The sequence below is a fragment of the Monodelphis domestica genome, chromosome 4 (genome assembly GCF_027887165.1).
Source record: "Monodelphis domestica isolate mMonDom1 chromosome 4, mMonDom1.pri, whole genome shotgun sequence".
NCBI lineage: Eukaryota > Metazoa > Chordata > Mammalia > Didelphimorphia > Didelphidae > Monodelphis > Monodelphis domestica.
In genome coordinates this window covers 317775414-317919592 of record NC_077230.1, presented here as the reverse complement: position 1 = coordinate 317919592, position 144179 = coordinate 317775414, and the positions used below count along the sequence as shown (strand labels likewise).

General features: G+C 37.0%; 1 protein-coding gene across 2 annotated transcripts; it reads left to right on the top strand.

Moving 5' to 3' along the window:
* The first annotated feature begins 41021 nt into the window (after positions 1-41021).
* RNASEH2B (ribonuclease H2 subunit B) lies at positions 41022-138213 on the top strand. 2 transcript variants are annotated; one of them, XM_016421929.2, is made up of 11 exons: positions 41022-41287; positions 77296-77367; positions 79253-79360; positions 84452-84528; positions 88950-89067; positions 101427-101491; positions 102244-102349; positions 110166-110247; positions 112610-112652; positions 118558-118638; positions 120556-120935. In XM_016421929.2, the coding sequence occupies exons 1-11, from the start codon at positions 41227-41229 to the stop codon at positions 120661-120663; spliced, it is 921 nt and encodes a 306-aa protein (XP_016277415.1). In that variant the 5' UTR covers positions 41022-41226; the 3' UTR covers positions 120664-120935. The 2 variants fall into 2 exon arrangements, with proteins under 2 accessions (XP_016277415.1, XP_016277416.1); XM_016421930.2 differs by lacking the exons at positions 118558-118638; positions 120556-120935 and adding an exon at positions 136388-138213.
* Positions 138214-144179: the final 5966 nt, after the last annotated feature.

The window sequence follows — 144179 nt, the reverse complement described above, 5'->3', positions numbered from 1 at the left end:
TTTAAATACTTAAACATGCCATTCATATGCCTATGGGTCTTTCCTTCTCAGCTTGCTTTAACCACTCCCAATTCCTGCAACCCTTCTTCATATAACACGGATGCTTGGCCATAAAGGCTGCCTTCCCTGGACCCTCTCCAACTTATCAATAACCTTCTTAAACTCTGTCTCTCAGAAGCAAACACAATAATACAGATGTAGTCTGACAGCAACAGTGTTTAGAAGAACAATCTCCTGCTTGTGGCTGCCATACTAAGTTTACAGACCTCTAAAACCTCTATGGGGAAGCTAGATAGCACAATGGATAAAGTACTGAGCTTGGAGTCAGGAAGATCTGATTTCAAATCTGGCTTCATACACTTATTAGGTGTGTAACTCTGGACAAATCATTCAATCCACTTTTGCCTCAGTTCTTCATCTGTAAAAATGGCTACACACTGGAGAAGGAAATGGCAACCCACTCCAGTGTTTTCGCCAAGAAAACTCCATGTTGTTGACTTGAATATGACTAAACAATTGAAAAACAAAAATCTTTCAGTCTTTTCAGGCCAGCTGCAGTTTAACTACTCTTTCCCCATTCTGTAATTGTAAAATTGACTTTGTGAACATATATAGAACAACCTCTGAAGTTACTTCTCCAACTGCCACTTGCATTGATGGACTGGTCCCAGAAAGTGGCTAATCTCAACTCACTGGCCTTTTCTAGAACTGTTACCAATCTAATAAATATTAGGTGAAGTCAGGAACTGTAGCTAAAGGACTTGAAATTGTGATTATTAAAATTAGCCAAATACTAGAACCAAGATAGGATACAAGCTGCTACTGCTAGCTTACAGTTTATGGTACACATCCTGCATTCTATGTGTATTTTTTCCTATTCTTCTTATTTGATTTGGCAATGACATTAGCTAATATGAATTTCTTGTAAGTTTTAATGAGTGACATTCTTAAAGAATTTTCATTACTTTAGATTGCATTGAAGTTAAGATCAAATAACCAAAAAGTGCAAAAATTAATCAAACACAGCTTTAGAGCTTTGGAAAATTTAAAGGTGAGTACTAGAAAAAAATGGATAATAAATTGAAATTTTCATTATTGGTTATGTTTATTTTATTTTTTAAACTTTACTTTCAGTCCTACTAACAACTCTAAGACAGAAATGCAAGGGCTAGGATTTAAATGACTTGACCAGGGTCATACAATTAGGAAATATCTGAGGCCAGACTTAAATTCAAATCTGACCTCAGATACTTCCTAGCAGTGTGATAGTGGGCAAGCCAATTAACCCAGTTACTTAGCCCTTATCACTCTTCTGCCTTAGAAGTAAAACTTAGTATTGATTCTAAGACAGAAAATAAGATTTTTTAAAAAAAGTTTGGGGGGCACGCAGGTGACTCAGTGGATTGAGAGCCAGGCCCAGAAATGGGAAGTCCTTGGTTCAAATTTGACCTTAGATACTTCCTAGCTGGATGACCCTGGGCAAGTCTCTTAACCCCAATTGCCTAGCCCTGAACACACTTCTGCTTTGGAACTAATACAAAGTATTGATTCTAAGACAGAATATAAGGGTTTCTAAAAAAATAAAAAGAAATAAAGAAAGAATTATAGCTGTTTCCAGATATGGAAACAAATGCAATCTGAAAAAAAGGATCATATTTGTTTTTCATGGCCTTTAAAAACATAATTAGGATCAATTGGTAGAAGTTATAGACAAATAGATTTGGGCTCAGGACAAGAAAAATCTTCCTTATAATTAGAAGTATCAAAATAGGGTGCCTCAAGAAATAGTTCTGTATAATTGGAAGTTTTCAAAGAGAATATTGAGAGGAAGACCCAACAGAGGTAGTGTAACATTGATCAAATTGATCTAAAAATATTTGGAGGATGTTTTGTTAGATTATAGGTAGAATGGGCAAGTAGACTGGGAGAAGGTGATAGTAGCAGTACCTTATATGTGTGGTCATAAATCTTCAAAAGGCTATATTAATAGAGCACAAGTCATGGCAAGTTCTACCATGTTGTAAAAGTTTCAAATATAGTACTAGTAATAGAGTGTGTCTCGGGTCTGAGGACATGAGAGCCTTATTTCCTATGTCACCAGGAGAATGGCCAGTAAGTCATGAGAATGAAAGAAAGAAAGAAAGAAAGAAAGAAAGAAAGAAAGAAAGAAAGAGAGAGAGAGAGAGAGAGAGAGAGAGAGAGAGAGAGAAAGAAAGAGAGAGAGAAAGAGAGAGAAAGGAAGGAAGGAAGGAAGGAAGGAAGGAAGGAAGGAAGGAAGGAAGGAAGGAAGGAAGGAAGGAAGGAAGGAAGGAAGGAAGGAAGGAAGGAAGGAAGGAAGGAAAAGAAAGGAAAGGAAAGGAAAGGAAAGGAAAGGAAAGGAAAGGAAAGGAAAGGAAAGGAAAGGAAAGGAAAGGAAAGGAAAGGAAAGGAAAGGAAAGGAAAGGAAAGGAAAGGAAAGGAAAGGAAAGGAAAGGAAAGGAAAGGAAAGGAAAGGAAAGGAAAGAAAGGAAAGGAAAGGAAAGGAAAGGAAAGGAAAGGAGAGGAGGGAAGAAGGGAAGGAAGAAGGAAGGAAGGAAAGAGGGAAGAAGGGAAAGAAGAAGGAAGGAAGGAAGGAAGGAAGGAAGGAAGGAAGGAAGGAAGGAAGGTAGAAAAAATCTTGAGAAAAATCTTGAGAAAATTAAGTATAGTTTTGTGAATTAAAGAAGGAAAACTTAAAGGACATTAGTGATTATAGACCTTTATACTTATTTTATCACCTTCTTAAAATATTTGTGCAAATAATCTTCAAATATATTGAAGAAATTATTTTCTTAAGGTTAGACATTCAACAAAATAATAAATCAAGCCCTGATTATAAAGTTTGCCAATTTCTGAAGTAAAAATACACTGAAATTTTAACAATTGGCTCTCTGAACCAGTGTGAGATCACTCCAGCCCATCCCTAAATTCCTCTCAGAGTTTGTGAGGAAATTCTGAAGGGCAGGAGTTTTCTAGAACATTCTTTGTGAGCCCCCACTGATATATTACCTATTGGTAATCAGACAGATTTAACTAGCTTTTGAAAGTTGTTGTTGTTGTTGTTTTAAACAAGTATGAGGTATTGTGGAATCATGAAATAAAATAGGTCTCACAGGCAAGAAGACCTGAGTTCTCTAGAAATGATGGATTTAAGACATAGAATGAAGCATACACTTTTGGACATGGCTACTATATGGATTTGTTTTTCTAGTCTATGCTTATTCTTTACAAAGGTTTTATCTAATTTCTCAATAGATGGAAAGGAATAAGAGTAGATGAGTAGCTGTGGTGTTAACAAAAGAAAAAAAGAGACCTGGCAGATCTTTGGAGAAGGGAAGAATTTATGACCAATCAAGACATAGAGAGTATTATAAGTTGTAAAATGAATAATTTTGACTATATTAAATTAAAAAAGCTTTTTTTGTACAAACGAACTAATCTAACCAAGATTAGAAGGGAAACACAAACTGGTAAAATTTTTTTTATAACAAATGTCTCTAATAAAGGTCTCATTTCTCAAATTTATAAAGAATGAAGTCAAATTTATAAGAATACAAGGCATTCTTCAATTGACAAATAGTCAAAGGATAAGAACAAGCAATTTTCAGATGAAGACATCAAAGCCATCAATAATCATATAAAAATATTCTAAATCACACTTGACTAGAGAAATGCAAATTAAAACAACACTGAGGTACCACCTAATACCTATCAGATTGCCCAATATAACAGTAAAGGAAAATGACAAATGTTGGAGGGAATGTGACAAAATTGGGATACCAATGCATTGTGAGTGGAGTTGTTAACTGATCCAACCATTCAGGAGGGCAACCTGGAACTATATCTAAAGGGCTATAAAACTATGCATACCTTTTGATCTGGTCATGCCACTACTGGTTATATCCCAAAGAAAGAATAAAAAAGGAGAAAGAACCTACTTGTTCAAAAATATGTCTAGCTACTCTTTTTGTGGTGACAAAGAATTGGAAATTGAAGGGATGTCCATCAATTGGGGAATGACTGATAAAATTGTGGTACATTTTGTCAATGGAATACTATTGTGCTATAAGAAATGATATGCAAGTTGATTTCAGAAAAATCTGGAAAGATACAGAGTGAAATAAACAAAACTGGGAGAACATTGCACACAAAAACATCAATATTGGATTATGATTATCTGTGAAAACTTTACTACTTTGAGCAAGGCAATGATCTGGAATAATCCAGAAGGATTTATGACCGGGAATGCTATCCATCTCCAGAGGAAGAACTGTTGGCATAGTCTTTCAGATCAGTGTATCTGGTTTTATTTTGGGTTTTTGGTTATGTATAAGTGTACTCTTACAACAACGACCAATATGGAAGTGTGCTTTGCATGACAATAAAAAATAAAAAAAAGAAAAGAAAAATAGATCATAAAATGTTTAATGCACAGAAGAGAACAGAAAATAGTTTGGAAGGAAACACAGATAAGAATATAATAAAGATTCCTCATTCTGATGGCAGCTGACAGGATAGGGGGCAGCAAGGGGTGGTAATAGGCATGGGACCCTCGCACTCTAAAATCTTGCATTTCTCAGCAGTTAACACTAATTAAACATCAACCTCAAAATCTCTAGTTTCACATCAATCAAGCATGAATTGCAGAATCTCTATTGTTGATTACTTATCCATTCTATACCATCAATCACTAGTACTGGTTCAGTAATATACTATACCGAGCCATCAGCTTTTTGCCTAATCTATTTTATTAATTATTCATATTGTTCTATAATTACTTTAGTTCTGAACTGTTAGGACCATCTTGCATCCCCCTCCCCATGTTCCCATTCCAGAAGAGCAGTGAGACATCTCCCACACTGACAAGTGATGACAAGGTGGACAACAGGAGGACATGGAACACACACACTGTGGACTCTGGCATTCTGGAATAATTTCCCCAAACCTGTGTATGCTCCTTATTCCCTATGACCCATGTGTCAAACCCGAAAACACTCCTCCACCTGAATTTGGCTATGCCCATTTTCCAGGGTATTTAGGAGACTTGAAGATTTCTATGGAATAAGAGATGACAAGCTCCCAGACCCTAATAAATATGCAAATCCTGATGCACACCTGGGTTGCTACTCCATACCTGGGGCTGCTGCTCCATTACCTATTAGGCTATTCCATCAGCTCCAGGACTGCTACTCCATCAGCCCAGGACTATGGAGCTGCTATTCCATCATCATGGAGCTAATACTCTGCACTTGGAGAGCTGCTATTCTATCCACTCCAGAGAGGCTACTATACTAACCCACAGGCTAATCCATCAGCCCCAAGGCTATCTGATTATTCATAAATCTATTCTACCAGTTATTTGGCTATTATACCACTTTAAACTTCTTCTTTTTCAAATAAAATTATTTTCTTACTTCTGGATTGAACAGAGTTTAATAAAGTCTCCCATTTTGGGGGAGAGAACCTGATACAAACTTGGGTGTGTTTCTCCCATGACATTTTCACATACAATCATCTTTTCCTATTATGTTCATGGAATGTACCTATTCTGATTTGTTAAATGCAGAATAATTTTTCTTAGTGAATTTTTAAAAATTTTTTTAACTTTATTTAATTCATCAATTTAGAAAACTATTCCTTGGTTACAAGAATCATATTCTTTCCCTCACCTCCCCCACCCCTTCCTGTAGCCGATGTGCAATCCACTGGGTTTTCCATGTGTCATTGATCAAGACCTATTTCCATATTGATATTTGCACTAGGGTGATCATTTAGAGTCTACATCCTCAATCATATCCCCCTCGACCCATGTAATCAAGCAGTTGTTTTTCTTCTGTGTTTCTGCTCCCACAGTTTTTCCTCTGAATGTGGATAGTGTTCTTTCTCATAGATTGCTCCAAGTTGTTTGGATCACTGCATTGCCACTAATGGAGAAGTCCATTACATTCGATTGTACCACAGTGTATCAGTCTCTGTGTACAATGTTCTCCAGGTTCTACTCCTCTCATTCTGCATCAATTCCTGGAGGTTGTTCCAGTTCACATGGAATTCCTCCAGTTCATTATTCCTTTGAGCACAATAGTATTCCATTACCAATACATACCACAATTTGTTCAGCCATTCCCCAATTGAAGGGCATCTCCTCATTTTCCAATTTTTTGCCACCACAAAGAGTGCAGTTATGAATATTCTTGTACAAGTCTTTTTCCTTATTATCTCTTTGGGGTACAAACCCAGCAGTGCTATGGCTGGATCAAAGGGCAGACAGTCTTTTAGCACCCTTTGGGCATAGTTCCAAATTGTGCTCCAGAATGGTTGGATCAATTCACAACTCCATCAGCAATAAATGCAGAATGATTTTTAAGCTGCTATAAACATCAGGTGGGACTAACTGAAAATAGAGATGTGTGATTTAGTCAGAGAACAAAAAAAGATACTAGACTAACTCTAATTATCATGGTTGCCTACAAAAGTGAGACTTCTGGTACTCTGTGCAATTTGCTGTTGTTTGTTCCTTTTTGTTTCTGCTTGATATAAATTTTCCTTTATATAGTAAGGATCATTCATTACTTTTATTTTTATATTCTAACAACTGGCATATTGCCTGGCATATAATAGGTACTTAAATATCATTGATTATTAACTTTAAAAATCCCTAACTTCCTTCACAACTCAATTGTAAATTCTACTTCTTACATAAGGACATTCTTTGCCTCTACCCCACCCTTAGAGTCTTCTCTAAAAATTTACTTCATATTTATTCTTTTAACTTATTTTTATTCTACACATGGTATATTTTATAATTCTTATTCTCATTATATTTACTTTGAATATAATCCTTTTTCTATACATTGTCTCCATTGATAGAATGTAAATCTGTTAGAACAATATTAGGCACAAGTTGGCACTTAAAAACTATTTCATTTATTAATTGATTGATACTGTCTTATATGGTTCACTAGGCATTTCAAATGCCTATAATTTTTTTCTCTAAGAACCTAGAGTTTACATGGACCAGTTTAAAACCTGGTATGTGATCTCTCAAAACTCTGTTTGGTTTGTGACCCCACATAGATGTTTCTCTTGGGACTATCAGAATATTTTATAACCTGTGTCTCCATCTACAAAACTGAGTAAAAAGGGTTCCAGTTTCTAGAGAAGCACTCATGTTAACTACACACACATACATATTTATGTATCTATATCTATTTAGCTATAAGATATAAAACATTCTTGATTTTGCTCCAAAGAAAATACAAACACAAAGAACATGGAGGGGTATATGAACAGTTGAGACTAAGTTTCATCCCTCCAATGAATCAAATTGTTCTATGAAAGTCCCAGTTATAGTTTATGATTGAAATACCTCTGAAATAGAGGTAGACTTCTTTTCCCATTGGTCCTATGCTATCCAAATAACTTAGTATGAGGAGGGAAAAGTCCAGATTTGCTCCTCAATATCATTGTTCTGTCCTTTGTAAATCATTTTACTTCATAGACATTTGGATTTTCCTTTCCTCTTCTCTCTAAAATAATTAATCCAAGAACTCTCTCATTGCTGAGTCAAGAAACTGGGTCAAGCAACTCTCACAAGTCCATAACAATAGAATTCACTAATTCTGACCTTCTAATCTTTAAAATCAGGTGGAAAAACTGAGGCACAAAGATATTAAATGGTTTTCCCAATGTCATTCAGGTAGTAAGGAACAAAGTGAAGTTTCAAACCCAAGTTCTCTGGCTCCAAATCTCCTGCTCTCCCCATTAAAACATGACACTCTGGAAATGTATTTTGGTTGATGGATGGAAAGTTGTATTGACAATTGTGATAAGACATACTATAGCAACAACTGTCACTTTTTACATTGGAGGTTGTATATATATCTATATCTATGTGTATATATATATATATGCACCAAATGGTATAACATTCAGATTTTTAAAGGAGAAACTAAAAGAACTTAAGGAGGAAATAAATAGTAAAATTATACAAGTTGGGGACCACAACCTTCCCCTCTCAGAACTAGATAAATTGAACCAAAAAATAAATGAGAAAAAAGAAAGGGAAGTGAATGAAATGTTAGAAAAATTAAAGTTAGTAGATATGTAGAGGAAAAAGAATAGGGATAAAAATAAATATACCTTCTTTTCAGCAGCATATAGTACATATACAAAGGTTGACCATGTAGTAAGGCATAAAAACATTGCAAACAAATGCAGAAAAGCAGAAAAGATAGAGGTTGTAGTGGGTGCCTTTTGGTGCTGGAGTGTGGACAGGACCTCATAAAGGGAGCCTAAATTCAAATTAGATCTTCCAAGTCTAAGTAAATATAAAAAGGCTGCCAAATCTTCCTGCATTAATCCCAATGATCTCATATGGTTTCATTAAGAGTATTGAAAAATGTGAGAGACATAGGGGGAGGGAGGTGTTTGGTTGGATTTTTTTTTCTTTTGCCATTTACAGATAAGGAATACATGCAAAAAGTTCAGGCTTTTTTTTTATCTTTCAGGGGCCCTAGAATTTGAAAGAGGCAAAATTAAACACCCCAAAATATAATGAATGTCATTATAGATGGGGCCGGGTAAATGTGATTCCATAAAATGTATATTTGAATCTCAACAGCTGTAAAAAATGAATGTGTTTTAAGCTTTGGGATGAAAGGGATTTGGTTTTGAATGCATCAGGCAAAGGAACAGAGAGAAAAGATGGATTTGCACATACTAAGTGCAAATGAAACCATCACTAACCATGGAAATATGGTAATGAATAAGGTAGTGTTTATCTGGGAAAAACTATGGGGGAAAAAACCTTGCCATGAGTTAAAAAATAATCTTTCTGAGCTGTTACCTCAGTTAGCTATCAATTGAGGAATTATAAAATGACAGTGTTTTTGATTAAAGGATTATATTAATCTCATTGCCTGCCACTTTTCTTATTAATTCATTTGATTAAAAAATTTTTGATGTAGGTGAAAGCTCTTTTTTATGTTTTCTATGAGGAGCATTTTAAAAAATCATTTTAAAATAGAGCACTGAATTTTTGAAATCTCATTCGAAATCCATTCTATACATAACACTAATCAAATATAACATTACAAAATAGCAATCCCCTGAAAATCATAATATAAAATCACTTTATCATGACATCACAATTAAAATCAAGATAAAGTAACTTCTAGCCTTTTAGCCAACACAAATATACATTTACATACACACTCTTTCCACTCCACTAGTGATTTAACTATTCTCAAAATATTTGCCTAAATTGTTTTGCCATCTGGCACTGTACTGTCCATCCTGACCAAGTCCACGTGAAATCAATTGGGCTTTCTGTACAGAAAGCCTCAGTGGCTTCTGTGAGGAGGACGATGATTTGTCTGGTTGATTTTGGCTTTGGTGGTTGTATGCTTAGCTGTACTTCACAGTACACTTAACATTCTCTCTGAGATGCTTCTCACTCGAAAAAGGAAATGAGAGGAAAGGAAGGAAAATGTAAGCGAGGTCAGAAAAAAGGACACCTAGTGAGCAGCATTGTCTTCTTACTCAAGGAAGCACCAAACACAGCCTGCGTACACAAAAGAGAAGTGGTCGTATCTTCTTCTCATATTTGCCCTCCCTGGATTTCTTTAGCTCTGGAAATTAGGGCCATCCTCAATAAAAGCAAATCTGTGACTTTTTCACTCAGCCAAGGTAATTTGGAGATACTGGAAACTAATCTTAAATACAATCCAAAGAGCAGGTGTCTAATTTAATTCTGACCCCTATCAAAAAACTATGGTCAGCTCATTAAGGTTGCTGAAAATATTGTTTGCAGTGGCCGTTTGACTTTCCATATTCTATGAGGCTATTAGAATTCCAATCATGCTTCAGATTTTCTCACTTTGCAGTATAAGGGATCCAAATCCCTGCAAGTGCTGTTTGTGTGAAAAAGAATTAATGTTGGGGAAGCAATGGCTTGTAAGAAAAATATGAAAGCAGTAACAACAAAGAGAGAGAGAGAGAGAGAGAGAGAGAGAGAGAGAGAGAGAGAGAGAGAGAGAGAGAGAGAGAGAGAGAGAGAGAGAGAGGGAGGAAGAATGAAAGAAAAGAAGAGAGGAGGCTAAAGATATGAAAAAATAAAAACAATTGATATAAATATAATGGCTTTAAATGTTTGCTTTTATATGACAGATGTTTTTAACCAAAATTGAATGCTGGCAATCTGAGTACACTTATGATTTTAATTTGTGTTATATTCCCTTTTAGTATTGATGTCTATTTACAACATCTGTGAAGGCTCTGTAACCTGAATTTGACAGGGGAAAGTTAACAGACTGCTATTGGAGTCTTTCCATTAAGGCCATGTAACAGACTGTTAACAAAAATCTTAAATAGCTATTCTAATCATCAACAGCAATCTTACACAAATTAAATTAGACCCAAAGGGCCCGATTAACTTTAAAATGCCTTGCAGACGTGTAACATAAATTTAACTTTTTTCCTGTGGAGTAGAAATTGGCTTGTTTGGAGCATGCCAGATTCACAGTTAAAAAAAAAAAAATCAGCATGCAAGTCAGACTCATAATGACATGTAGGCAAAGTTCCATTTTCCTTATCAGGAAACCACACTTATGTGCCTAGAAATTCAGTTAAGCCACAGACACCCACTTTTAAATGGAAGGTAAATACATGAATACATAGGTAAAAATTTCCAAAGACCTTGCATTGAAACACCTGTTCTTGTAATCAGCTCAAGAGGAACATATTTATGAGGGAAAGGAGACATATATCTATTGGCATTCATGCTGAAATGACGCTATCAGTCAGAAGTGGGGTCACAACCAAGATTTCTACCATTCAACCCCATTAATCAAGAAGGCAGTTGAGCTCATGCCTTAAAATGAATATTCCTACTTTAAATCATGGAAGAAAACTTTCTTCTCTTTACTTGCATCACAGCCTCAAGGGCACATCCAGATGGAGTACTTGAATTTCCATTCACTCCAATCAAAGCCATAGTCAAGCTGTGGACCTCCTATTTGACCCCTTGCCTCTCCTTTGAGAGATGGGTTCTCTTGGAGACTGGCTTGTGGCTGTACATACAGGAAATATGGTTTTAGTTGAAACAGTAATAGTAGCTGACATTTATAGAGTGTTTTTAGGTTTTTCAAACCCTTTCCTTAGAATGATAGCAATTAATGGGTCATTTGTTTTTACTAAATTGAAGAGACTATTTCTAAAGATAAATCTAAGTTTTTACCCACTTAAGCTACTTCTCCAAGACCCACATTCTAATGGGTAAGAGAACAATAGTTCTTTTCAATTTTCTTCTAATTCTAAGTCTCACAAGTCAAGAATTTGTAGAAAAAAACTGGTAGAGAATGAAACATACCATGATAAATCACATTTTAAATTAGACATTCTTTTCATTTTTAGTGCATCTTAGTAATCAGATAGTGACTAATCTTTCAATTTCAAAGTTTCTTTCTAGCACTTACCACATGATTTTTTTAAACCCCTGACTTCTGTCTTAGAATTGATCCTAAGTATTGATTCTAAATAAGTATTCCAAGACAGAAGAGTGGTAAGGGCTAGGCAATTGGGGTGAAATGCCTTGCCTAGGGTCACATAGCTAGGAAGTGTGAAGTCAAATTTGAACCTAGGAACCTCCTGACTCTCTATGATACCTAATATATATATGTGTGTGTGTGTGTGTGTGTGTGTGTGTGTGTGTGTGTGTATGTGTGTGTGTGTTCTTAAAAGAAATATATACAAAATACTATGTGATATGAAATGGGAAAAAGTTCATTTCTGACTCTAGGACACAAGAGGCAGCTTCTGAATCTAGTGATATTTGAGTTAAGTTTTTAATAATGTTTAGAAGATAGAAGGATGCATTGAAGGCATGTGAAACAGCATGAGCAAAAGAATGGAGATGAGAAAGTAGGAGGACATATAAAGAAGATGCTGAATAAATAAGTTTTGTTGGAACATAATAGAATAATTGAAGATTAGTCTGAGATGATAAAGTAGTGCCAGGTTATGAAGGTTCCTGAGCAACAGACAAGTTGCTTGTTTCTCAAAGAAGTTTGAACTTTATTTAGTAAATAACAGAGAACCACTGAAAAATGTTAAACAAAGAACTGAAATGATCCGATAGATTAGAAAGCAAGAAAACCTACTGGGAACATATTGCCATTGTCTAGACTCTAGATGAAATGATATTGCTCTTGTTAGAGTGATGGCAATGGGAACAGAGGACAGATGTAAGAGAAATTGCAAGAGTTGAATCACAAGGATTTGGTAACTGAGCATTTCTTGTTATCTGTTTTTACCCTTGTTTAATATAAATAAATATACCCTTCCCTATTTGGGGAAGGCAGAATGGTGTCATGGAACATGTACTAGGTTTAGAGGCAGAAGACCTGGCTTTTCCTTCTATCTAATAACTGCAACCTTGGGTAAGTTATTTTACTGCTCTGGTTCTCAGTTCCCCATTCAAAAGATAAAGGAATTGGTCAGAACTCCATTCTCACTCTAAGTCCTACAGCTAAAAAAAGTATCAAACTGTATTCGTGCAATTATTTCTTTATAAAGCTTGCTCTAAAGTTTTTTTTATTCTACTAGTTCATTTTTACAATAACTGTTCCAATATTTGAATTTTTAATAATAAGAGAATTATGAAAAACACGTGCCAATCTCTTATTTTAGTTGAACATATTTATAGTTGAACCATTTCTATCTTTAATACTTGGGTAAATTGCTTTTGAGTCAAATGAATGGTCATGGCATACTCCCTCCACCTGGTGGCAGTATATCAAAATTGCAGATTTGATCAATGGAAATCGAATGGGATGGAACTCTGGTCATGTTGATATCAGTCCTCTGGAAAACTCTCTTCATTAAATGCCCTAGAGATGGTTCATTCATACACACTCAATCCTCTAACATATATTGGCTAACAGATATAGTGTTGTGCTAGGTGTTGGAGGAGGCAATAGTTTAGACAAGACTCATTCCCTCCCATCAAGGACTGGTTGGTGCAGTGGATAGAACACTGGGCTTGGAATCAGGAAGGCTCATGTACATGAGTTCAAATCCAGTCTTGGTCTCATGTAAGCTGTGTAACCCTAGATAAGTCATTTAATCCTGTTTACCTTAGTTCTTCATCTATAAAATGAGCTGGAGGAGGAAATAGCAGGTCATTCAATCTCTTTGCAAAGAAAACCAAAAAATTATGTCACGAGGACTCAGACATGACTAAAATGACTGAATAACAGAGATTAGACACCACAGTATTTCCTAAGCACACTAGAGACATGAATGAAAAACAATGTGTGGTGAGATATTTATGAAGGAATGCCATTACCTATAGGGGAACAAAGGAAGTGTCATGGAAAAGTTAATTGTTTAGTTGGGCTTTAAAGGATGACCAAACATCCCATTAGCAAAGAAGAGAAGGAAAGGCATTCCAAGGTATAGGGAACAGCGTGAGCAGGGTCATAGAGGCAGGAAAATACAAGGCATGTTTGAGGGGACAGACAGTAGTCTAGTTTCAAAGGAATATAAAGAACATGAAGTGTATAATATGAAACAGAGCTAGACAAGTAGGCTATTGACAGTGTGTACAATATTTTGAATGGGTGGCAAAGGAGTTTGAACTTTACTGGGTATGCCATAAGAAAAAACTTCTGTATGATGATGGCTATTCTCTGGAAGTATATATGGATGCATATAAGGGAGATTGCTATTTGGAACTAACACGAATCCTGATTACTCTGTAAAGAAGTCTGACTTTGTAAACCAACAGTAAAAATCACCAGATTCTTATTTGTGATACAAAGCTGAAAGTTCTCATTGAATTCTGCCAAGCAGTATTATGTTCATACCAGAAGGCTCATATGAACACCTTTAGCTACCCAGGCTAGACAATGGCTAATGAAGGGTTTAGACTAAAGAATTTCAAGTTACTCTTGATTGTCTCTCATCCTTCAGAAAACAACCAAATCCTTTTGTAGACTAAATTGCTTTAATGTTATGTTTTTATAAAGTATCTAAAAATGAATCTATATTTCTAATATAACCCCATTTTCCACAGAGATGAGAACCTTGGGAAAGAGGTCCAATTGTTATTCTGGAAGAGTATTAGCTGTCAGAGCTGGAAAGAAACTATTTGAGAAGAAAGATAAAGGACTAGAAGAACTTCCATATTGAGGGAAACTATTCAAGGTATGGAGAGAAAGGTCAAAGAGACCTCTTTCTAGGCAAGACTGAGAGGATTAACTCATATTGAGAAGAAACATTTTAAAGAGAAATCTTGACAAGAGACTTTAACTGTTCATCTGGGACAGCTGAATGATGGAACTATGCTTTTGGAGTTGAAAAATGGTCATCAGTTAGAATTGATGGTTAGATGTGACTGTGATCTTTCTCACCATTCTATTATGTTGATACATTTAAATATACTTAGGGGGGAGAGAGAGAGAGAGAGACAGACAGAGACAGAGAGACAGAGAGACAGAGAGACAGAGAGACAGAGAGAAGAGGAGAAAAGAGAAGGGAAGAGAAGAAAAAGAAGAGAAAACTTATGAAAAAAGAAAATTCTCTGGTTTATTTAGTAAATTGGCCTGTTAGTTCAGAGCTAATTAACTAGTAAGTGATAGAGATAGTGTATTTGAATTAATTTATGAGGACATATACAAATATCTTTTGATTGCCTTAGAATCTTAAATGATAATTAAAAAATTAGCTATTAAAGAGAGGAGTGACCATCCTACTTAGACTTGCTTACTGCCTGGAAAGGGAGGGAAGAAGAGAAACTGAATCTGAAAATATCAGAAAACAATTGTCAAAAATTGTTTCTATGGGTAATGTTAAAAAAAGAATGTCTTGAGAAGGCATATCTTTTCACCTATACCAAAGGGAAGTAAGTTGGGGATGGAAGAGGAGGAAGGACTATACTTTTCTCTACCCTGCTCCTACTCCATGTTATTGAAGACAATGGACCAGTACTCTGGTTGCAATGCATCCAACTGGAATCCTACAGAGACACCCTAAAGATAAGCATGAATAGACAGATGCCATAAGAGAAACATGCAAGGAAGGAAGCAGGTCCAGAGAGTAAGCACTGGCTATGGACTCTAGACAGACACTGACCTCACAGAGAGCTAAACATAAGGAGAACTTGATGAGGACTCTACAAAGGGGGAAAAACTTCCAAAACCAAGAGTTGTACATTCCTCCATTGCCACGTGGATTCTCCACATGGGTGACTCACTATTTTTGTTACTTTAAGTTTGAGCTCACTCTACCCAGGGACCTTATTTGTGAGGGGATAAAATGTACCCCCAGTTTTTTGGGGGTGGGGTAATGTTTTTTACCCACTGTTCTTACTGTATACCTGATTAAATACCTTTTGTAAAAACTAATTAGGGCTGTCTGGCATTATTTTCAATAGTGAACATTCCAGTGGGGGCTTGTAAATCATAGTACTGGAAACCCTAGCCTCTCACAGTTTATTTCTCCCTAATAAGGTGACATTTAGCCCTCTTCTTTGAACTTAAAACCAGAGTGTAGGTTGGGGAGGCCCTGGAGATTAACGGATTAAATATACAAACAAGAAGAAATGAAATCTAGAATAAGAAAAACAAATATAAATAAAACCAAAAGTTACAGGTGAATATAACCATGCCTTTCTTTTTTTATAGTTTGAAGCCTTAACATTTTCACATTCTTCTGTGTATCCTTCCTGTTAGCTTGAAAATAAAAACCTAAGCTTTTGAAGTGGAAAAGCATGGTGAATCCAGCTCCAACTGATAGTGATTTATCCAGATCAATAATAATTTGGCTTGAAGTTATAATTATCATTTCAGACTAGTGTCTGTTTTATATCAGACTCTCCTGATTGTTTTTGAGTCAGCTCATTGACTTTCTTCTTCTAGAGTACATTCCTTATGTTGCTTTGAACCCTAGTTAAAGCCAAGGTGTGGAACTCCCTTTGGTTTTAGCAATGAGTAGCTCTATATTCCTATGAAGCTGATTCACATACAGCATTTCCACTAACATCTAAGGATCATTATTCTGAAGGGAGCTTATAGAACATGGGGAGAAAGACTCCATGATGAATACTTGCATCTCTATTATAGTATCTAAATTTTTTTTTCTCAAAGCACTATTTTCTCTGCCCAGTTTGCTCATTTACTTAAAGTTAAAAATATAAAGCAGGACAGGAAATCCCACCAATCATCAAGAACAGGTGGGGCCAAGTACATGGAAATTAAGAGAAAAGTCGTAAAAGTGCTCCAAAATGATGGGTACTGCTAAATTCTTTCCTGGAACAGTATAGCTTAGCAGATAAAATCCTGGCAAGAATGAAAGCCAGAACTTGAACCTTTTCCAAGCTTCACCACTGTAGTATGAGGGCAACTTATTTCTCTGTTCCATTTCTTCTGCTATTTAAAGGAAACAATGCTATTTGCACCTGAAAAAGTTCATTATGGTTTCTGAGATCTATGGGGAAACCGAACCATGATCCAGCATTTAACCTTTGGAAAGCCTCACAACATGAAAGGATTATATAATAAGTAGTTCTTATTCATGAAGATTTGATTATTATTCAGTAGCATTAGGGGGAAAAATCATTCTTGGCAGAGGTGGTAGCAGATTCACAGGAGTGTTTTTCCAATGTGTTTTGTTAAGCTCCACATTTGAGTGTGGATGTCACAGGGGTTTCATTAGGAAAGCTGGGTGAGTACAATTGACTGATGGATTCTCTGCTGCTCCAATGCTAGATCTGGACTCTATAACATTAGAAATAACATAGAAAAGGGATGTTTTCATAGAGAGGGTAGCTCTCAGGATTGGGGGAGAGGTGAAGGATGGAAAGGGAAAATCTAGAAGCCATTAAAATGAAGGCATCCCCCAATCTATTTTTTGATAAAAGAAGTAACACAAGAGGATTCTATCCTTCCATTAGCTTGAAAATCTAATCTTTTTTAATAGCAAGGATGTCTTTGTCATAGTTTGCCATATTTCTTTAGCACTGTGCAAGCCTGCTTATATTATTTGTGATATATTACAAATAACTTTGAGTCCAGCATAAATGAAAAAGAAAGCTTTTCATTTCTTCTGCCCAAAACAAGTGCATCCTTATCCCTAGATAGTAAATATATTTTGAATAAATCTGAACATAAATTCAACCCTGGGTTCCTACTTCAAAGTTAGTGTTCTACTACAGCCAGAACTGCTGAACCAATTCCTGCTCTTATTTTTAATCTTTCCTTGACCCTAAGCCAGATTTTAAATAAATGGAAACAGGCTTTGACTGTTCCTATCCAAAAGACAGATGATAGAGAATCTGTTTCAGACTTTAATCTGGTCACTTTTTAGTCAATTATTGCCAAAGCCATGGAATAAGTGCTGCTGTCTTTAAGCTTAATGCTACTCTTTCACATTCTAAATCAATTTAAAATCTTTTTTCTTAATCCTTTTGGTTTCTTCCCAACTCCACAATGAGGGATGTTTTAATGCCAATTCTTCATCTTTGGTATGATGCTCTTGATAAGGCTTAGAGAAAGAACTCATTCTTGATTTGCCGGGTGGTTTTAATACTGTTTTTTTTTTCCTAAAATATGCCTCTTGTTTGAACTGAAATAGAAATAGAAGGCATTTTGAAAAAGACCATTCCCTCATTACCCAAATTTAAGCATTTATAGTTCTTTGCATGGTTACTGGTTCTCTAATGAATACTAACACTCTGGAAACTTCAGTCTTGGATGATGATGATTTCAAATACAGGTTGTAACAACATAACCCTCCCACAATGCAGACCACATATTTAAGTCTTTCTTTAAAAAATTTCTCAATTGCATGTGAATACAATTATTAACATTTAAAAATAATTTTGAGTTCCTAATTCTCTCCCTCCCTTCCTCCCACCCTGAGATGCTAAGCAGTTTGATAATAGGTTATACATGTGCAATTATACAAAATATATTTCCATATTTTAATTGTCTTTTTATAGTTAGTCTCTAGTTCAGGGGTTCTTCACTTTTTCATCATGGATTTTGTTTAAAATCTGGTAATGCTCATGAACTTCTTTTCAGAGTAGTGTTTTTAAATACATAAAATAAACTACATAGGACTATAATAGGAAACCAATAGATCTCTCAAAATATTTTTTTAAGTTCATGGACTCCTAGGTTAAGAGTTTGAACATGCTGATTTTGAGTCTAATGAAGAAAACACTATGCTAGATTTACAATGTTTCAGTTATTCTCCGCTTAAAAATTGGACATCCAAAAAAATTGGGCATCTGTCAGCACAGGACAGGAAGTAAGGTACTGAAAGGAAAGAAAGTAGAAGGTTGTGCATAGTATATTTTATGTTGTATTTTGTAGCTCCCTGGGATGTTCCAATTTTGTTAGGGTCTTTGTTGAAACAGGGCTCATTGCACTAGCACTTCTGTCAGAGCATGTAGGAGAGCTTCATAATGAGAGTCAAACTACTCTGTCCAGTGATTGCAAAAGAGAGTAAAGGGAATACAGGTTGGAGAATAGTTAAAAATAGGCAGAACAGTGTGACTTTCATACACATGGTTTTTACTTTGGGTCTTTCTCTTCTTCCATCATCACTGATGGATGGTGGTCATATTCATAAATCTCTGTGTTGATTCAGGGTCAGCACTTGCACTCCCATACTCCCATAGACAGTATGCACTTTTGAGTTGGAGAGGAGAGTAATGATGAAAGCTGTGGTTTTAGCTTAGCTTCTATGAATCCAACCGACTAAATTTACTCCTAAATTCTCCCTACAAAAGAATGCCTAATAACAGTGACAAGGAAGGAGTTCGTGGAGTTTGGTAGGAGAAAAGAGGTGATAAGTATTCCTTCTCTTCTTGCTCCACCATTTAGCAGCAAATGCTTTCTAAAGTGTTTTGATTTTGTGTCAAGTCAGCAGCCATCCCAGATAAATGAACATGAGTACAAATACAACCTTGGATAGATTTGGAATCATAAAAAACAGGACCATGGATAGTGAAGCTAAGATTTTAGCTGCTGGTTCTTTCAGTATGTTTGTGGGTGACCTCTTTTGGCATGTGGGGGTCCCAAATCCATGCTGGTGTCCCAGTCCCTGTGAAGCACAATGTGTGAATCCAGTTTGTAAGATGATAGCAACAAAATGACTTCCCAGCTTTCCTCTTATTACCAAAAAATGTCCTGGCTTTGATGAAAGTTGGTAATACTTCATCACCATCCCCCATATTTCAAAGATTCTCTAGCAATGATGAGAGAGGACATAATGTTTTATCTGTTACCTCATTTCTAGGGCTATGATATATGGATTTTGAACATTATAATTGCTTGAGGAGGTGAAGAGAAAAAAGAAAGGGAAGAGAGTCTGATCTGGCCAATTTATCATTTGCCACATGGAGATATAAGACTTGTTCTCTGACCTTTGGGCTGGATCAGTGAGAAATTTTTTAATCTGGATATTACCAAAGAGAAGAATATGAAATAGTAACAACAAAAAAGATAGCATTAAGCCGGATTATGATATGAAAGTCCTAAGCCTCCCAGACCAATTTTCAGACTTGAAAGGATGGGCAGGAGTGGTAAGTGGGTTAATATTCACTTTCCTTTAGTATTTCATACATTGGGGTGATTTATATCTATAAAATGAATCAGCACTCAAGTACAGATTCTAAAAAAGGATACTTGGTCAAAGAAGCACCAGATGCATAACACTTTAGAATCTCCCTACCCTAAATCACCAGGGTAGATTTATTAGATATTTTTTTAATCTGGGGACATAATTGTTTTCTTAAAGGTAGAAGGCATCAGGGAGAAGTAGAAGTGTGTTGCTGTCATGCTTCAAAATAACCCTATGCAGAATCATAACTAGAGTAGGTTGAATGGGTCTTTGCCCCAGGGCATTGGATGTAAAGGGACTGAAACTACTCGTATTCTTTCAGCAAAAGAAATAGTAGAATTTAGCACAAAATTAGCAAGAAGAACTAAAGTGGAGATAAAGTATAGGTACATCTATTCAGTAATGGCTAAACAAATTATGACATATGGATTAATGAAGTATTATTGCAATGTAAGAAGTAAATTTTAAGGAGAAAAATATGTGGAGATTTATATAAAGTGGTGCTGAGTGAAATAAAACAAAATAGAGAGAATAGCAGAAATTACAACCATAATACAAGTATTATAAGTGAAACTAATGCTAAAGGTGTAAAAATTCAAATTAAGTGCAATGACCAGTCTTGGTCCTCAGGAACAGATATGAATCACATTAGATCTAGAGTATGCTGTTTAATTCAAGGTGCATTATTTTAGAAAGGAATAAAAATGAAAAGCTAGAGAGTATCCAGAGAAAGGTAACCAGAGAAAACCTTGAGCTCAGGCAATAATATAATCATCTGAAGGAATTAAAGATTTAGCTAGAGAAGAGATGAGTGAAGGGGAAAGAGTTTTTGAAAATGGTTCTCAGAAGATCTTTCTAACCCTAATATTTCTATAACACACTGAGGAATATTTTACCTTAACTCTAGTTACTTTAATTACTTGAAAGTTAAACTATTTAAAGTTAATTGTTCTATAACTTGGAGAGGTTAAGGGCCTTGATATCAGAATGAACTAAGCTCAAGTCTTATGTCTAACATATATAAGCTATGTGACTATGGATAAGTGACTTAATGTCTCAGAATTCCAGAAAGTTTAAGGGTGCTTTGTAGTGAAGCAAGCTATCTTCACTGATATAGGAAGATAATTTCCAGAACAGGGATGTCCTGCCACAATTAGATCATGGTCTCAAATTTAAGTGCTACTAATTAAAATGACCTTTTTTCTAGTTCATATGAATTAGCCTCTCTTTTAAATTCCTTTTTAAGACCAATATATGCCTATTTGAAATGTTGAACTAATTATGAGAAAGGCACCTCAAATTGAATGTCTACAAAACAGAACTCATTATCTCTTCTGTCAAATCTATTCATCTTCCTAATAATCCCCCTGTTTCTGTTGAGGCTACCACCATTATTCCAGTCTCTCAGGTTTGCAATATCAGAGTTATGTTCTTGACCCTCACCCTACCCCATTCCACATCCAATAAATTGTCAAGTTGTTGATTCTTCTTCCATGACATCTGTCAAATCCCTCTCATTCTCTCCACACAGAGCACCACAATCCTAATTAAAGTCTTCATCATCTCTTAACCTAGACTATTAAAATGTTGGGAGCCATCCAATGGTTTCCCTGAAGACCTAGGCTTGCTTCATCTAGATGTGAGGATCCAGTCAAGAAATAGAGATGAGAGACACTGTGTGCTCAGGCCCACATGTATAGGCATCACACCGTGTTCTGCCATAGCATGGAGGTTCATTTATTATATAGGCTGCTGATTACATACTTCTTTGACACACAATCAATTTTCTACATATATGTTTCCATGGAACTTAGCAATAAGACATGTAGCCCAAGGAGATAGTCAGCGAAACATTTTTGCTATAGATGAATGTCATAAACAGGGTGATCTAGAGATTAATTCTCTTTAACCAAGGAGAATCATTGTTACTTTTGGTCAACTTTCACAATCAATCACAATTACTTAGGAGATAGGTAACAAAACATTTTGTAGCTAGGTACAAGGTTAGAGGGCAATTTAATGACTGACAAGATTTGGGGTTTTCCTCAATTTACAAATTCTATTTTTCTTGTGTTACTTTAAAGTACCTAGCAATGTTGCCTGGTTTCTGTCCATAAATAGAATTCAGTGGAGTGTGTCTTGAAGATGATTGATGTTCTTGGCTTGCCTGGCTTGTAATGGGGGTAACTGTAGCTCTATGGAGAAGGAAACGAGGGGGGCAATGGGTAGTTATCTCTAGGTTTTAATTCTGTGAATGTAATCTTTTAGGGCAATAATCTGGGGGAATTAAGGTGGGATATATGTTTATTCTATAAGTCTTTACTCTTATATCATTTCCTTTATATTGGAGAGAGAACAATAATCATCCATTAGTGAGGGAAGTTAAAGAAAGAGAATTTACAGAGAGGGGTTAGTGGGGGCCTCATTTTCTGGGGGCTGCCTTGCAGTTCCCATTTCCTAAACTGTGACTTTGTCAGCCAGTGAGGGTATGATGGCCTCCAGCATTGAAACAGTCTCCTTACTGGTTTCCTACCTCAAAGAAAGTTCTTTCTTCAATGATCCTTCTTCAATTCATTCCTTTGAGGGGAGAAATCACTATAGAAAAGAGGCACACTAAATGCTGATTGCTGACCGAAATAGGCAACTAGACCTCAAAGTTCTGGAAGTAGTAGTCTTTCTCAGATCAACTGACCTTGCTTATAGCACAGCCTTTCCCCACCACAATCCCTAGCCAAGATCCCAAGAAGCAACTTCCATAGAGAAAGAGACAGATAATTCCATCATTTGCTGACCCAATGCCACCTTTAAATCAGCCCCACTGAAGCAGCAAAACTGAGAGAGATAGTCAAGAAACATTTGTTAAGCACCTGTCATAGGTCAGACATTGTGCTAAGTGCTAGTATGCAAAACAAAGTGTTGAGAGGTGGCCTGTGCCAGGCAAATCAAGCCAACCCTAGCACTCTGATCACCCACCCCAGACCACTAGTCCTACTTTCAGCCCAATCCTTGTAGTCATCTATCATCCAGGGAAGCAACCACTGAGGAGAAGGACTGAGCCATTGCCACCAAATGCTGACCAACTGCTCATGGTAAGGCATGCCAGCTAGCTGAAGGAGATCTAAGGTAGTGACAAGAGTGATATGTTCTAGGCAACTTAAACCAATGTCAACATCTGTACTACTACCATACTTCAGAACCTGATGAACATAGCATAGGTCTGAGCCTGAGAACTCTAGAAATTATAGTGCCCTTTCCAGACCACTGGCTTGATTCTAGCCCAGGACCTATAGCACTTGGGGGAAGCAATCCCTATGGAGAAGGGGCCCACCTTTTTCCACTTGCAAAACTGCTGACCAGCTACTACAGAAGGACATGTAATCCCAAGAGCCCCAGGAAGAGTAGCAATCCCCCTGAATCTACTGCTCTACTCCTATCTGTCCATCCATTCCTTCAGACTCTGGAGTAGAAGGATCCAGAAGACACAACCTTGCCCATTACCAGTGTGAACACAGTGTGAACCCCTCTGTGTGTTCTGTGTCTAAGAAGGAATAAAGAGAAAACACTAGGTATTTTTTCATTATTGGTTTTCCAATCATTTGACTAGTGGTATACATTTAAATTAAAACAAAAATCTCATACCTGAGGTGTTGTGTACTCTCACCTCTGCCTCTCAGGTGGCATATCCTTTAGGAGACATTTCATGATTTCTTCTCCCTCCAAAACAATTCCCTAGTATTTTGTTTGCATACATTTTGGATTTCCTCTTTTCTGTATATTATTTCCCTTTAACAGAATGTAAAATTCATGAGGGCTATGGTGTTTTCTTTCTGTCTTTGCATCCTAAGTACCTGGAACATCATAGATGTTAAATTAGTATTTGTTGAATTTAATTGAATAAATCAACAATACTAAAATATAATATTAGATGATCATTTTTCTCCCCAGAGGGTGACATTCCAAAGATGGTTCTTTCTAGTTTGGCCCTACCTTATGGCCCATCCCCAAGACGTCCCCAACAACTGCATGCATTTCTGTCTACCAAGTTCAGAAGTCCAGATTGAGACCATGTTGTTCTCTGTTTGCCCCAGATTAAAAAATCTGCTAGTTATGGCTTTATGTGTGTGCATCCTTTTATTTCTTTTTATTTTATACTAGACCTGGCATTTAATCTGTATGGAGAAACTCATAGTGTAAAAACTCCCTTTGCCAATGTAGATCTGTAACATATCCTTAACTTAGGGCCATTGAGAGTAACCTAGGACACTGAGAGGCCTGTCTGGTGTCCCACAACTAATACTTGCCAAAAGCAGGATTTAAGCCCTGGCCTTCCAGACCCCAAAGTTTCCTCTCTGTTGGGTAGTGTCTCCTATGCATACTAAAGATTCTTAAAAAGAGATATTATTGGTAGAAAGCAATCAGAAAAGAATCAACAAAAAAATCACATGTTTGAAGAAGAATAGTATCAATAGCATGAAATAAGAATAGAAATCTGTATATAAAAGAAATCCGTGCTGTTTTTCTATTTGTTAATCTGTTGGGAAATGCCATGTTTAAAATTAGTGGAAAATAAACATACTCCTAAGCACTACATGTTCACCAAAGGATACTGTCAACAAAAACACAGTGGAGGGGTGTAGGCTTTAAGTTATTAAAATCCTGAGAAGTTTATGCTTTTTATTTAGTCTGTGTCTGCTGTGTCAGCTATGAGTAAATGGGCAAAGGTTTTCACATGACAGTTTCTTTATTACTTTAGGCAAAAAGCATGTATTATGACCCCCTACCTCCTGATTCAACTCCTGGAATTTAAAAGGAACAAAATATGAATGTGAATTCAGAGAAGCAAAAAGATAAACAGCAATCCACTCTCCCCTCCCAACATCCTTGAGCTAGTGGTCAATACAAAGGGAAACAAAATATTTTGCTTATTTGACCAAGGGGAACAGCCTATCCAAATAATTTAGGTTAAAAAGAAAATTGAACCATAGCCCTTGAGAGCTAGAAGAGTTCTTAGAGATCATTGTGATGTGGTCAAAAAGAAGAAGACTTGAATTCAAATTCAGACATTTACTAGCTGTGTAATGTGAATCTTAAAAATTCTCAGACTCTACCTTAGAACATTTTTGGTTAAGGCTGCTATCCCCTTATTTTTCAATGAAGGTACTTAGTCAGGAATGTAGGTAGGAATTCTAACATTACTCCACCCATACTTAAGCATACTTTAGGGGAAGATAAAGTTGTAAAACTCCTTACTGAACAATGAAAAGTACTTAACCCATACTTAAAGTAAAGCTAAAACACTTAAGCTGGGTCTATTTTTAGATCTAATACAAAAAGGTGCTAAGTACCTATGAAGGTCAAATTAATCACTAAAAGTTCTAGCAAGCTTAGCAAGAGGTGTGAGGTTTTAGTCTATCCAGAGAAGGTGATAACAAGGTGTGAATTAAGAATGGTCAGTCCTGTGAAAATGACTACTGTGATTGGTAGATTTGAAAACTTAGGGGAGGTGACATAGGAGAAAATTCTCTTTAAAAGGAGGCTAGAAGGCCTCTGAAGGGAAATTCAGCTTTGGAGCTGAATTGAAGGCTGGTCTCTCTCTCTCAGTGACTGAAGTAAATTCAGCTTTGGTAGCTGAGTTGGAGCTCAGACTAGTTGGAGTACCTGGTTCTCTGAACACTAGAGTTTTGCTTGGAAGGATCTTGTGGTGAGTGATAAAAGACTGACTAGTCTCTTAAGGCTCAGGCCTAGGCCATTTTGGCCTAGGCCCTTCATACTATATTTCTCTTATTCTCTCTCCTTTTTCCTTAATTCCTTAATTTATATTAATTAAAATCTCCATAAAACCCAGCTAATTTGGGTATTTCATATTTGGGAATTTTTCCCATGGTGACCACTTTATTTTTAATATAAAACCAAGACACTAAAAATTATCTTTACAGTTTTGGCTATTCAAAGCCTTGAAACCATATTTTCACGGTCACAGTTTAAGGCAACCACTCTTTTGTCTGTAACAGTAACATCGTGCAAGTCATTTAACCTCAGTTTCCTCTATTATAAAATGGAGATAATAATAGCACCCAACATTATTGTGAGATCACATAAGATAATAATTGCTAAGTGCCTGGCATATAGAAGGAACTATGTAAAATGCTGGCAGTTATTTTTTAAGTACCATAACAATGTGAATAATTATGATCTAATTCTTATTCTTTCTGAAATATTTGCTATGTTCTTCATTCCAGACCATTTATTGGCCATTACCTCATTATAACCTTTCTTATTTGAATATCCCATAAAAATCCACAATAAATTTGACTTTCCATCTTTCCCAAAACTATTATTATCATTTACTGATCCTAGGTTGTTATGTCAACTTCTTCAATGAATTATGGAGCTGATAATCTCACTATGGATTGACTAGGACAGATAAGTGTCCTTTAGGAAGTACATTGCTAATCTGGAGAATATCTGTACTAGATATAGGAACCGCCTGCAGTTCCTATATAATAAAGTTGTGGGTGGTGACCTGAGAAGGAGAAAGGAGACTGGAGGAAAATAGGTGAATAGAAAATAGAGATAGAGGGAGAAATGCTGGAATAAAGACTCAAAGACAAGTTAAAACACGTGGGGAATCGCGATCTCCATGAATACTTCCCATGGGCAAGGGTGCCAGATAATTAATGGGAAATATGAGGAACAAGAAAACACATGGGGAGCAAGAACTCCTTAATACTTACCATGAGCAAGTGAGCCAAAGGATTAATGGGAAACATGGGGGCAACAGTGTCGTGAGAAATGAGAGGTCAGGAGGAACAAGATAGGAAAGAGCATTTAGAGCAATCAGAAGATCCAAAGAGGATCAAGAGCATGATCCAGAGATGTAAGAGGGAGAGTCACACTTGTTCCCCAGCTTTTATTGGAGATTCTAGGAATGTCAAGTGGGAGGTGATTAATGAATATGTTACATGGCATAGGATTTAACACTGGTTGAATTGACCATGACAAAATCAAAGAGGTGGAGATTAACCCCCCACATGTGCTTTGGAAAGGAATGTGATCTGACAAGGTGTGAGCTAGGACCCTATGGCCGCTCAGGAATTCTCTTACCCTTTGGACTGTAACTTTGTCTATACAATGATCATTAAGTAATCTGACCATGAGTGTGGTAAATGAATACATAAGATACAATATCAATACATCAATCATACTTCCAAGATGCTAACATGCTAACATGTATGCTACACTAGATGATAGCAGTGTGAAAAGAGAAGAAAGGGTGTTTAATCATGGATGGGTTAATTGGGTCTTAGTCCTCTGTTCTGCCTGGTGCCAAACCACATGGATGCTTGGGGAACCTGCCTCTAGAAATTCATTATAGTACAAGAGATGTGCCCCTGATTCAAAGTACACAAAATTATTCTGTGACTATTTTCTGTCCCTTTATCATATAGATGAGGACATTTTTAATTGGCTACTGAGCAGGAACTGGAAGGGCAGACAAGAGGCTCCAATGGAGTAACTTAATTTCCCTCTTTTTTATGGGAGTGATTGTGGCAAGAACTGTTATAAACTTGGAATATTATTGTGCTGAAAAGAATAATGCACTGGAGGGATTCCATGTGAACTAGAAAGACCTCCAGGAATTGATGCAGAGTGAAACGAACAGAACCAAGGGAACCTTATACACAGAGACAGATAGACTGTGGTACAATCGAATGGAATGGACTTCTCTGCTAGCAGCAATGCAATGACCCAGGGCAATTCTGAGGGACTTATGAGAAAGAACACTATCCACATCCAGAGAATGAACTGTGGGAGTAGAAACACAGAAGAAAAACAATTGCCTGATCACATGGGTCAATGGGGATATGATTGGGGATAGACTCTAAGCAATCACCCTAAATTAAAATATTAATAATATGGTAATAGGTCTTGATCAATAACACATGTAAAACCCAGTGGAATTGTTTATTGACTATGGGAGGGGGGTGGGAGGAGGTGAGGGAAAGAACATGAATCATGCAACCATGGAAAAATATTCTAAATTAATTAAATAAAAATTTTCAAACAACAACAACAAAAAAAAAGAAAACTGTTGTAAACTTCTGGATGAGGAGTGAGGCTCTAGTGGTTCCTATAAGCTATCATTATCTCTCTGCCTGAGTCCCACATGTGTTATTAGATAAAAGTCCATGCCATTTCTTCTGTCCTTGTTTTGTTTCTTCTTTCTTGCTCTTAGGGTTAGAGATGGGCTTCAAGATTCAGTCAATACTGGATATGGAATGGTCCAGACTTGTGAAATTCAGGAGCTCAGAGAGCCAACAGAGGTCCAATAACCAAGCCTAGAAAGGAGTCAGTCCTGTAGAGAGACTGGTTGAACCCAGGCCAGAAGAGGATCAAGTTCGTAGCCAAATCAAGCAGCAAGCAAGGAGTAACTTGTTCATCAGATATGCCACACTGGGGACATCAATTTGTGGAAGGAATATTTGTAACAGTCACTTTAAGTTTGAGCCCATTCTCCTAACAGAACAAGGTGGTAGAGGGAAGAATATGCTCCAGTTTGGAGAAGGAGGGATGTATTTGTCCTTATATTTTTGCTATGTCTTCTCAATAAATAATCTTTTGTAAAAATGAATTGATTTTAATTGTCCTTCAGGGAAATACAGCTTGGCTAAGTGATATATTGGCTTTATACTGATTAGTACTGATAAGTTATATTGGGTTGCTAATCATCGGCATTGGATTGGGAGGAATACTTTGGAATCAGGGCTCAAGGTTATCACATTAGAGAACCCCACAGCACTTTAAGGTTACCTTCTAGTCCCTAAGAAAGGAAAGAAGCCTTGCTTGGGGGGACCCAATCTGCCTGTGGAGTTGGGGCTGGAAGAGTGAGCCCCAGGGCCTTTAAATGTTCTACCCATGGAAATAAGAGAAAATGCAGTCTAGTCCGCCTTTCAAGTTCCACCTCCTTGATCTTTTTGACTTAGACTTCATTTAGTATTTCTTTGCAATTCATATATTTTAATGCATTATTTTACATTTGCTATTCTTATATGTGTAATATACCCTTACAAGACTGGAAAATCCAAGTGGGCAGAGATCTCATCTTATAAAAAGTTTATGTGGCTCCCAATGCTTAGCACAGCTTTCTGCATATCATGGACCCTTAATACAATTTGTTGTAAATGTAATTTAATTGAGTTGAATAAAAATAACAAATGTACCTTTCAGACTGCTACCTCTTTTCCTATCCTCCTACTCTCTACCATATGGTTTCTGTTACCCAAGCTGCCCCTGAATAGCTATCAGGCAAGCATATTCCTCTCCTGTTGCTTTTCTCTTCTTTCATCCATCTCTGACCTGTGGCTCCAAGTTGTATCACGCATAGTGGCTGTATCCTGGTAAAAGCATCTTGAGAGATGGTCTAAGTCAGGCTGAGGGAACTAGAAGGCTTCAAAGCTGTTGGTGAATTGGGGAAAATGTCTACACCAAGTACATGAAGGCATCCCCTGGAAGTATGATAAGCTGAGAACAGTTTGCTCTAATGTCCATGAAGGTGGCTGAAGCAGGCCCTGCTTAGAGCCTGGTCAAACATCAAAGATACCAAGGTCATCTACTGCACATCAAGCTATCACCAGTCATCCTGACTTTTGTCTTGCCACTAAAATTCAGAGACTATGAAAGAGAAAGTGAGGCTGACAATTTTGTGCAATTCTGACTCACTTAAATCTGATTCACTGGAAAGTCGAGACATTCACTGACAATGTCAACAGTCCTCTTTGAAAATAAAGGATAAACAACAACTGTAATGTAAAAGCAGGTTCTTTTTTGGGAAGAAGTACTCACATATGCTTTTAATAACTTGCAAAAGAGAAAAAAAAGTTTTCCTAATTTTATTTCAAGGTCTTTCTGTTCTGATCACCACTAAGAACAAGAAAAGGTCATTTGATTCTAGCCTGCTTTTATCTCTAGTTCCCGAGTTGTTTTTTTGTTGTTGTTTTTGTTTGTTTTTCCCAGAAAATGAACATTTGATACTTCAGCCACTTAAAAACTTCTCCCAGAAATTCTCTGACTAAAGATACTAAAATTGCTGGTACTTTCTCACTCCTCAAAGACAAATCAGAAATTCTTCTTCTATATTCTTCTTCTTCTTATATGATTAGCTTACCTTTATTCAACTTCTAGCTAATTGAAAAAAATAATAATACTGTACTCTGTGTTTTATGCACAAGTCTGTCATAAATAATTTTTAAAAATTAATATGCAGTACTACTATTCTAAATCTGCACATACTGAAGTTTCAGTGTGTACACAGATCATCAGTGATGGAGATACCCATGTGAAAGATGTTCTTGAAAGGTACCCATTATTCCCAGACCTGCTAGTCAATCGGTATTGAGGGAGAATTCACCCAGTTTATAGCTTTGTATTACCTGTTATTTATCATATACCAAATCACTTCTTCTCTGCTTGTACTTAATACCTTGGGGAGGAACTAAGATGCAATGATTCATCCCTTTTTTGCTGATGTGGACCTATCTATTATTTTAATCTTTTTATCAAAGTTATCAATAAAAGCTAACTCCATTTTGAATCCCTTGTTGATCACCTATGACAAGCTCATCAATGTTCTTTCAATAAACTTTTAATTCTATTTGTCCTGAGTTTTGCCTAGTTAATTTTCACAGAAGCCAGAACAAAGAGTTTTCTTATTAACAGTGCCAAGGACCTGCTTTGGGGAGAAGACATTCTATATTCTCCTACCACAAAGGAGGAAGCAGCCCTTTCCACTGGCTATATAGTTGGCATAGACTGCATTACTGAAACTATCCTACTGTGCCAGTCTCACTCTCTTTTCCAGCAGTGTCTAAGAGAATGAAGGTGCTATTCACCTACAGAATGGTCACCATGAATTAATCTGGGTAGAGGAGGAAGGGCCATTTCTTGCCTCTTCTTTAGTCCCCTTGACCCCAAAGAAACAAGTTTGGGGTTTTGTGTTTTATTTGTCCTTTTCAGTTTTATGCATGAGTTCTAATAGTCTTCACATCCAGAAGCTTGAGCCATAAGAACTTGGAGTTGTTGCCAGCCCAGAAGAGAAGCCCTAAGAAACCAAGGGGGCTAGGATTTGAGTCCATCAAGGCTTTGGAAATGGAACTTGGTGGGATTATACTATAAAGGAACAATGTTAAACTGTGAATTGAATCTCTCTCTTCTCCCCAGAGAGTAAGGGGTGCATATGTGTTGGAGGGGCAGATTATGTCCTCATTTTTGAGGGAAGAATAAGATGTTCATATATTTGTTCTTATAACTTTGAATATTAATTTAATATTAATTGATTAGATTTTTATTTATATAATTTAATTAAATAAATTAAAATTAATTTAAATATTTCTTTGTAAAATTCATTTGACTAAGTGGTGAAATGGAACTGGGTGCAGAGCTTTCCTAAAGTTGGAGAAACAGTCAGGGGGACCTTGAGCTAATGACAGAGTTTAGATGCCTCCAAACCCCCTTAAGAGTGCCTAAGAATCCTGGGGAGGGCTCAAATGTAACATATCCGGCCTTTAGGTAGTAGGGGACAGGGCAATCTTTGTTACACAAGCATTTCTAGCTTAGAGAGAAAAATGTCCAAATTGACAGTCCCTCACACACCACTGGGCATCTTTTCCCCACAAGACAAATTGAGGTGGCATTTATAGATATCCTAAAGAAAAATGCCATGATTTAATATATAATTTGGGGCTAATATCCTATTCCATTTAATAGAACAATAATCACTTAAGACTCTACTGAAATTATGCAGTTCTTTCCTTGACCCCTCCCCTGCATCTCCTAATCTTTTCTGACAAGGAAAGATAACACACTCTGCCCTTAGGTGGGCCATAACATTGGCCAGTCTAGGGATGAAGAAGGAAACAACTAGACAGATACTTTTTGTTCTAAGTTTGGTTAGAAACCTCACTCCATTGTCTTAGTCATTATTTTTTTTACCTTCTACATACTTTCCTAAATAGGATAGTCTAGAAAGGAAAATGCTTTTTACATAGAAGAAATAATTATTTCTTATTCTTCTTAGTTGGACTATAAAAGAGGTTCATAATATGTACTCACAAGCTGTTGCTTTTAGTTTTACCTTCTGGGGCCAAGAAGAATAAGACTTATCCTTTTCCCTCATGACAGCCCTTCAAATACACAAGGACAGCTACTTAGTCCTGTCCTGGGCTTGTGTTTTCTAAGCTAAATAGGCTCATTGCCTTCAATTAATCAATCCTCCTGTGGCATTGCCTCAAGGCCCTCCACCATCCTGTTTGCCTGAATCTATATGTTTTCCAGTTTATACAATGTCCTCCTAAAGGTAGGGAATAGAAGAATCTGCATAGATATAGAAGAATAAAATTAATGCAACCTTCTTAAGTAGTGATTATTATCATGAATTACATTTATTTGATTAAAATCAGCTCCATCTGTTTTTTTTCTTTAATTTGATGAATATTTTTAGGATGATATTGAAATAAACTGGAATGAAGATAAAAAAAAAAACAAGCAAAAAATGACAATGCCTACATTCAGAGCCTCAGCAGAGATCCCTGCTGTTATAACCACTGGCTAGGGTTACAACAAAAGGCTACCCTCCAAGACAACTAGAGCAGTGGAAATGAAGTTCTACAAAGCTTTTTATTACTGTGAGGGTGACTGCAGGCAGAGAATCCATTAAAACTAAAGCTCTCTGCTGAGCAAGCCTCTTGGGAGTATTCACAATCTTAGATTTCCCATGCTCCTTCTGGGTGTTTCCCAGGCTCTCAAAGGACTTGCCTACATCCAGAAGCTTATCTCACTACTGCTTTTAGTGACATGAAAGAAAGAGGAAAGTATAAAAACAAAAGAATGCATGAAATTTGGGTTCCTTGGGAAGCAGTAGATAGAAAAGGGTGATTGGAGGAAGATTCTGTAGTTTCAGCAAAAATACATCCTTAATTTTTGAGCATTTTCTTTGTAAACATGTATAATTGATGTACTTTGCTATTATATCACGGTGACCTTGATTCCTTCTCCAGACCAAGCCCTCTCTTGTGACAAAGGAAAATAATTAAGCCAAACATCAGCTTGAATGACCACATCTACCATCATATACAACATTCTGCTCTACTAAACCCCCACCTCTTTACCATGAAGAGAGAGGCATCATTTGTTTTTTTAGGACCTTCCTTCCTCATATAGTTACTGGGAATGTGTTGTCCTACCAGTGATTCTTTTCATTTACATTTTTGTATTCAGGTACATTTTTCTTTTGGTCTTACTTCACTGACAACACATCAGGCATTCTCTACTTCCCTTTTGGAAACCTTCAATTTGGACTGCTCAGAGACTGTGATGTTCCAAGATCTGTAATCACATACCATTGTTTAGAGAACATTCATATAGAAAACAGAGGCTTTTGTGTAGGGACTGGTTTGGGATTATTAAATATACTGTTCAACTTGCAAATGCAGTCTTAGCCACATATCTTCTTCCTATTTAATTCTGAGTCCAAATCACTTCCCACGACAGCATAGTTGCCTACTCCAAATATATATATATTGATATTCTATCTATTTCAATGGATTTTCTCCCCAACATATGCCATTGTTAAGCAATAGGTTTATTTCATTTAGTTTTTAGGGCAGGGGTCCCCAAACTATGGCCCACAGGCCACATGCAGCCCCCTGAGGCCATTTATCCGGCCCCCACCACACTTCCGGAAGTGGCACCTCTTTCATTGGTGATCCGTGAGAGGAGCACAAGATGCATGGGATGTGGTGCCCCAAAGCACAGCATCACTCACTTACAGTACTACTTCCAGTGACATAATCCTTTGCATGGCGCCTTGTTCTGAGAGTAACTGAACAAGAATGCGGCCCCACACAAAGGATTATGTGGCTGCACAATGGAAGATGTCAGCATGGTGAGTGGTGATCTGGGGGAGGAGATTCCACACTGTGTATACTGCTGCCCAGTATAGTGGTGGCAGTGATGGGTCTGTGCAAGGTGTGACAGGCCCATCACAGCCAGCGCTGCAGCCTCTGCTATCCCAGACAGAGGTATACAGTGTCACAGGCCCAGCACCACCTCCACTACTATATACAGACATCAGAAAGTGGTGATCTGGCCTGTGACATCAGTGGTGGGCCTCTACTGTGAGAAGCCCACCACTGCCACTGGGTATTTTAAAAGACACCCCCTGGTTTTTTTGGGGTCAAATTAATATAAGACAGTGTCTTATTTTCGGGGAAACATGGTAGTACAATGGCTCCCATACTCCCCTAGATGCACAACATAATGGCCCCTATTATAGGCCATATAGTTGTGTATCTAGGGAAGTTTGGGGGCCATTGTACTGTGTAGTAATGTGTGGAGAGACTTTTGGGCAAAGGGAGGCTATAGGGGCCATTATATTGTGCATCTGGGGGAGTACAGTTGCCATTGTACTGTGTGGGGGAAGTGAGGCATGTGTTTTTCATATTACAGTTTATAATTATGGATCCATAAATACAGACCACAAGAGGACACACACTAGTGTTGTGCCTTCTTTTTTCCTGCTGTGTGTGAGTTCACAGATCACAGTGCGGTTCACACAGGGTAGTGTGAACTGGAAAGGTGGTGGAGGAACTGGCTCTGTAATCATGCTAGTTCCTGCACTGCACCAGCGTGAGCCTGAGGTAAAAGTGGAGTTCCACCAATATGGCCACTGGTGAGGCTAAAATGATGTGGACTAGGAAGGCTGCATTGACAGACATAGATCAGACTGCATTGATGAGCAGTGCAGTCTGCATGCCTCTGTGTGGGCAAAATTATTGTTGGTATATATATATATATATATATATATATATATATATATATATGTATTTTACTAATAGCAATTTGGAATCCCTAGGAAATAATGACATCAAGAAAGAGAAAAATTGACTCGGAGTGTAGGATATTCAAAGAACAGTGGACTTATGATTACTTTTTCATGCAGTACAAGGAAAGAGCTGTGTGTTTGATATGCCAGAATATAGTGCCTGTGTTCAAAGAATACAATTTGCCTCGGCACTATTAAACTCAACATAAAGATAAATATGATTATTTGGTCAGAGATGTAAGAAAAGATAAAATATTAAAACTGAAAAATACATTGACAACTCAGCAAAATACTTTTGTGAAGCAGAAGAAGCTAAATATTTCATCACTGAGAGCAAGTTTTCAAGTTGCCAAGCTAATAGCATGCACTGGCAGACCATTCATGGAGGGAGAATTTGTTAAAGAGTGCCTTCTTTCTTTTACCAAAGAGATGTGTCCAGAAAAGGCAGACTTATTTAGTACAGCTAGTCTTTCAGGATCGACAATTACATGAAGGATTGAAAAAATGGAAGATAATTTGCATCAGCATTTGCAAAACTCTACAAGAAAACTTTCCTATTTTTCCTTGGCACTTGATGAGAGCAATGATGTTCGTGGTTCTGCACAACTTCTAATTTTTATTCGTGGGATGAATGACAATTTCGAAGTCACAGAAGAGCTTGCTGCACTGCAAAGCATCAAAGGAACAACTACAGGAGAGGATATCTATGAAAAGGTTTCCCAAACTCTGAAGGATTTGGTAGTGGACTGGGCTAAACTAGGCAATGTGACAACTGATGGTGCTCCTAGCATGGTGGAGTCTAAGAAAGGAGTAATTGCTTGCATTAACCAAGAGATGGACAAATGTAACCATTCTCATCCAATAGTCATACACTGCTTCATCCACCAACAAGTGCTGCTATGTAGTAAATCACTGAAGTGGGACTCTGTTATGAAAATTGTGGTATCTTGTGTTAACTTGTGGAAAGGAAACAAGACTGACAGTTGGTGGGGGAAGGGGCAACTGGGAGTGGCAGTTGGGTCTTGTGACTAGGACTTCCTTCCTCCCAGGCTTCACTTCCTTCCTGGTGTTGGAGGTGGGAGGAGTGTTGGCTTCCCAGTCTGGATACAGAGTGCCTCTTCTTGGTTCAGCCCAAAGACACAGGCCCAACCAGCTCTGAAGGTCAGACTTTCTTGTTGCTTTCTGTCTTCTGCTAAGATTCTGAAATTAACAAAACTAGTGTAGAGGACGGGAGTGGGAGAAACCCTCCACCAGCCTGTGAGGCCTGGTCTTAACTCCAAAGCTGAGGAAGACTCCAACCTTATTTAGGGACATCCCTTGCCCCTGTTTCCTGATACCTCTCCAATCCAAACTGGTTATTAAACTTTATCTTATTTGAATTTGCAGCCAGATAAGTAGACTATCTTTTCTGGGCATAGAGGGACCTGAACATCAGTTCAGTCATTCAATGACAAACAGTCCTTATCAGACCCCTGCTGCTTCCTGAGATGCAGGGGGCATCTCTCTCCTTTGCCTCACTGAGCAATATTCCCTCTCTCCCTTCAGCTCCTCCACACCCTACTACAGACCTTACTTATCCCCTGTTCCCCCAATTCCCTATCTTTTCCAAATAAATATTACGGACTTTATTAGAGATAATGCACTAAACCACAGACAATTTCAGGAATTTCTGTCTGAGCTAAATGTTGCCTATGGAGATGTTCTGTTACACACAGAAGTCTGATGGCTGAGTCGAGGGAGAGTTTTGAGGCATATCTTTGACTTACTTCCACAGATTACAGCTTTTATGCTTTCAAAAAACAAAGAAGTACCAGAGCTCAATGATGCAGACTGGAAGTGGCACCTTGCCTTTCTGACAGATGTAACAGAGCTATGCAACAGTTTCACTGTGCAACTTCAAGGAAAAGGAGCTCATCTGTTATATGCAATCACATGTGAAAGCATTTGAAGTAAAATTAGGACTCCTTATCAAACAAGTGAAGGAGGAGAATTTCTGCCTTCTCCCCTTAACTCAAAATTTGTTAGCGGAAAAACCCTTGGTTGTATTCCCAAAAGAAATATGTGTGAATTCACTGGAAAAGTTGCAAAAGGAGTTCCAGCTCAGATTTAAAGAGCTTCATTTCCATGAACAGGTTTTTCCTGTAACCCATTTTCTATTGACATTGAAAATGTGGATATAATTTACCAAATGGAACTGGCTGAACTGCAGAATTGTGACTCTCTGAAAGACTCATTCAAGTCAAACAGCTTGCCTAATTCCTATACATCTCTCCCCTCTGAGACATATCCTAATCTCAGGAACAATGCACTCAAAATGGCAACCATCTTTGGGAGCACTTAGGTCTGTGAACAGACTTTTTCCAGAATGAAACATCTGAAACCTCCAACCAGATCTAAACTAACTCATGCACACTTTCATCACTTGTTACGGCTAGCAGTGACAAATATGGAACCGGACATTGACCATCTCATTAACCAAAAGCAGGTCCATAGTTCCCATTGAAATACAGGTCAGTTTGTTGATTTAAATTTACTTGTTCTTTATTTTGAATACTGTATTTGTTTCCATTTTATTTTTTTACTTTAAAATAAGATATGTGCAGGGTGCATTGGGATTTGTTCATAGTTGTTGTTTTTTTTTAAATAGTCTGGCTCTCTAATGGTCTGAGGGACAATGAACTGGCCCCCTATGTAAAGTTTGGGGACCCCTGTTTTAGGGTATGCTTTGAATAATCATGCATTTTATTAAGTATTCTGAATATTGTTCTAGGGCTTAAAGAACACATGGAGGACCTCACCACTTAAAAGCATCTATTTTCCTTTTGAGTCCTGCACAAGAAACTATATGTCAGTCAGGTGAGTATATAACACCTTGTTTTAGAACTCCTTGATATTAGTTATTGGGGATAACTAAAAGAAAGTGTAATTGTAATCATTTTTCTTAGATAATCTTACAGGCATTCAAAATTCTATTTCTTGCTTTTTAGGCTCAGTCTTGGTCCAGGTATTCTGTTGATATACATTTTTGTATGGGGGAAAATGGGTTAATTTTTTAAAGGGTTGGACTTGATTATTCAAGAGTGGTCACCAGGAATTTAATTAATTCCAAAGAGATTTTATTTTACAATTTATTTACAAATATAGAGAAGACGGAAGAAGGAAATCAGAGAGTATAGAATAAGATCTCTAGCCTAATCACTAAGTAATTTACTCTCGCCCCCTCCCCCCTATGCCTAGGCAGGGAGAGTTAGTTTAAGCAGGCCTTGGCAAAGATCAGGACCTGGGGAAGTCTCTCAAGAGTATAGGTCTTTCCTGAGGCCAGTCTCTTCAGAAAAAACAACAACAAAAAAACAGCAGTTAAGAGTCAGCTTTTCACTCACCACATGTCAGTCCATTCAGCAGATTCATTATCAGCCTCCACTCCAAGTTAAACTTCCACTAGAGCTCCCAGTAGAACTCTCTCTCAGAAGAGGTTCCACTCCAAGTGAGAGTTCCAAGTCGAAATGCACTCAGACAGTTGTCACTCCCTTTTAAAGGCACTTTCTTTTGTGTGTCACTTCCCCTAATTTTTGCATCTACCAATCACAGGTGACACTTTTACTTTTAGGACTGCACAGGGGCAGTCAGTTAATTTTGATTGGTCACCCACTATTTCACATGTGGGTCACAGACCTCCCACTTAATGTATGAAATGGGGTGTTTACATTTTTGGTGATTAAATCTAAAAAAATGGGCAGATCTCCCCACTACTATAAGTAGGGTGTTCATACTTTTAGTGATTAAATCTAAAAAATAGGCAGGGGTTACAATTTAATCTTCATAATCCCGGGATAATTAATTAATTTCATTGTTATAATCAGGGGAAAGTTAAATTTAATCTTCACATTTTCCAAAGTATAGTTCCAGAGTTCCCACTAATGTGTCACCATATAGATAATCAGGGGCACAATTAGTTCAAAACAAAGGCATTTGCTGAAGTGGCATCCTAAGAAATATAACGTGGGACATAATATCACACAGACAAACCCAGAATTATCAAAAAAGGATATACACATAAAGACATTCACAGAAAAAGCACATTCAAGGAGGGACAACTTGTCCCTCTAAATCTTCTAGTCACAGAATCAAGCAAATAGAACAAGGAAGGAAAAGTTCATCTAAGCAAGCATTTGCCCTCAGAATCAGCCCCTAGTCTTCCAACCAATCTATTCCAGGTAAAAAGATGCTGAGCACTTAGCTTATTTTGAAAAATCAATGTTTCTTAAACTTGCAACTCTATAGGCCAGGGAATAATCGAGACAATGGTTATTTCTCCAATAATCACAAAATAGATTTGCTGTTCACGGCTTGCTTCTGAATATCTTCCACTTCTTCATATAAATGAGTGGGCTAGGAAGAAAGTACAGAGATGTTCTTTGTCCAGGAGTCAAGATTATGTCTCCAAAGATTGCTTTGAATAAGGTGAAATCTGAAAGAGGTTTCTGCCCATGGCCTTACATAGGCATGTAGATTCTGAGTAATTTTCAAAACCTCTTTTCTTTTTTTCTTTTCTTTTCTTTCTTAAATTTGAGTCATATTTTCCTTTTTTTAAAAAAAACCACTATCCTCTATGGCTACCCTCTTACCCATAATATAGAGTTATGAATTATAAATTGTACTATACTTTTTCTGTCTCTTCATCTTCTGCAGCACTTTGGCACACAAATCACAATTATTTTCAGTAGTCTTTTTGCTTATGGTCATCATGAGCACTCTACAATGGATAAACCAGGTGCTCAGAAAAATAATTCTTTTTGTCTTTGAGTGCCCAATAAAACTACCCCTACCACTTCTATTATTTTCCTCTTCTTTAATTTAGCTATTATTTCAAAACACCTGCCTCACACTAACTAACTATATTTGAGGCACTTAACCCCTTTTGCCTCAGTTGCCTCATTTGTAAAATTGGCTGGAGAAGGAAATGGCAAACCACTCTAATAACTTTGCTAAGAAAACTCGTAGTAGAGTCATAAAGATTTAGATACAACTGGGCAACAGCATGTATTTTGTATTTATTCACTAGTGCCTTCAATTGGTTCAGAAACTTTTGTTGTTGTTTGTTTTGTATCTTTTTTATTTCCAGTTGAATCTAGGAGCTTCAGAACAGAGTCAGCTTGGCAGCTCCTGGTAGAGGATATCAGTTAATTTTTACTCTTGAGAGTGGCCCAAGGTAGTGGATCCTTTGGCCTCTGGAATTTTGAGTTGTACTGGGGGTAAAGCCTATGACTAAATCCAGCACCAATAGGATGAGGCTCCTCCCACCCTGACCCCCAGCAGAGCATCACCAAACATCTCCAGGTCAGAAAAGCAGAGCAGGTGAAAGATTTGCAAAGTGAGAAATTCAGTCTCAGAAAAACAAAGCAAAAAATAATGGCGCCCTAGTGACGTCTATGGACTTCTCAGAACATTTATTAATGGTTAAAATAAAATGTATGGTATTGCAAAAGAAACTAGTCATACCAGAATGATCAATATATATAAATGAATATGTAATAAAATGTGTATAAATGTGTACACGTAGTATACATGTATACATATCCACACATACATATGCATATATGTATATACACACGAAGTTCCCAGAATCCAAGTTAAAGGTTATTATATAATAGTTCTATATAAGTATACATATATTGTAGACACACATATTAAAGTTCATGGACTTTTAAGAATTTTTGCTTAAGGGTCATTATAGTAATTTTATTTATTACATATACACACATTTTATATGTACACGTATATTTAAAGTTCAAGGAAACCAAATTAAGAACTCTTAAGTGATTGTAATAATTCTTTGTGCATATGTGTATGTGCCCGTGACATGTTAAGAACTCTTGCTTAAAGACTCCATTTATGCCCAGAAGTTCTACTCATTCTTGATAATGATCATGAACTTTCTTGGAGGAAGAGGGGAGCTCATTGACAGAGCTGGATAGGGTTCTAGTTTCTTGTCTATCGTGATTACATGCCCTTCTGCTTTCAAACAGGTATTTCGGAAAACAACAACAAATCGGAAATTTTGTAGGTTCAGCAAGAATTCATCTCAAACGTTCTCCCACTGGAGGTACCGATGGTTAAGGGCGCCGATCACCAACCAGGTCTGGCTAGCTCACTAATCGTCCTCTTATCAAGGGGTGTCAGAGATCAGTTCCCAGAGCAATAAGAGCTGTGCTTCCGGGCCTCGCAGAACGCCGCGTCTCCCGGGGTCCAGAGCTCGAGCTCGGTCACTACCACTTTATCCAAAGGGAAGGGGTGTAGCAGCAGCCTCTCCCGGCCTTTTTGTTTCCGCAGGGCAGCAGCTCTAAACCATTCAGCTTTGTTTAGCGTCCGAAAGAAGAATGACGGTTACAAAATCGCGAGAATCACGTTCTCACGGCGTGCTAGGAAAACGAAGTGTAGCCAAGCCGCCCTCCTCTTTCTGCCTCCCCCTCCGACTCCAACTGTGGTCCCGCCCCAGGTGGGTGGGGAGGGGGGTAGGAGGGACGCCGGAATAGTTCCTTTCTCCCGCCATTTTTCGATTGCACAAGAATTTTTCTGGGCTCCGCAGAGCCTGCCCTACAATCCAGGCCCAGCAGACCAAGCCGAAGGCTAATTAGTGTCTCTGGTGCCGGGAAGGGGGCGGGGCAATTAGTGTGCACGAGTCTCCTGGGGAGAAGGTGATTAACATGCTTTCTCACAAGAAGTCGGCCGAAGTTCACTGCGATCAATGGGTGCTCGTTGCACCAGGTAAAGGACCCGAAAGCACTAACCGGCCTCCGCCCACGTTGCCGGGGGGAGGGCGGGTGGAGAATCGGAAGCGCGCGCGCGCCGGGTTTGGTATATCCACCCCCCACCCCATGGACGTCTGACCCAGAACCCACCCGACTGCGCGAGCTCCCTTGGGCGCGCGCGCGGCTCCTGGGCATTCCTTTCTTGATGATTCGCTGGTCAGTTTTCCGGGAAACGGGGCGGAGCTTCAGATGCTGAAGCCTGAACCTTGTGCTCCCCCAACCCCCTCCGGGAACCAGGACACCTCTATTAACCCCTTTGTACTGAGGATCCTAAAATGGGGAATTGGGCTGAGAAGAGGAGCTACGCCTCCTTCAGAGCACCAGAGGGGTCCCTGGGCTTCCAGGAGAGATATAAAGTTATTCCCCACTCCTGACAAACATTCCTTCTGCAACTCCCTTCCAGGGACCGTTAAGTGCCAGGTTATTAATCAATCACTAAGCATTTATTTACTAAGGCTTGTATTCTGAGCGCCATACTAAGGACTCTGGTGGAGAGAAAGTCCCGATGAGCCTGCCCTCAGAGGGCTTAAAGTTTGATAGTTTGTTATAATTCAACCATTTAATGTATTAGAGACCGGGTCATCTTGGGCACATTTGCCCCAGTTTTGCAAAATGGTCGCATCAGATCCGCAATGGAAGAAACTTTCTTTTTGTGCCCCTTATGTGTGATCAAATCTTTCCCCTTCTTTGGTGCAGAAGCAAGGAGATAGATTGCAACAAAGTGTTTCTTTGGTAGTCATCCTCCCTCTTGCTTTATACATGTTATTAGGATTAAGATGGGAAATATAACCAAATGGCACAAAATCGAATTTTGATCCAATTCAATCAAAGCTTATTTAGTTTCTACTTTTTGGTCTGTGATGATGATGATGATGATGATGATGATGATGATAGCTGGCATTTTTTCAAGAGTTTCTGAGACTTTTATAGTTTGCAACTGTACTAAGACTTTTGGAACACCCTCTGTAATACTTTAGTTTATTAAGTGCTCCAAGTAGATTACTTCATTTGATCCTTGACACAAGCCCCTGCAGTAAGTACTGCTGGTATTCTTAATCTCATTTTACAGATTCTCCAACTTGAAGCCTAGATGCTTAAGTTTTAGTTGCTGATGAAGTTGGCTTTTCAGTACAAAAATGTTTCCTTAGTGTGGATTCAGCAGCTATCAGATAGTTGATAGAGCTTTTCTCAACCAAGGATTTCACAAGATAGTTGTAGAGCTAGAAGGGATCTTAGAGATAATCACTAACACATTCATTTTATTTTACAGATGGACAAACTGATGCTTAGAAAGTTGAAGTAGTTATTGATATACTTTTTTGGAAACCAAAATATTTGTTGGATACTGTTGATATATATAATAATTTTAAAAAATAAGGAAGTGAAAAAACTGTGCTTCTCTCTTGATTTCTCCTTTTTATGATGGGGAAGAGAGAAGAAGGATGTTTCCTTTTTTGAAAAGCACTTTACATTGTAGAAAGGCCTCAAAATAATCGGGTTTGTAAAGTTAGAGAACTAGGACCTGGAGAGGTTTTTTTGTTGTTGTTGTTGTTTTATTTTCTTTTTGTATTTTAACTTTGATGTTCTAGAGTCAGTCATCACTGGGTGTACCTCATTCTCTTTGAAAAAGAAGTCTGGAGTTGTTTGCTTGAAAATGTTCCTTTTTTAGCCAAGCCCTTTTATTGAAGGCTTGAATTGGCTAGCTAAGAGAACTGAATAACTTAAATTCGTTTGGAGGAAAGGAGTTGAACCACTATTTAGAGACTTAAAGATCCCTTTGACTTAACCTGTGTTTCTGGTGAGCTAGGATGCAAGTTGTTTAAAATACCTGAGGTTGATAATGACCATAGGAGTGCAATGAAGTAGGTATTCCTTTTAGTGCCTCATGGTTACAGACCATTAGCAATCTCCCAGTGCTTTAAGACAGAGTTGAAAATGGAGAGAGTTTCACTGGCTTTGGAGAGAATGAGCAAGTGGAATTGTTAAGGGAGGTTTGAAAATATTGGCTGGGAGTCAAAAGTGTTGTTGCTCTTTTATGGGATGGTAATTTTAATGGTATAACATCTAATAAGAGGGAAACAGGCTGCTCACTGTGTTGTGTTTAGAGATCCAGCTCAGTAAGTGCCATCTATTCTTACAGTAAATTTAAGTTGATGATGAAGTAGTTGGCCAAATTCCAGAAAAGTGAAACGTTTTAATGGTAGATGGTGGAGAAGTTTGCATAATAAAGAAGTAAATCTGACAACTGTTTTTTTTTTAAGATTATGTAGAACAGAGGGGATGGGGTGGGGAGGATACATTGTAGAAATTTGTGTATATTTCAAATTTCTGATGAAATATAAGAATTTGCTTTAGATTGTGTCTTCCCCAGACATCACACTAAAAGAATCCTTCCTTTTGCTTCAGTCATGTCAATTAAGATTTTAAAGATGAAACCTGATTCATGGAGTTGTAAGTACATTGATTAATTCTCAAATGAATAATATTTAGGTATAAGAGCCTGGTTTCAAATTTTAGTCAAAATACTGCTTTTCTCTGTGGTATAGTGAACAGATTGAAGTCGGGAAATTCTGGGTTCAAATATCACCTTGAACACTTCCTGGAAGTGCTGCATCATTCAACCTCTAGTAACCAGTAACAGCATTGTCAAATAGGCCACTGAATTGTACATTCAGAGCCCTGGCTGGCCAGGAATCCATAGATCTTAGAGACCACCTAGTAACATTATCTATGTTGTAGTTTTATTTTGTTAAATATTTTTCAGGCACATTTTGGTCTGGTACAGGACACGCTTCGAAAAGGGGACTACCTCTTTGACACCACTGGCCTAGGCAAGGCAACTTTTTAAGACCTTAAATTGTGGAAATAGTGCCCACCTGCGCTGCTATAGAGAGTTTTCTCACCATAATAAAGTTCTCAGTACTAAATCCATTCCCTATCCCCAATCTGAAATGATATCATGCTTTTCTTGGGTCTAGGGATCAGATAAAATAAACAGGCAGATACAGACCTAGTATTAATATGCCCATTAAAGACAAGGCTTTTTCATAACCCTTTAAAAGGAAAAGAAAAAAAAAACATTTTCTCTGAAGTCACAGTTTGATTCATGTCTTAAAGAGGGATTCAAACAGGGAAATGGGTTCGAGTCAAGAACACATGTGATAACCAGTGGAATCGTGTGTTGGCTATGGGAGAGGGAAAGGTGGTGGGAGGGGGGGCGGGGAGGAAAAGAAAATGATCTTTGTTTCCAGTGAATAATGTTTGGAAATGACCAAATAAAATAATGTTTAAAATTAAAAAAAAAAAAGAGGGATTCAGTTTGATTTGTGTTAACTCTTTGGAAAAGCTGTTAAAGGAGCAGCTGAGGAAATTTTGTTGCCAGATCAGAGAATTCTGTCAACATTTGAGTAAGGTTAATTATTCTGTTTCCCAGCCCAGCTTTTACTGCCATCTACAGGCTTCTGAGATCCAGTTCACAGTTAAGGAGCTGGTGCTGCCTTTGAGGAGCCCCTAGTCAGAATAGAAATTTGCCATTTCCAAAGGATTTAGTTTTAATTAATGATTGACTGAAATAGAGCATCATTAATAATAAGTAAATTAAAATGCTCAGTCTTCTAAGAGCAATCCCAGGAAAAGCATTAGAGTTTTCCTGTGGATGAGGATGTGTGATAAATTAATTGAAGAAAGATAAAGGCAGTTTTGGTTGAGTGTGGTTCACTGTAGTTACAATGAAGTTTATTTTTAAATTGCTGTAAAATAACAGAATTGCCTTACTGAATGAAGCTTCTAATTAATGAAAAATTACATGCAGAGCAACTATCCTCCAGTGAATTAATCAGCCAAACCCAGGTACTAGAAAATATCATTAGAGAAACAGAAATATAAATGGAATTAGAAAGAGGATTATTAGAAATGCAGATATTCATTAGGTAGTCATCCATCTCCATTTCTGAATATAATTTCAAAGCAAATTCATAACTACTATATAATACTCATTGCTAAAAGCTTTAAGGTTGACAAAGATTTTCCTCACTACAACTTCTAGAGGTAAATAGTAAGAGTGGTCCTATCCCCACTTGGCAGCTGGAAGTTGAGTCTCAGAGAGAGTTAAATGATTTGCCCACATATTGTTTCATTGTTAGAAAATGTATGTCTCAGGTCTAGACTCTCATTTAATCTTATGTTGGTTCTAGTAGATCTCTAGCGGTTCTGCTTTTTAGAAGACCATGTCCTATGCTCTCCAAGGGGATACAAGAGTCTCTTCTCTTCAGATTCTTAATATTCAAAGCACAGACAAGACACAGGCAAAGATAAATTTAAATGTAATAATCTGTTAGAAGATACTTGTTATAGTCCAGCTTTGAGAAATTCGACTTTAGAGTGGACAGGGAAAGCTAGCTGATGAGTTTCCCATTTAGTCATTATTTTGTCTTATCTTGCTTATAGGAAAAATCAGTAATATTTTTTGCTTGGCATGGCCCTAAATATCTCTTCAAATTGCCCAGAGTCCACTGGACAATTTGCAGCTATGTATGCCTACTAACAAATGGGTCAGTTTCCCTAATGGATTGCCATATCTCCACTACAAGGAATGTAGCTGAAGTTTTCCATCATTCTTTGCTGCTCTTGCTCCTCTGGAGATAACAGATGTTTGGGTCATGTTTATTATAGTTTCCCGTGGGACACATCTTCAACGGCTAACAGCTGTAGTTTGTTGGTATAGACCTGAGTGTGGAGAGTGAAGCATCGCTCCTCCCTGGGTCATAGGATCATAGATACAGATACAGATCATAGCTCACAGAGGTTGAGCTGCAAATTTCTCTCTTCTCTAGCAGAGAGGAAGCCAGTGGGCCTTTTAGAATTCATAGAATATTAGTGATGGAAAGGACTTTGAGGGCTAGTCTCATCCCATCTGCCCCCTTTTAATACTGCACTGGCATGTAAAAAACCATCTTAGCAGAGAGAGGTGTTTAGAGCAATGCTTAAACATTGGGAGGTTTTTAATGTGCAATTATTAAAAATAGCTCTTACAGATGTTGGTTGCACAGCCATAGAAGCTCACTCAGGTCAAGTGAGCTGAGTAAATCTATTAGAGTGAATGGCTCTTTGGTGCATAGTCTTAAAGAAGAATTTTGAAATGAAGTCATTTGTCTTTACTGTAATTTTTTAAAAAACACATAAGTTTGTCCTCTTGAGGAATGCTAAAACTTTGCACATTTTTTCAAAGTGAGATCATTAACTCAAGGGTGAGACAGTGAATAAACTAGTAAGAATTGCAGTGACTTGAGAATCTATATTTTGTTATTGGTTCTGCCACTAACCATAAGCAAACTTGAGCAAATGTTTTCCTTCTTTGTAAAATAGAAATCATAATAGTCACCTTTTTTTTTCTGATGGTGTTATACAGATAGATAAGAATAGTAAGTATGAAAGCAATTTGCAAGGATTTAAAAAAAAATTCTGTGTCCTTGTTGTCTCCCCGTTAGAATGTTAAATTCTTGGTTAAAAGGGATTGTTTCATTCATTATATTTGTATACCTCAAAGCCCAGTGTAATGCCAGGTGCACGGTGGACATTTAAATAATTTTTGGTTGCTTAGACTGATAAAAGATTTTGCATTTATTTCTTTTAAATATATCCTAGTTGAGTGAAGACATTGTGAGAGATGGGAAAAGCTCTGACTTTCTAATTAGAGGACCTGGGTTCAAATCCTGATTCTTCAGATCATTACTTTACGACCTTGTCACTCTGGGCCTATTTGTTCAACTCTAAAATTAAAATGATGGCATTAGAGTAAAAGACCTCAAATCTCTCTTCAGTCTCTGATCCTAGGAGCCAATCAAGCACATTTTAGAGAAACATTTCTTATTTTAAACTTTTTTTTTGTGAAACCACAATTTTTTGTTATTTACAACTATAATGTATATGATGGCTTTTGAATAAAAATATTTTATTGAAAATATAAATAAATTTAAAAATGTTTATAGTTTATAATACATGTTTTATTTTTAAACATTCTAAAATTTTAATAATAAATACTTATATATAAATTTAAAAATTAATAATATATTTACATGATTTATTTGAATAGAAGCAGTATTTTAAACCTAATTAACTTTTCACTGATCCTGAAAGGTAGAATGGTCTTCATCTTTCGCAAGCAAATATTTAGAAGCATAAAGCAGGTTTGAATGATGTTCTTGTTCTTTGTAAAAAATTTATACTTTTGTGTCAAATATACCTTAGTGATGACAGCATCCATTTGCCTTTAAAAGCAACAAGTTTATAATGATGGGTAGGGTATACTGTCTGTGGCAATCAACTAAGAGAACATTTAATTCCAGGTCTATTTTTAGATACATTTTGAATAATTATGCTAAAGTTCTTCAACAGTTTCAGTTACCATCTAGTTGGTATAGTCAGTGATGTGGAAGTCTTTGATTCTCTAAGGATTAAGCACATTCAAGTTTTCCACACGAAGCCTTATTCTGGCTGTTTTTCTGTTGCATTTATAGTGAGTTGACCTTATTTTGATGACCATTGTATCTGGCTCTCTTTGCTGTGCTCTATGGTTGATTGACTAATCATCTGCCAATTGGTATCAGACAGATTCTGGAACTTGATCTTCTGTCAGTTAGTCGTTGTTCAAAAGGGACTGGGGACATTTATGAATTAGAACTAACACTTCCCACATTGTTTTTTATTTTCCTCCAATGCATAAAAGATTATAGGAAAGAAAGATGAACAGTGATTATAAAAACCCTGATTTTGAAGGAGGAAAAGTAGGAGTTGTATGTACATTATTTGAACCCTACCCTTTCAGCCTAATAAAATTTCACTTTTCAGTTTAAAAATTAAATTAAAAACACATAAGAAAATAACATTAACTTCTTTCCAGAGCTAAGGCATAAGAAAAAAATATAATCACTAGAATTCGATTTTTTTCTTTTGGAGGGTCCAATTACATTTCTTAGAAGCATCTTTCATATTTTTCCTATAGCTATTCTCATTGCCGCTATCTAGTATAGATCCTCAGTACCTGAGTTGCTGCAATAGTCTCTTAACAAGTCTTTTTGTCTCCATTCTTTTTCCTTATCTCACATTACCCTGGAAATACAACTTCATCGTGACACTTTCTTGTTCAAAAACCTCTTGGCTCAGAATCCTTTACTTAAGGCCCTTCACAATTCACCTTACCTACTCAGCCAGCATTTTTCAGCTCCTTAACAAAGATTAGTCAGTTTAGTCATTCTGTTGTTGCCAGAATCCACTACGTATATTGACATCCTCTCTATATGTCACCTATATCTGTGTCTATATCTGTTTCCCACATCTCCAATACTCCATGGCAAGAAAATGGACTCTCTTTACTGATACTATCCATCATCACTTTATGATTTAGTACATTATCTCCATATACTGTGGAAAAAAACATTGGTCACCTGGAACCTCAGTGGATAAAACCCTGGACTTGGAGTCTGGAAGACCCGAGTTGAAATCTAGCTTGAGATACTACTGACTAGCAGTGTGAACCTAGCCACTTTATCCAGTCTGTGTCTGCTTTAGTTTCCTCACCTATGAAATGACGTTAAAAATAGCATCTACCTCCCAAGATTGTTGTAGATATGATAATATATAATGTAATAATAATAAGATAATATTTATAAACCATAAGGCAATATATGAATATTATTATAATTATGATGAAATTATTAAAGCTTAAGCTAGTTGTAATATATTCTCAGAGTCTGTTACTGGGCTATAGAAACATAGAGTGAGGGGCACCTAGGTGGCTTAGTGGATAGAGAGCTAGAACTGGAGTTGGGAGGTTCGAGGTTCAATTTTGGACTCAGATACTTCCTACTGTGATCCTGGGCAAGTTACTTAATCCCCATTACCTAGCCCTTACTGCTCTTCTGCCTTAGAACCAATACACAGTAAGGGGATAGGGAAGGAAGGAAGGAAGGAAGGAAGGAAGGAAGGAAGGAAGGAAGGAAGGAAGGAAGGAAGGAAGGAAGGAAGGAAGGAAGGAAGGAAGGAAGGAAGGAAGGAAGGAAGGAAGGAAGGAAGGAAGGAAGGAAGGAAGGAAGGAAGGAAGGAAGGAAGGAAGGAAGATAGATAATTGGAAAGCAAGGAAGGATCCAGAATGAGAAGAGCTTTAAATTAAATGTCAAATAAGTTAAGTCAACAAAATACCTACTATGTGCTATGGATACAAAGAAAAGCCAAAAAACAAAAAACATATCTCACTCTCTGGGAGCTCAGTGTAATGAGGGAGATAGCATGCAAACAACTATGTAAAACAAAATAGAGTTAGATAAATTTAGAGCTCAATAAAAGGAAGCACTAATATTAGGGAGGTTAGGAAAGGCTTCTAGAAGATGGAACTTGAAGGAAGCCAGGAGACAAAAATGAGGAGGTAGAGAATTCCAGGCACAAGGGATAACCTTGGTGTTCAAAATATGGCAAAGAGAACATGGAGGTGAGTAAGATAAGACCAGAATGGTAGAAGGGGCCAAGTTGTAAAGATGTTTTAAAGTCAAACAGAGGAGTTTATTTTTCATCTTGGAAGTAATAGGGGGCCACTGAGTTTTCTTAATAAGGGGGGTAATATGGTTAGACCTGCAAGGAGAATCACTGTGGTAGCAGGGTGGATGATGGAACTGAAATTGGGAAAGATTTGAGGGAAGTAGGTTTGTGAGGTGTTTACAGTAATCCAGGAAAGATAATAAATAGAATGGTAACTGTGTGAGTAAAGAGGAAAGGACATGGAAAAGATGTTGAAGAGCTAGACATGATACGATTTGGCAACTGAATTGAATATGCTTTATAAGCAAGAGAGAGTTTAGGACAAGGTTGTCAATCTGAGTAACCAGAAGGATAGCGGTTCTCCTGACAGTAAGAGGGGAGATGAGAAGAAGGGTAGGTTTGGAGAGAAAATAAAATGAGATATGTTAAGTTTAAGGTGCCTGTGGAATGGAAATAACCAGTGGGTAATAAGGCAGAACTGGAGCCTAGGACAAGATATGTTGATATGGGAATCATATGCATAGACAGCCATTGAACCCATAGGAACTGGTGAGATCACCAAGAGAAAATTCAGAGAGAATGGAGGAGGCTCAGTGTAGATCTTTGGAATTTACCCACAGTTAGAGGGCACGACATGGATGATAAATCAGCCAAAGAAACCAAAGAATAGTCAGATTGGAGGAGAACCAGGAGAGAGAATAGTATCACAAAATCCCAGAGAAGAGAGCATCTAAGCTGTGCAAGGATATCAGATACTACAGAGATGTCAAGGAGGATAAGAATTTAGAAGATCTTGCTAGTAGATTTGTCAATTAGAGATTGTTAGTAAATTTGGAGAGAGTGGTTTCAGTTAAGTGATGAGCCTGGAATTCAGATTGTGGGGATTAAGAAAGGAGAATAGGAACTGAAGGCATCAAATGACTTTCATGGAGATTGTCGGGGAAGGGGAGGAGTGATATTGGGGAGTAATTATTTGGGATGTTGGGATCTGGTTTCTTTTTTTTTTTTTTAAGGTTTAGAACCTTAAGGAAGTGTTTTTTTTTTTTTTTTAATGATAGAGACTTGGATATGTTTATTGTAGGTATCGAGGAAAAAAGCAGTAGATTAGAAAAGGGCTGACAATAGAAGGGGAAATCAGCTGAAAGACAGGAGGAGATGAGATTGGAGGTGAAAGGGTTGGTCTTGAAAAAAAGACTATTCATTATTAAAGACTAGAGAAAATAATAAGTTAGTAGAGAATGATGTCAAGAGATTGTGAGATGAGGAGGAAGGGTTGTCATGTGAGAAGAAGGGAGAAGTTTTTAGCAGATATTCTCTATCTGTTATTGTTAAGTACAAAATAAAGCCCTAAACTGAGTACATTCCTCTAGGAGTGCCATTTGAGATTTGAGAAGAGAAGAGGTTTGGTATGGCCATTGTGGAGGAGTGCTAAAGAGAACCAATTAAGGAATAGTAAAAAAAAGATTGCTTTGCTTAGTTGATGAAGGGAAAATCATTCAAAGAAATTAAATAATATAAATTTGTAATTCATAAAATGTTCATGGTTGTGAGAATTGAGTCCACAAAATAAAGAAAGCTGTGCAAATCCAGGTAAATACAATGCCTGAATATGACAGCACATTCAATATTCAGCACCCATAATTTTTCCTTTTTGCCTGAGAGGAGGGAGATACATTGTCACCACATTTCTGGGAGCAGTATTGAGCATGACCTTAAAAACGAAAGTTACCCCTTTATTGTTTTAAATTATATTTTTAGTCATTTTGCAAATTCTCCTGGATATGCTTACTTCTTTCTTTATAAGTTTGTACAAAGTATTTCCATATTTCTTTAAAATCTTGATATAATAGTCTTCTTATTCTATTGCATTCATATAGATGTATATGTATTTTTTGTTCAACCATTCCCCAGTTAATGAAAGCTCATGTTCTTTCTAGTTTTTTTCTACCACACCCAAAAAAGTGTTGTTTTGTATTTTATGTAAATGAGTTTTTCTCTTATTGTTCTTGAAATAAAACACTTGATTTTCTTAAAGCTAGACCTGTAAACTTTCTAATTAATCAGTCCTCATGATTGTTTAGTTTTGTGTTCCCTTACCCTCCTGGCTATTGTTCTCTTCATCCTCTGATCTATCAGTGATTTCTAAATTATGGAAATTAAGAGAAAGCAGTAGTCCAAATGTTAGCTGACCTAGGATTTAGAAGTATAAGCTATTAAAAGGGAAAGAAGTTTAAAAGTTTTATAATTCATTTTCTTAGACATTGCCACATTTAGGTATTCATTCGAGATAGGAAGATTTTACCTTATTTTTTAAGTCTCCAAAGATCTAATTTTAGGTCATTTTTCTTTTTTGCTTACTTGATTCCTTCATATTGAAGTTTAAGCCAGTTTCTTTGTAGAATGTTTGATTTTTTTTTTTCCACAAAGGAAAATGGCAGATTGTAAACAACTTCTGATGTAACCATGTTTTTGTAAGTTGCTTGGAAATTGTATTCACATACTACTCTGTTATACATGTTTTTTTGTAAAAATCAGAATTTTAAAATTCCTTAAGATTTAAAAATTTTACAATGAATAGTTGTTCTTTCATTTTTCTAAATTTATAGTGTGTGCCTAATGAGTTTTTACCTTAGGAGTCTGATTTTATGAACAAAAGGCATGTGATCTCAGCTGAGGCAAAGGGTTCTAAATTTAGAAACATGTTTTAAAATGTGCAGTTTGCACAAAACAGCCCCAAATAAATAAGCTATGACTGACAGATAAGGATTTTAAATGTTTCTTAACAGAATAGAAAATCTTTGCTAGCTGAATTGAAAATATTTAGGTTTGCACAGTTCTTTGCAAGGCACTGTAGAAATACTGACATATTTACCTTCCAGTTATTTTTGGCAGAACTGAACTTTTATCAAGAAACTTTAAAAAACAACTAAATGACTTTTGTTGCTTCAAAATTTTGTCAGGGGCAGTTTAGTCTTTTTTATGTCAAATATGTAAGGTTTTTTTTTTTTCCATTAGTATGCATGTATAAGGACGTGTTAGAGGGAATTTATTCTGAAGTTTAGAGGACTTAGGATTTCTGACTTCTAGTTTCAGATGTTCCATTAAATTTGCTTGTTTAACTTAACTTTCTTATTGGGTTTTGGTTCCTGCCCAGGGACTACTTATTGGGTAAAATAATATAGTATGCCTGGGTGAAAGGTGATATGTGTGGCAAGAATCCAATTTTCTGCCCAAACAAGATCTGGTGCCTATTTTCTATCTGGCCAGTGTGGCTGACCAGGGTACTGAGAAAATCTAACAGTATCAGGCAGGCTAGATGCTTTTCACATGGGGAAAATTTTAGACAATATCTTATAACTTATAGTGGATTTCTCTGGTCTTTTTCAAGATGTTTTTATCTCAGTCTTCTTTTTCTTAATTTTATTTAATTGACTAATTAATAAAATTTTTTCATGGGTTTGTGATTCATGTTCTTTCCCTCTCCTCCTCCCACCCACTCCCATTGCCAACATTCAATTCCACTGGGTTTTACATGTGTCATTTTATCTCAGTCTTCTTGAATCTTTTAGTCCTTCACTGTTTTTGCTTATTTGTTTTAAAACAGTTTTTAAATGTCTTGACTCTTTAATCTACCCATCTCGGTTTTCTTTAATTCTTTGCTGTTCATGTTTCTGACTTTATTTCAGTAGTTATGAATATTTTCTAATATCCAAAGAAAATGTAAGGCATCAAGAACCATGATAGGGTTCGAAAAGCTTTCAACAAGAACTAGTACATCATTTTGTTTCAAGGAAGACATAGACTATAGAGAAGGATTATTGATGAGAAGATAAAATTATTGTAGATATGAGTGGATGCTCATATAAATAATAAAAAAAAAACATAAAAATGTAAAACTTCCTGGAGGAAAAAGGGATCAGAGTCTTTTAAGACCATGTGAAACAAGTCAGGTAGCACATCCCTTGATACTCAACCAAAGTGGTAGCTTTAGAAGAAGTCAGAGATATTTTTTTTTCCAGGAATCAATAATGCCAGAGTGTAGGAATAGATGGAAAACAGAATTAGGTAAATTCACAGATGATAGCTCCATAACTCAAGTAGGTCATTTGAGATTGACACGAAGGAGAATCTCCCATCTCACAAAATATCAGTTGGTGTCACTATCAGCAAGAGGGTATGGAGATGGAATGTAGGTCTGTCTGTAGGACACTGTGACTTCATTTGAGCTCTGGAGATGGAAACATCAGCCAACTGTGACTTTGCCTGGCTAAGCCTAGAATGAAAATTTTTCTCCGACAGCTATGGTCCTATCAGCCAAATTTAATTGGGCAGAGAATTGGCTTCCAGCCTTAATATGTTTATTGATTAACTTTGTATAATAAAAGTTCTTGTAATGAGTTGCAGAGGTGTAGATTTCCCTCCAAAGAATATCTGCATCAAATCTTATATTGTATCATCATTCAATAGCATTTATTCAATGCTGACTAAGTGCCAGGTTCTGGAAAAGTCCTGCAGACTTGACTTTCCAAAGCACTTTCATGTAACTTTTTTTTTTTAAATTTTTGGTCATTTTCACAGTCTTAGATCATCTGCACAGTCTTGTGAGGGCAGGCATAATATTCTTATTTTCCAAACGGGTCTCTCTCTTTTTTTTTTAAACCCTTACCTTCCACCTTACAATCAGTACTATGTATTGGTTCCAAGGCAGAAGAATGGTAGGGGCTAGGCAATGGGGGTTAAATGATTTTGCCCAGGGTCATACAGTTAGGAAGTGTTTGAGGTCAGTTTTAACCCCAAGACCTCTTGTTTTCTGTCCTGGCTCTCCTCCACTGAGCTACCTAGCTGCCCCTCCAAATGGGTCTTTGAGGCCCAGAGGGATTAAATGACTTGCCAAAATCATACCTTAAAGTATAGCAGAAGTCATTGACTCAACAGGCTAGACCCCTAATCTTTTGCTTTTTCTTCTATAATCTTGTAGGCTTTCAAAGATGACAGCAGAACATAAACTTCTTAAAGTTAGGGATGCTTTCATTTTTGTCTTTACATCTCATACTTAGCACAGTGCTTAACAGTGCTTGATTGATTGAGTAATAAAATGATTGCTTAATTGGAGACATTCTCCAGAAGGGTTAAGGTTCCAGGAAATGGGCTTTGTGGCAAATGATTTAACTTCCAGGGCTTCAATTTCCGTATCAGTTAAATGAAATTAATATATTGGTCACCAGATAACATCTAGAATCCTCAGATCCACATTTATGCTCCTAAAATGAGTTAACATCATCTCCTAGGGGACAAGCCATATCATTTTCCTGCATTCATTAAAGTTGTTTTTGTTTTTTTAAGAATCACTTTGCAATTGACTCTTATACAAGTCTGTTGTGTGCTTTGGTAGGTCAATTTCCAAATATTTTATACATTTTATAAATTATTTGGAATAGGACTTCCCTATTATTGCTTCTCATATTTTATTATTACATAGAAATGCTGTTGATTTTTTTAGGATTTATTTTGTAGCCTGAAATTTGTTTCTGGTTATTGTCTTAATTAGTATCTTTGTTGATTTCCTAGGGTTTTCCAAGTAAACCATATTATATTATCAGCAAATAAAGTTAGTTTTATCTCCTCTTGTCTTTATTCCTTTAATTTCTTTCTCCTATTGTTCCTAGCATTTCTAGAGCTATATCAAATAACATTGAGGAGAATGGACATCAATGACTTCAATCCTTTATTTATTAGAAAAGATTTAAAAGGTATCCCTATTGCATATGATGCTTGCTTTTGGCTTTAGATAAATGCTTTTTATAATTAAAAAAAAATGTCCCCTCCATGCCTATACAATGTAGCCAATAGAACTCAATAACCTAGGAGTTGATAATGGTAGAAAACATAAGTTATTTAGGAAAAAAAATTCATTATTTGATTAAGAAAAACTGCTAGAGAAACTGGAAAGCACTTTTTCTGGATCTATTGACTTATGTGGCTTTGAATGTTCTAATTTTTGAACATAATTGAATATAGTAATTATATTAATTATTTACTAATGTTGAACCATCTTTATATACCTTCTGTAAATCCCACATGGTCATATTAAATGATTTCTTGGATAAATTGCTAGCATCTTTTTGATAGGATTTATATGAAAAATTTTTGAGGTGATCTTCATTAACGATACTGGACTAGTTTTCTTTCTGTGTCTTATCTTTCCCTGGTTTAGCTATTGGGACTATATTTGCCTCATAAAAGTATTCTGGCATAATACTTGCTTTCTCAAATTTTGAGAATAATTTATGAAGTATATGTACTAATTGTTTTTTAAAGTTTGGTAGAATTTTTCTCTAAATTCACCCACACCAAGTATTTTTTTCTTTGGTAGATCTTTTATAGCTATCTATATTTCCTTTCCTGAGATTGGTTGTTTAAGATCTCTATCCAGTCCACTGATAGTTTTTAAAGGTAATCTATTTATTTTTTATGCTCAGATTTAGCATAGAATATCAAGTATATTCTGATTACTCTTTTTTATTCTGGTTTTGTTGTGATTTCACCTTAATCATTTGCTATTTTATTGATTTTATTTTTCTACTCTAATCAGTTTAACTAAGGGCTTATCAATTTTATTAGTCTTTTCAAAAAACTAGTTTTTATTTTAAGAAATAATTTCTATGCAGTTTTTGATTATCAATGTATCATTTCCCCTCTAATTCTTAATATTTTCTCTTTTGTACTTGTTTTAGGTTTATTTGCTCCATATCTAATTTTTAAAAAATCAAGATTCAGTTCTTTAATCTTCTCTTTTCTTTTTTTGTTCATAATGTATGTTTGTAAGAATATATTTTTCCCCTGAGGACTATAGATGTTTCCCAGAAATTTTATATTCTTTTATAATTTTCTTTTATATAATTATTAATAATTTCTATGATTTATTCTTAGACTCACTCATCATTTAGGATTTAATTGTTAATTTTCTATTTGTGTCTGTATCTTTCCTTTGTGATCTCTGAACTCATTACTATTTTTATTGCATTATGGTCTAGTAAGGATATATTTATTATTCCTGCCTTTTTACATTTATTTGCAATATCACTTTCCCTACTACATGGTTGGTTTTTGTGTGCTGAGGAATATATATATTCTTTTGCTGTCCCATTTAGAAGATGACATAAATCTTTTAACTCTAGTTTCTTTAGCAATTACTTCAGTTCCATAGTTTCTCTTTTGTTTATATTTCTGTTAGATTTATCCAAAACTGAGAGGGATATTGAAATTCACTGTTACTGTTTTATTATTTCCTATGTTTTCTTGAAGTTCAGATATTTCCTACTATGGATGCAGTTTATGAATTTGGATACTAAGACATTTGGAACATGTAAGTTCCATATCATATTACTGATATTCATTTGATGTCTTTGATTCTTTTCAACATTATATGACATCCTTGTTTATTCCTTTTCATTTTTTTAATGTTTGTTTTTATCTTGTCAGAGAGCATGATTGTAACTTCTGCTTTTTTGGGTTCCTTTGATGCATAATAAACTTTTTTGTTCCTTCAGTTTTATTTTTTGTAGTTATTTGTTTTTAAAATATATTTCTTATAAGCCACGGGTTGTAGAGTTTTATTAGTGTCACTCTTTTACATTTTATTGGATTATTTAATCCATTTACATTTAAAATTAAGGGAATGAGGTTTATATTTTCCAAGTTATGATTTTCCCTCCCTTTACAACTATAAACATAGTACTGTTCCTTTAGTTATTTTACCTTAGTCTTTTTTAAGGTGGCCTTATTATCCCTGATTCTCTTCCCCTCATCTTTGAATCCCTCTTCTTATTTGTTATCCCATTTCCTTTGCAGTTTTGCTTATTAGTCCTACCCCCCACCCCCAACCCCTCAATTGTAGGGTTCTTTTCTGTTTTTTTTCCCCCTCTCTTAATCAAGTGTATTTCTTCCCTTCCCTTCAGCTAGTCTTATTCATTAGTTTAAAATTTTTCATTTTGGTACCCTTTTCCAAAAAAGATTCCCCTCACTCTCTGCCTCATGTGACTATTGAGTGGACAGAACTGACCCTACTTGGATGCTGTGTTCTTTTCTTCAGGTTTAGTGATGTGTTGCATAACATGCCCCTGCCATGCCTCCCCCTGAACACACACACACACACACACACACACACACACACACACACACACACACAGAGTTTCCTAGTGTCCTCAAGGTCCTCAAGAAGCATTGGTTCAGAGGTTTACACTGACTTTTCAGAGAACTGGTGCATTGGTGTTATCGGGTTGTCTCCCCTGCCAAAGCTTTACAGCACCTGTGCTATGAGGTCACAGCCCACAATAGGCTTTTGCTTCTGAAGGGCTGTTACAACTAGGGCAGTTCAGAGCTGGGGGTACACTGGAAAGAAGGAGAGGGATGTGGAGGTAGTTTTTGTTGTAAGCCTATGTCAGATTCTTGAGTCCACTTAGTACAGCCTCTGTTTTAGGATGGGGAAATGGGGAAGAGGAGTTAAATGAGCTCAGCGTCAGCGAGCATCGGTTTGTGGGTTTTTCTTTTTGATTCTGGGTGTCCTGGATTTGGAAGGTCATGGAAATCAGAATATGTCTAGTCCTCCCTCTTATTGCTCCTGTGACTTGAAAACCTATAGCTAATCTTTTAGGAAAATGCATGCCTGCATCTTTCCAATGTTTGAATTTCTAAAGTACTTCAAAATCTTTTTTTCCCCCCTAGAATGTTCTTTGAATGAGGAGAAGGAAAGGGAATAAACCTTTATTAAGTGTCTGCTATGTGCTAGGCACTATGCTAAATACTTTATAAATATTATCTTATTTGATCTTGGAAGCCTCAAGGGATGGATGTTCTATCCTCAAGTTTCATGATTTTAGAGATGTAATTCATTTTCTCCTCCTTCATTGTACTCTCATTTCTATGCCGGTACTGCATGACCCTGTTGTTGTGGGTGAGATTGGGACGTATTTGATGTTCTCTGTCATCATTTCCTCATCTCCTTCAGATTTTCTAGTCTAGAGTGTCTATTTTGTTTTCAGTGTAGTGGACAAGATGTTTTCTTGTCCCTCAACACATACATGTACACATGTGTATGCATGCACACACAGATTTTACCCTGTTTGATTTCAGCAAAGCACATAAGCTTTGGGGAAGAATTTTGTTTTGTTTTTAGCAGTTATACAAGGAAGAATTCTTGGGTTGGAACCCTTTTCTCTCTGAAAATGCTGTGCCTCATATAGCCTTTGAAGGAGTGAAGAACCCCCAAAGCAAGGAAAATGACCCAGATCTGTTTGATGGCAGCAGTGATACTTTGGGAAAGGGGAAAGCATAGAGTCATTACATAAATTAACATTCCTGGAAGCTACTTATGTAACTTGAGGATTATGCTGATTTCTCTTGCATGCATTATATGAGTGTGCCATTATGTTTCCAGCACAGTATCACTGTGATCAAGCTAGAAGGAAGCGCATGTCTGAATCATTTTAATGACTAAAGAAGTCTTGCATCAAAATATAAGCCTGATCCACTTCAGTGTGAGTGACTGTAATAAACACAATAATGATCATCTTAAAAATAAAGGGGAGGTGGGGTCATATATCTTATTATCATTGGAACTTTCTTCAGGAATCTAAAAATCCTCTGTGTGTTGTTTGAAAAGAAAATGAACTGTTCAAGGGGAGACTTTGCTTTTTCTTCTCTGGAGCAGTTGGCATGCTTTCTGAACTAATCTTGCATGTGCCAAAAATCAGACAGGGTCATGAGCAAATGGCCTGAGCTGCCAAGCCATAAGGATCTTTGGCAGAGGTGGCAGCCAGCACTGAAGAGTTCCAGTGACTCTAACTTTTACATGATATGGAGAAATTTTTGTGTTACCCAGGGGAGGATGAAGGGACCTGCCAAATTGAAGAATTTGGGTTTTCATTAATTGATAAATACATTCATTTCAAAATGAACTTGAAAACAACCTCAAACTATCCCTTTGAAGAAGAGTTATGTACTAGGCTCACATGCAACTTACCACTTTTGAGAAGGGACCATAGAGTTGAGTCAAACCTATGGCTTTTTTTTCTATACCTTGATATAAATTGTAATTCTCCCTTCTTAAGTTTCAAGATATTCAGATTTCCTGTTTTATTCAACTGTGGGGAGGCATAGGGGGTGGCCTGTTGGGTTAGCAGTTTGGAATAACTGGGTTAAGATCTCTCTCCTGATACTTCCATCAGTGACTTTGAACAATCATTTTACCCTCTTCTGTAAAATGGGGGTGATACTTCCTATATAAAACTTACCTGATGATAGAGGTTCTTAACTTTCTTTGGTAGTCTGGTGAGGTCTGTGGGCTCTTTCAGAAAATAATATTTTTAAATGCCTAATATAAAATAATCTATAAACATTTATTAAGTGCCTTCCTTTATGCCAGGCATTGTACTCAAACTGGCTAAGATTACAAAGGAAAAAAATTATATTGAAATATAGGGATTTCTCTCTATATGTGTATTTGCATACACAGATATATAATATATACAGATAAACACACACACACACTCACACACAGAGAACTTTCATGGACCCAGATTAAGCGTCTCTGCCTTAGCTGATTGTTGTAAGGCTTAGATGGATAATATAAGTATCTATATGTGTGTACACATATTTCTGTCTTTCTCTGTGTCTGTCTGTGTGTATCTATCCATCAGTCTATCTCTTACTTTGCAGCCTGTAAAATCTTTGAGACTTGTGACTGGGGCGGGGGGGGCAAGCAGTCACAAGTTTGGGGTCCTAGCATGAGAGGAAAGTAGCCAGTAGCCCTGTCAGGACAGGTTTTTATACTGCAGAGCTTTTGAGCTGTGGTTTTTGGAATGAGGTGAATGCAGGAAATGAGATTCAGGCTGGACGAAATGGAATTTAACATTTGTTTCTCACTTGACACAGTTGTTATCCTCATCACACACATTTTCATTGAAGTTCTTTTGTCAAGGAAAATAGTTATTGGTTTGTCTAGGGTTTCTTGGGGTTTTTTTTTCTGGTGTCTTGTAGGAAGGGAGCAGATTGCAGATTGGGTACTGCTAGTGTATGGCTGTTAGATTCATGGGCAGAGAGGAAGCAGTCTCTGCATCTTAGAAGTAGTTATTGTATAGTATAATATGGTATTATTGGTATGTTATTAGGAAGTGGTGGTTATAGCATATGATAGGGATCCAAAACTACAAATGATAGAATCTTGTTGAGAATAAAGCAATCAGGGCAATTGTTATTGCTGTTATGTCATAGTTTCTCCCTTAATAAAAGGAAAATCTTTAACTTGTCTTTCTTTTGTAAGGGAAAATGTCTAAGAGGGATTCTAAAATTTTTTTGTGTGTTGATGGACCCCGTTGGCAGCCAAGTAAAGCCTACAAGGCCTCTCCTTGGAATAATGTTTTTAAAGGCATAAAATAAAATACATAGACAACCAATTATCAAAAGATTTTATGATTAGATCAAAAGATCTAATTATATAATTACAACATAATTATAAAGCTTATAATTATAAAAAATTTTTTTAAGGTTTACAAGCCCTTGGTTAAGACCCCTTGGGACTCTAAGAAGAGTTAATGTAAAGCGTCTTTCAGAAATACACAATTACACATCATTTATACAGTATTTTGAATTTTGTTATTCCTGAAATTTTTCATTATTTTAACCATTTTGAGGGATATTTTTCTAAAGTGTGTTTTACAAAGTTCTTTGTTTTTTGACAATGGTTGTATTCCAAGAGTTCATTCTTTTTTTTTTAAACCAATGGAAATGTAGGATCATTTTCCTCATAGAAACAATAATTATTAGATTATTTTTCTTAAGAATCCACAAAAGTCTGTTTAGCTAATAAATATATTTGGAAGATGCCAATTTCAATATATTTTCTGCTATGCTATCCCTCAGCCTCCATATTTTATAGTATTACTATGGGGAAATGCATTAACCAGTCTAACTCAGGCCAGGAACTACTCTTCATTCTTCCTTCCCCCCAACTTATCCATTCCTCAGTGGGGAAAGCAGGGCCTTTGCCTCATTTTTGAGCCACTGATACTGGCTTACCCCTGTGGTGTAGATCAGGGGTTCTAGTATATGTGGACTAGAAAAAAAGAGTGCTGAGAGAAGGATAGAAATAGCAGATGAGATGGAACATATAAAAAAAGGATAAGAGCCTCAGGTCTCTGGTATCTACTGGAAGAGGAAGGGATGCTTCACTTGTTTCTTTTGGACCACAGTAGAATGTTCTACTTTTCAGATGGGAACATTCTCTTGACAAACAGGAGCTGTGACCAGGACTCTGGTTCCAGATGGTGCTGGATCTCGTGGCAGAATATTCTAAGAGTCCTTGGCAATAATGGGCTACCACCATGGCACCCAAGCTTATTCAGAGGAACTTGGGGAGCAGGATGTAAAATGTACCTAGATTGGTCTTAAAAACTTTTCCTGCTAGGAAGATAATAATAATAATAAAAATGCAGTGTATTTTTTAATAGCCCTTTAAGATTTTGGTTGGGATAGTTATGTTATAATTTAATAAGCCCTATGTTTGTTAGGGGTGTGGAGTTCCTTGGTGGTTTTTTTGGATGTAGTTTCATTAACTAATACCCTTAGGGAAGGATGGATTAATGAATGTGTCTGCCTTTTAGCAGGAAATATTGCCAGAATTCGTTTGACAGCTGGTTCATTTTCACTTTGTTCTCTTTATCTTTTATTATGACATTTGTCTAACCTCCAAGCCCTATGAAAGAGTTTTTCTCCCTTCCCCCCAGTATTTTGGGAAAGGGTGAGTGGAATCAGGACTCTTATCAAGCAGTTAAGCACATATCCCAACTTTAAAAGAGGAATTTAAGACTCAAAAATTTTATGTAGTTTAAATTGTTTGGTCTTATCTTGTTTCTGACTTGGACAAAGTTCATATGGGGGATGCTGTTGTGATAGTGGAGAAATTAAAGTTAGAATCTCCAGTCTTTTAAGTAGCACCTTTGTGTAGTCTTCTCTTAAGGCTTAAAAGTATTTCTACAAAGTAAAAGGTAATTTTCCCAGATTTAAAATTCAATTGCCAAATGGCCTTTTTATTGAATCTCTTTGGTGCATGACACTGTTAGACACCAATTTTAACTTTATTCTGGCAATGAGTACGACTTGCTTTTTTCTTAACAGTAAATATAAATCTTTGCCCACTATCTCTTTTGTGATGGTTGCTGGAGGACCTTTTAGCTACATCTCTTTTGTGTTGCCATTTTCTTTTCTTAATTAAATTCAACAAACAGTAAATGCCTTTGAGTGGCCATATAGATCCTCCCCCCTCCCCCCATAAAACTACCCCTTCCCTCAAGGAGTTTATTAACAATTAAATAAATACAGGGTAATTTGAGGAAGGACAGACCACTTTTGTGGCAATGGACTTAGCTTGTATTAGTGAGACCCCCACCCTGGATACCTGGCAAGGTGTCTCAACACCTCAATAACAGGGGAAATTCTTATAAGCATGGAAGGGACCTTTCCCCATAGTTGGTTCTTTGTCCCCATCTGCCTGGTGAAAGTTTTGGTTTTATGTCTTTTGATGTTTTACTCCTGTTTTGTTTTTGTCTGTCTTCAGTCTTTAAATGAACTTTTTCCAAACAATGCATTTTTCAGGAAGTAGAAAAAACACTGATAAAAGATTTTAAAATTGTGATTTTGCATATGGTACATTTAGGATACCAGCATTCCCCCTTCTGACTCAGGCCTATTATCAGAAGTCAGATTTGGAGGCAGAAAGGGAGGAGACCAATGAATTTTTAATATGCCATTTCTCCTACATAAATTGTCTCTACTAAAGAGGGATGAGAAGGAGATGGGAGAAAGACAGACAGAAAAACAGATAGAGACAAACAGATATACATAGTCTGAGGGAAGAGAGTCAGAGGAGAGAGGAAACAGAGATAAACAGAAACAGACAAATAGACACAGAAAAAAGAGGAAGGAGGAGGTAGGGGAGAGACAGAGATGAGCGACAGAAATGAGGAGGGAAAGAGAGATGGAGATTGGGGAGAGAAGAGAGAGAGAGAGAGAGAGAGAGAGAGAGAGAGAGAGAGAGAGAGAGAGAGAGAGAGAGAGAGAGAGAGAGAGAGAGAGAGAGAGAGAGAGAAGAGAAGAGAAGAGAAGAGAAGAGAAGAGAAGAGAAGAGAAGAGAAGAGAAGAGAAGAGAAGAGAAGAGAGACAGAGACAGACATATGGGGGATGGAGGGGAAGAGAGAAAGAGAAAGAATTTAGAGTTTTTTCATTAAGTCTAATAGTCTCTCAGATCTTTTTTTTTGCATTCCCTTTTCCCAAGTGCTTTGACATTCCTGGGACTAACTGAATTTAAAAAATCAAAGATTTCATCTTTAGTTTGTAAGAATTTTAACATTAGGGTTGTAAATGTTTATCAATTACACTATTAGGATGATGATGATTATAACTGACATTGAAATTATGTTTACCAAGTGCTTTACATGCATCATTTGAACCTAATCACAGCCTTGTAAGGTAGGATCTATTACTTCTTCCCATTTTGTAGATGAGGAAACTAAGGCTGAGAGAAATACTTTGTCCACAGTCATATAGCAATTACATATCTGAAGTAAGATTCAAGCTAGTTTGGCCTTCTCTCCAGATTCAGGACACCCTCCTCCCTCCTCATTCACCTATAATTTCCTCCACCTCCAAAAGAAATTATCTAGCTCCATGAAACAAAATAGAATGTTGCTCTAGGTTATACAGTGACATGATCCTGAAAAAGATTGAAAATTGAAACATTACAGTGCACTAAGAGATACTTGTGGGTTAAAAGAATTCTATCCTAAATCATTCAATCAAACAAAGAATCCTTTCCTAAAGGGTCATTTTTTATTTGGTGTATCTGTGCCTTTTACAAATAGCTATTCACTGTAAAGAGACTGAGGTTAATAATATATCAGATTCTATTTTATATAGTCTAATGGAATCCTTATGGGCCTGGCAGCTGAGACTCTGAAGCAGTCCAGTGCATTCAATCAGTACCTGGAATGAAGAATCATAAAGCTATTTTAGAGCTGGAAAAGGAGGAACCTTAGAGGTCAGTTTAATGGATAGGAATCTACCAACCTAAATAATTTTCAAAGATCCTGATTGTTGAACAAGATTGATGGGTCAGCCTAGTTAGAAAGATGGGGGCTGGGGGGGGAAGGGGGGAGCCAAGATGGCCACATAGAAGCAGGAAAATTCCAGACCTCTGTGAAAACCTTTCCACACCAATCAAAAATAAAGTGTTTCAAGGGGACAGAAAACCAAATCCAACAACAGGACAGAGCTGGGAGCCCTCTTGCTCAATTCAACCTAAAAGGTATACAGAGAAGGCTGAATTCTTGGGTTTAAGGAAAAGGAAGACGGAAGGTCCCAGGACCCCTTCCATACCTACTGTGCTGAGTCTCTGGTGGTTGCTGGAATCTTGGTACAAGGGCACCAGCCAGGAGGGAGTGCCTTGCTTCCATAGCTATTCCAGGCTCAGAACTCTAACCACAGCTGGCAGGGAGGCAGGTGTAGGAGAGACACAGAGGGTTGGGCAGCCTCGTAGCAGCCCATACTCAGGGCCTCAGAGCATATCCAGCTCTGAAGTTCAGCTCTGTAGTTCAACCCTGCCTGGGCTTAAACTAGGGTATCAGTAGAGCACATAAGCCTTCAGAGGGCAAGGAAGTTTAATCTCCAACACTCTTCCCCCACTGACTGCTGCTATAAGAATCCTGCTAACTCAGATCCCAGGGTGAAGACTACAACCGAGACAGAATACCTTGATAACAGGGTGGGAAGCACAGCTCCCTTCAACCTCTACAACTTTACCATCACCTTCACCTTCAGCTTCTGCTGTCAGGTGGGGAAGATCTGACCTCAAGGCTCACTAATACTCCATCAGCCTAATCTAGTTAATCAGCAGAACAGAGAAGCCCTGTCAGGACAGAATAGCCCAAACTCACAGATCCAGCAAACAATGAGAGGAACAAGATTAAATCCAATGACACAGGGGAGCAAAGGAAAAAATAGAGAAAGAAAAAAGAAATTACACTTGATAGCTTCTTTCCAGGTAATTGAAGAACGAGCAAATGGAACAGAGGAAGACCAAGGAGCACCAAACAAAAACACAGAAACTCCAGCAAATTGGGCTCAGGCTTTGGAAGAACTCAAAACATAATTCAAAAAAACAATTAAGAGATGCTGAAGACAATTGGGAAAAGAACTTAAAAAGCCAAATAAGTCACCTGGAAACAAAGGCACACGAACTAAAACAAGAAAATAGTGTCTTGAGAGCCAGAATTGACCAGCTTGAAAACGAGGCAAAGAAAATGAAAGATGACCTACAAAGAAAAACAGACCAGAAGGAGAAGGATGACCAAAAATCCAGGGATGAAAATTAGAATCCAACACCTTAGAAGCAAATGACTTCACAAGGTAGCAAGTCTATAAAACAAAATCAAAAGAATGAAAAAATTGAGGAAAATATGAAACACCTCATTGATAAAACTACAGACCTGGAAAATAGATCCATAAGAGACAATTTAAGAATTATTGCACTACCAGAAAATCATGACAAAAGAAAAAGCCTGAACATCATTCTACAGGAAATTATCCAAGAAAACTGTCCCGACATTCTTGAACAAGAAGGAAAAGTGGAAATTGAAAAAATCCACAGATCGCCTCCTGCATTTAATCCCCATTGGACAATGCCCAAGAACTTTATAACCAAATTCAAGAACTACCAGACCAGGGAAAAGATACTACAATCTGCTAAGAAGAAACCATTCAGATACCATGGAACCACAGTTGGGATAACACAGGACCTGGCTGCATCCACACTGAAGGACCAGAAGGCATGGGATATGACATTCCAGAAAGCAAGGGAAATGGGTCTACGTCCAAGAATGAACTACTCAGCAAAATCTATTATATTCTTGCAGGGGAATATATGATCATTTAGTAAAACAGAAGACTTCCAAGCATTCATAAAGAAAAGACCTGACTTAAACAGAAAATTTGATGCCCAAACACAGAACTAAAGAGAATCACCAAAAGATAATTAAGAAAAGGAAAAACAAACAAACACACTTTTTTAAGGGACCCAATAAGTTAAAATGATTTGTATTTGTATAAGAAAAGGATGATATTGATTTCTCTTAAAAATTGGTGTTATCATCAGGGTAGCTAGAAGAAGTATACTTAGAGGGAACAGTGACAAACTATATGGGATGAAATCTCTCTCTCTCTCTCTCTCTCTCTCTCTCTCTCTCTCTCTCTCTCTATATATATATATATATATATATATATATATATATATATATATATGAACTAGGGATAAAAAAAGGATAAAATTAAGAGAAATGGGAAAAGAAAAAAATGTGGTAATTTTATATTTCATAAAAAAGTGCATGGGGACCTAGAGAACTTCCGGTTAAGATGGCGGCTTAGAGAAAGCTGAAGTTCAGATCTCCGGAAAACCCTTCCCGACCGATCTCAAACTAGAAGCTCCTAAGGCGCCGAAATTCAAAACGATCAACAGCACAGACCCTGGGAACCCTCCTCCTGGACCTGGACCCGGTTCAAAAGGTACGGCTCCCCTTAAAAGCCAGAACCCGAGATCCCTCGGACCTCAGGGGTAGGAGCGCAGAGTCCAAGGCTCCCGGAAGCGGCAGCCGCGCCGGGCTCAGAGAGCAGGGTCTGAGGAACAACAACCCTCAGGGTCTTCTACCCAAGTCCCAGTCCGGGTGAAAGTTACTGCCTGGGGCTTCCGCTGCAAAGAGCCGGTCTGTCAAAGAGCTGGTCGGTCAAAGAGCCGGTCGGTCCGGGTGAAAGTTACTGCCTGGGGCTTCCGCTGCAAAGAGCCTGTCGGTCCGGGTGAAAGTTACTGCCTGGGGCCTCCGCTGCAGAGAGCTGGTCAAAACAACAGCAACCCTCAGGGCGGGCAAGACAGCCTCACGGGCTGGATCCTGCTATCCAAGTCTCAGTGAAAGTCTGTGCTCTCGGAGCTTGGGGAAGCGGCAGCCCATCCCCCCACAGGCCGACGAAACAGCCTCACGGCCAGGGATTCTGAAGGCAACTTCCGGAAATCGAGCCAGGGGGAGAGTGTGGCCTCGTGGTCCGACCCTTCCATTCCAGTTCCAGTGAGGCATATTCAGTTTAACCCAGGGAACGCTCATAGAACCAACATCTGCCCAGGACTAAAGCCTCTGATCACCAGACAAAGACAAGAAAAGCCAATCCTCCACGTTCAGAGATGACAAACTCCACAGAAGCACAGAAGCCCCAAAATACCAAGAAAAATAAGAAGAAAGGGGCGACTCTGGACACATTCTATGGAGCCAAAATACAAAATACAGAGCAGATAGAAGAAGATATACAAGAAAATTCTCCAAAATCTTCCAAAGGAAATAGAAACTCTCCACAAACCCATGAAGAATTTGAATCAGAAAGGACCAAAAAGATGGAAGCCCTCTGGGAGGAAAAGTGGGAAATGATGCAAAAGAAATTCACGCATCTACAAAACCAGTTTGACCAAACTGTAAAAGAAAACCAGGCTTTAAAGCAAGAACTAATAAAGCAAAGCCAAAACACCAAGAAATTAGAAGAGAACATAAAATATCTCACCGACAAGGTGATAGATCTGGAAAACAGGGGGAGAAGAGAAAATTTAAGAATAATTGGACTCCCAGAAAAGCCAGAAATAAACACCAAACTGGACATGGTGATACAAGATATAATCAAAGAAAATTGCCCAGAGATTCTAGAACAAGGGGGCAATACAGCCACTGACAGAGCTCACAGAACACCTTCTACACTAAACCCCCAAAAGACAACTCCCAGGAATGTAATTGCCAAATTCCAAAGCTATCAAACAAAAGAAAAAATCCTACAGGAAGCCAGAAAAAGACAATTTAGATATAAAGGAATGCCAATCAGGGTCACACAAGACCTTGCAAGTTCTACGCTGAATGATCGTAAGGCATGGAACATGATCTTCAGAAAGGCAAGAGAGCTGGGTCTCCAACCAAGAATCAGCTACCCAGCAAAACTGACTATATACTTCCAAGGGAAAGTATGGGCATTCAACAAAATAGAAGACTTCCAACTTTTTGCAAAGAAAAGACCAGAGCTCTGTGGAAAGTTTGATACCGAAAATCAAAGAGCAAGGAATACCTGAAAAGGTAAATATTAAGGAAAGGGGGAAAATGTTATCTTCTTTTACTCAAACTCTCTTCTATAAGGACTACATTTATATCAACCTATGTATACTAATATGTGGGGAAAATGTAATGTATAAATAGGGGGTAAAGAAAGACCAAATAGAATAATGGTTCTCACACAAAGATTCACAGGGGAAGGGGAGGGGAAGAAAACTCCTATAAGAAGGAGAGGAAGAGGGGGGGGGGGGTTTACTTAAACCTCAATCTCAGGGAAATCAACTCTGAGAGGGAAAAACATCCAGATCCATTGGGATCTCGAATTCTATCTTACCCAACAAGGGTAAGGAGAAGGGAAAACCAAGGGGGGGAGGGGGAGAGGGAGAACAAAAAGGGAGGGAAAGAGAGGGGGGAGGGGGAGGGAACAAAAAGGGAGGGACTAAAAAGGGAAACATCAAGGGAGGGGACAAGGGGGACTGATTCAAAGTAAATCACTGGACTAAAAGGTAGAGCCGAAGAAGAAAAGGTTAGAATTAGGGAAGGCAATCAAAATGCCAGGGAGTCCACAAATGACAATCATAACTTTGAACGTGAATGGGATGAACTCACCCATAAAACGTAGACGAATAGCTGAATGGATTAGAATCCAAAACCCTACCATATGTTGTCTTCAAGAAACACACATGAGGCGGGTTGACACCCACAAGGTCAGAATTAAAGGATGGAGTAAGACCTTCTGGGCCTCAACTGATAGAAAGAAGGCAGGAGTGGTAATCATGATATCTGATAAAGCCAATGCAAAAATAGACCTGATCAAAAGGGATAGGGAAGGTAATTATATTTTGTTAAAAGGGACTCTAGACAATGAGGAAATATCATTAATCAACATGTATGCACCAAATAATATAGCACCCAAATTTCTAATGGAGAAACTAGGAGAATTGAAGGAAGAAATAGACAATAAAACCATACTAGTGGGAGACTTAAACCAACCATTATCAAATTTAGATAAATCAAATCAAAAAATAAATAAGAAAGAGGTAAAAGAAGTGAATGAAATCTTAGAAAAATTAGAATTAATAGACATATGGAGAAAAATAAATAGGGATAAAAAGGAATACACCTTCTTCTCAGCACCACATGGCACATTCACAAAAATTGACCATACATTAGGTCACAGAAACATAGCACACAAATGCAAAAAAGCAGAAATAATGAATGCAGCCTTCTCAGATCACAAGGCAATAAAAATAATGATTAGTAATGGTACATGGAAAACCAAATCTAAAACCAATTGGAAATTAAACAATATGATACTCCAAAACCGTTTAGCTAAAGAAGAAATCATAGAAACAATTAATAATTTCATCAAGGAAAATGACAATGGCGAAACATCCTTTCAAACCTTTTGGGATGCAGCCAAAGCGGTAATCAGAGGCAAATTCATATCCCTGAAAGCTCATATTAACAAACAAGGGAGAGCAGAGATCAATCAATTGGAAATGCAATTGAAAAAACTCGAAAGCGATCAAATTAAAAACCCCCAGCAGAAAACCAAATTAGAAATCCTAAAAATTAAGGGAGAAATTAATAAAATCGAAAGTGATAGAACTATTGATTTAATAAATAAGACAAGAAGCTGGTACTTTGAAAAAACAAACAAAATAGACAAAGTACTGGTCAATCTAATTAAAAAAAGGAAGGAAGAAAAGCAAATTCACAGCATTAAAGATGAAAAGGGGGACAGCACCTCCAATGAGGAGGAAATTAAGGCAATCATTAGAAATTACTTTGCCCAATTATATGGCAATAAATACACCAATTTAGGAGAAATGGATGAATATATACAAAAATACAAACTGCCTAGACTAACAGAAGAGGAAATAGAATTCTTAAATAATCCCATATCAGAAATTGAAATCCATCAAGCCATCAAAGAACTTCCTAAGAAAAAATCCCCAGGGCCTGATGGATTCACCTGTGAATTCTATCAAACATTCAGAGAACAGTTAACCCCAATACTATACAAACTATTTGACATAATAAGCAAAGAGGGAGTTCTACCAAACTCCTTTTACGACACAAACATGGTACTGATTCCAAAACCAGGCAGGTCAAAAACAGAGAAAGAAAACTATAGACTAATCTCCCTAATGAATATAGATGCAAAAATTTTAAATAGGATACTAGCAAAAAGACTCCAGCAAGTGATCAGAAGGATCATTCACCATGACCAAGTAGGATTCATACCAGGGATGCAGGGCTGGTTCAACATTAGGAAAACCATCCACATAATTGACCACATCAACAAGCAAACTAGCAAGAACCACATGATTATCTCAATAGATGCAGAAAAAGCCTTTGATAAAATACAACACCCATTCCTATTAAAAACACTAGAAAGCATAGGAATAGAAGGGTCATTCCTAAAAATAATAAACAGTATATATCTAAAACCAACAGCTAATATCATCTGCAATGGGGATAAACTAGATGCATTCCCAATAAGATCAGGAGTGAAACAAGGATGCCCATTATCACCTCTACTATTTGACATTGTACTAGAAACACTAGCAGTAGCAATTAGAGAAGATAAAGAAATTGAAGGCATCAGAATAGGCAAGGAGGAGACCAAGTTATCACTCTTTGCGGATGACATGATGGTCTACTTAAAGAATCCTAGAGATTCAACCAAAAAGCTAATTGAAATAATCAACAACTTTAGCAAAGTTGCAGGATACAAAATAAACCCACATAAATCATCAGCTTTTCTATATATCTCCAACACAGCTCAGCAGCAAGAACTAGAAAGAGAAATCCCATTCAAAATCACCTTAGACAAAATAAAATACCTAGGAATCTATCTCCCAAGACAAACACAGGAACTATATGAACACAACTACAAAACACTCGCCACACAACTAAAACTAGACTTGAACAATTGGAAAAACATTAACTGCTCATGGATAGGACGAGCCAATATAATAAAAATGACCATCCTACCCAAACTTATTTATCTATTTAGTGCCATACCCATTGAACTACCAAAATACTTCTTCACTGATTTAGAAAAAACCATAACAAAGTTCATTTGGAAGAACAAAAGATCAAGGATATCCAGGGAAATAATGAAAAAAAACACATATGATGGGGGCCTTGCAGTCCCAGACCTCAAACTATATTACAAAGCAGCAGTCATCAAAACAATTTGGTACTGGCTAAGAAACAGAAAGGAAGATCAGTGGAATAGACTGGGGGAAAACGACCTCAGCAAGACAGTATACGATAAACCCAAAGATCCCAGCTTTTGGGACAAAAATCCACTATTCGATAAAAACTGCTGGGAAAATTGGAAGACAGTGTGGGAGAGACTAGGAATAGATCAACACCTCACACCCTACACCAAGATAAATTCAAAATGGGTGAGTGACTTAAACATAAAGAAGGAAACCATAAGTAAATTGGGTAAACACAGAATAGTATACATGTCAGACCTTTGGGAGGGGAAAGGCTTTAAAACCAAGCAAGATATAGAAAGAATCACAAAATGTAAAATAAATAATTTTGACTACATCAAACTAAAAAGCTTTTGTACAAACAAAACCAATATAACTAAAATCAGAAGGGAAACAACAAATTGGGAAAAAATCTTCATAGAAACATCTGACAAAGGTTTAATTACTCATATTTATAATGAGCTAAATCAATTGTACAAAAAATCAAGCCATTCTCCAATTGATAAATGGGCAAGGGACATGGATAGGCAGTTCTCAGATAAAGAAATCAAAACTATTAACAAGCACATGAAGAAGTGTTCTACATCTCTTATAATCAGAGAGATGCAAATCAAAACAACTCTGAGGTATCACCTCACACCTAGCAGATTGGCTAACATAACAGCAAAGGAAAGTAATGAATGCTGGAGGGGATGTGGCAAAGTAGGGACATTAATTCATTGCTGGTGGAGTTGTGAACTGATCCAACCATTCTGGAGGGCAATTTGGAACTATGCCCAAAGGGCGACAAAAGAATATCTACCCTTTGACCCAGCCATAGCACTGCTGGGTCTGTACCCCAAAGAGATAATGGACACAAAGACTTGTACAAAAATATTCATAGCTGCGCTCTTTGTGGTGGCCCAAAACTGGAAAACGAGGGGATGCCCATCAATTGGGGAATGGCTGAACAAACTGTGGTATATGTTGGTGATGGAATACTATTGTGCTCAAAGGAATAATAAAGTGGAGAAGTTCCATGGAGACTGGAACAACCTCCAGGAAGTGATGCAGAGCGAGAGGAGCAGAACCAGGAGAACATTGTACACAGAGACTAATACACTGTGGTATAATCGAACGTAATGGACTTCTCCATTAGGGGCGGTGTAATGTCCCTGAACAACTTTCAGGGATCCAGGAGAAAAAAACACCATTCATAAGCAAAGGATAAACTATGGGAGTGGAAACACCGAGAAAAAGCAACTGCCTGAATACAGAGGTTGAGGGGACATGACAGAGGACAGACTTTAAATGAACACTCTAATGCAAATACTATCAACAAAGCAATGGGTTCAAATCAAGAAAACATCTAATGCCCAGTGGACTTACGCGTCGGCTATGGGGGGTGGGGGGGAGGAAAAGAAAATGATCTATGTCTTTAACGAATAATGCTTGGAAATGATCAAATAAAATATATTAAAAAAAAAAAAGAAAGAAAAAAAAGTGCATGGGGGGGGGGGGGGGGGAGACCAATATAATGGAAGGGTGAAAGAGGTTGGAGACAATCTCCAAGAAAATTTTAATCATTACAGTGGGAAGGGTCAGAAAGGTTCAAATGGAAGGGAAAAGGTTCAGAAAGGTTCAAATGGAAGGAAAACCTCCAACTCCAATCATCATCATCATCAACAATCAATCATCAGCAATATCAACAACAGCAGCGTCATCAATATCATCATCAACATCAATATCTGGCCTAGTAAAGATTTTTGCTGAGTGGCCTAACCTAATAGTATACTATGCAGAGTACTGAATGAGAGCCAAAAGACTTAAATTTTAGGCTTGAGTTCCACTATGAGCCCTTTGGAGGCAAAAAGAAAGCCTTCTTTTTCCTGGTCTCAGTTTCCTTATTTATGTATGAGTGAAGCTTACCTGGACTCTGCCTTAAGTTAATCAATTAAATCAAAGAACATACCAGGTATAAACAAGAAAAAGAGAAAAAAAAATCAAAGTTTTCACCTGGAGGAAATTGGGCAGAGGAGACTTGAGATAGATGACATAATCCTATAGAGGCACATAGAGATAATGCTTACAATAATGGTGGATTAATAAATCATTTGTTTTTAATTGTGTTCAAATAAAACTGTATACTTCTCTTAATATATTAATGATGATTCAGCATATAGGGAAACAATTTTGTCAAGCACAATTTTCTGACCTTAATCTGCTATTAATCGGGGGAGAGAAGATTTTTGAATGGTTACTGGAGGGGGTCAGGAATTCCTCTCTCTTTGGCTTTCTTTATCTTTTATAATTTAAAATAATGTATTGTTTCTGTGGGAAAAAAGAAAATTAATATAAGTATGAAAAATGGGCTCAACAGTGATATTTAATGTAATATCTAAATTTTGAGATGCTTCAATATTTGAATAAACTATATGATTTAAGAAAAAGAAAGATCAATCTGGTTGGGAGTTCTATTTAGAAAATTTGTAAAATTCACATTTCTTTCTCCCAATTTCTGTTTTTTCTTTTAAACTAATCTATGAGACTCTGCACAAGAATTTAAAAGTTTCCAGAAATATTGAAATAATACAGAATAGTTATGGGTAATTTAGAAATTTTGGAGGGAGAGGAATTGTTCACTTCTATATTTTTGTTTTGTATTTTTGCGAATGAATGTGGAAGAAAATTCAATGACAAACCTTTTTTTTTGCTTCTTTTGCTCCCAAAGGGGACAGCTGTGGATAGAATGCTAAGCTTGGAGTTAGGAAGACTCACCTTCTTGAGTTCAAATCTGACCTCAGACACTCACTAGTTGTGTGACCCTGGGCAAGTCCCCGAAGACAATCCAGGAATACAAAATGCATTATATATAACTTAATATGTTAGAAAATAATATTTGACATACTTTGAGTACCTTTTAGAGAAATAAAGTCTGGGAAAGACAACAGAAATTATTTTTTTCCCATCACTCTTTACCACCTCTATTTTAATAACTTTGTAAAATTTAGTTCTCTGACAACTTTCTTCCCTCTGAAATTTTTTAGTTTGCTTTCCCCCCCTTTGTCAGCTCATCTCTAAAATGCAATAACCAGACTGTTTATGAAGCAGGTATCATTCCTAGATTTTGGTTCATTATTTTAACAAACACCCTAAATTATGCCTTAAAACATAGAAGACAAATGAAAACCACTTTAGATATGTTCATTATACTGTTTTTGGCCTCGCTAGAATTTCGATAATCTTGAATTGGAGAAACTTTTCAAGGAGTCTGTATATCCTTGATTGACTCTTACTGACCCCCCTGGCAGAACTGTCTTTAACCAGGGAGCTGCTAGATGGTGCAGTGGACAGGAGATTGGCTGCAAAGTCAAGAAGGCTCATCTTCCTAGGTTCCAGTGTGGCCTCTTAGCAGTTCTGTCTACCTCAGTTTCCTTATCTGTCAAATGAGTAGGAAATGGCACACCACTCCTGTATCTTTAACAAGAAAACTCCAAATAGGGTCATGACTGAACAACAAATTATACGTTAAATTTTAGAGTAACTTACAGGTTCTTTAAATCTGTCCCAAATGTTGATAGAATATGCACAAATCAAATTGTGTCACCTCTCTTTTCAGAAACCCTTCAGTGTCTTCTATATAATCTAAACTTCTTACTGACTCCTTCGATCTGGTAACAAGCTTGCTTTCCAGTCTTCTCTCATACTCCTTTTTGTATATATAGTGATCCCATACCTATTGAGGGAATTACATTCCAGAGAGCCCTGCGATAGGTGAGAATCTGTAAAGTAGCAGCTTTATTTTATTATTCTTTGATGGTAAGCATCTTCTTCTGGTGTTCGGGTTCCCTGCTAGAAGCCTTAGAAGGCGCAGCATGTTTGAGTGGCATAGGGCTTGAAAAAAATTCAGATTTTTATAAAAACTTCACAAAAACACAACACCATAGAGCTATACTACGCACAGTGATCATCTAGATGTTGATGTGGCGGACAAGGAGAGATGCTGAACATATGGAACAAGCCTATGCTAATCAGTGAGCCAATTAGTGCCTAGGATACAGAACAGAGCGCTGTGGTTGGTTGCCTTTCATTCCATCAGCCAATAGTGTGTATGTACAATCTCACATTGACAAACTTGCACAAGCGGTAGTGGTGTACTGCATTTTTATTCTGTACAGTACATTATTCCTCCTCAAAATTCTGCAATATAGGGAAAACTCCGTGATACAGAAATATCTAATATATACATATATATATGTATATATATATATATTTATTTATTTATAGCCTGTGATACAGTGAAGCTGTGATAAGCGAACCATGATATAGGAAAGGACAACTTTAGTTTGTTCAGCCAAGCTGGAATAGTTGGAGCAAATACAGATGTGTAGAAAGAGGAATGTTTGTGGGGTCACAGGATGTGAATTTGAATCCTAACTTTGCTACTTTGTGATTGTGGCAAGTCACTTAATGCCTCTGGATCTCAGGTTCCCCTCTATAAAATAAGGGAGTTGGACAAAATGGCCTCTCATATCTCTTCTAGAATCTTTTGTTATATTCCATAATTTCCAACCTTGGCATATTCCAACCAATCATTTTGTATCCCTAGAATGCCCTCTTTCTCCTAATGAAATACCGCATTCTCCCTTAAAGCTTACCTTGATTTCCCTAGTCAGAAAAGATTTCTTCTTAATTAGGTCACTCATCAGAAACTTATTTCTCTCTTGTGAAATATATTCCATTTTGTATTATTATCATTTGTTTCCTACATCTGATCCTTTCAGTAAGGTGTAAGCCCTTAAGGTCAGAAATTGTTTCTTGTATATCTATTTTTTTTTTTGTATATCTATCACTTTGTACATAGCCTGCCCTTAGTAAATGCTTCTCAGATTGAATTGACCCTTTTGTTTCTCTCAACATCTATAAAAGCACTTTACACATAGTAATTTGTTGTCATTGAAGAGGAAATTAGGTAAGATATGTAAAATAGGCAGTATAAGATGATTTTCTGAAGTTTATAATTGATTATTCTTTTTCAGAATCTGTTACTGATCTTCCAGGAAAGACTGAAGTTGGACCTGTGTTTACAAGACTGCATAACCCATGTACAGGCAAGTCATCTTGTGTGTTGGTGTTGGGTTTATTTTCCATGATGTAAATTATCATCTGAGTTTTGTTTTTGCTTTTGTTCTCACCACCCCCAAGCCAAAGCTATAGGTGTTTGTGTATGTGCATGACTTCCTCTCTTCCTTTTCAAGAATAACCTTTAAAATTAAGATGGTAACACTAGTGTGAAAGAAACATGCCAGAGATTTTCCTGGTCACGCCAACTAGTTCACTCAGTGTAAACAATTCTGATTTCTTCTTATAATTTTAATCAGTGAAACTGTTCTTTCATCAGAAATATTGGCAGCACAAAAAAGTAGCAAATTTGACTTCTTTTAAATGCATTAATTTTCTTTGGAATCCTTAAGCCAATTTTTCTTAGGGTAGTATCCAAAGTTAGTCTTCATTTATATTCATCTTATGCTATAAAAGTAAAATAAACAATCAAAGGGAAAAGAGAAGGTTTTACTTGACATGCCAAGTTTTTTAGTATTTTCATTTTTAGCTCTCGTTTTCATATTTCATTTGGTCCAAAGAATAGTATCTTTTTTCTTGTCAGTAGATGATGATCTACCTTGAATTAAAAACATATTTTAGGGGTAGAGAAAGAAATGTACTCTGTTGGAGGAAATTTCATAATAATTGCAAATCCAGTGTACTTTTTTTTTGTGTCATTAGTATCCTAATGTTCTTAAGATTTTTATAAACATTATAAATTATAGTAATATTACACTAATTTAATCTTAAGTGATTTATCAGAAATACATAAATGAGAATAGTGTTTTATGAAATTTATTTTCTATGTCTGGTGGTGTTTTTCTGTTAAGCTACCAAGGTTTCTTATGACAACCCTATGCTAAATCAAAAGCAACAGATGCTTTCTTTATTTCCAGAAATAGCATTTATTTGGAAAGGTAACAAGTAATTCTATGAAATAACAAGAAAGGGAAAAATGATATCCTTGATTGGTTCCTTTCAGGTAAGGGCATATGCTTCAGAATTCAGAATTCACAGGTTCTACCCTTTCTACCCTTAGAGATGGATAGTGATTGGTCAGACAAATTTGCCATTTCCTCTGTGGGAGGAATTTTATCATGGGCAAATATAGTTTCCCAAAAATGCCAATAATAGTTGAAAACAGAGCCTATAGGTATATAAAGTGGTCTATGAATATCATCAATATTTTATTAAAATTTTAGTTTAGCCTGAGGTTTACATTGAGCAACAGAGGAAAACTTTATTTTTTTTTTTGCCTTTTACACATATGGATCAGAAGCAACTCTTAATCAGAAAAATAGTTTGTGAATTCATATGTGAAGTGTAGAGCTTACTTCATATAGTATGTACATTTTTTTGTCTTGTCCTTTTTCCCTCCATGTTAAAGAAGCCCATAATGCTAAAAATTGACTGAAATGGAGACTAAACCCACTTGGGCCTCAGGAAAAAGATCCCAGGACACTTGCTTTTGTAATAATACATGGATCCAATCCACAGGGCCTACAATGCTTTGTCTATGTTTGAGCCTAGCTGCAAGCTGCATCTGAGACCTGTGACCCCTGTTTCAGCTGTACTGCATCAGTCCCTCCCATTATACTCTCGTTTAGATTAGAAATGGAATTTCCCTCCTGATCCAGTGTAGGTTTGAATCAAAGGCCTTGTAGCAGTTAACTTAAATTATTCTCACTTTTTATTTATTGGTTGAAGTTCAATGGGGATTACAGAGCTGGAAAACAAGCATCTGTATATAATAGCTATAAGCTTTCTTTGGAGTTACAGTTTATAGAGAAGGTATCTATGTATGTTAATGTACATATTAGAATTCCTCAGAACCATTGGGCAGTCTTGATTTTTGTGAAAACTTACAAATACAAAACAGATTTCTTTTAACAGGGGAAGCAGCCCTTTACTTGTTCAATACCAATGCGCAACAGCTGTTTGAAGTAAAAGCTTTCCATGAGGAGTACCATTCTTGGTTTATAGGTCAGACAGTGCAACACGGTGAGTTATATGGTGCATGCCTCCCCATCACTGTAACTAACAATCAAGGTTACCTTACTTCTTCATTTGAAGGTATAGCTGGGGAAGATTCTAGCCAGTGCATAACCTCATCTGTTCATCCATGGGCTCAGTTTATAAGAAAAGGATATAGAATATTGAGCATCTAATATCTTTGTATCTCAACTGCTTTTTGAAGCCAGAAACTTACAGTCAGTTGGTCAGAAGCTATACAACTTATCTGAGTTGGATGGAGTACACACCATTTTTTTCATGGAAACATGTTTGGTTTCTCTCACTAGCAGGAGTTTCAATAAATTAGTAACCCCCTTTTCTTCAGAGTGTATATTTAAGAAATAATAAACAACTCCTTTTGGTGTGGGTGGGTGTGTGTGTGTGTGTGTGTGTGTGTGTGTGTGTGTGTGTGTGTAAAGATAAAACCTGTTCTTATTTTTATGTAATGAGTGACTCTTTCTTTTTGGGGGAGAACTAAAAAATTATTTATTTTAAATGTTCTTTTCTTTTTAATTTTTGAGTTTTAAATTTTCTCCTTTCCTCTCACCCACTGTGAAGACAAGCAAAATTATATCAATTATACATGTGAAATCATGCAAAAAAAAAAAATATATATATATATCTTCAGCTTTTGCTTACACAAAAACATGAGAAAATTATATAATTTGTACTCATAGTTCATTTTTCTCTTTGAAGATGGATAGCATTTTTAAAAAATCACAAGTCCTTTGGAATTGTCTTGAATCATTGTCTTAATCAGAGTAGCAAGTCTTTTACAGGTAATCATTACAACATTGCTGTTACTGGGCACAGTGATTTCCTGGTTGTTCTCATTTCATTTTGCTTTAGTTCATTTTGGTTTTGACATGTTTTTTTTTTTTTAAACCACTCCCCTTATCATTTCTTATACCACAATAGTACTCCATCACAGTAATATGCTATAACTTGTTCAACCATTCCCCACTGTAACAGTTAAATTAGTTTCTCTACAAAAAGTATTATATTTTTAGAGGTTTATTAAAGATTATTAGAAATCAAGGATAAAGAAATACAAAAATAGAAAAAAAGCCTAGGGCTGGTAAGCCCATTCAGTTTCACTTACTACATCTTGAGAGACATAAGTGCTTAGAAGCAGAAGCAGAGAGACCCAACTAGGCGTTACAGTCAGTTTAAATACAAATGCTGATCTCGCACTTAGGTGAGGACTCAGATGAGATTATAGGGCATTCTGGGAAGTGCCAAGGACTTCTGGGGACTGAAGTCTGGGGTTCAAATATCCTTTTTTACACCACTGATGAACCTATAGTTCCTTTTCCTTTTCCTTTGATCTTTTTGAGGTTATAGACCTACTAGTGGTTTGGCTGGGTCAACGAGTATACATATACAGATGTATATTTGGTCTTTTTTAGGGACCTTTGGTCTAATTCCCAGTTATTCTCTAGAACAGTAGGACCAATTCATAGCTCCACCAGATTTATTAATGGAATTATTTTTGCTCATCTCCAGCATTTGTTATTTCTGATAGGTGTGAAGTGGTACTCCAAGAGTTGTTGTAATTTGCATTTCTCTAATCAATAGTGATTTATTTTAATATGGTCCTAGACTGTTTTGATTTCTTCTGGAAATTCTTCATTCATATCCTTTGATCTGTTCTATGCAAGCACTAGCGCTCCTATTGGCCTCTGGCCCCCTGAAGCCACAAACACTAGGGTGACCAGGGTCTCTGCACCCTGAGGACTGACCCCCTAGCACTCCTCTCCACTCTGGAACTGTGACCCAGAACTGAATATACACAATAAAATTGCCAATCAGCACCAGCTACCCCCAGCACCAGCAGAGACTCCCCTTTTATCTCTTTTCAGCCGGTTGTCTGACCTCCTTACCAGAATCTTTGGGCTCAGATTCTCCAAGGCTGCCACTACCACTGCCAGTGCTGGACTTTGCTTTCAGTGTCACACACCTCTCCTGCTGACCTCCTAAGTTGTCTTCAGCAGGAAAAATGTCTCACTCTGACCTTTGATTGGTTTTGCTACTCCTAAATTTGATTTGAGGAGTTATTTTAAAGTTGTTTGGAAGGGAATATTGTACGAATTCAGTTGAGTTGCTACCTTTCCTCCACCATTTTCATGGGTCTGCTTTAATAAAAACCAGTCAGTCTTTAATTAAGCAGATGGGGCTGGAGGGTGAGGAGAAGGGGAAGAATAATCTAAGAAATAAATTTCGGTGCTTAAAAGGTCAGTTTGTGTGTCTCTTGGTCTTCTTGTCTCTTTCCCTTATTCTTATCAGAATATTTTTCTCTACTCACAACCCTCTGTTCTCCTTGCCTACCTATAATACTCTGAACTTACAACTAAGAAAGATTTGATCTCGGGAGTCATGGCCTAGTACATAAAGCACCAAACGGAGAGTTAGCAAAATCTGGATTCAAATCCTACTTCAGACATTTATTAGCTGTGGAACCCTGGGCAAGGAAGCCTCTCTCTCTGTTTCATTATCCATGAAATGAATGTCAGACTGTCTATCATCCAGGTTCCCTTTCTACTCTAAGTCTGTGATTCTAAGCTGGTGAGTTCTTTCTAGAGCAAGGATTCCTAACTGTTTTTGTGAGTGTCATGGATCCCCTTGGCAGTCTGGTGTCGTCCCTTTCTCAGAATAATATTTTTAAATATATAAAAAGAAATACATTGAATTATAAAGGAAACTGATTATCTTGAAATAAAAATGTGTGTGCATATTTTGTTTTGTTTTTTCCCCCCATCCTTTAAAATTTGATCTATGGATTCCTGCAGCCCAAATTAAATACCTCTGTTCTAGAGTCTTGATGAGAAGGTATTTGATTCCTGATAATCCATTTTGTGCCACATCTCTTCTTTCACCAACTCACTCTATAGTTCATACACAGCAGAAGATGAGATTAAAAGTCACATGGAGTCAGCAAAATCCTGGTGGTTTGCCACTAAGTGTTGAGAAAAGAATTTTGTCTCTGAAACTAAGGCAGAAAAAGCATCCTGTGGTGATTTCTGCTTCATGGAATACAGCTCTTTTAGTCCCATGTTTGGGAACCTACTTCCCATAACAGCTACCTATGGCTGGATTCTGCTGGGAAGAGACACTATATCCAGAATGGAACTGGACAGGCTCAAAAAAGCAGGAGGCAGTCTTTTGGACTGTACTACCCATATTTTAAACCTATTTCTTCCTCATTACTTTTTCTTTTTTTCTTTCTTTCTCTTCCCCTCCCCTCCCCCTTCTCTTTCTTCCTGTCCCCTTCCATCCCCTTCCTTTCCTTCTGTCCCCTCTCCCTTCCCTCTACTTCCTCTCTCCTTCCCCTCCCTTCCCCTTCCCTTTGCCTTTCCCTCCACTCTCCCTTCCCTTCCCCTTCCCCTTTTTCTCTCTTTCATTCTCTCTTTTCCTTTTTCTTTCTTTACCCTGAAGAAAGGTCTGTTCTGAGTTTTGGCCACCTGGATTTTGTTTTCAGTTTGGAAAACCTGTTCCTAATTTTTGAATATAGTGGATGCCATATGTAAAATAAACTTAGTGCTTCTGATAAGGTTATTTTTATAAGCCATTTTTTCCAGATTTTTTTTGAATAATCAGACAGTGCCTAAGTATGAAATTCTTTCCTTAAGTTTCTTGCTTACTGTATAATGGACGCCCCCCCCACACACACACACATATGCATATACATATACAGGGAGAAGTTTCAATGCGACTTTTGGAACATCCCATGTATATATGTGTATACTTCTAGGGGCTTGCCTACATAAATATATGTATAGACAATTTACATAAACATATATGTATATAGATATTTATATATGACTATGTGACCATACATGTGCTTATGCCCATAAGCATGTATGTGCACATGTGTATGTACCTATTGGTCCATATAGATATATATAGATATATATAGATAGATAGATAGATATGTGTGTATGTGTGTGACATATTTTCATTTTTTTCTTCCTGTTTTAATTTAAAAGGTCCATGAATTTGTTTTTATAAAAAAATTGTAATGCTATTTCCAAAGAATTAGTTTCCTTTTTAATCATATGTGTTTTATTTTGTGCATTTAGAAACATTATTTTAAGAAGGGATCCATACGCTTTCCTTGACTGCCAAAGGGTCTGAGGCACAAAGCCAGTTAAGAAGCCCTGGGTCTTCTATCCTGACATTCTCACGCATCTTCAGCTGAACAGGTTGGATGAAATGATGCTCTTGGTACCAAAGCCTCCACTGTGGAAGTGTAGATGGATTCTGTAGAGTTTCATCTGCTGTGTGGTAGCATTTTTCTGAGTTTAAGGTATTTAGGGGAGACACAGTAGGTAGAGGAGAGGTGGTGTACAAAATTAAGTTACTGGATTTGTTCCTGTTTTAGCTGCCATATCCCTGAAGGGCTGTATCATTGGAAGAGACTTGAACTTAGAGAAAATTTCCCCGTTTGCTTATGCTCTCTCTTGTAGGTTTGTGCTTTGGAATTTTCTCTGTAGTTTTCTTCTATTGTGTTTTTGCTGCATTGGCAGACATATATGAAGGCTTATACTACTACTTTCTAGGTAGCATTTAAATAGCTACTGGCTCCGTGGGAACCTGTGAGGGAACCATGATGGGGGGTGTGTGTGATGCTTTTTCCTCCACCTGCAGAATCCCAGTGAATTCCTTTTTATGGCCACTTTACAGTCTGATCCCCTTGATGCAATCTTCTGATGTTTGCTTGGCAAACAAAAATTCCACCATTCTAGCCTAGTCTTAAAAAAACACTTTTTTATTCTATCTCTTTAGAAAGTCACTTTTAAGGAAATGAATGGAAAATTAACAGTAGGTTTCAATAGGCTTGGTTTTCTTTTCACATACACACAGAATAGGAAAAAAATTTTTTTGAGGGGAGTTCAAATTCTTTATGCCACATTTTGGTTATTTAGAATTGCATATCATCATTGGCTTATTTATGAACTACTATTTAACATGAAAAAAAATTAAATATGTACTTTTAGTGATTCATTTTCACATTGAAGGTTAAGATAATAGAGTTGACAATTCAGCATGTTTAATTTTTTTTTCCTTTTCAATCTGTAGATGGTCGCCTTTTACTTGTAACACCAATGGACCCTTTGTTTATGGTTCTGTACTACCTTATAAAGGCTGAGAAAGAGGTATGTATCCTGGTTTGGAACATGGAAAAGTTAAGGGAAAGAATAAAATGTTCTTTTCTACCCCGCTCCCTTCTTTTAATTATTACAAAATGTAGTTTCCAAAAACTTCAGATTTAATTTCATGATCATAAAAATGTAAAACATGTGCTTTGGGACAGGTTCATAGCTCAGAGCCCTCAGGGTCTGAGTTTTAATTCAGCCTCAGCCACTAACTTCCCATGCGACCTTCAGCAAGTCACTTTTTGTGTATTCTTTGTGCACCCCCACTAGAGTCCTATAAGGACTTAGCAATGAACTTTTTTTATAAAACTTGTTATATTTGAAGAAGTATGATTTAGATGTCAAGAAAATAATAGCATCCTTAGGGAGAATTCAGCAAGGAAAAGAGAAAGTCACTTTCTCACCTGTGTCTCAAACACTTTGGAAGTCAGCAGAAGGAATAGAGACTCAGAAGGCATTTCTAGAGATGGGATACCTTAAATGATGCTTGTATTCTAAAACCTCATTAGTTGGGGTCACACTTATTTGGCATTCGTGATTATTCAATCAGGGCTGAACTGACATTTTCTTTCTTTCATCAAGAAAAAGGAACTTTCCAAAAGCAGCTAATTGTCTAACTGAAATTGTAACTTCTCAAGAGGACAAAATGTTTTGGGGGTACTTTAGGCATAAGCAATGATTAAGTTTTGAAGTGAATTTTAGAGCTTTATTAAAACAGGCCTTTCTCCTTTAGGGCTTCCTCTGCTTTTTAGGAGTTAGTTCAGGTTTCTGGAACCCTTTGAATATAATGAAATTCCCCTCCCCTCTTTTAAAAAATGTAGCCTTTATCCTAATACAGGCAGACCTTTTCCTTTCTTCTCATTCCCTCGTTAGTCTGAATTAGTGAGGTTTTATTATATAAATATGTCCTCCTTTCTTTTGATCTGATACCTAACAGTAACTGGGAATTGGAACAAGCAAGCAATGAGGAAAGGAAGTTGCCTTTCAACTATGCAGGCAGCCATGGCCCTATTTCTGGGCATATAGAGAAAATGGAAATTTCAGGTGACCCCAAGCAAGATAAATTTAAGTTTGAAAGCCACCAAAAATCTCTGGCTTTCATGACTTTTAAAAAAAGAGGCAGGTAGTGGCACAGCGGATAAAACACTAGGCTTAGAATCAGGAAGACCTGAATTCAAATTCAACCTCAAGAACTAACTTTGCCACCCTAGAAAAATCATTTAACTCCTCTTTGCTTCAGTTTCTTCATCTATGAAATGGAGATAACAAGAGTACCTATCTTGCAGGTAGTTGTGAGGATCAAATGAAGTAATATTTGTAGAAAACACTTAGAACAGTGCTTGGCACTTAGTAGAAATGATATAAATGCTTATTCCCTTCCTTATCTTTATTTTAAAAAATATTTTATTTTTTTCCAATTATATATAAAAACAATTTTTAACATTCATTTTTAAAAATTTTCAGTTCCAAATCCTCTCCTCTACCTCTCATCCCTCTTCTTTCCTGTGGTAAAAAAGCAGTTTGATATAGGTTTTATGACATGTGGAGTCATGCAAAATATATTTCCATATTAATCATGTTGTAGAGGAAAATACAGACCACAAAAAAATAGAGAGCAAAAAATAGTATGTATCATTCTGCATTCTGCATTCAGACAACCACCAGTTCTTTCTCTCTACAGGTGGATAACATTTTTTATTATTAATTCTTTGGAACTATCCTGGATCATTGTATTACTGACATTAGCTAAATCATTTTCACAGGTGAATTGCTATTAACTGTCTATAGTGTTCTGGTTCTTTTTACTTTGCTTTGCATCAGTTCTTGTAAGTCTTTCCAGGTTTTTCTGAAAGCATCTTCTCATCATTTCTTATAGCACAATAGTATTTCATTACAGTCAAATGCCACAACTTGTCCAGCCATTCTCCAATTTAAGCATTTCCTCAATTTCCAATTCTTTGCCACCACCTTCCTCATGTTTAAAATGTGTTCTTCCTCTTTTATTTTGTTAGATGAAGTGATAGTTGCCAATGGTGCATCCATTTTTATCTAGTAATATTCTCCCAAGGCATCTTTATTCAGTCCTTTAAGCAAAAATGCTTGTAGTTAATAGAAAAAGGTACTGATTCCATTTAAGACTTAAAAATGTTTTTTAGAAAATGTTTTCAGTTTATAGCTTTTTTCAGTTGGTTGGGGAAATAGGATAAGGATCTTTTCTAATGTTAACCTTTAATTTCCTTTTGCAGAAATTATTTTGACATAAGTGAAAATGACTTTTTTTCACAGCAGTCCCAAGTGTAGCTAACCTTATATCCAAAACATTAGCAAATTCTCATGTTGCAATTTTTTTTTTAAGTTCGGTAAAAGAAATAATAGTGAACAAATTAGTTAATTATAGCATTGTATTCCAACCCTGACCTGTGGTAGGCCACATACATACACACAGAAGATTACCTTCTAGTTGTCGGGTATTCAAAACATTGGCTAATTCTAACAGAATGTAAAGCCATGCGTGATCTTGGGATAGAAATCCAATAACTTTTAAGATTTTGGGCCCTCTGAGAACCAGATTTTCTACTTGAGTGACAAGAAGGACATTGAATCCAAGGCATTTCCAACCTCCGTTCTTCACAATGTGAAATCTGAGAAAACCCCTCACCCTAGTGAACAGAAGGGTCAATGAGCGTTTCTGATTTAAACTGTTGAAATCCTGTGTTAGCATTTCTGTTCAGTAGAAGTCAATGGAAAACTGCATCTTAGGGTTCAAAAGAAATTGTCCCTAAAGCAGAAACAGAGAGCTGGAGGGAAGAGGGGGATGCAGTTAAGAGAAAAAGACTCAGCTCCTGCAGAGCCTGCTTGCCTGCCCTGGATTCTCCCGGGCCCTGGATTGATTTTGGCAAGCTTTATATATCTTTTCATATTAGTTAAGTGGGGGGAAATAGAAAACAATTTGTAAGGAAGATATGCTGAGTTTCTGGGTACCAAACTTAAGTCCAAGTCTCTGGGTCAGTGTATTAGGATGTATAAATATATTTCTACCAATCTAATTTTCATATCACTGATGGTGCTCCATGCTCACCTCTATAATTCCTTTTTGTTTTCATTTTTAGTTGTTTTGTGATTGTAACCAACTCTTCCTGATCCCATTTGGGGTTTTCTTGGTGAAGATACCAAAGTTTTGCCATTTCCTTCTCTAGCTCCTTTAACAGATGAGGAACTGAGGAAAACAGGGTTAAATGACTTGTCTAGGGTCACCCAACCAGTAAGTGTCTGAGGCTACAATTTCAACTCAGGAAAACTCATCTTCTTTACTCTGGACTGACATTTTATCCACTGTGGCACCTAGCTGCCCCTCTTTTAATTACACTCTTTAGTGTTAAAACTATACATCTATTTATTTTTGAATGGTAATAATTTCTTCCTTTTTTTTTTTTAGAATGACTAATTTTGGTTGATTTCTTGGTATACTATGAATAAGAAAACCTGGGTTTTAGTCTTGACTCTGCTCCTACCTAATTGTGGTGAGTGAGAGCAAGTCACTTAATCTTTCTGGACCTCAGTTCCTTCTTCTGTGAACTTAGGAATCAGATCTAAGAATGCACGCCAACTCTCATGTTTGTTCATGATTCTGAAAGGTTTTGCCATCTTATCTAATCAAGAGGCTTTGTGGTCCTGCTAGAGACAGTAAGCACTTAGAGATTTTCCCTCTAGGGAAGGCTCACACTGTATTTGGTGTGCGAGTTATATTGTACAGCCCTGGGGTAGAACGCCTGGCAGATCAGGAGGCAGCTTGAGAGAGAGTCCTGTTCTCTGCAGTGCTCCCTGGCCTGTGCCAAAAACACTTCATTTAAGACTTCAGGCTGAACTGGAACTGACTTCCCAGAGGTGAAAAGTCAGGGCTGTATTCTCATAAGCTGTCTTTGTCATTTGGGACTCTTTATGGAAAAGGGAGTTGGGATGTTGAGGAATCAGAATTCAAATGAAAGTTCTGATGTTGGCCTTCCTCCAGCAGGTTGTGGGTGTAGAAAGGAATGGGCAGAAATTCACTCATGTAAACTAACCCTCCTTCATGCTCCAAAGAAGCCCCTTCCTCCCCATTCCCCGCGCCAGTCCTTTTCATTGTTCCACCCTCTTTTGAGTGAGTTTCTATGTTTTTGAGTGTGTAGATTAATTTTATATCATAGTGTTTCATAAGCAGATAATGTTTAAAATGCTTTATGGTTAGTCTGGAATCAATTTACAGATTCATTATGTGGCACCTCTGGCACTTTGCCTCCTTGGTTTAAGACTGCCAACCAATAAGTAATACAATTTATTATTATTATTTCCCCCTCTTCTTGGGGGAGAGAGAAGGGTTGTTTGTTGACAGTAATGCAGGCTTTGATTTATTGTTTTTTCCCTTTGATTTATCGTTTTTTCAGCAGGGGAAGTTTCAGCCACTGGATCAGATTGTGATAGACCCAGAGTTTCCTAGCTGTTCCATGCTCTTGCAATGTGCCAAACTCGGACTGTTTCTTCACCATGTGACAGAGGAAAAAGGTACAGTATTTAGGAGATGTGGTCATTCAAAAGACGACTCTCTCCTTGTTAATGTTGTATTTTGGAGTTTGATTTTATTGACATCATAAAAATAGGAATTGTGAGGTTGAGTTGAAAACCTCATTACTTCTTAGAGGTCTACAAATGTCATTGTTCAGTTTTTACAGTCATGCCCCACTCTTCATGACCTCATTTTAGTGTTTTTCTTGGCAGTGATACTGGGGTGTTTAGCCATTTTTTCTCCGATTCGTTTTATAGATGAGGAGCTGAGGCAAACAGGGTAAGTGACTTGCCCAGGGTCACACAGCTAGTCAGGTGTCTGAGGCCAGATTTGAACTCATAAAGATCAGTCTCCCTGACTTCAGGCCTGGCAGACTATCCACTGTGCTACCTAGCTGAACTAAACCTTCTATGCTTGGTTTCTAATTGATACTCAGAGTTCTTAGATTCATCAGGCATTAAATATCTGGATGTTTTCTGTCCTTAAATGTAGGGGTTTCCATTAAAAATCCTTACTAGTTCCTTCCTCATGAGCAGAAGGCTTTCCACTGATGATCAGATTGTTCTTGATGAGCATTATGTCTTATGGCAGGTCCTGTAGTCTGATGCCTCCAAAGGTCTGTGGGTCAATTGCCTTCGTTTCTTCTCCCTGCTCTGTCAGTCACTAGATCTCACACCTTAGTTGGGTCATTTTATTTCTTTGCACCTCACTTTCTTTTTCTGTAAAATAGGATCATAGTACCTACTCTGCTTAACTCATAGACTCCACTAAGGAGTAAGTAAGCTTCCATGAATGAACGTTGAAAAATAAAAAAGTGAATTCAAATGTAAGGTATCATAACTATCAGTTTTTTAAAAAATGTTTTTGCATGTCCCTTCATTTGAAGCATGAACTTAAAGAAAAAAAAAAGTTTGACGATCTTCCATTGCCAGAATTTATCACCAATAAATCCCTTAAGGGAACTTTCTCACTTGCTCCTCTGCTCCCAAGTATGCCACCATTCCTTGTTGCCCAACCCATTTACATTTAAAAAAAATTAAAAACATAAATATGCCTGATGGCAGTGGTAATGCAGTATTTCTAGAAACCTTTGCTGCACTCCAAACTTTTTAGTTTATTGAACAACACTGAAGGTATTTGTATCAGTGTCACATCCATATAACATTGGGGGTTCCATGATCTACCTCTTCTTTGTTCTTTCAGGCTTGGGTTTTTTCAGTGTCATGGTTAATGTGGGCAGGCAGAATTGGAACCAGAGTCACTTAGAAGCCTGATAACTTGTGATTGGCCAGGGTCAGAGAGAGTTTGGCCAACTAGGACAATTCTTTTGGGACCAGGCAAGTGTTGGCTCCAGGAACTCTTGGCCAGTGATAGGAAAGAAGAGAACTACATTAATTATGCTCTATCTTCAAGGTGCCTACTAAATTCCATTTTGGCTAAAATTGGAATTCCGTTTGTAGATCTGAGGTAGTATGTAGCTCTAAGGCTTTATCAAAGCAATTTCATTAAAAAGATATTGTTTTCCTTAGCCAGCATTTGGCAGAAAGAAAAAACAGGCTTATTTGTGGCTGAGTTGAGTCATGAGGCTATTCTAAAAAGACTGTTTTTGAAAACTGAAGTAATGAAGAAAAATTACTGAGCCGTTTTAATTTTTGAAAAGTTAACACAAATTGAAAATGCAATTGTGCAAGACTTTGCAATGGCTAATACAAAAATATGACAGACTTTCCTAAACTTGTTGAAGTGAGTACAGGAGAAAACACACTGATAGTGGAGCCAGAGGACTTGGGTTCACATTTGCTTCTGATGCTTCCCTGTGTGACCTTGGGCAAGTCACTTGACCTTCAATGGTGGGAGTTGGGGGGCAGGCTGGTGGACAGGGAGAGACTCAGTTTTCTCATCTGTAAAATAAGGAGATTAGGCTAGATGTCCTTCGAGCTCTGATCTTGTTGGCTGATATACTACTGGTATTCCAAACCAAGAAGTTCCTTAGTTGTTCCCTTCTTCTTTACATCCCTGACCCTGTGCCCTCACCACATCTTCATTGAGGTTAGGCAGAGGAAATCATTATCTGAGACCTGGTTTTATGTTCTGTTTTTCTAACTAATCTCCTTTACCTCCAGCACTGCCTATGTTTAATCCTTGATTTTAAGAAGCCTTTTCAGTGTAAACAAAATAAAACTTCTTAGATCTTGGTTTGGACTCCTGGGTTTGGTTGCATGCCCTGCATATATCTTGTTTGCTCTGCCTGGAGGAGCTCTCATCTCCTTTAGGATGTTGTGCCTGACAGCAGCCACTTACTCTCATGAGGCATGCCTGGCATGAGATCTGTATCTCAGGAGACTCTCCAAGTATATCAGACTTTACATAAATAAGAATACCTCTTCTGTTTATCATCCATGTCAAAAGGCAAAGGACATAGAGTGTTTATGTGAAAGTGCTTCTGTGTGTTTTGATACCCAGACTGTTTCTTCAGTAAGGCAGGGGAGATCTTTTCCTTTGTCTCTAAACCTTGTTTGAAGATATAAAGATTCCTTGAGAATAGCTCCAAACCTTTTTGTGTGCGTCCTAGATTCCTTTGGCAGTGTGATGAAGGTTATGGACTCCTCAGAGTTTTAAAGACATGAAATAAAATACAGTAGGATTTCAGAGAAAACCAAGTATATTGAAATACAGGTTTTATATCTAACTATATATGTATGTATATATTCACACATCTTTACATGTATGTATATAAAACACATGTGTATACATCCTCGTGTGTGTAAACATGTATACATATGGGTGTATATATACATATAATACATGTATATAAATAAAAAGCAAATTCATGCACATCTGATTAAGAAGCTCAGCTTTAGAGGAAAACTTTTCACAGGGACAAAATACAAGACTATCTGTATGTATATATATGTGTAATAAATAGATATGTAGTTATATGTAATAAATATTTAATATGTAGATATTACACACATTTTATACATATCACACACACACACACACACACACACACACACACATATATACTTAGCCACCTACCCCCAAATTCATGCACACCAGTTAAGAACCCCTGCTTTAGAGAAAGAGACAAAGAGGGAGAGACAGGGGTTCCAAGTGAAATTTATACCATTAAAGATAAACAATATATAACCTGCATTAAAAGTAAAAGTGGAATGATGGAGGAGGATGGTTCTTTGGCCAAGAATTATCCTGACCCGATAACAGGATTAAAATGATGTCTAGTTCAAATATGTAATTTTGAGTAAGTCATGCAAACTTTTCAGTTATCTGGACCCTTGTTGTTAAGGTGATGGTTATATGGCCTTATTATCAGTCTTGTCCTGCTGTTTTTTTTTTAATAGTTGTAAATGTGTTGAATTTCACAGTAGCACAGAAAGCAAAATGATCACTTTTTGCCATAGTTAGGAGTTTTTCTGCAAAAAGATAAAACAATGATTTCTGTCCTCTGTGGTTAAAATGCAGTGGATTTTACACAACAAGTTTTCATAGAGTGAATTCTTTTCTTGCATTTACATAGTTGTAGTTAGTCAACACACATTTATTAAGCACTTGCTGTATGCCAGGAAGGAAGAAACACTTTCTTTGCTCTCAAGGAGGAGACAGGCTAAAGTAGGAGCCACTAGGAAAACAACTGTTCATTCAGGATCTGTTCAGAGAAGATGAGAGATAGTGTTGAAGGCACTGGCATTTGGGGCTTTTTTTTTTTAATTGCTGACAATGAGATTTGAGCTCAAAGCAAAGCAAAGCAGGGAAACTAAGAGACATGGGGAAGGGGGAAATGTTCCAGGTCTGGGGTATAGCCAATGGGAAAGCACAGATCAAGAGATGGACTGTTGTACAGGAGGGACTGCCAGTGGCCATTGGAACTGAATTATAGAGTGTGCCAAGGAAAGCCACAGGTAAGAAGAGGGTCAGAAAAGTGGGAAGGGTCTAGGTGTGAAAGACTTTAAGTGCCATAATCTGGAGTTAGTGGGCTCTATTACAAGAGGGATGATAGGTCAAAGGTTTGCTTTAGGAAAATCATTTTGGCAATTGAGTGAAATATAGATTAGAATTGCAGGGGGTGGGGAGAGACTTAAGTCTCAAAGACAAACTCACCGACTTTTCAAATAATCTAGAAGATGAGGTGATATGGGATTGTGCTCTAGTGTGGCTGTGTTAATGAGGAGAAGGGAGCATACATTAGAGATATCCTGAAGGTAGAAATGATGAGACTAGGCACTTAATTGGACATGTGGAGTGAGTGGGAATAAAGAGTGACTCACACCAAGTTTATAGGCCAGGGAGAATGGGAAGATGGTGGCACTCTCAACAGTAATGGGGAAGTTTGGAAGAGGAGATGATTTGGAATACAGATAATTAGTTGTGTTTTAGACATGAGGAATCCAATATATGTACAGGACATCTAGTTTAAATGTCCAGTAGATAAGCAATTATGCAGGAGTGGAGCTCAGTAGTGAATCTAAGGGTAAGGTTGTATATGTGAGTTTGGGGATTTTCTTCATAGAGATACTAAATGAGGACTGTTAATAATTTCCCTGCCACTGTGGATATATCTTTAATCTTGTGAATATAGAATTGTGAATATAGAATTCCACTTTCTAGTCTTCTGGATGTGTCTCCACTTCAGCATTGTGTGTGTGAGAGACTGAATGTGTATGTGTTTCTTCTGGGGGTTATCATATACCTAGGATCTAATTCTTTAACTCCATTGGATTACTTCTCAAATAAAATTATGTTATTGCCTCCCACCCCAAATGTTGGCTTCAAATAAATGTTAATAGCTAATTTTCAAAAGAACCGTTTCATATTCTCTTGGAAACGTTATCTCCAAGAAGTTTACATGTTGACATTTAAATCTTTTATTCTTTAATGTATTTTGTTACACGCTTCTATGAATCAGTGTATTAGACCTTGTAAAAAATATTTTGGGGGGCAGCTAAGTGGCTCAGTGGATAGAGAGCCAGGCCCAAAGATGGGAGATCCTGGGTCCAAATCTGGCCTCAGATACTTCCTACCTGTGTTACCCTGGAGAAGTCACTGCTCTTCTGTCTTGGAACTAATATACAGTATTGATTCTAAAACAGAAGGTAAAGGTTAAAAAAAAAACTTTTGAAAGAGTGACTAAAGAGAGAATGTTTATTATATGACAGCACAAACTCCAACCAAATAAATGAGGAACAGGGCAACTTAAGTCATCTCTGCAGGTGATCGTCTAGACACAATATAGAACTATCGCTTCTAAATCCCCAAACTAGCTGTCCTGAAATTAATCTCCACATATTATACCCCCAGGGCTGGTACACCAAGGATTTGTATTAAATTTGTTTAGGGCTATGGAAACTTCTCTCTTTCTTTCTCTGACTTTTTTGTGTCTGAAAAAGACAGACCTACAGTGGTTCCGTCCTGAGTGATGACGGCAGTGACCGTACTATCACCTGCTTTATTAGCGTCCATGTTCACTAGATCTGGGGAAAAAAAAGGAGGTTCTTGCCAAGCAAGTTTTGCATACAGTGGAAAGATGACAATGGAAAGGATTAATAAAGGGTCATGGCCTTCAGCTCTGGAGTGTGACGTTTTGTTTCATATTGCTCAGGCAAAAGTTGTACCATGATCTTGTCTGAGGTGATTAGCATGAAGAGCTGCGAAATCTTACCTGATTAAACAAACCAAGTATGCTGCCAAGTTTGTATTCCCAGGAGGCAGAGGGAAGAAAAAGACCATATGAGTTTGTGAGTTATGGAAAATGTTGAGAAAATAGATGTTAAAATATGCTTTAGGCGGTTTGCTCAACAATACATCAGGGAAACTTCCAAGTCTACATAACAATTACCCGAATGCTGAACATATTATTTAATTGTAGTCCTGCTTGTATTCCATCTGTATTTCTCAAGTGCAGGCTTTCCAGATGTTTTAGGCGAGCTTTATAGGCACCAGACACATTAGGGAGAAAAGACTATTCAATACATACACATAATATGAAACTCACTCAGTAAACTCTAACAAATATTAATGTGCATTTCATTTTAAACACAAGCAGAGATATATCCTATTAATTTTCATCAGCCTAGAGGTCTCATAGTTGTTAGCCTTATTGATTTTTGGTGTTTGTGACTACTAAAAATGAGCAAATTTCTGCTTGTGCATGTTGTGTGCACATGTGTGTGTACACAGGTCCACACACTCTTGTGATCCTAGCTATACTTTCATTCATTCCCTTTGACTCACTAATTATGGTGGGGGATTTGAAATGTTCCTTGCTGCCCATTGCCACTCTCAGATACTCCTTCTACCTCCATCACTTAGTAACCTTTCCTCCTTTAAAATTTGTTCAATTCATATTTACTATCATTGACATTCTGATAGCTCTTATCTACCAAGCCTGAAGACACTCCTTTAGTGAGTTCATTGTTTTACTTTTATCCATGGTCTTTCTCTACATGAAAACTCCTGCCTTCATAATACATATTGATTCAACATACATATTGATACTGTCTCAAACACCCTAAATTCACACTTTCTCAGCTTAGGGACTGGGTTGGAGTTTTGAGATTGGAACTCAACTTCAATTTAGTTGCATAGACATAAATGATCATACCCTTGATGTGACCATCACCCACCAGTATTCCACTTCCACTTCCATATTCATGAACTTATCACTCCATCTTTAGCTTTTCCTTATGACCCCAACACTTTATGTAAAAATTCAGTAAAATGACCTACAATCCTGCCACCTCTTAGTGCTTTACCAGGAAATCACTGCTACATTGGCTATGTTGCCATCTTGACTCCCTTGGTAAACCAGCTCGACTCTGTACTGTTCTTTACACTTGAGTCCCTTGATACCTCATCCTCTCTCCAATCACACCTTGACAAGCCCAACTTTGGATTAGTTCTACCATCTACTGCTTTTAGTCCTCTTCAATTCACATGCTACTAAGGTAGAACTGGAGAAAATTGTGAGGCTGCAGCCTGGACCCACTACAGATATTGATTGCATTCTCTCAACATCACTTTACTACAGCAGGGTGATCCTTTTCTATGCCCCTAGTTCATTCATTATTCCACTCACCTGCATTTTCCAAACTTTTTCATCCTTCCACAAACCTCCCTTTGTTGTCTGTCTCTCTCTGTCTCTGTCTCTGTCTCTCTCTTTCTCTCTCTCTCTCTCCCCCTCCCTTCCTCCTACTTTCTCTTCCTCTCTCTTTCTCTTTCTCCCTGCCTCAAATCACTCAAATGCCTTCCTTCACTATTTTCTCTTTTATCCTTTCTCACATGTCATATATAGAAAGTGGTCCTTCTCTGTATCAAGGCAAACTTCTTTATATGCACAAGTGATCTCATTCCATTCTATCCTCCAGAAGAATGACTTCTCTGTCATCCTGACTCTCTCTCCAAACTTCAATTCTCTGTTTACTATTTCCCTGTTTTTTACAAAGACACATGTCCCACCCCAAAAACCCTCCCTTCACTTGCCCATCTCTGCTTAGATCTCTCTCTCTCTTCTAACTTTCCATAGCTAAACTCCTTGAGGAAATTATCTTCAATAAGATTCTCTTCTTCTTTTCCTTTCACTTTTTTTAACTCTGTAGGTGGACTTCTGATCTTATTATTCACGTAGAACTTCTGCCTGAAGAGTTACCATTGACCTTCTAAATGTCAGATTAAATGGCTTTTTCTTAATCTACTTCTTGAACTCTTTGCAGTCTTTGAAACTCTCAAGGACCCTTTTTTCCTTGATACTGTCTTCTCTCTGTTTTTGTTTTTGTTTTTAAAATAAAACCCATACCTTCTGTCTTAGAATCAATCAATACTGTGTATTGGTTCCAAAACAGAAGAGCAGTAAGGGCTAAGTAATGGAGGTTAAGTGACTTGCCTAGGGTCACACAGCTAGGAAGTATATAAGACTAGATTTGAACTCAGGACCTCCCATTTCTAGACCTGGTTCTCTATCCATTGAGCTACCTACCTACATTTCCCTTTCCTGTTTCTACTCCTATCAGCCTGACTGTGCCTTTTTCAATCTCCCTTTCTAGATCTTCATATAGGTCAGGGTCATTAACCATGGATGTCCTCCAAGGCTGAGTACTAGATCTTCTTTTCTCCCTCAGTACTATTTCCCTTGGTCTCATTAGCTCCCGTGAATCAAATTATCTCTATGCAGATGATTTTTAGACACCTTTATCCAGCCCTAACCTCTCTCTTGACTTTTAATTCTACATCTCCAGCTGCCTATTGGACATCTTGCATTGGAGATTCTTTAGACTTCTTAACCTCAACATTTCCAAATCTGAACTCCTAAACTCTCCCCTCTTCCAAACTTTCCTCTTAGTTTCAAGGAGACTGCCATCTTCCTAGTCACCCAGTGACTCCTCACTGTTGACTCTTGACTCTCTTACCCCCATATATAAGTTTGTTCCCACATCTTGTTGATTCTTCCTTCCCAACATCTCATATATCTCCTTTTTTAATAACATGACTACTACTGGTACAGGACCTCATCCTCTCACATCTGGACATTGAGTCCATTCCAGTCTATCCTCTTCTTAGCTCCTTAAAGTGGTCTTCCTAAAGTGCAGGTATGACCACCCCACACCCCACTTAGTGAACTCCAGTGGCTCCCTATTACCTCCAGTATCAAAAACAATTTGGCTTTTAAGTCTTTATATCCTACCCCTTCTTAACTTTCAGTCTTCTTCTACCCCCTCCCCTTTAGGTATGAACCAGTGACACTGGCATCTTTGCTGCTGTTCCTCACATAAGACATTCCCTCTCTTGACTCCATACCTTTTTCCTGGCTTTCCATTATGCCCGGAATGCCCTCCCTCATCTCCACTTTTTGGCTTTCCTAGCTCCCTTCAAGTCTCAGCAAAAATACCATCTATGGGAAGATTCTTACTAGACTCTTTAAGTTTTTTATGGACCAGGGACCTGTCTGGGCTAATCTTTGTATCTCTCCCAGCATCTGTCATGGTAACTTTGTTCATAATAAATATTCATTGAATGTTTCATGAATGAATGAATGAGTGAAGAGGGATCAGGTTTGTTTTACTTGACCTCCTAATACAGAAATAGGAGAACAGAGATTGGGGGTGGAGGTGGAGGTGTCTTGACATAAGAAAGAACTTCCTGACGGTTACAAGCTGGCCAAAACTGAAATGAGTTTTTTTCTTGAAATACTGAGTTCCTCATTATCAAAGAACTTTGAAAGGAGGATGGATAACCATTCCTGCTTAGGTATGGCTTGAACTCTATGATCTATTAGCTCACTTCCAGCTTGGACTCTGTGCCACTTTGACTGGGAGTGACATACCACTGCAAATCAAATCTTTTGGTGCTCTGCCTAGAGCATCAGAATATATTATTTTTCCTGAATGCAAGATAGCTTCATTGTATAACTAATATTTATATAGTGCCTTATGATTTGGAAAGTGCTTACATATCAGCACCAGCCTAGGTAGAGTCAAACCAGAGGTGAAGGTGAATAGGAATGGGATACTCAATAGCCTTAAGAACTTGAACTTCAGGTTTTATCATGATTAAAATAATCAGACAAATTTTTTGCACCTATGAAAATCAGGCACTGTTTAAGATATATCACTCCATCCCTCAGCACTAAAATCTCTATGAAAAACACTGTATGATATAGTCTTTAAAATCCTTTGTATACTGGAGAACTAGTCATTCTATTTTTAAGGATTTTAAAAATCTGTTATATGACATTGTTGGGATTGACTTTTGTGACAATGTTTGCAAAATGAAGCAAAGAAAAAACTATCATTTCAGCAATCTTTTGGAGCACAAGACAAATATGAGAGTAATCCTATAGAAGCTGTGTGGCTACCTGTGTATACAGTGCCACCTTAAGACTGAGTCAAATGACTTCAAAAATCTGCATCCTGTGGAACATAAAGATAATACAAAGAAGTCAAGCTGTCCAAAAACATGGACATATGGAAAAGTAAGATAATTTGTCAAATATTTACCTTAAAAATAGAGCCTGTTTCCAATTTTGCTGTAGTAAAAATTATTTTATACTTTACCGAAGTTTCCTGTGACTACTTGTCACAACTTAATACCCGTAGTAATAATAGCAAATTGCTAACACAAAGTAACATTATATGTTTTCTTCATCTTTGGCCACCAACAGAACCTTCTTTATGGGTAAGTTCTTATGGCTCTTTCAAAATATTTAGTGTATCACAGGATAGGGAATGCCCTTTATTTCTGAGAAAAAGAAATTTCCCCTCACATATTCTGCCCTGATTCTGAAAAATGTCTCCCCAGTGGCTCTCCTCTCTTCCAGGTAGTCTCCCTGAACCCAATAGGCAAGAAGTTTATGGGCAAGAATTTTTATTACTGACAAAATCCCATTTGCACATACTTTTCCTTTTTGTTATTCCAAGGAGGAGACCTAAGACTGTGAGGGAAATGGAGCAGAGCCACCACTTCATCTTGCCTTATTATTGGTCTTAATTTTGGGAAATCTGCAATAAAAATGGAGAGGAAATATATAGCAATGGAGTCCTGGGACCTTTTGGCCCTACTAGTATGCAAATCATTTAGTATTGGTACAAATGATTTAATGGAAATGTAGTCAGGTTTCCCTGTCTAAACAGTTTCCATTCCCATTACTTCCATGTAGAAGGAGAGGAAAAAAAAAAGTCATTCTACATAACTATGGGAGAATTACCATGAAGTTACATATGGTAAGCCCTAGTCTGGCTCTAATTTCCAGTGGCTTCAAGAATAACTTCATGATGAAGTGGAGGAGCATGGGAGTAGAAGGGAGGCCACGAAAATACACATCTCTTGAAATGAAGATTGTTGCAGATGGATACATTTGCTTAATAATATTTAAAGCTGACTAGGTAGATTGTGGGCAAGGAGAACTATGCTTTATGGGAAGTACAACTTTAATGCCTATACAGGAACAGTCTGATTATATTATAAATCTAAATTTTTGAGATACTGTATTGATTATGCTTGTAATACATTTTTTACTTCTATTTGGATCTTTTCTTATTTTTTCTTATTTCTTATTATACCAGTCCTGCCAGCTCAGAAAGAGGTGATTGATAAATTTTTTGTTAAGTTTATGTAATAGTCTGCCAATGCCTTTGTAAGCTTTGTTATGTATAATATTGATCTTGTTGAGATAATGATATTGATGACCAGTTGATATTGATAGACTAACGCTGTTGGGGAGCTCTGGTTGAAGGCAGTTGATAAATTTGTTGGATACAGCTTAATCCAATGTTATTTATTACTTATGAGTAAAAGGATTTAGGAAAAAAAACAGGATATATTAAATCTAACACTAAGGTTTCTAACTACAACCCCAAACCCCTCTGACCTGCAAGGGGCTGCTTCTTGTCCACCACAGTGAATCTACACTGATCTATTCTTTACTATCTAAAGATTAAATATATTTAACTAAAGATATCCTAATAGGTGATCCTAAAATTATATAATTCTCCTTAAATTATCTTTAAAATTTCACCCGCTGCCTTAAAGTAATTGTTAAATGACAGAATCGGACCCTTCTCAACGGGGCGCCTGAAACTGATGCTGCTTCAGCAAGAGGAAATAGCGCCCCCTCTGGTTTCTTTTCTCCCTCCCGGAGAAAGACCTCACACCAACCAATCTTCTTCAGATTAAAAAAAAAATGTTTCTCAGTTTCTCCAAAGTTAACTTTCACTAAAAATCCTTCACAGATTGATTGTAGCAAAATCTCCAGCCATCTGCTTCAGGCGGGTAAGCTCCAGAGAGAGACCAGTGCTCTGTCTTTCCTATCATGCAATTCTCTTAAAGTGACCCACAGAAAATTCTTCTCATCCCTGCTTAAAGGAGCCAAAGTAAACTTAAAAACTCTTCCTCTAGACTAAATCCTTACTTCTAACTAAGTTAATTAGTTAATTAAATTCTTATCCTAACAGCTTGGATCCTATTATTAAAATTTATAGGATCACAGAATATTGAAAGTAGAAGACATCTTTTAGAATTGTTAGTAGCAGATCTAGAATTATTAGCTGGGTGTTCCCCTGTGCTTTTAGGGAATGGACTTTTTTCATGAATTTTGAGGTGACCTTAAAAGACTTTCAGAAAAGAAAAAGTAATTCATATGTTAGTTAAATCAGTCTTTAAAACATTTCTATACCTCTTTATGTTATTTGTGACTAGGAAAGCAAGTAACCATTTTCTCAGAGAAAATGATTTTCTCACTTGCATGATTAGATAAATCCTGAAACCTAACATGTATATATAATGTAGCTTTAGAATTTCTTTTGAGTTATGCCCATATCTCTGATTTTTTTTCCTCTTTATTTTAACCTAGAAATTGGCAATAAGAAGTTTTATAAATACAGCAAAGAGAAAACATTGAAGTGGCTGAATAAAAAGGTATAGTGGGGTTTTGTTTTTTGGTTTTTAGACTGTGTATTTAAAGTGAGAGCATTAATATAACAAGTTGTTTTATTTAAAATAGCTTTTTAGAATGAACTGAGACAGAAAAGCTAAATGAGAATTGCCAAGTATGATCCAATTGAAGCATATTAATAATAATTATTCATTTCTAAAGTTCTTTAAGGTTTGCAAAGTACTTTCTCCACAACAGCAGCATAAATTGGGTAATGGAAATATTATAATCCTCATTTTACCGATAAAAAGTAGAAACTCAAAATGGTTAAACAACTTATTCTGGTTGTTTAGTTAGCAGGCATCAAAGCAAGGGCTAAGATTGAGGTCTTTCCTCTGTCCAAGTCTAGCACTGGAGGAGACTTCCTCTTGCCATCTAGACAGTATGACACACTTAGGTGGTTTGAATATGTGTAAATTGGCAGAAAGGACCTTTAAAAAGCTGCTTAAACAAAATATTTTTATTGACCTGGAAAACAGTATCATCTCTAAAATATTGTTCCAAGTCTAGAGTCATCTATGATCTTGTGGGGTACTGTATAGATATTTATAGAAACCTAAAATAATTATTCCTAGACTTCTAAAGTAAAACTTGATTGGTCTCCACAAAGCCTTATGTTAATTTCTTTCTTCATCCTTGTGGCACGGTTTTCCAAATTAAGAAGAGTCAAATGTTCTTTTAATAGATACTGATTTCCTTCATTCCCCTCCCCCTCCTTTTTTAAATCATTCTGTAGGTGGATCAGACTGTGAGAGCTTTAAAAACCAACAATATAAATGTAGGTGCTCGGGTACTATCTGCAGCATTTATCCCAGGTGACCGTGGCTCCATTGTCAAAGAAGGTAAGTTCATAGTCATAGATTAGAGCTTGAAAGGTAACGGCTACTTTCAGATCGATCCCCTTTATTTCACAGATAAAGGAACTGAGATACAGAGAAATTAAATGACTTCCTCAGTGTCATTTGGCTGGTTAACTGACTGAGGTGAGACTTGAAAACAAGATATTGCAGCAGCCACCATTTTAGAATGGAGTGAGACACCTGCCTCTTCAGTACTTATCTGGATTTTTAAAAGCCTTTAATTTTTATTTTTAATTTATATTATTTCTGATAGTTCTGGTTTATTTCTGATATTTATTTTACCTGAACAAATATGTAACAGGTGTGTAATTTTTTTTCTGATTCAAGTAATATTTCCCCAGCGGACTTAGTAATATTTACTAAAATGATAGAAACTGGCTTATATTTAAAACTTGCATATAGTCAGAATAGTAGGGAATGTTTCAATTACATGCACAATTATTTTTGTTTTAATTGAAACATCTAATAGATTTACAAGTTGAGGACTCAAAACACACCTTCCAAGCATGGGATGAAAAAATTGGGTGTAGTTAACCAAAGAAGAGAAGACATTGATAGCTGTCTTGAGATACATGAAAAGTTTTCATGTAAAAGAAGGCACAGACTTGTTCTATTTTGTAACAGAGACTACATGTAGGACAAAAGAGTAGCAATTTAAGAGTTAGATTTTTTTTAACATTAGAACTAGATGGGACCTTATTTATCCAGTTGTCCAGCAGAGTTAATGTTGAATTAGTAAGTATTGGAACCAGGCTTCAAATCTAGATCTTTTGCTACCATATGTTCAATATAAAGAAAAGAAAATATTAAGAAAAAACAGTTAAAGATATCTAAAAAGAAATGGACTGCTTTGCAATTTGTGTTTATTGCCCACCACTAAAGTTTTTCAAGTCGAAGTTGTTGACCATTTATTTTAGATATTGTAGATGGGATTAATGCCTTGGATGTAAATTAAGCTAGATGACTCAAATGGCCATTTTTGTAGAATGATAATTCCTTGAGGGCAGCAGCTATTTAGTTTCTACCTTGTTATTGCCATTTCCTATAATAGTACCTGGCATAGAGTAGGCACTTAGTAAATGCTGCTGATTGACTTACAAATCAGCTATTCAATGATTATGTTTCTCTCAAGCTAGTATAGTGTAATGGGTTAATGAGTTGGCCATTCATTCTGCATCACCTCACATCTCTCACCTGGATGTGTAGGCACCTATTCACTCCCTGGATGGCCTTGCCTGCTCAAATCTGACTCTATACTTGCAGGTTTAGCAACTCAGGAAAGGACTACCACCACTCAGTCACACTCAAACTCTCAGAGTCCCAGGAGTCATTCTGTTTCAGGGGTGTATCTTCCCCTACTTCCCACTCTAAATCTTGAACCCTTGTCATGTATTTATATATCCACAGTCAGCCACTCCTACAAATGACACTTAAATCATGAATACTCATTTATTTATCAGTAAGGCAAAAGACATCGTTCTATCACTAGTGCTTATGTACTAAAACAAAGATAGAAAAGGTAAATATGTCACCATGCACAAATAAGCCTGCATTAGCCTGTACCTTCTGTCTTAGAGTCAATACTAAGTATTAGTTTTAAGGCAGAACAATCATAAGAACTATGCAATTGGGGTTCAGTAATTTGCCAAAGGCCACACACATAGAAAATATCTTGAGTTCAGATTTGTACCCAGAACCTCCTATCCCCATTACCTGGCTCTCTATCCACTGAGTCACCTGGCTGCCTCTATACTTAACCTCTGTCAGTCACTGTAGTATCCATCACTTCCAGTTTCAGACCAAGCTAATGCAGTTCTTAAATCTGTCCTTTTACCTCTATTTCTTATTATCTTTCTGGGTTTAAGCTGGATCCTTTATACAAATGACTACCTGTGCTTACAACTAACAAACAATAGGGTAAATCTGGGAGGAAACTTGGAGAACATATAGTGTAGCCTTCTTACTTCATACAAGAGGAAAACTAAAGCCTATGCTTACATGAGAGGGCTGGACTGTATACCTGCCAAACTATATTCTTTCATTTCTCCAACTCTTCATTTGACAGTTAGAAGAGTTCTACTACCTTTGTGTTTATACAATGTGATTAGTTTATAAAAACCTCACAACTAAGTTTGGAAGCCATTGTCCAGTTATCTCCCTGTATAACTCAAACATGTGAGTTTTAAGTCATTTTGTAGAAAAAGAAATTTGGGAAGTAGTTCATAGTATATAATACATGTCTGTCATCTTTCAAACATTCTTTGCATAGTCTGCTAGCCAGACCATGCTAGGAGGAGTGAGGTTCCCTTTTTGCCAAGCACTAAGCAGTTTCGGTTACTTGTAAGAAGAGAAGATTCTATCCTTGCAAAATTGAACTCTACTTTGGAACCTAGTTTTTCTGTTTTGACTCAGATTCAGAGCTGGAAGAGACTTTAGAAGGTTCTCCTCATTTTGCAGACGAAACAGAAACACAGGTTAAGTAAATTGCCCAAGGTCTCCTAGTTAATATTAGTATCAAAATCAGGACTTGAACCTACAGCATCTCTTTCTGCTATATCATGAACTGACCCTATTGTCTTCTGGGTTAAGCTAACCCTGAAAAATCCCTCCACTAAACATCAGTAATTCTATAAAACAAGATGACTTCATTTCTGATACAGTTTTTAAAATCATTTAGGAAGGCCCGTGGAGTCTATAAGGGTCTTGATATGGATGAAAGAATCTTATATTTCATCTTACAAATAAACTTCCAACTTACAAGAGAACTTTTGGAATATAACCTCTCAAAGTCAGGGAGTGTCTGTAATTCAAAATAGTTTCCCAGGTAACAGAAGAAAGATGGAGATACTTTTTGCACTCCCCATACATCATTTATGTTTTGCTTTTCATTGTGTAATTTGGAGGCTCTAGGGAGAATAGAATAATGCTGTTTATGCTTATTTTGAATGTTTGTTAAAGGTTGCCTCTGAATTTCACAAATAGTGAATGACTTTTAATTAAGGAGTTGAAGAAATCTTATCATTCATTTTGGAATGAGACTATGGAAAATTACTTTTATACACAGGAATTTTATTGGAAAATAAAACACCCAAGCCCCCCCCCCTTTCTTCTCTCTGTCTCTCTCTGTGTCTCTGTGTGTGTGTGTGTGTGTGTGTGTGTGTGTGTGTGTCCCTCTCTCTCTCTCTCTCTCTTTATTAGACCATTAGTAGTCATATCAAGAAAAACAGTTTAAGTATAGGAGAGTGGTAGTTCACAAAAAAAAAAATATGACTTCTTAATGTTTGTATAATGCAGTAAGAGTTCCTTAAAACAACTGTTGTCATCCACATAAGAAAGCAGTCATGTTGAAATGCTCACTACCCATATGTGCAGGGGTGGCTGAAAAGACCTTTCGTCATTGCTGCTTTTCAGATCACAAACTCCTTTAAGGGAGAGACCATGTCTCAGATTTCTTTTAATACTCCCCAGAGTATCTAGCAACGTACTCAACACTTAAGAGGAGCCCAGTAAATTTTCAGTGTAGCTGCTGTTGGCAGACAGCATCACAGGCTGTAGATCTTTGGTTCCCAAGGCAATTTTGGCTTGTCTGCTGCTGCTATCTCCTAATGTGTCAGAGCTCTGCAGCATCATTTGAAGTTGCTCAGCTTGGTGGTACCAAGGAAAGAGCACTGGACTTGGAAATGAGGGAGACGAGTTCAAATTCTGTATCAGACACTTAGAAACTCTGTGACCCTGGGCAAGTTAATCTACTCATCTGTAAAATGAGAGGGTTCAATTTTTGACCTCCAAGGTCCCTCCCAGCTCTACATCTGTGATTAAATAGCCCAATGACATGGACCATTTATATGTCAACACTTGTGAGGATGAAAGAAGAACTTGATGAGATCCTCTAAGCTAAGTCATTATATGCCATAATATTTTGTTGTTCAGTTGTTTCAGTCTGACTCTTTGTGATCCCTGTTGGGGTTTTCTTGGCAGAGATACTGGAGTGGTTTGCCATTTCCTTCTTTAGTTCATTTGACAGATGAGTAAATGGAGGCAAACAAGGTAAAATGACTTGCCTGGGGTCACACAGCTAATATGTGTCTGAGGCCAGATTTGATCTCAAGAAGGGGAGTCTTCCTGACTCCAGGCCCAGCAATCTCTCATTGTGCCACCTAACTGCCTTTTGTGCCAAAATATATCCAATTTGAACATGACCAAAGGAAGAATTTGGCAAAAACTGTTTCTGCTTTGAAAAATGGGAGATGACATTAATCAATTTATCACTTCTTAAGAACGTTTAATTCATGTAGGCTAATTGCTCTAATTGAAGAATATCTTTTGAACCCTGAAATAATTTCAACCAAATCATTTAATTACCTTGCCAAGTAGAGGCATGATGCCTAACAGAGGCAATGCTCTATTATACAACGAGCCTTTAGTTCAGATCTTGGCTCTGCTAAGCAGCTATGTGGTATACTATAAGTGCTGGCTCTGAGGTCAGAGGACCTGGGTTAAAATCATTTTTCCAATGCTTGTTACTTATGTACTTCAAGCAAATAATTTAACTTCCCTCAGTCTTGGATTCTCCAACTATAAAATGAAAGACTGGGATTTGATGGCCTGTACTGTCCATTCTACCTCCAAATCTAGGATCCTTTGCCTCTCTCATTTCTAAACTATAGGGAAGGATGACAGAAGTTATAAATAGTAATGCCTAACAGAGCAGGGAAAAACCAGGACATCTTGTGAAATTTCATAGATGAAAATGGGAGGAAAACAAACAAATGCAAAGTGGAACAGATTTTCCAGTGTGTGTATATATTTCTCTCCACATAATTTACAATAATAGAATCACATTTGGATGCTATCATCTCAGTAGCTAGTGTATTATATGAAGTAATAAAATGTCAGAAGGTAAAGTCAGACAAATGGCTAGGCCTGGCTAGATACATAAAGAAGGAATATATCTTAGAGATGACACAGTTTAACAACTACTTAGATAAATTCTCAGGATCTCTAAAAGAAACAGAGATTATAAAAAGAAAAGAAATCTCACACATTAAAATGATAAGTGAGCAAGAAAACCTTAGCTACCGATCAAGGTGCCTGCTTTCTCATCTCTATAAAGCATTAGGATGATCTGTGCATTAAGGGAATCTTAAAGGAAAATGTGAAAAGGGAATGAGCAGACTTTTGCAAATGATTTCTATAGCAGGCCAAATATTTATAGTCATATAGTTGAGAAGCATAGAAAATGTAAGAAGCTACTGTTTTGTTTGTTAATTTTTTAAAATTAAAGAAAATGAAGTCTTGAAGACTTCAGATAAAGTTTCTCCCATATGTGCATTAAAATTATACAAAGCAATGAGTTTATAACTATAGTCACAAGGTTGCTGATCTACTGAAGATTGACAGATACTTTACCAGTGTCTTGGGAAGATTTGTAAATGAATGATGGTTTTACAAATGTTCCTTTTCATAGATATTTTTCGTATAGAATTCAAGAATACTGCAAAATCTCATTCGTGAAATCCAAAGCAGGGCAAGAGAAACATTTTTGACCATTCACACTGGGAAAACTAAAACAGATGATATGTACATATTGCTCAGACTACAACTTATACCAGGCCTATAGTCTGCTGAATTAGTCCATTGTCATACTATTTTGCATGGGTGTGGATAAGACAGTGAACTATGTCAGTAATGGAATTGAGGAAACGATCATGATGAATCATCCTTGAGAAATTACTATTATTTTATTGATCCTAATCAAAAAAAGCTTTAAAGGCCTTTCTCTTCAAAATAAATGTTGTCTAGGTGATATTCTTTGTTTACAAATCATAGAACTCTGTGATCTCAGAAAAATTTTACTTACAACTAACCCAGAGGGCAGTAGAACAAATGGACTATAGCATTTTTCTAGTGATAGCTTTTATACATAGAAATACTTTCCAGGACATTTATGACAGGACTGAAAAAGGAGGCAGACTGGTCATGTAACAACAATTAAAGACAATAGATGGACAATACAAGTGCTACTATGACATATTAAAAAGTTTTAGAAGGAAGGATGTAAGCGCATTTGTTAGACCCTCACAGAAGATTTTTGAGAAAAGATACAAATAGGAATCACACAGGATGATTTATTAAAGGATCACAATTGACACTAATAAGGGAATTATTCCTACTACAAAAATTCACAGTTCATCAAAGTATCATTGTTATAGTGTTTGTTACACCATCATTTTGACTACCTTCCTCTGCTGGCTCTTTTTCAGGATTGTGACTGATCTTAACCAGCTATTTACTCTTTAGTGTGGTTCAGGTTTCACAGCTCTAAAGAAGGCTATACACTAGTGCCATTGTGCATGTTGGGCTTTTCTGGTCAAATTGGCATAAAGCCTTATTAATCATCTCGGCTAATGCTGAGGCACAACTTGGGTCACTATCTTTAAGGCAAGCCCAACTATCCATGGAAGGGAAAAAGAAAACTGACAAGTAGATGAGCATTTATCAAATCCTTACTAGGTGCCAGCCACTCTGATAAGTGCCAGAGATACAAAGAGTAAGGAAAGTAGAGTCCTTACATCATATATACTGGATAGATTCTGCCAGTGGACAAAAAATTGGGCCTAGAATTGAACTAGAAACAAGAGGGTATGCTAAATTGTTTTGGGAAATTGTTAGCTTAGTAATAACAAACTTCTCGCAAAAACAAAAGCCTACCTACACCTACAAATGACCTATTTTTTTCATACACATAATTTTGATATGATCACTAGTCAAGGAATATCAGGGTTTCCAAAGAATAAAAAATGAGTGTCACTCAGAGGACAATGAAGAAAGTTGGTGTGATTATGAGGAGGGTGGAGTGTATAACAAAACAGGGCCAGAGTGATAGAACATAAAAAAAAAGTAACCAAATGTGGGGGAAGGGAGCAAGGGATCACAGGTAGAAGGCCAGGTTACTCCTCTGGTACCCTTCTGATGTCAGGAAGAGTGTCAATGAGGAAGGACCTCTAGCCCCATAGACGGACACCTCAGTGGCAGATTTGTGGTAGGACATAAATAGGAGTCAGACAAGTTCAGCAGGCAGAGGTGAGTTCCATTCTGTAAGTCCTATATTAGAGGGAATATTCATTTTGATGGGATCAAGTATTTGCATGTTTATAAGCAATGATAGGAAGAGAGATGGAGATAATTCTAACAACAGAAGTTCTCAACTCTGAAAATGACTTTGAACAATTTCTTCCCCCATATGATTATCCTGCCTTACTAATGATGTTTAGTTATACTCTGGTACTTTATATGAAATACTGACATTAAGAATAAGGCTCCGAAATGGATTCCTGGTCTTATCTAACTGTTTCCAGCTAATGCCAGAACCATATTTTAGCCCTGAAGCATTTGCCAAATAACTGTAAGATCCAGATGCTTTAGGATTAATGATTATACATTCTGTTGAGTTAGCCTTTTACTTTAAAAAAATACAAATTTTATTAGTTCCACAGAAAAGACACATAACATTAAATATCCTCTTAAAGCAAATACCTTTTCAAGGACATAGTCTGTAGATTATTTCAGTTCTCTAAATGATTACCCTAGTTATAGTAGATTTCATTATAAATATTATGTTGGAAGAGAAATAACCAGAACTACTAAGCTAAGGGAAAAAAATCTTTGCATATAAAACTGGTTATTTCATACTATTAAAGCTACAATGTGCAAGGATCTCAGTTATAAAATGATTCTTAGGTAATGGATTGGTTCTTTTTTTCTTCTTATTTACAGCCTTAATTTCATTTTCTTTTAGAGGATTACATCCGTTATGCTTATGGCCTAATAGCCGAATATATACCTAAGGAATTAAGTGAAGACTTAGCTAAATACTTAAAGTAAGTATCTCATGCTTAGTTATACTAAGGAAGTGTACTACCTCTTTATGCTAAAGAAGTATACTGTCTCTTGTTAGCCAAGAAAAAAAGTCTATCTAAAAGGTATTGCTTATCAGATGCTAATTTTTGATAATGGAATTTCCACTTATTTCATATCAGTATGGAGGCTGTTTTTGTGGTTTTTAATAGTTTTAAGATTCTAGATACCAAAAGTACTTCATAACAAAGGATGAAATAGGAAGATAAATGCATTACATTTATTTTTATCCTCAAATTATGTGTTTCAGAGATACCCAATAGATTTGCATCATAATTCACAAAGGTGAAAAAAATCTAGCTGTGGACTATTTAGGGGGAAAAAAAACCATTATATTTAAAGGTTCCAGTAAGTTTCTTTATGAAATAAAAAGCCATCCTGTTATGGGGGAAAATATGCTGAGTTTGGGCAGGGGAGTGATGTTCAGATGTCAGCCAACACTTGGGACAATGGGCAAGTTACTCCTTAGTCCTTTGATCCTCAGTTCCCTTATCCATAAAATGTGAGTTCTAATGCCTGCACTCCTTTCCTCACAGGTTTGTGAGGAAAATGTATAGTAAAACTTAAATCTCTACATATTCATGAGGACCGTTGCTACTATTATGTTTATATAGATATGCTATTATTTGTTATTGTATGTTTGTGTACTATTGTATATTATATATTTGAGTATGTATGTATGCCCGTTTTATATGTGTGCATCCCTCCAATGTTTGAATTATTACTTTGTGCTAGGTAGTAAGGATTCTTTAAATAGATGCTTTTGAATTTTATTTTATTTTTAATCTCTTTTTTCAATTTTGGCTTTTACTGATCTTTTCAACATTTTAAAAAATACCACTTTTACTTCTTCCCCAACTCCAACCCCACCACCAGAACCTTCCTTTCTAACATATAACGTTCTTGACTTAGTGTTTGGGAGTAAAGCTTTACCCAATGAAGATAAGAAGCTAAAAGGGAAGGATTCCTATTTTGATATTTTATGGAAAGTTAAAACAGTTTTCTCTCTTAAATCTATATTGAGATGGCCATTGGTTGATGGACCCAAGAGACCGACTGCAATTGTTCATATCTTCTTTTCTGGGACAAATGAATTCATCATTGCTGATTACTTTATTTTTTTTATCCCTCAACACATATATCCAATAACCATTGAAAATACATTATAAAGTTCCTCCTCTAGCTACAGGGTCATCATGCTACAATTCAGATCATATTCCTTGTGTGTTTATAATAATGTGTATACATATTTCTTATTATGTTGTAGCACAGAAAAAAAAAACAAAAAGCATTTATTAAGCATCCACTATGTACTACTAAGTTCTGGGGATACAAAGACAATAAATTAAACAATTGAAAAGTCACAGAGCTATGAAGCATGATCCTCCCTTAGTACTAGAGATAGAATAAAATCCTTCTATGTACTTATCTGTGCTTGCTGGCACATTCATTGGAAAGTGTTTTAATTTTTTTCCATGCCTTTATTGTCTCTTTAGATAATAATAATATCCCTAGCTAAGCGAGAGGAATACGGATACAATAAGTGAAACAATGCCTACACTCTAAAAGAGGAAGCCAAGTGCATCCATAGGCGCACACACACACACACACACACACACACACACACACACACAGAATAAATATGAAAGGAATAAGTACAGAGTAGTAAAATACAAGGTAGTTTGAGGGCAAACACAATGATCCCAGTATCTTTTTCAGTCTGTTACAATCCTCAACTTCTCTCTAACAGTTACTATATAAACCTATAATAAAGGCCACTGGTTGACTTGTCCATTTCTATGGGTGTCAGAGACTCACAGGCGCCATGATCTCTCCTCTGGCCTCGATGTTGACTCTGGGATCTCCACCTAGGGAGGGAGTACCCATGGCTCTATCAAAGTTTAAAAATGTTTGGTGTCATTGGTACCAAGAGGATCATGGAAACAGCATGTGACCACACAAAGCCTATAAGGTTTGGAATCATAGGTCTTCCACTTGCTACCTATATGGCTTTAGTTGAGGCTCTTCATTTTTCTGGGCCTCTGTTTCTTCATTTGTAAAATGAGGGTGTTGGAGAAGATGATCTTACAAGGATCCCTTAAATCTACAATCCTAATAATTGCTCACATTCTTATAGGCACTCGTATGTTTTATAGATTTAGCCCTAGAAAGAACTCTCTCTTTCCTATCTGGAGCTGATTGCTTATTAAGGTCAGCAGAGATTTCAAGGTGAATCATGAAAATGGAAGCAGAGCCCTGCATTCGCCTGGCCCCTCCATTTGATTGTGGGTAAAGATCCGTGACAAAGATCTCTTGTTTTCTTAGGCTTCCAGAACTTTCTGCTCCATTGCCTGAGCCTCCATTAAAGGTAAGAAGCTGTGACTAATGTATCTTTGGGGGGCTTGGAAAAATATTAAGCTTTTATCACATGAGATTAAACATTGCTTATGTACAATTTTATGCATACTACACCCACCACACACGGTGTGGGTCTGTATGGGATATGGATTACATTCTGCCTACTGTTCATAAGAATTTTGAAAATGCCTTTAGCTTTGGTAAAGGGGAAGCACTTAAGCTACTCCCAGGGTGGTATATAAAATGTCACTATAGCTAATGTAGCAGGATAACTATACAAGACTAACCCAGAGGTGAAATTAAGGGGAAGGAAAAAAAAGCCCTTTGGCAAGCTTGCTTCAATGTTCTGCATTATCGGTTACAAGAAATACTCAGTCCATATAAGTTGAAACTCATTTGATTTACATCTCATTGACACCAGAACATGAACAACCAGAGTATGGATTTTCCAACACAATGAACCATTTGTACAGGAATAATGACCACATTTTTCTTTATTTTAAATGATTGAGGAAATTTGTGTAGAGTTTTCATCTGTTATTAGGAAAAGTTTTTCTAGTCCAAACAGTCTACAAACCGCCACCCACAGCTGCTCCACAGCATGGGTTACGACTTGTATCTGCCTCCCAGATCTGGAGGCTCAGAGAATCTAGCCGTAAACAACACCTGATCTTTAAACATGGCCACACACAGGCAACACTGGGGGCTCAGAGAAGTACGCAACTCAGACACAGGGAAATAAACACTCCAGCTTGTCGTCGTCGGTACCATTTTCTTGGAGCTTGGCTATAGCCCCTTCCAATAATGGATCTCTTGAGAGGGAATAAAGGATGTGTCATGGATTTCAAATAGTATTTCCTTTACCCTTCCAAATGCAACCATATACCGTCTAGGTTGGAATTAGCGAGTGCTTTCCGGACTCTAGCTTTTGGGATATAAAAGTAGTTAATGTGACATTTAATAAAAAAAAAGTCTGATTAACATGCTTCATCAGCAATGGTACTAATCCATCCTCTAGAAGTTGTTAAAGTAGCAGTAGGACATCTCTTAGGCATGTGAAGAATGATTCTGAAAGGACAGAGTCAGCAGAGTAAGATCATAAAAATTTCCATACCGGAAAGACTTGAGGTTTCTCTAGCTTGATATTTGGTCTTTGACAGCAACTAGTAACTTTACCAGTAACTAATGTTAACTCAGAAGGGTTATGGAGGTCCCTGCACTCAAACATAATCACAATTTTCATTCTTAATTTTCTACAGAATATACTGGAATTTGTCAAAATATATTTGTCAAAAAATGCATTTTTCCTTATGTAAAAATTGTTCAGTAACAAGCATTTTAAAATTAATTTGTTCCTCCCATTATCCCTTCCCTATTAAGCAAATTAGAAACAAAAAATAAATCCCTATATATACTTCACCAAAACAAATTCTCACATATGCCATATTTAGAAATGTACACCTCTTTCTGCATTTTCAGTTCATGAGAAGCATGTTTTGTTGTTCTTTTGGATTCCTGGTTTATCATCATTGCTTTTTTAGAGTTCTAAAGTCTTTTGAAGTAGTTTTTCTCTGTAGTGTTATAAAGACTGATATCAGTTTATAAAAGTCTTCCCAGGTTCATCTAAAGTTGTCCATTTCATTATTTCTTATGACATAGTAATATTCCATTTTATTCATATGCCACAATTTCTTGAACTATTCCCCAGCTGGAACATATGACATTAGTTTCCAATTTTTGGCCACTACAAAAAGAGCTGCTATAAATATTTTTGTATATATAGATCTTTTCCCTCTTTCTTTGATTTCTTTTGGGGTAAAGGGTCAAAAGGTATGCACAGTTTGATAACTTTCTGGGCAGAGATCCAAACTGCCTTCCAGGACAGCTGGACTAGTTCATAGCTCCACCAATCATTTCCTAGAGTACCTGTTTTCCCATTGCTCCTGTCATTTTACTCTTTTGTCATCTTTGCCAGTCTGATAGGTCTGAGGGGAAACCTCAAAGTGCTTTACTTTATATCAGTCTAATTATTAGACTTAGAAAATGTTTTCATATGATTGTTAGCTTGAATTTCTTCCTTTTAACTTTGCCTGTACATATCCTTTGATCATTTATCTTTAGGGAATGACTCTCAGTCCTATAACTTTGAATAATTTCCTAATTTATCTTGAAAATGAGATCTTTATGAGGAAATATTAAAAAAAAGCATGAGCACTTATTTTAAAAATGTTTTTTAATCTTTTTTTCACATTCTGGATATTGAGTTCCATCCATGAATTCACTATTTTCTGTGGAAGTATTTTTCATTTGTCCTCAATTTACCATTTTCAAGCTGTCTCTTCAGGTTCTAGTTTTCCAGCATATATCTCTGTAGTTATAATTTTGCTCTTAGAAACTTCTGTTTTTATGCCCTCTGAGATTCCATCTTCCAAAACTGAAGATTGCCAAGTTGCTATTTTGTTTGTCCTTGGCTATTCCCCTTCATTTTGGTCATCTTAGCTGCCCTGTTATAGCTTTCTTATGGTCCAGTAACCAGAGATGAAAAACGTATTGGCCACACTGTTGTTTCATTCAGGGATAAGGGAGTGTTTTCTTCTTATCTCTAACATTACTCCGAATGGTGCTTAATGTCATAATGACCTTTGAGGCCACTGTAAAACATTGGTTTGTATTGCCCCAAGATATTGGTATATTATAAGGACTTTCAGTGATAAAGCACAGGTAAAAGCCATATAAGTTCATGTTCCTATCTGTATAGAAGCTTAGGAGCACATGCATATCTTTTGGGAATCATTTATAAAAATATTAAATCTGATTCCAGCACATGGAATGTGCGAATGGACGCTCCTGTTTACAGTGTTTCACCTGGAGAAGTGCCTGTTTTAACCATTCTCCTTCTTTCTTCTTTCTGAATAATTTGTCTGATCATAATTTACTGTCTCTCCATTTCTTCCTTTGCCGCAGTCTACCTAAACCTAGGCTTCATCCTTACCACTTCTTCTCCCTGCTGCCCCAGTCCATCATCCCTGTTTTGTGCCTTCATCCTGCCTCCCCGCCAATCCCACTCTGAAATCTTAATGATAATAATTACTAGTTCATGTACACCCTGCCCTCAACCTGAAAGTCCCTTTCTCTCTTGCCTTAATCAAAACGAATCTCATTTCAAACCCTAATCTTGTGTTAGCCCCTCAATTACTCCTAGCCAAAATGACCTCTTCTGAGAACAGAATTCCATCTTCCACTTTTCTGTAGACTGCCCATCACCCTAGTCTCTGGACAACATTCTCTTTCACTTCTACCTTTTTGAATCGGATCTTCCTTTAAGGCTTAGTTGAAGCACTCACTCCTCTTTGAAGGCTTTTCTAATCCTCCTAGTCTGTGCTCTTTCCTTCCACAAATTATCTTTTTACTTTTATTTTATTTTTATTTAATTTATTATTTTTCTTTTTCCATATTATATTCCCTTACACTATAAATTCCTTAAAGATAAGCACTGCTCATTTTTTCCTACTTTATTTCTAGCCCTGAGCACAGTATCTTGCTGTAGTTCCTTAATAAATGTTTGAGTCTATACTCTGTCCACTATAATAAAAACAAAACAAAATACATTTCCTATTCTCATGATGACTTTTTTTACAGCTAAAAGTCTCTCTCTCTATATATGTAGCAATTGTGGTTTGCTTAATATATACACAAACTATGCTAACTACTGCACCAAGAGCAGTTAGAGACCAGACCTGTCCAAGGAGCTCACAATGTTTTTCTTTAATATAAATAATTATAGCAATATGATGTCGATCCTAGAGCCCATCTAAACAAGCCAGTCATCATCTTATGAAGAATTTCATATTCAAAGCAAATGGTTTTCCTTTTGGATCCTCTCTATTTACTATGGAATAAACCTTTTAAAAGGAAAATATGATATAAGGAGTTGTGATGTCAGATTTAAAACATTTTACCACCTTAACAGGAAAATCACTTTAAACATCCTCATAGACTGGGTTTTTTTTTTTTTTTAATTCAAATCTGAAGATGCAGCTTTTAACCTTTTTGTTGAATTACCATGTGGGGGTTCTTCCCAGGAAAGCCTCTTATCTGCATTAATCTTCTGGACCTCAAAGCTATCTGGGAATTAAAATTTTAAAACCTAATATTCCCCTCCCCACCTGCCAAATAACCTGGTCTTTGGACCCAAAGAGGTACATATACCTTTCCAAATTTTTTTAAGATTGTTGTTCAATTTTATGAAATTTGTTTACCAGAATATACCAGGAAACAAGAAGATTTTTTTCTTTAAGTTTCCAAGTATAAGAATAATAAATTACTAATATAATTATTCATTATAATCAATATACCAATACTCATTATTATAATATAATCATACTACATTATAAAATGTTAATAGCATATTCATATTTTTAAAAGAGAAGTATTAAAAGAGGAGCACAGTTTTTAGTCTCCTCTGAGTTCTACATTAAGGTAGCCACTTTTATCCATGAGTTACAAACCATCATAAACCTCGCCTCTCAAAAAATGTAGAAATCAGAGGCTTGGAAATGGGCCATCGTCAGAGAGCAAATTAAAGACAACTCCAAGATAAACACTCTTGTTTCTAGAAGAACATGAATGCTGTGCACAGATTTCTTCTTTGTGGAGTCTATTTCTTTCCTTTTTTGTTTTAGAATCTAGTTTTTAGGGACCTCTACTCCTTGCAACGTCTCTTCTCTAAGGGATGCATCTTCTATGTTTAGTGTTGCCTCTATTTGTTTAGCTTCATGGAAATGTGAGACCACTCTGGAGATGTCCATTTTTACTTGGGCACAAGATCAGTGTTAGAAGCATAAATATTAAGCTCTTTAAAATATTTGACTCTGCTGTCAGTGTGGTCTGATGGGAAATGGTTGTTGAGAAAAACAGTTGTGGCTATAATTCTAATATTACCATGAGCAATCACCTAGGCTATTCACACCTCAATTTCCCTATTTTTAACATAAAGTTCTGAGCCACCTCATAAAGTTGTTCTGATGTGGATAAAGTGAGGCAATCAACAGACAATGACTTTAAAACTGTATTTATTACCAAGCATAACTTTAAAGAAAAGAGGCTAGGGAGAGGGAAGGTCCATGGGCGTTTAACACCATATATACTGTCAGACAATTGATGCCACTTAGTTTTGTATTGCTGCTTTTTGTGTCTCTTTTCTTTTGTTATAAGGGACAGTACTCATTGGAGGAATAAGGGGAAGAATATATTTGGAAGTAAAGAGGATTAAAAAAAAAGATTTGTTTTTTTAAAGCAAGTTTAAAAACAAAGCCAGTTTCAGGTATATTATTAGAGTCCATAAGTACTAAGGGGACAGTTAGGTGGTACAGTGGATAGAATGCTGGGTCCAGAGTCTTCCTGAGTTCAAATCCAGGCTCAAACCCTGGCCATGTCACTTAACCCTGTTTGCCTCGGTTTCTTCATATGTAAAATGAATTAGAGAAGGCAATGGCAAAACCACTCCAGTGTCTTCACCAAGAAAACCCCAAAAGGGGTCACAAAGATTTGGACGTGACTGGAAAGTGACTCAACAACATTAAAAGGACAGTGTATCAGTCACTATCACCAAAGACTGGGCATATGCCATCCTCATGGAAACATGAGCATCCTTCTTAGCCTGGCATTTACTTCAGTGATATAGGGTAGATGATGTGCCATGATATCCCCAAGGCCAGAAGTCAGTGCTTTGAGAATTGATGTTGCATTGTTAGATGGCCAGAGCCTAACCTGTGAGTTGGTACTTGTCTAGTTGGCATGGTTGGGCCACCTTAGGAGGGAGCAATGAAGCAGGGGACTCTGGACTTGGACAACAGTTTACCTTGAACCATGGTGACATTTGACAATGACACCACTTCATCATTCTGACATTTCAGAAAAGGAAGTCATCAGGTGGTCCTGTAGAAGCAGAGGAAGACTACACTAAGTTTAACAGTGTAGATCTGAAGACCAAAAAGGTATGTGTCCCCAGAGCACTGTGGTTACTCAGCCGATCCCTCTTTTCTGGGGGATGTTTATCCACATGTCTTTAAATCTCTGACTATGGAAAACAAGTCATTTCTCCAGAAACTCACTGGGGCAAAGAGGGGACCCTCAGCTTTCAAAAGCTCTACCTTTAGAGTTAGGCCCCAGCAGGTGTTATTGAGCTGGGAAGCCTGTTGTCCCTGATCAGATTAGCTCTATTCTGAGCAGCTTGCATGGCCATCAAAGGATATGTAAATTTATTTATTTTAGATTTATTTGGCCATGGTGGCTCATGCATATTGACTCGGAGAGTTTTCAGCCTGAGTGGTAGAGAGAATACCCTCACAGATGCCATCAAAGCATGCCCCCATTGAAGTAAGTTAAGATGGTGTCCAATGGCAAATTGAGGCGTTGAGGTTCAAAGAAAAGTATAAATAAAGCTGCCTTAACTTTCCTTTTTCTTTTTATTCATAGACTCCTTGCTTTAGATAACAGTGTCAACACAGAAAATCACCAATTAACATTATCTGTGTTGAATTGTATTTTTTATTTATTTTGAAAAACATTTCCCAATTACATTTTAATCTGGTTCCTCTGCACTCCTTGAGTTTGATACCTCAGCTCTAAAGAGAACATCAGAGGTCATTTTGCCATCCATTCTCACCTCTAAGAGTTATTAGTATATTTCTTTCAAAGCCCCTCAGTGAAGGGACTGCTGCATTCTTGAATGTTCTTCAATTCTTTATGGTTATGATTTTTTTTTTCTTTTTGTCAAATTCAAGTTGTTTCCACTTTGTGAAGCACGTGGCAGTTAGTCACAGGGGACTAACTAAACATCAGTCTAAGTCTTATGCTTAATTAAGATGTTGTTGGGAAAAATGAGTCCCCTGTTCTTTGTACTTCCTATCAAACTCTGGATTAGAAGAACTGAGGCAAAGGAAGATGGCATGCCAATTAAATGCTTGAGGCAAATTGGAATGTCGTGTTTTTCACCATCCTTTTTTGTTGCTGTTCTTGTTTGTTTTGTTGCCTTTGAATAAAGGACAAAACTTAGAAAGGAAACTTTGAGATCATATATTCTATTACATAATCTCTTAAAAATGCTTCAACAATGATTTTATTTTTTACACTTTTCAGTCATATGGACTGTGTCTTTGTGGTGCCTCAGCGTTCTTTTCCCTTGAAGCATTGAAATAAACAATTGACTGCTATTTGCCTTCTGTTGGTTCTGTAGGGGACAAGAAAACACAGAAACTTAAATTTCAGGATTGTTAGACATTAGCTTTTGAAAATACAGTTTACAAAGCACCTCTTTTTTACAGCTTCCCTCTTCCTTACAAAAAAAAAAAATTAAGGAAACCATCACCCTCATCCCATGATGCTTTGCAGATGCTGGTCATTTTTTTTAACATTATCATCTCCTCCTTTTAAGTTTCCCATAGAGTTTAAGAATAAAATCAAATGGTAAATGAGTGTGAATTATTCATCATCTGTAAGACAAGGCTGTAATTCAGTCCACTGGCAGCACAGAGTGTTGAATCACTGGGAGATTGAGCTGCTGCATGTGTCAGTTCCATTGTCTACATCATTGCCCTTAATGTACCCTCAAGAATGATTCTCCCAAAGTAAGCCATTGGCTGCAATCTTCCATTCTAACAGAAGGAGACGGTTTTGCCTTCTGGCTCTTTTTAGAATGTTCTCTGTTTCTCAGATCTGAGTTCTGAATAGAATTCAAAACTAGTTTTTGTTGAGTAATCACACCCTTATGAAGCATGTAGCCACGAAGGCTATAATTCCCAGTAATAGACCTTGAGATGTGTGTAACATTCTGTGGTTTGCACGTAGGATTTTCAAAGGAACTGTCTTAGAGCTTTACTGACCCAATTTCTCCCTCTCATTTTTATTAACAGACAAATAGCAAAATGACGGCAGCTCAGAAGGCTCTGGCTAAAGTTGACAAGAGTGGAATGAGAAGTATTTCCACCTTTTTTGGCTCAAAAGCGAAAGCATCAAAATAAGGATATAAAAGCCTTTAAAAAATCTAGATGGACTTATTTTTGATGTTTTTATATAGAATCCTGCCCCATGTACTAATCCCCAATAAAATAAGATAAAATATCTCAAAAGAAATATTAGAGTGATAATTTAATTTTTGATTCAGCAAAATTGTATGTGGGAGATTTCTATGTTCCAGAACACACAAAAAAAGGGTATATGTTTTACAGGCTTTTTGTAACCAGAGGACCATGTTTGACAAAAAAATAAAACTAAAGCTTTTCAGAAAATCACAGCCAGTGGTTTGTATTTTATACCCTTCCCCTTTTTGAGTGTTGGGTAAGGGAAATGGGAGTTAGGGGCAGTTGGTTGGCAAGAAGAAAAGTAATCAAGTGAATAGAATTAATGTACACCCATACAGTTTCTTCAGTAAACACATATACTACAAACATTTGAATGAATGACTGGTTCTTTATAGAATTTTGATGAATTGTGAGTATAACAATATGATTTTCATGGTCTTCTTGAGAGAAATTAACCAAATCCCAAAGGTGTTAAATTAACTAGGCATTTATGGCCTCACTGCCCCCTCAGTGGGGAATCTGGGGGCAATCAGGAGAGGATGCCCCCTTCCTGGCAAGCCCTTTTCCTCCATATGTTTTTAAAGCAGGTCCATTTGTGTTTGGTGAGAAATGGAGCACGAAAGCTTGGAAACAGATGGTTGTTAGGACTAAAAACAGAGACCACTGATGTGATGTGGGAAGTAAGAATGAGACTCAGTAGAAAAATATAAGTCTTAAGGTAAGGTAAGGAGTACAGATGAGGGAAAATCCAGAGGCCACCAAGTTGGGTAATTAAAGGCAGAACCAGGATTAAAGTTGGTTCTCTGCAAGGAGCAGGAGATGGGTCATTAAGGTTCACATATTTTGATCTCTGCCTTGCCTCTTGTTGCTCATATGTTCTGAGGGAGATGGATAATCTGAGTATGTTCCGCTTATTGAACCATGTAGTAAGTAGAATCCTATTGAAGCCCAAGACAAAGGCATTATAAATGTTTGTGAAAACGGTTTAGAACCTCCTCTCCCTTCATTGTTATAGTTAATATGAAGACCAACATGGTAGAATCAAAGAATTTCAGATTTGGAAAGGACATCAGCTCCCTAGCCCAAACCATTAAAAAACGAGGGGGAAGAAATGGAATTCTTCCTACAACACACCAAATAAATGATAATCCTGCTTTTATTTGAAAACTTCTGTCGAGAAATCCCTGCTCTCCTAAGGCAGTTTGTTCTGCTTTAGGATAGTTCTAGTTTCTCCTCACAACATCAAACTTATTTATCTGTCTGCAGTTCCTTCTTGCTCCTTCTTCTGCCCTCTTCCATCTAATTGCAAGCATTTCAAATGTTTGAAGACTATTGTCATTCTTTTTCCCCTAACACCAAAGCTTCTCCAGGCTGAAAATGCCCAGGTCCTTCATCTTTATACAGAACAGACTCAGGAACTCTTGTTCTGGTTGTCCTCCTTTATTCTCCCTAACTTGGACTGATCCCCGTCATTGCCTACGACTTCCCTAGTGATTATCTCCCATTTATAGAGGCTGTTAGGTAGGGGCACCAGGTAGAGCATTGGGCCTATAGAGTTAGGAAGACCAGAGTTCAAATCTGACCTTGAATAATTACTTTGCTGTATGATCTTGAGCAAGTCACTTAACCTCTTGTAGACCTCAGTTTTCTTATGTGTAACATGGGAATCATATTAGCACTACCTCCTGGTATTGTTGTGTAGATAAAATGAGATAATATTTGCAAGGCACTGGGCAAACCTTAAAGCCCAAATAAGTGCTAGCTCTTGTTTGTGTTGTCTTCCATATTTTTGCTTGTACATAGTTGCTGGCATATTGCCTCTCCCACAAGATGAACTTCTTGAGAGCAGAGATTTTTGTTTCTTCTCTTCTTGGTATACTCAGCACTAGCACAATGCCAAGCACAATTGATGCTTAATAAATGCTTGTTGTCTTGATTTGTCCATGTTCTTCCAAAGTTCCAACGTTCAGAACTGATCACATGATTTATTCCTAGAGATGCTATGTCTATCAATGCAGCTCCAAATGTATCTGTTTGTTTTGGCCACTTTTCCAGACTATTGACTCATAGTGAGATTATAAATAAAAAGTAAACCAACCTTCAGTCAGTAAGCATTTATTAAATTCCTACTATGTACCAGGCACTGCGCAAAGGGCTGGGGAGAGAAAGGCAAGACAGTCTTTGCTCTTTGGGAGCTCACACTACAATGGAGGAGACTATAAGAGAAAACTAACTATGTACCAACAAGCCATAAGACATAATTAACAGTAGGATAAAAAGAATTGGGAAAACCTTTCTGTTGAAGGTAAAATTTTAGCTGGATTTTGAAGGAAGCTGAGTCAGGAAGCAAAGATAAGGGAGGGCAATCTATGCATGGGAGATGGCCAGAGAAAATGTCCAGAGTTTTAGAGATGGGATGGCTTGTTCATAGAACAGTCAGGAGGCCAGTGTGACTGGATTAAAGATCTAGTTTGGCTTTGGAGGGGGAAAGATATAAGAAGACTAGAAAGGGTGTGAGGGGAGAATAGGGTGTGAAGGGCTTTGAGAGCCCAATGGGATTTTGTATTTGATCTTGGAAGTGTCAATCAATCACTGCCAATAAATATTTATCAAACACCTCCGACTTACTAGGCACTGGTCTAAGACAGAAATGAAAGACATAAAAATGAAAAAAAAAACAGGGAGTTTACTGAGTGGGGTGTGTGAGAGAGACAGACAGACATACATGATTGCATCTGCATTTTAGGAAAACCACCTCATCTGAATGGAGAATGGACTAGAGTGGGGAGAGACTTGAGGCAGGTAGAGCCACCAGCAGTTTATTGCAGTAGTTCATGTGTGAGGAAATGAGGGTCTGCATCATGGGATGATCTACAATATCAGAGGAGAAAATAGTATATTTGAGAGATCTTGCTAAGTTGAAATCAACAGGTTTGGTAATAAATTGGACATGGGAGATGAGAGATAGAGAAAAGTTGAGGATAACACCTAAGTTGTGAGCCTGGAGGACTGGAAGAGAGCAGTGCCTTTTAGAGTAACAGGAAAGTTGGGGCAGGGAGAAGGTTTAAGGGGGAAGACAATTCATTTTTGACATGTTGAGTTTAAGATGTCCTCTAAATGTCCAGTTTAAGGTGTCTGAAAGGCAATTGGAAATTCTAGATTGGAGGTGAGCAGAATTTAGGATTGGATAAATAGATTTGAGAATTGACAGCATAGATGATAATTAAACCCCAAGAGTTAATGAGGTCACCATATTACAAGACCACCAAGTCACATGTCTCTAGGACATTCCAGTGGAAATTCCTTCTAAGTTTACATGAAACCACTGATGACTACGTTTTGAGACTTTCCATTCGGTCCATCCAGGTGCACTATTATTTGACCTTCATCTTTTTCTTTTTCCTATAAGACCAGAATGAGGTACTTTATTGAATGTTAATAATATCAAAATAAACTACCTACAGCATTCGCGAGATCCTCTAGCTTTATAAATCTATTAGAAGAGGAAATTAGCCTGGCATAACTTACTCTTGTTAAAGCTGTGCTTGGTTCTTTGGAAATAATGCTTTCTTTCAGCCAACTCTTTAATAGTGGTCTTGAGTTTAGCCAGCAGAAGTTCAAATAACTGGCCTGTGAATTGTAGATTCCATTGTCTTTCTTTTTCTTTGGGACATTTATCCATTTCAGTCCTTTGGTAATTTTTTTCTTGATGATGATGCTTTACAATCAGGTCTGCCATTTTTTTTTTCAATACTAAGATATGTCTTTCATCTTACCCTGGTATGATTTGAATGCCTCAAGGGCAACACTATACTAGCTTACTGCCTTTTTTATTTTATTAGCTATTTTATTTATTAGCTATTTTTGTTTTGTACTTTGAAGCCAAAAAGACAAGGAAAATGAGAATTGATCATTTCTGCCTTCTCTATCTTGTTAGTTGCCATTTCCTCATTATGCAACCCAAAAGCCTTTTTGTTTGCCTTTAGTCTTCCTTTTCAATCTCAGCCCATTTGAATTTTTGGTTCTTTTGACACCATTTTTATAGTAGTAGACATGCTTTTTAAAAAAATTTATACTCAGTTGCCTGCTCTTTTTTATGTCTTATAATCTGAGGATAGATTCTTAGTTCATTTGCATTGGACTCTTTAGACAATTCCCACTTTTCCTCCTTATTGGAATTCTTCTATGAAGATAGCATAGAGATAAGGATAAGATATGTAATTTTCTTGGAATTATTCCTCTATGAAGATAGCATGGGGATAAGGACAAGACCTGATTATTTTCATGGTTCAGGGAATTTCTGGATGAAGATATTCCCTTTGCCAAAGCCAGACATTAGCTTTCCTGAAACTGAAAGAATTAGAGAGCTGCCTAGAATACTAAAAGTTCAAGTCAGAGTTACACAGCAATATTTTAAATCTGCCTTCAGATATTTTCTAGGTAGGTGACTTTGGGCTAGTCACTTAACTTGTTTGCCTCCATTTTCTCATCTGTAAAATAGATAATAATAGCATCTTCCTCCCAGTGTTATTGTGAGAATCAAGTGAGATAATTATAAATTGCTTAGCACAATGCCTAGCACATGATAAATGCTATATAAAATTTGTTATTATTTCTTAGAGGCAAGACTTTAATTCAGGTCTTTCTACTTACAAGTGGCTTATCACCCCCCCCCCCATAAGTAAAGGAGGATAGAAACAATCCCTTCATTCTCTCCCAGCCCCCTTTTCCCTCCTCCCTATTTCTTCTCCTTCTTTACACAAGGTCAGCCATCTTTCCATAAGGGATTTTTAACCTTTTTGTATTTCTTAGATTCCTTTGTTTAATAGATAGATTCCAGAGGGTCTATATTGATTATCACTGGATGACTAATGGATCAGGGTTTTGCCTACCCTCCTCCCTTCACCTCCCATTTCCTCCCTCTCTTCCTGCCTCCCTTCCCCTCCCCCCTTTTAGTCAGCCACCTTCTAAATAACTCAGGATGAACTATGATGCTTTCAATGAAGTAGTTCTTAATCTTCTTTAACTTAAGTAAGGGTTTATTGGGGAAGACAGGAAAGGATGGAGGATAAGATAAGAGATATGGGGTTTTCCCAATTCTCTAAAATAAGGGTTAGAAGGATATTGGGGTAATGGTAATCAGTCACTATCAGAGACAGTCAGAAAGCTATGAGGACAATTGTCTTTCTTCTTTATTCTTCCTTTAAACTCAAGTCTCAAAGATATAATTAGCTCTTCAGGTTCAGCCACCATCGTCAGCCACACTAGCCAGGTTAATTAATTCAAGTCCAAAGACACAATTAGTTCTTCAAGTTCAGCAGCCACCATCAACCACACCAAAAGACTATAAGTTCAGCCTCTCAGCCCAGTTCAGAAGTTCACCAGTTCTACTGTTGGCTTGGCTTCAAACTGCCACTCCTGGTCACATTCCAAAAATGGAATTGTCACGTGACTGACAGCTTCTGTCCTCAGCTTTCGGTCTTGCATGCATGTAAATTCTCTCTTACGTGCATACCTTACAAATCCTCTTCGACATTTGGCAGCTTGGAGTAGGCTGTGAACCCATTCTCAGAATAATATTTTTTTTAATTAAAGGAAATGTGAAATTTTACATTTAAGGCCCTTCACAATATGGCATCAGCTTATCTTTCTTAGTGAAATTTGTATTATTCTCCTTGGTAAACTCTTTGTTCTAGGTACTGTGGCCAGATGTTGTTTCTTGAATTTAATCTTCGTTCTCTGTGTCTTCTCAAAGATTGTCCTCCATGACTCTAATGTACCTCCTCCACACCTTTTCCTTTGAAAATTCCTAATTTCCTTAAGGTCTTGACTAGAGTTCTGCTCCTATGAGGAGTCTTCCCTGACCCCTTTAATGGATAATACTCAATTGTCTATATTCATGTCTGTCTGTATTTTTGATCTCTTGAGTAATTTTCATATAGCTCTAGGTTTTTATACAGGTGGGTGAAGAGTGCCTAAAACTGATTTTTTCCCCTTTTCCTTCTTTATTTTACCAGGGTAAGTTACTGGGGTCCTCAAAACAGATTAAAGAGGTTAAATGTCTTGTCCAGAGACACTACCCTAAGATGGACCACCTGGATGTATAGTGGATATATATATTATATAGTGTAGTGCTGTACATGCCAGAAAGAAAGAAATGACAGCATTTCAGAGTTGGAATGTCAGGATTCCTCTGAATGAATGAAACTTAAATTCAGTGGATGATGATGAAAGGGTAGTCGTTTTCAGTATAGTGAACTGCTTGTGTCTAAATGCACCTGGGGACAGCTAGTTTTAGGGTTTGGCTAGAAAGCTATGATCATGAAACTGAGGAGTAGTATAAACAATGGCTGGAAAGGTAGGTTGAGGCCAGATTGTGGAAGGGCTTGAAATTCATATATTCAGACTAAAATGTAAACCGATAAATTTTAGATTAAATATAGAATAAAATAAGTTTTATCCTAGAAACAAGAATCATTAAAACCTTTGGGCAGAAAATGAATATGATCATACCTTACTCTTTTCCATTATACATATTCTATAGACCTTTCCATAAGGAATTCCTTTGATCTCAGTGTGAAAGATAACTTGAAATGGTTAGATCGGTGGCAGGAAAAAAAAAACAAACAGCAAAGAAGCTATTAAATGGCCCAGAAGAAATGTAACAAGGCCATGAACAAGGGGTAGCATCAGAAGGGCTGAGAAGAAGGATAGAAGGGTTTTTATAGAATTAAAGCTGGCAGGATTTGGGAATTGATTAGATTTGAAAGGTGAGGGCAAGAGGGGAAAAGTAAAGATGTCCCTAAATGCTCAGATTTGAGTGACTTAAGAGTTGATGGTACATCCAGTAGAGATCAGGAAATTAGAAGGAATTGGCTCACTTTGAGATTTATTTGGGAGAAAGGAGGATGAAAGGGGAGAGGAGAAAGATGAGGGGAGAGGGGAAGAGAAGGAAAGGGAAGAGAGAGCGATCTCCCAAGTACTGACACTGTATCCTACTGATACGTAGTAGACCTTTTTAAGTGCAGGATGGGAGCTTGGAGGACCAATCTGAGCTGGAGATGGATATTTACAGATTATCTGCTTAGAGAAGATAGTCAAATATTTGGTATATAAGATTGCTAAGGGAGAAAGTTTAGCAAGTGTAGAAGACTGAGGGCAGAATCTTAGGATATGCCTATACTTAGAAAACCACAAAAGAAAAAAAAACATTTATTAAGCACCTCTTATATGTTGTACTAAGCATATATCTTTTCAAATATCTCATTTCATCCTCACTACAATCTTGAGAAATAGGTCCTATTATTATCTCTGTCCTATAGTTGAAGAAACTGAGGCAGACAGGTTAAATGACTTACTCTGGGTCACATAGCTAGAATCTAAATCCAGATCTGAATTCGGGTCTTACTGATCGCAGGTCCAATGCTCTGTGCACCATGTCACCTAACTGCCTTGAAGGCACACAAATAATAGGTATCTTGAGAAATGAAGTCAGGATGGATTGGTGTGGTGCAAACCAAGGGATGACAGAATAACAGTATGAAGTATAGCAGAAATGTTCATAGAAGTGAAGAATGAGAGAGGGGATAGCCAGGTGATTCAGTGGATTGAGAACCAGGCCTGGAGATGGAAAGTCCTGGGTTCAAATGTAGTCTCAGACACTTCCTAGCTGTGTGACCTTGGGTAGGTTACCTAACCCCAATTGCCTAGCCCTTACTGCTCTTCTGCCTTTTAGCTATGTGATCCTGGGCAGGTGACTTCACCCTGTCTACCTCAGTTTCCTCATCTGAGAGCTGGAGCTGGAGAAGGAAATGGTCAACCACTCCAGTATCTTTGCCAAGAAAACCCTAAAAAGGGTCAGAAGAGTCAAACATGATTGAAAAATGACTGAACAACTGGAAGGCACTTAAATGTTTATTGATTGATTTACTGATTCAGATGGTAATGGGGAGAGTTGGAGTTAGGGACTTGAGGAGAGAGTAAAGCTTTGGACAAGCACTCTGGGAAGTTGGTAGAAAAAGAGGGATAAATGAATTTGAAGCAGCATTAAGAAGCCAGTTGAGGTTAGATTGAGTGCATCTGTGGTAGGCTTCTTGACTTCCTCTAGTGTTAGTTGGTGATTAACAGGACCCAACCAAAGAAAGCTGAGGGCTTGAGGGATGTAAGACTGACTTCACTACTCCATTCACTGACCAGAGGGAAGTTGTTCCACTCCTTGAGCATCCGTAACACCAATAACATTGTTTGTTTCTAGGAAGTGCACTGCCTCTCACAGACAATATCAGGTTTTCATGGAACTGAGGAACAACGTTAGTTGGTGTTTATTTTCTACCTACTTCTTTTAGAAAAGAAAGAACAAGTGGGTTTACAAAGGAATCTTGCAAAGTTCTATCCTGAAACAAATATTTCGGTGACAATTTTTATGAAAGTAATCTGCTCAGTAATTCAAAAGTCACAAATTCATTGCTCCCAAAAGCCTTTGAAGCACTGATGACAATAAGAAATGTCCATTCTTATTTTGTAAGGTGTCTTTGATTTTGATCACCTGGGAGATCCAGAATAGTAATGAGAATATTCTCTTTATGTTAACTTCATGCTGAATAAGAAGCTATTTGCAATCTAGTAACATTTATGTTTGTGTCTCTAATTTAAGATCTTCCCAAATGGCCAATGCTTTCCTTAAATATGGATAAACTCAGTATTTTTGTTCTAAATTTCTTTTTCTTACTAGATGGAAATTAACCTGATGAGGCAGCAAGGTGGTGCAATGGATAGGATAGAGTGCTGGACCTTAAGTCAGGAAGATCAGTCCAGCCTCAGATGAGCTTTATGACTCTGTAAAAGTCACTTGCCTCAGTTACTTCAATTGTAAAATGGTAAAACAATAACACCTATCTCCTAGGGTTGCTGCATCAATCAACCACTACACATTTATTAATTTTATTAATATTTATTTTCTATTTATATATCATATATTTATATTTGATATTAACTTTTATTACTATGTTCCAGGTACTGTGCTAAGGGCGGGTAATACAAAAAGAGGCAGAAACAGTTCCTGCCCCCAAGACTATCTAATGGGGGAGACTATATTCAAACAAATGCATACAAATAAAACTTTATAAAGGATAAATAAGAAATAATTAACAGAGGGAAGGCACTGTAATTAACAGGGTTGGGGGAAACTTTATGTCTAAAGTGGACTTTTAGTTGGGACTTAAAGGAAGCCAAGGTGGTCAGTGTTAGGAGTGGAGGAGGGAGAGCATTCCAGGCATGGGAATCAGCTGGAGAAAATACCCAGAGCTAAGTGTCATGTTTGTGAAACAAATGCCATTGGATTGAAGAGTAAATGGCGGGGGGTGTTAGAAGACTGGAAAGGTAGGAGGGGACTTTCAATGCCAAACAGCATTTTGTATTTGCTTCTGGAAGCAAGAGGAAGCCACTGGAGTTTATTGAATAAGAGGGTAATGTGATCAGACCCTATGCTTTAGGAAAATCACTTAGTGCCTGAATGGAGAATGGACTGAAATAGGGAAAGACCCACCAACAGGCTATTGCAGTAATCACAGGCATTGGCAACAAATGGATAAATATGGGGGTGGTGGGGATGGTAGAGATAGTGAGGAGCCCAGGATGACACCCAGATTGTAAGCCTGGGGGACTAAAGGTTGGTGTCACTCTCTGCAGTAACTGGGAAGGTAGTGAGGTGAGGTGGTTAGGGATACAGGCAGGTCCATGGAGAAAAACAATGAGTTGTGTTTTGGACATACTGAGTTTAAAATGTCTATTGGACATCCAATTCAAGATGTCTGAAAGGCAGTTGCAGATGCAAGTTTGGATGTCCATATAGAGAATGAGGCAAAACAGGTATTTTTTGAGAATTATTAACATAGAAATAGGAATGAAATTCATGGGAGCTAATAAGATCTCCAAGTGAAGTAATATACAGGGAAAGGAGAAGTAAGTCCTGGACAGAGTCCTTAATGACACCTGTGTTTTGTGAATTTTAGATTTACTCCACCCTGCTTAGTCTTTAGAATTTTAGCAACCAGGAATGTATACATCCCCACTTAAGGATTAAGTGTGGAGGAGGATGGTCTGTGACCTGCATGTGCTAGCAAGTGACAAATCAGAGACAACTGACTGACCCCCTGGGCTGTCCCAAGCCAAGTTTAAGCCACCATTGGTACATGTGAGACACAGGAAGTGATATAAAGAACTGCCTTTATATTTTGCGTCACTTCTTGTGAGAGGAGCTTTTGCGAACTTGGGTGGTAAAACTTGACTTGGAGGAGCTCTGAAGTGTGGGCCCTGAGACTGCTTCCTTTAGGCGACCTCATGATGAGTGTTAAGGCTGACTTCCCTTTCCCTTGACCCTTCAAAAGGTTCCAGCCTCCAAGGAGGTCCTTCATCTTGGAGGAGGCCTCCTAGCTGGATTTAATCTTCTGGGAAGGCCCCTTGACTGAGAGGCCTCTGAACTCCCCCTGGTTCAGGCCAGGCTGGAGTAGATCTTTCCCCCTTTCCCTCTTTCTCCTTCTTAATTTCTTTCTTCTATTGTAAATCGCCATAAAATTCCATTCTAACTTGAGTATTTCATTGGGATTTAGAATTCCAATCTCTGGCGACCACTAAGTAATATATTCAGTCTAAACCCTAAATTTACCCCTTACAGTTTAGAAGGTGAGATCTGGAAGAGGATCCAGCTAAGCAGACAGAGAAGGAGCAGGGAAGAGAACCAGGAAAGATTGGTGTCTTGAAAACCCAGAGAGAAAAGAATATCAAGGGGGAGAGAATGATCAACAGTCAGAGACTACAATAGAGATAGGTTAAAGAGAAGGAGAATTGAAAAAAGGCCATTTGATTTGGCACCTAAAAGCACTGATAACTTTGGAGAGAGCTCTTAGTGGAATGATGAAGTCAGAAGTCACAATGAAAAGGATTCAGAACAGAGTGAGAAGAGAGAAAGTGGAGGCACCTATTGTAGAAAACAAGTGCAGAAAAAAATATAGGATGATAGTTATTAGGGATGGAGGGATCAGATGAGAGTATTTTGGGGACAGGGAAGATAGGCATATTTGTGGGCAGTAGGAAATGAACCAATAGACATAGAGAAATTGAAATCAGTGAAAGAAAGTAGAGGATAGGGTAGCAGTCTTCTGGAGGAAATGGGATGGAATAGGAACACTTGAACCATTAGAAGGGGTTGACCTTGGTAATAAGTAACACCATTCCATCATGTGAAACAGAAGCCTAGGAGGGGATAGGGGCAGAAGACATCTGAGTAACAGGCAATGAGGAAGAGAGAAGGGGAGATTCACACAATTGAATGGCTTCAGTTTTGTTTTTGTTTTCTGTAAAATACAAGGCAAGGTTTTCAGCAGAGAGGGTAGAGATAGGGGAAACCATAGGAAATCTGAGGAGGGTTGAAAAGATTTGGAAGAGCCACTGTGGAAAGTGGGATAGTAAGTAGATGAGAGAGGTATAGTAACCTAAGTAACCTGTAGTAGCCTGACTAGGTTTAGTAAGTCTAGCAACAGTGAGGGCCCAGTTGAGGTTGTATAACTTAAATTTATAGGGGCCCAATCAGAAGAGTTGTATGATTTTCTTCATCTTCAATCAGAGGAGTTGTATGATTTTCTTCATCTTCATTCAGAAGAGTTATATGATTTTCTTCATCTTCATTCTGCAGTGTGTGTGTAGGAATGAAAAATAGTCAGGTATGATTATAGTCACAGATGTGGAATTAACCCAAGGCTAAAGTGTGGCTTGGCAAAATCAGTGGTATAGAAAGACGGCTAGGGATTCAAGATAGTAAGAACAGTGGAGAATTGAATTGGTTCACCAAGAAGATAAGATGGGGAGAAGAGGAGAGAGTAGCTATTGGCCTTCCTCCCTCCCGCCCTCCCATCCTCCCTTTCTCCCTTCCTCCTCCCTTTCTCCCTTCCTTCCTTCTGTTAAATTTTATGGTTGGACTGAATATTTAATTGGTGGTCACCAGGGACTTAATTACTGAATCCCAAAATGAATTATTCAAATAAATAGAATTATGTAAGTTTATTTTTACAATAGAGGAAAGATATTAAAGAAGAGATAAAAGGAGAGAGAGAGAGAGAGAGAGAGAGAGAGAGAGAGAGAGAGAGAGAGAGAGAGAAAAGGAGAGAGAGAGAGAGAGAAGGAGAGAGAGAAAAGGAGAGAGAGAGAGAGAGAGAGAGAGAGAGAGAGAGAGAGAGAGAGAGAGAGAGAGAGAGAGAGAGAGAGAGAGAGAGAGAGAGAGAGAGAGAGAGAGAGAGAGAGAGAGAGAGAGAGAGAGAGATCTGGCTTCCTCTGAAACACTCAAAGTCTGAGTGTCTGTCTTCCAGTCTCTCCTCAAGTGTCTGTCTTCCCTCCAGCTCCAAGTGACTGTCTTCACCCAAGTCTGAGTGACTGATCGAATGATCTCCCTGTGTGTCTCTATTTCCACTATTTAAAGACCTTTTTCTCTTATGTCACCTCCCCTAAATTTTACATCTACCAGTCACAGACAACACTGCTCTCTAGGACTGCCCACTCTTTCACATGTGGGTCACAGACCTCCCACTCAATGTATGAAATGGGTGTTCATACCTTTTTGTGGTTAGTTCACTCCTTTTTGTATTTAGTTCATACATTTTTGTGGTTAAAATTGGTAGATCTACTTTAAAATTGGGGGGATTAAAATCTAAAAATAGACAGGGGATTACAATTTAATCTTCACAGTAAAGGAAGATTTAAGTACCTTCATTGTTACAATCAGGGGAGAGCTAAATCCAATCTTCACAATCCCCCCAGTGATCACTGGGAAACTAGACTCCCCATTGATCACTTAACAGAATCATCTTGTAGCCCTAAAAACTTCTAACTACAGATATATACAATATTTCACTTTCTAAGAGGAAATTAAAATAGTTAGAGATAAATAGAAAAGAGAGAAAGCAAAACCAATGTTTTTCTAGGTGCATTGACAAAAAGCCAAATTAGGGGGCAGTCCCTTTTGGCATAAAAGTGTACATTTACAATAAATGTTCAATACCCTTCTATTCAATTGGTTGCACCCAAAAGTTCATTCTGTATCTTCTTAATGTAATGCAGGTTTCTGCAAGCATCTTTCTTCAAAGAATTCATTCTCTGGATTCAAGGAGTTATCAAACTTCTTTTCCTGAAATTATTTTCAAACACAATTTTAAATTTTGGATTTTTAAAAATAAAAATACAATACAATCCCCCCTGAAGAGGGTGTTTATTAACACCTGGATCAACTCAAAGTGGTTGAATTATGGGTGTATGAGTCAATTATCAAAAGAAAAAAAACAAAAACATAAAAGAAAAAGAGGAAAAAATTAAGCTTTTGAGAGAAATAGAAAAGTCAAAATCAGAATCAAAATATCAAAAACTGTATATAAAATTTCTGAATTAAAAAAGAATAAATTCAGAACAGGCCCTTGTTATTACAGTGCAATTAAAGTAAATTTCTGTCCTACAACTCTATAGGGGAAAAAATTGCAGTAATTTTGTATTTACCTATTATAAGTCAGGACTACAGGAAGTTGCCATACTATAAGAGAGGAAAAAACAAACAAACTAGGTTTTTGTTTAAAAAGGGAAGTGTCATTCCCTGGTCTGATCATTTCATCATTTCTCAGGGATAGGGGAGCCAGACTAGCCAATTGTTAGGTACTTTCATAGAAAGTATTTTACAAGGAGTGTGGTTCAAGGAATCTTGCGTCTTAACATGTGTCAAGCGCCTCAATCTTGAGTCTCACACTAGGTTCAAGTCTTTTCATATTGGCATAGAAGTTCATCAATCCCACATGGATTAGTTTCTTTTTGACCTGTATGCTTTTTTGGCACTTTTCAGATTAAATCTATGCTTCTATGGCACCATGTAAATAAAGTCTGTGCTCCTTTTTTTATCCCATTTCCTAGAATCAGATACAATCATAAATCACAGTCCCATAATATTTATCAATAAATGACAGGTTTCCATAGTCTAAAGCTTTTGGGTATGCATTTTTATGCTAAGCAAATGGATATATTAGCTTATTGCAAAAATCAAAAACAGTTAAAAGAAAATCTTTTCAATACAATTACAAGTGCTTCAAATGCAAAAATGAGAGAAAAAAAATATATGGCACAAATAAAGTACAATAAAATAGTACAGATCCATCGATAAGGAAATCTTATCATAATCAATAGTTAAATACAATCAATATAGTCAATTATTCATTATCAACAGAAGGTATAATCAGTCACAGAGGTACTGTATTTAAAAAATCCATTTCTTCTTTGCTACTATTTGGAGGAAAGACAAAACTGAAAAGGGTTAATATCAACAAAAACAATAGAGTCTAAGGGGAACCACCTTCTGCCCCATGTGGAGGGGTAGTAGCACCCTGAGTATTTTTTGGACGAGTTCCACTTAAGTTATACTCTTGTGGAGTTAGTTGGTTTGAGTTATCATTTTCCCAATTTTTATTTCTAAAATTTTGATTCCTATAGTCATTATAGTTATTTCTATCACTTCTAAAGTTGTGATTTCTATGATCATTATTATAGTCATTTCTATAGTTATTATTTCTAAAGTTGTTATTATTTCTTTTTTCCCATAACCAGTTCTTACAGACCATCATAACATGGACTCTTTTTTCACAGTAAAGGCATGTTATTGATTTATCTGTGGATTCCTGAAAAGGGGGTATGGTCTCTCCATAATTTTTCAGTTTTCTTTTTAACATTTCAATTTCTATCTGTATGTCTTCCACTGATTTACTGTCTTCCTCACATCTTTTTGTATGGCTCTTATAAACAGACTGCTACTCTCCTCAATTCTCTGAGGTCCATAGAGTCCCAGTCCAATCTTCACATTCCCTTCCTTCCTCCCTCCCTTCCTACCTCCTTCCCTTCCTTCCTCTCTCTCTTCCTCCCTCCCTTCTCTCCCTTCCTCCATCCCTTTCTCCCTTCCTTCCTCACTCCCTTCCTTCCTCCCTTTCTACCTTCCTTCCTCCCTTCCCCCTCCCGTCCTCGCATCTGACCAACTCTTCAATATCTTGAAGTCTATAATAGCTAGCATTTATGTCAGACTTTAACATTTACAAAGTGCTTTACATACATTACTTCATTTGATCCTCACAATAGTCCTATGAAGTTGTCAATTCAACAAGGATTTATTAAACACCTCTGTGCCACTGTGTACTAGTATTGTATAAAAGAAAGGCAAGAAAAAGAGAGACAGAAAGAAAACCTATTTTTTGCTCATGGTGTAATGAAAGTAAGTACTATTATCCTATCCATTTTACAGGTAATAAAACAGACTGAAAAATCTTGAGTGACTTGCACAGCTTCATATCACTAAAAATCAGAATTTGAATTCAGATCTTTCTGACACCAAGTCCAGGCCTCTGTCTGCTGCACCACTTTGCTGTTTCCAACCATATAATAGTGTCACGGGTATTAAAAAAAAAGAGAAACAGAAGTCTTCCTTTCAGATTCACAGACCCCTGTCTTCTAGGAGGGAGTAAACTCAACTGTACATCCCAGGAAGGAATCCATATGGCTTACTGAAAAGATTTAGCCTCAGAACTGAACCCTCAGCTGTCAAGGGAAACCACTCTTTTAGAAGAACACAACTCACTTTTCCCTTTCTCTCTAGATGGCAGCACCAAGACGACAGAGGAATAAGGCAAGGACTCACTAGGAAGCCTGGCTACATCCTTTGCTACTTCAGCCACAGTCTTCTATAAAATCAACCTATCGAGGGTGGGAAGAGGGAGGCGAGATGGGCAGGACATTTTAAAACTAACAAACTTATCAGAGACTGCATTGTGGAATGGGATTGCATACTGTACTCAGCACTTTTAGTCTATTCTGGAAGCTTCTTTAGGAATGAGGCAATCCCACCATGTGACTGTTTCCCTAAAATACATAGGCTCTGCTGACCTGATTCTCCCATAAAGCTTGAAAGCATGTCGGGAGTGTCAGCTGCCTGTTACCCCATTCATGGGAAAACACAGCTCCTTAAGGGCATTTGTTGACTAGAATAAAATGGGAAAGTAGGGAAGTGGGATTTCCAGACCTTTTTTTAGTCTTTTCAAAAGAAAAAAAAATCCACACTGCATAGCTCATTACCTCAAAGTTCAAAATGTCAGCCTTGGAAAAAAGCTCATTGTAAAATTTCAGTTGTTTAAATACCCCCCTACAATGGCCCATTTTGCATTGTTTTCCCTGGGGTTATGTCAACCTCTCCATGATATATGCCTGGTTCCAGGTATGTACAATGCATCTCTAAGCACTCCGTTCCAGGGTAAAAGCTGTGGTGAACTAAGTTTCAACTCACAGTTAAAAAAAAAAAAACATCTCCAACATCCCCCCAAACCAGAAAAATCAACCAAAAAAAATTTGACCCTTCTCTGCCCCATATCAATTTGGCTGTTTCAAATTTATAAAGATACCCAAACATGTGCATTTTATAGTCTCTAAGAGCTATAAACATGGCTTCATTTTTAAGAGATTTGTCCGGTATGTGTATTTTCGTTGAAGAGAAAGGAGGTGGGGAGCAGTGGGCGGAGATGGAGCCAAGGAATAATTGGCTTGGAATTTCAGTGTATTGAGAATACATCTGAGGGGGAATGGGTATTCATGTACAAATGTCATGATGTTTTGGTTAGCAGCCACTTGACATGTAACAAGAGCAGGATGACTCTTGAAGGAACTGGGAAATGAATGGCTGGACATACAAGTTGGGGCTTGGGGGTAGGTTGGGGAGGAGGATATAAGAGAGATGATTAGTCTGAGGAACAGAAGACTCAACAGGAACATGACCAGTATCTCTGGATACTTAAAGATCTCTCTTGTGGAAGAGAGATTAGACTTCTCTTTGGCCCTCACAGAAGGCAGACCCCCCAGGGGAAAATGGGTTGAAGCTGCAAAAAGTCAATTGAGGCACAATATCAGGAAAAATATATGTATATTGAATTAGATTGCTATTATGGTTGCTTCCAACTCACAGATTGATTGCCTTTTACAGCAATGCTTATGGAAGCAGTCTCGGTGTGTTGGTGAGGTATCCCTTTTAAGAAAATGTTTTACTTTTTAAAATGCCCTAGACATATATATATATATACATATATATATATATATAAATATATACACTCTGTAATTTAAGTGGAACTTGACTCTGGGATATCATATGGATTTCCACTAATTATGTATTCCTCTTCACAAATTCCTCTTATACTTTTTTCTTTACCCCCTTCACCAATTTAACAACTAAATAGAAAGTGGACAGAGAAGAATGCTCTTAATACTTGTGATCTATGAATGATGGGATATGTTTCTTCTCCATTAACTCTCTCTTTTTAGTTTTATTGATATTTTCTTCTTATTTTAAAAATATTTACAGGTTATTTCCATTTTGTGAGAAGTCTCTTGTAACAAAGTAAAACTGTTAAATAAAACTAATGATACAGTGACTCCATCTGAGAGTGCATGCAACATTTCATATCTCTCACATCTCTCTTTAACAAAATAATAGGAATAAGTTTTCTCTCTTCTATCCCACTGAAACAAAGAAATGAAAAATAATTTTATAACATGTGCATAAACAAGAAAAACAAATTCCATCAATAGCTATAAAGCTATTTATACATTTCTTTCTTTCTGTACCTTGTAGCTAAAAGATTTGTATAGATTATGTTAAATGATTCATTGGGGAGACTAGTCTCCGAAAAAATCACAGAGGGGATTATGAAGAATGAATCAAACTTTGTCTATCAATCAGCAATTTTTAAATTAATCAATCAAAAACTTAAGCACTCCTGCTTAACACTACGCAAGAGAATTCACTAGTCACTTACTAGAGTAAGCTGACTCCTCCAAAGGCTATTGCCAACCCCCTTGGGCAGTGCTAGGTAAATAGAAAGACTGTGATTGGTTCCTATAAAGTGGAGGAAGGGACAGGAAGTGGCATGGAAAAAAGACTATAAAAAGTCTTGAACTTCCTGTCCAAGGGACTTCGCCCTGTTGGTACTTGGCCTTTTGTCTTCTCCTTTGGGAGACTTTGTGATGGTCAGCTGGACTAAATAAGGAGACTCTTTCCCTGAATCCTGCGTTGGCTTGCTGGGTGAGTAGCTGGCCTACCTTTTCAGGCTTCTGGAGAGATTGGGTCAGGAGAGGCCTTCCTTTCCTGGAGGAGGCTGCATTGATGGAACCCTTGCTGAAGACACCACTGGGTCCTCTGACTGAAGATTATAGAGCCCTGCTGGTGCTGAGCCAGACACTGGAGCAGTACTTAGCGTGATAGGCTAAATATTTCTCTACCCTCTTCTTAAATTTTTTCCACTTTCGCTCTTTCTACCTCATTGTAAATAAAGCTAGTAAAAGTCATTTTGACTTAAGCTATAATATTTTTAAATCAGTGACTACAATATTACGTTTCATATTAGCATATTAGTATAAAAACCCTAAATTTTTATATTCTTGCAACCTCCAGGAAATTTCATTTATGAAGCAACATTTAGATACTATATTGCCTATACAAATTGGTACTTCTAAGACTGAGACCCAACAACAACAACAAAAAAGGAGGGACAAGATCCACAAGGAAATAACAAAAATTCTTTAGAAGCAGAATTAAAATGGGGCACTCTGAAGACCTATGCTCCTAATTCCATGAGGAACAGAGTGATTAAAGAAGGAATAAATAAATGATAAGGACAATAAGTTAAAAAAGTAAAAGTTTAGAATACACAGAAAAGGGAGAGGATTGATCAAAAATAATAAGGGAAAAGTGTTTTCAGGAAAAGATGTACAAAATGTTAAAAAAAAACAACTAATCAACAAGAGTCAAAGGTGGGAAAAGGGGGATTTTACCTTAACTGAGTGGGGAAAAAAGAGAAAGAATTAGGAAAACAAGTAAAAGGAAGAAAGAAAAGGGAATTGATATATTAAAACTCCAATACTATGGAAAGGGGTGACAAACAGGAGAGGTGGGGCTTGAAAGCAAGGGGAAGGTCCCTAGGAGAATAAGGTTGATTTAAAGTAGATTAAACAAGAATAACTAGAGACAAAGTACTATCTTTAAAAAGAAAGAGAAACAACAACAAATTCTACTTAGAAGAAAATAAAGGCAAATGGAGGAAAATATAAACTTAATTCTCCTGATTTTAAATGTGAATTGATTAAATATGAGAGGGCAGATTATATAAAAAATAAAACATCATAAGCTGTTGCTTTTAAGAAACATCTAAAAAGCAAAGACAAATGAAATAATAATGAAAGGCTGGAACAAAATTTATCATTTATTAGAGGAATGCAAGCAAAAAAGTGAGAGTTACAATTATTCTGTCAAACAAAAGTTAAACAAAAAAAGAGATAAACAAGGAAACTTCATTATATTGGAAGGAACCATGAAAAATAAACCAATATCATTGTTAAGCTTTTATCCTGAAAGTGAATTAGTATCTGAAATTCACAAAACAAAATAAATGAATTAATTAATTAAATGAAATTAAAAGGAGATATACACAGTAGTACAGTGAGAGCAAGAGACTTGAATTTCCCTCTTTCAGTTTTAGACAAATCTAACAGGAATATAAATGTAGGGCTGATTGATGGCTAAGTGGATACTCTGCTGGGCCTGGAGTCAGGAAGCCCTGTGTTCAAATCTAGCCTCAGACACTTACTGTATGACCCTGGGCAAGTCACTTAACCTCTGTTTGACTTAATCTACTGGCAGAAGGAAATGGCAAACCACTCCAGTACTTTGCCAAGAAAATCCTATGAAAAATGTTGGTGTGCTATGGTCCTTAGGGTCACAAAAAGTTAAATATGAATGAGTGAATGACAACAAAAAGATAAACAAAAGGGAAAATATAGAATTAGACCAACTACTGGAAAATTAGAGCTAAAAATTTCATGGCATCTTCAAACTGGGAATACTGCATGAATACACATTTCTTAGCATCGCTTGGAACTTTTAACATTTATTGGGGTACATCAATATTGTAAAAAATGAAGAAATGTTAATACATCCTTTACATATCATAATGCAATTCAGAGGATTAATGGATTGAATATGTATTTTTAAAATTGGAAACTCATCAAATAAACAGATACAAAATAAGTATAGAAAAACTGGAAAACAAAAAGACTATAGAAATAACCAACAAAACTAAAGGCCAATTTATTTTAAAAATAGCAAAATTGAAAAAAAAAATTAGCCCACATGATTTTTAAAAATAGGGCAGAAATTCAAATAAACAAAGTAACAAGCAAATTGAAGTCATGACAAAACTAGAATAAATAGCACCAGAAAATACTAAGAAGTTAACAAAACTGAAAACACAAAAGAAATAGAAAATTACCTTCAAAGATATAAAAATACCAAAATAACAGAAAACACAATAATCCAGTGTCAAAAAAGAAATTGAACTAATTGTAAGGGAACTGACAGAGATATAGTAGAATTAATCCCAGAAAGACAATCGTAAAGCAAGTGTGGCTACACTTTACCCAATTATTTGATATAAATCTGGAAAGGCTAGCAATAGCAATAAGATAAAGGAAACACACTAAAACTTAAATGTATGAGATAAAACATCCCTATTGCTGACTATATGATAATTTAGTAAGAAAATTCAATGGAATTAACAAAGGTACTAATTGAAAAAATTAATAGCTTCAGCAAAATTACAAACTACAAAATAAACCCACAAAAATCAACTGCGTTTCTATATAACAACAAAATCCAAGAAGCAATAATAGAAGGGGAAATCCTGTTCAAAGTAACTACAAAGTGTATAAGATATTTCGGGATGAGTATACCAAAACACAAAATATTTGAATGGATTCAATTGCAAACTGTTCCTTAACAAAGAACAACTTAAGTAAACTGGAACAATATTCATGATTATAGCTTGGCCATGCCAGTATAATAAAAATACTAGAAAAATTAATTTACAGTTTTAATTTTGTGACAATCAAACTATCAAAAAAGGGTAGGAAAGAAGAGGGATAAGGCCTTCCAGATGCCTAACTATAATATAAAGCAGCAGGCATCCAACCCATTTGGTATTGGTTAAAAAAAAGAGAGAGAAGTAGGAACATACTAGACAAGGGAGAACAAGAAATAAGAGAATTCAATAGCCCACTGTTTGTTAACTCTAAAACATAAATTATTTTAGAAAACCCCCCATATTTAATAATAATTGCTTGGAAGCTGAAAGCAGTCTGGCAGAAATTAAGTTTATATCAGCATCTTATATGCCACAATAAATTAAAAATAGAAGTATGATCTTAACTATTAAAGATCATATATAAAAATTTTTAATAGAAGAATAACCTGTATTTTTCATAGCCATGGATATGAGATGAATTATGAACTAAGCAAAATATAGAGGCTGTTACAAAAGACAAAATGGATAATGTTATTATATTGGTTATATATTAATGTATTTATTATATAAAGTTTCTGAACAATAAAAAATTATGAATCAAATTTTTAAAAGATGGTTAATGGGGAAATCTTTTTATAAAATTTCTCATGAGGATATTTTATCCAAAAATCTATAAATATCACCACATACATATATCTATTTCCATAACCATATGCACATAGTTATATTTTCACATCTATATGCATATATACATACATAATTGTATACCTATATGAGTATTAGTTGGCTGTACATACTTATATACATATATAACACCAAAAGCCATTGTCTTAATAAATAGGTGTTGAAAGGATATGAACAAATAGATCTCAGAACTCAAAACTATTAACAACTATGTGAAAAAATGCTCCAAATCACTAATAATAAGAGAAATGCAAATCAAAACTATCTTCAGGTTTCACTTGACTCTCACCATAACTAGCAAAAAGACAAAAGGTGAGAAGAGTTCATATTTAAAAGGTGTGGGGAAGATAAACATACTATTGCATTGTTGGTAGAGTTGTAAATCAGTACCACCATTATTAAAAGAACTTTAGAATTATGCAAGTAAAGTTATTAAAATGTCAGTACCCTTTAACCCAAAGATTCTGCTATTACATTTACAGGGGGAGATCAATGATAAGAAGAAAGCTTCCATATTCACCAAAAGGTTTATAGTAACTTTTACTATAGTTTCAAAGAACTAGAAACAAAGTAGATTTCTTTCTGTTGGGGAATGGCTAAACAAACCATGATATATGAATGGAATCGAATATTACTTGCCATAAGATATTATGAATATGATGAATAGAGAAAAGCATAGAAGAACTTTATACAAAATGATACAGAGTGAAGTAAACAGAGCCAGAAAAACAATATACACAATGACTACTATAATGTAAATAGAATGAACAAATACCACAAAACAATCAAAAGTAAATGGTGCAAAAAATAAACATAACTCCAAAGAAAAATATGAGAAGATATCCCTATTCCACTCCTTTGAAGAGGTGGTGGTGATGGAGTCTACTAGTATGGAACATTGCACATATTTTCAGACATTTTTCTTTTATTAATTTTTTTAAGTTTCTTTTTCAAGATGTTATTGTTCATTGAGATATCTCTAAGAGGAATGTTGTGGATGTAAAAGACAAAAGAAATCAATAAAATCTGTTAAAAATAAATACATCAGCCCTGTCATTACTTCTATAAAGGGAGATCCATTAACTGCCTTATGGCTTCACTCATCATTCCTGTGACTTCCCAGATTAAACCTGTAACAGAAGCTTTTAGCCTCATAGAAGGAACACTAGGACAGAGCAGTGCCATGGAAGTCAAGGGGAAAGAGAGTATTCAGTGGGAGAGGAGGAAAGGGGAAAGCTGCAGAAAGATCAGGAGGATGAATATAGAGAAGAACCTCTTCCCCCTCCCATCCCTCAATTTAGCAATTATGAGATTAAAGAGCTTATTGGTAATCTTGGGAGAAAGCAATTTCAGTGGAGTGGTAGGTTCAGAAGCAGTCAAAGGAATTGAGGACTATGTGAATAACCAGACAGTAAGACAATATTTGTAGCCTACTCTAGCCTTGAAATGTAGGAGAGATATAGGACCATACCTATTTTGTTCATGTGTGACAATGGGTAAATCACTTAATTTCTTAGTATGTCTCAGCAATCTATAGGAATCTTCACTCTCCTCTCTATCTCTCACTATCTTTCAGTCTTTGTTTCTCTGTCTCTCTTTCTCCAGGCATACACACACATACATATGTAACACCAAAAGCCATTGCCTAATAAATAAGTGATGAAAGGAAAATTGAAAAGCTTCTGAAGGAGAAAGAAAGAAAGAAAGAAAGAAAGAAAGAAAGAAAGAAAGAAAGAAAGAAAGAAAGAAAGAAAGAAAGAAAGAAAGAAAGAAAGAAAGAAAGAAAGAAAGAAAGAAAGAAAGAAAGAAAGAAAGAAAGAAAGAAAGAAAGAAAGAAAGAAAGAAAGAAAGAAAGAAAGAAAGAAG

Coding starts and splice junctions, on each gene's coding strand:
- RNASEH2B (XM_016421929.2), top strand. CDS start 41,227: ATGCTTTCTCACAAGAAGTCGGCCGAAGTTCACTGCGATCAATGGGTG. Junction 41,288..77,295: donor ATGGGTGCTCGTTGCACCAG/GTAAAGGACCCG, acceptor ATTCTTTTTCAG/AATCTGTTACTGATCTTCCA. Junction 102,350..110,165: donor TGGCTCCATTGTCAAAGAAG/GTAAGTTCATAG, acceptor ATTTTCTTTTAG/AGGATTACATCCGTTATGCT.